The 144179-nt window shown below is 46.0% G+C and overlaps 2 protein-coding genes across 4 annotated transcripts; one reads left to right on the forward strand and one right to left on the reverse strand.

The window, feature by feature from the left end:
• Positions 1–12863: 12863 nt before the first annotated feature.
• LOC146188457 (uncharacterized) lies at positions 12864–69631 on the reverse strand. 2 transcript variants are annotated; one of them, XM_084603783.1, is made up of 6 exons: positions 69361–69631; positions 68834–69052; positions 60447–60687; positions 53720–53857; positions 52690–52876; positions 12865–18665 (listed from the first exon to the last, which is right to left on the reverse strand). In XM_084603783.1, exons 1-6 carry the CDS (start codon positions 69511–69513, stop codon positions 18341–18343), a joined length of 1263 nt encoding a protein of 420 aa, XP_084459909.1. In that variant the 5' UTR covers positions 69514–69631; the 3' UTR covers positions 12865–18340. The 2 variants fall into 2 exon arrangements, with proteins under 2 accessions (XP_084459910.1, XP_084459909.1); XM_084603784.1 differs by lacking the exon at positions 53720–53857 and having other exon boundaries at positions 12864–18665.
• A 5001-nt stretch (positions 69632–74632) lies between these two features.
• On the forward strand, positions 74633–91177 carry LOC146188458 (zinc finger protein 131-like). 2 transcript variants are annotated; one of them, XM_084603785.1, is made up of 5 exons: positions 74633–75022; positions 76267–76491; positions 81324–81561; positions 84847–84982; positions 89648–91177. In XM_084603785.1, exons 1-5 carry the CDS (start codon positions 74867–74869, stop codon positions 89967–89969), a joined length of 1077 nt encoding a protein of 358 aa, XP_084459911.1. In that variant the 5' UTR covers positions 74633–74866; the 3' UTR covers positions 89970–91177. The 2 variants fall into 2 exon arrangements, with proteins under 2 accessions (XP_084459911.1, XP_084459912.1); XM_084603786.1 differs by lacking the exon at positions 76267–76491.
• The last annotated feature ends 53002 nt before the right edge of the window (positions 91178–144179 follow it).

Consider the following 144179-nt stretch of genomic DNA (forward strand, 5'->3'; position numbering starts at 1 on the left):
ACCGAATAGGTCGCTTTGTTGAAGGCAAAACCCGACCTATTGTCGCTAAATTTTGCAGTTATAAGGTCAAGGACAATATCTTATCATGTGGTTTTAGGCTCAAGGATACTAAGTTCGCCTTGCGCGAAGACTTCACGCCTGCGGTTAGAAAGACACGTTTCAAGCTTTCACAATACGCTCGTTACCAGGCTTTTCCTTCGAAGTTGCGATTCGATAAGCTTTTCGCAAATAAAAAGTGCTTTGTCTATGATTGTGAACATGACCGAGTTGTTGAGCTTAGGGAATAGCAAAAAGGGAGGCAACTGCCCGCTCAGGAGCATGGGCCTGATCTTCATTCTACGCTTTCGACATCATCAAATTTTGAATTGACAATTCTCATCGTGAATTGCAGGAGTATAAAAATAAAGCTGATGAATTTGCTGCCCATGTTCCCTCCTTTAAGCCTCATGTTATAATTGGCACTGAATCGTGGTTGGATGGTTCCGTTCTTAGCCCGGAAGTTTTCCCAACTGGTTATAACGTGTATCGTCGCGACCGACACTTGCATGGTGGAGAGGTATTTCTACTTGTTGAGGGATGCTTTCGCTCTTCAGCAATAACAGCGCCCTTAGTTGGCTGCGAATCGGCGTGGTGTAACCTACGCCTAAGCAATGGAAGGGACCTGACTATTGGTTCCGTCTACCGTCCCCCTTCCGCTACCAGCCCTGACATTTTCAGGTCACTGTCTGATTTCTTGCTAGGCTTAAAAAATGACTTTCTGTTTGGTGGGGATTTCAATATGCCTGATTTCAAATGGATTGACTACAAACCACTGCTTACGAATCAACCTTCATTGTCTTTGGCTTTTTCTGAATTAATTACTACTAATGATCTATATCAGTACGTCACTGAGCCTACTCGGGGAACTCAGCACTCATCTTCAGTGTTAGATTTACTCTTCTGTAACCGGCCATCGGTAGTGCGCGGCACTGTTACCATACCAGGAATAAGTGATCACAGTTGTGTTGTTGCTAATGTTAGGCATTTTCCTTTTTAATTCCAAAATGTCTCCCTAGGAAAGTCTTTGTTTTTACCAGGGGCGATTATATATCAATGAATAACGAACTTGCTTCCTTCCTTCCCAATTTTATTATTCTAAGCCAGAGTTTAGACTGCAGTTCACTTTGGGAGGTATTCAAAAATAAATTGGGCCGCCTAACTGATAAAAACATTCCAACAAAACTTCTTTCTGGTAAGCGGCGCCGTGACAAACCATGGATCACGCGACAAATCAGACGGCTTGTCAGAAAAAAACATCGCCTTCTTCAATCGTATAAAAAGAATCGTTGCCCTGCTGTATTGCAGTCAATTCGGGCTCTTAGCAGTACACTAAAAACGGAAATTAAAGCTCATAAGGATAACTTTAATAATCTGGGTTCTAAACTGCGTTGTAACCCCAAGGAATTGTGGACGTTTCTGAAACACAACGGACGCGAACCAGTCGGAATCCCAAAGTTAGACGTCGATGGCGACCTTGTTACTACTAATGGTGATAAAGCCTGCCGCTTTAATGCATATTTTCAGTCTGCCTTTGCGTCAGCCTACATCGGAGAACTTCCGAACACTCGTGAATCTATTACCGAAACCATGCCTGAAATTGTTTTTACTTACCAGGGTGTTTTAAAACTGCTTAGTAACATCAGGGCCGCCTCCGCCAGTGGCCCCCCTGATGGTGTACCTACCTTTGTTTTAAAATCATGTGCGAATGAAATTGCTCATTATTTAGTCACCTTGTTCCAAACAGCGCTTAAGTCGGCATGTTTGCCAAACGACTGGAAAAATGCTAATGTTGTCCGAGTGCATAAAAGCGGTTCGAAAGTCTCTGTTGTTAATTACCAACCCATTTCTCTGACTAGCGTGTGTTGTAAAACATTGGAACATATAATTTACAGTGAAGTCATGAAACACCTTGACTCTCATGACTTCTTTACGCCAGTTCAGCATACCATCATACTTTTGTATAATTTGTGCGAGGTGATCCCGCGCAGCAGATTTTGTTTGCGTTGGGTCGAGCAAGTGTCGGAGCAAGAGCCAGGTTTTCTTACTGCCGAGCTGTCCGTTCATTCCATCTCAGATTTGCCCCCACTGTTGTTTCTCCAGGTCGCTGGCATGTGCCTCGATCTGCCTCTCTAGTTGTGCAATGCGCCATCGCAGCGTTCTGTTGAAACGCTGCTTTTTCCAACGGCAAAGTAAACTAGCGTAAGCCTCCCACATGTGCAGTAGCCGCGCGTCCGTGGTTGTGTTGTCCTGACCTGCGGATTGTATTTCGGCTGTGGTGCTGTGAACGTCATTAATAAGTGCGCTGGTCCAGTCTTTAAGGTCGGCTATGTTGGAGGGGGCGTTTTGTTCCCTCAGTTTTCTAAATTTGTCCCAGTCCGTAACTGTGGCTTTTGCGGTTAGGCGTTTATGTGGCGTTGTGTTGAACTTGACGGAGATAATGTAGTGGTCACTGCCTAGCGAGTGTTGCGTATTGTTCCAGCGAGAGTCCCGAATGTTTTTGCTTAGTGTTAGATCAGGAGAGGTGTCTGCACTTACGCTGTTGCCTATTCTAGTGACTTCCTGTGGATCGTTAAGAATGGAGAAACCAAAATCTTGGGCTGCTTCCCAGATTCTGATGCCTTTGGGCGGGGTTTTATTGTACCCCATGCCGTGTGACGTGCGTTAAAATCGCCTACCACCAGTAACTGCGCCCTGGCTGCGAGCTTTAGTACCTTCTCTAATAGACGCGGTATTCCTGAGCCCGCGTCTTTGGGTGAGCTGTACAAGTTTAGGATGAAGAGCGTTGTATCTCCTTTTTTCCTAGGGACAGCAAAGTGTAATTGACGTCGGTGTCATCGAATGTGTGCTGTATGGCGGTGATGTTTCGCTGAATGAAAGTCGAGGTGAGCTGGTCCCGCTTGTTTGACACGCCTATTTGTACAAAAGCTTTGTAGCCTGGTAAATTAATTGGTCCCCTATTTTCTTGGAGCGCTATTACATCTGGTTTGCTAGCTGAGTTTTGCGGGCGGCTTGTCCTTACGAGAGAGGTGTTGAGGTGCAGGGTTGGTTGCTGGTCTTCGCCTTTTAGTCTTGCATCTCCCCGTACCCGTCATGTGTCCTTCTCCGCATAGAATACATTCCGGAGTGCAGGAAGGGTTAGTTTCCTTGGGATGTGGTTTCCCACACCTCGGGCAGTTATTCGTACAAGGCAGCGTGCACACATCTGTCCTGTGGCATGGCTGTCTGCAGTTGATACAAGCAGACATGTGGCCTCTGCGAGGGGTGCACCTGTGCAGTCCCCCGCCATAAAGAACTGTGTGAGGAACCGGGCCTTCTCTAAAAGTAGTTAATATCGGTCGAGTGGCACCCATGCGTCGAGTGTCCACCCCTCTTACCGCGCCGTCCGGGAGAGCGATGTACGCTGCTACGGCGTAGTCGGTGTCTTGGTAATTAATTTTGGTGATTTGTACCAGCATAAGTGCGTCGATCTGGTGGCGTGCTCATTGTGCACGTGTTATTGGTGGGATGAACGCGTAGCTGGGCGCGGATGGGCTCCTGGAGTGAAGCGGTGGCGTTCAAGATTGAGACGCAGAGCTGTCGTGGCTTACTGAGATGAGGTGAAGTCCTCCACGGGAGCGGCAAATCACCTTGTAATCTTCAATCGGTAGTGGCGGCTGCTGTCGTGACCTTTGTGCGGCAGCGCGGGCGGCACGCAGCTGCTCAGATGCCTGGTACTTGATAGTATTTTGGGTGGCAGGTGATGCCGCTCCGGCGTCTGTGGTAGGTTTGTCTGCCTCATCGGTCTGCATGGCACAGATCTGGTGATTCTGCTGTCGCTCCAGGGTGCGCGCGGGAACACTGAGAATGTGAGTCCAGTCCCGCAGATTGAAGTCCCGAGGGTCAATAGCTTCGCCTTGCACTAGCACCTTCATGATGACTCTGTGCTTGAAGGTCGCGTTCCAGAGTAGGCCTAGCTCCCAGCGGAGCGAGGCCTAGCTCGGGCGACTCAAGGCGAAATGGGCGGTGGGGGCCTGAAAACTGGCCAGATCGGGCCGAAAGGTGGTATGGGCGTGGCGCTCACCTTCACAGGGCTCTTGTTGGTGAAATATAGGCCACTGGTTCGGGCTACCGGCGAATTTCGCCGTCTTCGCACGGCGCCAACGTGAAGCGCGTCCGCACTCCACACAAGGCGGAAGCGAAAGTTGTGGTTTCTACGTGGACATAGGCCACAAACCACCGCGGGTTCGAGTGTCGCGCGAGCCGAAGCCCCGATCAGCCGTCACCACGCGCACACTGAAATACCGCAGCCCGCACTCAACCTCCACCGGTAGGAGAGCACTTCGCTGCAAGGACACAAACCTCCAAGTTCACAAAGGAGACGTTTATTGAAACGCCATCCTCCAGCGGCACACACACACACACGCACGCACACACATACACATATATACAAAACGCACATACACACACATACTCAGTCACCATGTCGCGCGAGGAGCAAGGCTCCCCTGCGCGCGCGAAGTGACACGGAGTGCGCGCCGCAAGCACGCAAAGGCGTGCTGTGATCTCTCTCTCGCAGTGACCAGAGGGTTCCTTTGAGAGAGTGCTCAACCACCGCAAGGCACGCCTGTCGCGGATCGTTGGATCACGATCGACAGGCTCGAGCTTCGCTCTCAGGTACGACCCGGAGCAGCCGAACTCGAGTACACACTGGTCTGCGCGGACAAAGGCCGGCAGACAAGAACAGTTGCGTACGCACCTTGCGATGTCTCGGAGGGGTCTCTCTCTGAGCTCCGCTCGGACAGTCGCGCGAGCGCGGCCGTCGAAGCGGTGCCGTCTTCCCGCCAAAAGGCGCCAATGAGAACAGCCACTGGGACGCCAGGGCGGAGCTGTGGCCCGAACGACAGTGACAAGTCGCCCGAGCCCCTCTCCGCCGCCTCAGGCGGGAGAAAGGGAACGGGGAGAACTAGGAAGCGGGCGGCGGCCGCGCAAAGGGCAGCCGCAGCAAGCCCGAATCCCACATCCTCCTCTCCTTAATTGCCCTTCTACCCATCAGTGAAAGCACGCGGCAGGTCCCCAGCATGAAGAAAAGAATGCTATCCTCGCGCAACAAGTCAACTACACTTCAGTTCCAGCAAGAAAAGATCTCGAAAAGACAGACACTCAAGAAACACAAATATTAGCAAGGCGCACAAAAAAAAATGAACAATATGACATGAAGAATAATGTACAATGTTCCGGAGGCTAAGTAACAACGACTATGTACAGAACAGTCATGTACAGAACACAACTATGTACAGAACAACTATCTACAAACACAACTATGTACAGAAGTTCCAAAGTTCGTCGGTGCAGCTCAGGGAGCCTGCGGTGACTCACCGTTCGTTGACTTCTGGGTGGCCAACGTTCATCGTTGGCTGCAAACGATCTCGGTCGATGGTGGTACAGGGTAGGTGCAGGGACAGCGAACATGCTGAAGGGGCCCCGGGTGTGGAAAGTCCGTGACTCCGTGGCGATCCAAGACGCACATGGGAAGACCGCGCGGGGCTTCCTTTCCACCGCGCTCCGCACACGCCGGCAAACACACATGGCGCGACGTCGTCGCCTCCAAGCCTAGGCACGCACACGCACAGCCACTCACACACCAAACAAAGGGTGATGCCGACCTTCAGCGGCGAACCTGTCCCGAGCACCTTCGCAATCGCGGCGGCCTTGGGTGAAAGAGGCATCGTCCATGTTCCCCGTCCCCAAACGGCCCCAACTTCATCTCCACACACACCGGAAAAGCCGCGCGTCGGGGCTGCCTAATGAGCAACCCTCGCAATTTCAAAAAAAAAAAAGAAGAGAGATGACGCGCTGTACAAAAGAAGGCACTCACTGTACAATATTTACAAGATAGGAAGCAATAACAAAAACAGAAGAAAGCGAAAAATGTGAAGAGACACAAAAACAAAATAAAATACAGAGGCTGGAACTGAGCGAGCTAGAAAAGGGAGAGACCAACCTTGCTTCCGGGTAGGGTTCGACGAGCAAGCTCGATCGGTGAGGCGGTATGCCTTCGGTTGCGGAAAAGGCCCGTCGTCCGGCATCAATAACACAGGTGAACGTCGCCTCACCTTGTACCGGTGCGGGGCACGACTGCGTTTCACCGCATCGGTTGTGCCTTGGCACTTGCCTGTGGTGACAATGGGCACCAGCGCAAGCTCGTCAGACCGTTACACATGGGCCTTCAGGTCTGCGATGTAGGCGCAGCTGGCTTTCCCCATAGGGGGATTCTCCAAAAATGAGCCCCTGCTTGTTACTGGGGACATGCCCCATGAAATCGCAGGAGGCCATCTGCCACGGACGCACACTGTCAGTTGGTTTCTTCATGCCCGGTGGCTTGCCACCCCTTGACTTCTCCATTTGACAAACATGGCAGGAACGGCAACAGCGGAAAATGTCGCGCTTCATGCCGGGCTGCAGTCACCTATTGACTCAGTTTCTTGAAACCTTGGAGCCACTCAGATGACCAGCCAATGGTTTGTCGTGAGAGAAACGCAACAGAGCGCCGCTCAGACATTGGGGAATAGCCACTTCAAATGGTTCATGGACTCATCATCCGTGGCTATGTATTGCAGCGCGAGCCCGTCATGTCCCAGCAAATATGAATCCCCGGGTTGGTTGGTTGTACAACTTTTATTTCCATCGGAAACGGGGAGTCGTGCGCCCGCGGATTAGAGGCTGGCAGGTAGCCCTTGGCTTCTTGCGGCCTCTTCCGCCAGATGGACGGTGCGGTGCTGGATCGCAGGGTCCGCGCTTTGCAGCAGGGTATCCCAGGCTTCTCTACTTGTAATATTTTGCCCTATCCCTGGAGATTGTGGGCACTCCCAAATTATGTGGTCGAGGGTCCCTCTCGCCCCACAGTGTTTGCAGAGATCATTGTCCCTAAAGTCTGGTAGCGCGTGAAACGCCCAGACCGGGTTCATGAACGTATTAGTTTGTAGCCGCCTCCACGCGACAGCTTCTCTATTATTTAGCCTAACATCTGGCGGGGGTACCAGTCTACGTCCCAATTTATAATGGTCGATGATTTCCCCATAATTTTGCAGACGCTCGTCGTATGCCCAGTGTTCGGGGGGCTCGACGGCTACCCGGAAGTAGAGAGCTCGGGCTAGCTCGTGAGCCGCCTCGTTACCAGGGACGGCAGCGTGAGCGGGTGTCCAAATTAACTGAATTTTCCTATTTATTGTTCTTTGGGTGAGGATTTTGGCCGCCTCCGGCGATATCCTCCCCTTCCCAAAATTTTGAATGGCAGTTTTGCTGTCGCTAATTATGAACTTGGCTTCTGTTCCTACGCAAGCTAGCGCTATCGCAACTTCCTCCGCAGTCTCTATGTTGCGGCCTCTGATGGCTGCCGCGGATACCGGTGCCCCTCGGCCATCGACTACCGAAGCTACCGCCGCACCTGTTCTGCCACTTGCCGCATCAACATAGACTACTTCCTTTGTTCCCATGCTCTTGAACCGTCGCTCTAGAGCTTCAGCTCGTTTGGTCCTTCTTTCGACATTAAATTCTGGATGCATATTCCTAGGGAAGGGGGGGACTACCAAGGCATTCCTGATTTCACTATTAATTGTGACTTTTTTTAGAACTCCCCTGTCTGGGTTGAGGCTTACTTTTGCAAGGATTACCCTGCCCGTCTCGGTCGTGCTTAGTCTCTCTAATTGGGAGACTCGCACTGTCTCCGCCAATTCTGCCCACGTGTTATGCACCCCGAGTTCGAGCAGTCGTTCGCTCGAGGTACCCATGGGCAGTCCTAGCGCCTTCTTAACGCATCTTCGAATCAGGCAGTCTAACTTCTCTTTTTCGCCGGCCTTGATGTCCAGGTAGGGCGTGGCGTAACTGATTCTGCTTATTACGACACACGCTGGCTCGTGCCCCCCTGCGCCCGCTCAATACAAGTAGCGTAACGGCGCTGCGCCCGCTGCAGTACAAACAGCGTAACGGCGCTTCGTCTCCCAGAGACCGTCGCTGACATCGCGACAAAACGGGTCATTTTGCTGGACCGTCGTAGCTCTTCATGGCTGAAAACGATCCCAGTCATCCCAAAGGAGAGCCTGGTTTCGTCCCCCCACAGGTTCGCAGCAAAACTTCCGCTGGCATCGGCGTCTCAGATGTGCTCACAAAGAGCTTTCACCCTCGCCTGCTTTGCGAAGCGCTGCTTACCCGGATAGCGGAATGGGGAACCCGTCTGCGGGCGTCCCCTCCGTGCCGATCTGCGGCTCGCCCGCTGTTTCACCCCCTTGGCCTGCCGGCGTAAAGACGCCGCCGCGGGCGACTGGGGCACGGGATAGCGCGTCAGCTACCACGTTCGTTCTCCCGTTCTCCCCTGCAGATACTGCACCGAAAAGTCGAAATGCTGTACCAGGAGGGAATGGCGCGCCAGCTGGCCCGCAAGTTCACGGAGCCGCATCAGCCAACTGAGCGCCCTGTCGGCGCGGTTTCCAGAGGGAGCCCCGGGCGACGCCTCGCCATTCCCCGAACAGAAATGACTGCAAGCGGGGTACGGGTGCTGTTGTGCGGAGATGCCGGCAGCGGCGGCGTCGCGCACATTGCTTCCGCAACGGCGTAAAGCTGAAACAGCGGAGGCATATGGTCAACGGTCGCACCGCAGGGTGGTTCGAATAACCATGTAGCGTGTTTCAGTGCCTTTGCCGAGTGCCGCGCAGGGGGCGACAGGCATGGCGCGTGAGCTTGATCGTCAAGGCGACCGGCTCGGCCGATGTGCTGTCCAACAACTCATGGAGCCAGGGACAATTCACGTTGGGCGCCAGTTGTGGTTTCTACGTGGGCATAGACCACGAACCACCGCAGGCTCGAGCGTCGCGCGAGCCGAAGCCCCGATCAGCGTCACCATGCGCACACTGAAACACCGCAGCGCGCACTCAACCTCCACCGGGAGGAGAGCACTTCGCTGCAAGGACACAAACCTCCAAGTTCACAAAGGAGACGTTTATTGAAATGCCATCCTCCAGCGGCACACACACACACACACACACACACACACACACACACACGCACGCACACACATATATACAAAACGCACATACACACACATACTCAGTCACCGTGTCGCGCGAGGAGCAAGGCCCCCCTGCGCGCGCGAAGTGACACGGAGTGCGCGCCGCAAGCACGCAAAGGCGTGCTGTGATCTCTCGCAGTGACAAGAGGGTTCCTTTGAGAGAGAGTGGGCAACCACCGCAAGGTACGCCTGTCGCGGATCGTTGGATCACGATCGACAGGCTCGAGCTTCGCTCTCAGGTACGACCCGGAGCAGCTGAACTCGAGTACACACTGGTCTGCGCGGACAAATGCCGGCAGACAAGAACAGTTGCGTACGCACCTTGCGATGTCTCGGAGGGGTCTCTCTCTGAGCTCCGCTCGGACAGTCGCGCGAGCGCGGCCGTCGAAGCGGTGCCGTCTTCCCGCCAAAAGGCGCCAATGAGAACAGCCACTGGGACGCCAGGGCGGAGCTGTGGCCCGAACGACAGTAACAAGTCGTCCGAGCCCCTCTCCGCCGCCTCAGGCGGGAGAAAGGGAACGGGGAGAACTGGGAAGCGGGCGGCGGCCGCGCAAAGGGCAGCCACAGCAAGCCCGAATCCCACAAAGTCCACCTTCTATGTACATGCTACTCAGTGTCCGATGCGTGCAGTTGAGCAATCCAAAATTAACAGATGCGTTCAGAGGAGAAGCAAATGTCACCAGTGTTCTTGTCCACAGTTTGAAGGAAAGAAGCCAACAGTCGGCGAGGCCAAAGAAAGCACTGGAGATTGTACTTCATGTATTCTTATTTTATTTTTACTTCGATAATTACATAAATTAGTAATGTAATCTGTTTAGGGGAAATATAATTAAACACAGAGTAGAAGGAAAAACAACGTGCCGATGGTGGGAACCGAACCTACGACCTCCGAATATCGCGTCCGGTGCTCTTTCAACTGAGCTACATCGGTCGCTGTCCCCTCTGCTACTTTCTGTTGTCTGTATACGAACCTTGAGAGTGTTCACCAGCGCCACCCTCAAACATAGCGGTGGACGTGGAACGTCCTGTGCTACCGCCAGCGTCACGTAGAACGCGATCAAGAGTGAGGGCGAAAGCTGTGCTATAACCCTCTTACGCTACCTATGGCTTCAAAACTGCCAAAACAGAGACCCCCGTAAGCTACAAGCGGATAAATGAAGGCGAAATGAGGGTGCTCGTTATAATACATGAAGGAAAAAAGCGAACAGTCGGCGAGCTTACGGGGGTCTCGGTTCTGGCAGTTTTGAAGCCATAGGTAACGTAAGAGGGTTCTAGCACAGCTTTTGCAATCACTCTTGATCACGTTCTACGTGACGCTGGCGGTAACACAGGACGTTCCACGTCCATCGCTATGGTTGAGGGTGGCGCTGGTGAACACTCTCAAAGTTCGTATACAGACAACATTAAAGGGCAACTCCGGTGGTTTTTTCATCATTTTGTGTTTTTAATTGAATTACATTCCTCGGCACGTCCTGACTCCAACACAAAAAACCATTTTCCAAAATTCCAATTAGAAGTATTTTTAAAGAAGAAAAACAGCAAATCGAAACCGAAACTGATTTTACGGCCAGAAACGACGTCACATTTGACGAAATGGTGACGTCACACTCAGTATTAGAAAAACACTCGTACGTGCGTTGGATGGTGATAATAAAGTATGGAAATCATGCCGCACTGCATAAAATGTCTCAGGTAGTTCAATATAAACCTCACAATTTCATAATCACGCGGGAAGTAGACATTAACGCCTGTATACTGTTTGTGACGTCAGAAACTCAGTGTTGCCCGCAGAAATACTCTCAACTTAAGCCATGAAAACGGCATATTTTAAAGCCGTATTGTGCGTGAACGGATTATCGTACGGCACCCAAATTTTGTAGAATGCGTCAGGACGGAGAGAAGAACCTGTGGTAAAAGTTTCACTACAATATTCGAATGTCAAAAAAACCCCGGAGTTGCCCTTTAATACACATGAAAGTAGCAGGGGGGACAGCGGCCGATGTAGCTCAGTTGGCAGAGCACCGGACGCGATATTCGGAGGTCGTGGGTTCGGTTCCCACCATCGGCACGTTGTTTTTCCTTCTACTTTGTGTTTATTTATCTTTCCCCTAAACAGATTACATTACTAATTTATGTGATTATCGAAGTAAAAATAAAAAAATAAGAACACACGCTTTCCTTGGCCTCGCAGACTGTTGGGTTCTTTCCTTCATGTATTATAACGAGCACCCTCATTTCTCCTTCATTTATCTGCTTGTCCACAGTTTAGGCATGCATGCTTCTTCCTCTTGTTTATAATTTGTAGTTCCTATTCTGAAACAAATGCTTAACCAGTAACAATATAACTCAAAAACTGAGGTCACACCATAAAGAAGCCTTTATTCGGTGACCCGTGGTTAATATTAAAGGCATAGTTGAGAGCCCTTTCTCTGGGAACACTTTCTTTTTCAATGTTTCAATTCTATACAACCTAGTGAGTGAACAGATTGCATCATTAGTGCTGTATATTATTTGTGGCAGTCAGCTTCCCTAACGCCATTGGAATAATACAATGGCAGGAACAGATTATACCGCTAAGTAGTGTGTTCTCTGACTGTTTCTTACCCCTTACCATATAAACAGCATTTTGGTCCCTTCATTGCCAAGATCCAGTGGCTTTTACTTTAAGTAGCTAGCCATGACATTTTTTAGTATGATCTATATTATTCATTTTTTCATTCATTATTCTATTTTTTTCACGAGATGAAGTACACATCATGAAAAGATGTTATGAAAAGTAGTTTCTTTGCAGCTTGAAAAAATCTCGATCCTCTTGGCATTGACGGCAATGAAGCAACACAGTCTAGAACCGTAAATAGAACAATTGTAATAGTATGACATTTTTACGTATGACAGAGCAACAAGCTCGTAATGCATTTTGATTATCACATACGATGCATAAAGGCTGTTCTGATGAAGAAGTGACAAACTGCTAGGACAAGGTGTTTTGTTTATGAAACGTGCTGTGTATTGGGAGCATGCAAGGTGGTTAAGGGGAGATGCAGGTCAAAGAATCACGCTTTTCCCAAACATTTTCTGGAGTTTAGTACTAGAATATGTTTTTGCTCTGATGTGCTCATTCAGTAATGGAGACAGGTTATTCCCAGACATCTGAAACCTGTAGTTCACATGGAATTTTGAAGCTGTCCACAGGTCAGTTCTTGTATTATAGGCCGTATTGCCTAATGCTCCTAAGTTCGCTATGTCGAAAAACAGTCCATGATTTTCCTTAACACCTGGTTTATACCTGCATAGGAGTTCCATAGTGGCACATATTAGTTACTAGAATGACCTTAGAAGTTTTTGAAGATTAATTAGTTAATTTGAATGAAATTGTAATGGCTCATAACATCTCTTCGATTTTTTTGGCATTCATAGAACACTAGTAAGGTCTTTGTCAGTCGTCCCCGAAACTAAGTGAGAATAACTTATGTAGTAGGAAAGCAGAGCATAGTAGATGGCTAGTTTTGAAGACATTAGAAAGACAATGATTTTCCTTTAGTGTACCTGTTATGAAACAATTTCTGCAATGCATGGCTTATGTGGTGTCATCTTATTGCAATGTCTTGGCAAAGTGAACACCCAATACCTTTCAAACACATCAATCTTTGTGGATCTAAACAAAAGATTGTGACGGGTAAATAGCTGCTTGCCCTTAAGATGGAAATATACTGCTTTTGTCTTCTTCTGTATCAATATTTATTATTGTCTGCACAAGGTTTCAATGTTCATTAAGACTGTTTGCTTTAATGAAGTCTACCACAGGAGGAGGACACAAATAAACTTGCGGTGTCTGCATACATAATAAACTTTATGTTGGATGATACAGAAACTATGTCATTGCATATAAACAAAAAAGCAAGATCAAAAATGCTTCCTTAGAATGCACCCGAGAGTACTGCTTAATGGCTAAATAATAAATGGCTTACTTGGGCAAATTGTTTTCTGTGATAGCGATAACTTATAACATAATAAGGTCATGTCTTCGAATACTGCAATGGATCAAAAATACAATGATCTATGATGTCAAAGGTCTGGTTTAAGTCAACAAAATTGCCGAGAACGATGTTCTTACAAAATATATTTTTGATCAGGAAATGGTGGTTCCGTAGACCGTTTTTGGAAGCCGTATTATGATTTTGTGATTGTCATATTTATTGGAGAAACGTGAAAGTTTTAACATTTTTTCCAAACCTTTGGAAAGCACTGGCAGTATTTTTATTCGATGTTAGTTTGAAACATCTTGGCTACTTTTTTTTTGTATAGTAGAATTTCTCAAGCCACTCGCATTTTTGTTGGATAAACTGCAGTTGATAGACAAATATAGAATATGTTAGTAAGGGACTTATGATATCAAGAACATATTTCACTAAACTGATTTCCGCATCATCAACATCACAGCTATGCAGTTTTTTCAAATTTGCAAACTTCTTCAATGTTGCTTTGTTCTAAGAAAAATGTATTGCAATTAAACAGACCTAAAACGTTGGTTTTCTGAAGAGCCAGCAATTAGTTTTGTCAACAAAGAATTAAATTAATGGCATTACAACTCCGTCACCTCTCAGTTCCGCTAATTCTTCCTCACGTACAGCCTTATCAACAGAATCTTCTTGCCAGTGTCATACGAGTGCTCATTTTTACTAGTTACTAGTTACAGTTTACTAGTTCTTTACATAAAACATTATGGAAATGTTTAAAAGCTAGACGGACCGCTTCATTGCAGGAATCGATTAATGTTTTGAAAAGTCCATCCCATTTACAAATTTCTTACACAGCTGTGGGTTGTCCAAGGCTTTTTTATAATTTTTATTTCCCACACGTTTCTTACGAAATTCTCATTATATATAGATAAGAAACAAACCATAAATAATCCGAGACTCATTCCACTGTACCACTACCTGACCAGATGGCATTCCATTTCCGGGAAGTTTTTGAATGTAGCCCCAGCTCACAGTTTCTAATTGCCAGTGAAAACAGTATAGTGATTTCTGTGACATCAACTGATAAGATTTTGCAAGGCTCTGTGCTATCAATACCCATATCTAAGGGCATGTTAAAAGCAACTTTTTAGGCACTTTATTCACACCAGCGTCCAGCCCAAGCGACGGCTATGTCAACATGGCCATCATGGCAACATCGTCATAGCAAGGAATACAGCATTCTGTTTTTTTCTCTCTTGCCTCTCCAGGTGCCAGGCATGCACCAAGGATACCTAGTTATGTGGGACATCTAATTGTTTTTTTTCTTTGTCTTCCGGTGCTGCAAAGATGCGACAGTAGCTGTGTTCCCCTTAGTGCAGGCAAACAAAAGGCTTCCCAGAAACACTTTGCAAGGCAGCTCAGACGGCGATCTCCCGCTTTGTGGTTGCCACACCAACACAATGGCATAACTATTAATGAAGCTGTTTTTGTCTTCATCATCATCATCAGCCTGAATATACCCACTGCAGGCGAAGGCCTCTCCCATATTTCTCCAATTAACCCGGTTCTCTGCTAGCTGCCACTTGACCCCTGCAAACTTCTTAAACTCATCTGCCCACCTAACTTTCTGCTGGCCCCCGCCACGCTTTCCTTCCCTTGGAATCCAGTTTGTTACCCTAAAGGCTGGTTCACACTGCAGGAACACAACAGCGGCGTCGACAAAATACGTCCACCCGTCAAGCCGGAGACGTGTTTCCGAAAACACGTTTCCAAGCAGCTTGTCACACTGCGCAAGCAGCTGGGAAACAAGGCAGGTTGCCGGGGTGTTACGTCGGTGCGACAGACTTGGGCAACGAAAACTAAATGCAAACCGTGGTGGTCGGCAAAGTTTGGCTTGTTCGCTGGCTGAGTGAAAATCCCGGCGACGACACACCAACCCCGGCACTTAACCGTGATTGATCATTTTTTAACGAATTTCGAGCTCGCAAACAGCACTTGAAAAAAAAAAAGAGAAAAAGCTCCCTTTCATTGCTTTGTTCTCTCCCGCGGTACGGCATCTTGAACGCAGTCGGGCAGTGGGCCACAATTGTAACCAGCTGTGGTTTAGCCGCCCTGGTTCCCTTATCTTAAGCCCTTTCTTGTGTGCAAGACCCCTCCTTGCAGGGGCCTCCGTGACTCCCCTCCTCTTCTGTGCGCCATACTCTGGAGTTGCCACCGGCTACATTAGAGAGACAGCAGAGGAGCGTCGCCAAAGTTATTTTTTCAGTGTGACGAGTTCGCCAAGGATTCCTGCAGACCTTTCCGTTCCATGTAGCCAGGCGACAAAGACATACTTCTGGACAGTTCCTGTTGAAGCAGTGTGACAGGGTAGCTGATATTACGCGAACACGCTGTCGCCAGACAGAGCCGACGAAATTTTTCCGCAGTGTGAACCGGGCTTAAGCGACCATCAGTTTTGTCTTCAATACATGCTTAATGGCTAGCAGTTCGCAACAAAACCACAACCATCCTTCCCTGTAACGGCTTCTCTTCCGATGCGAGTGCAACAAAACCACAACCATCCTTCCCTGTAACGGCTTCTCTTCCGATGCGAGTGGTGACGACGGCATGTGCTAATTACACCTTTTAATGGCTGGTGGTCTGCAAGAAAGGCATCCCATGGCTAACGGGGCGGTGGGGCAACCTCTTCCCCAAATTCTCGTGGAATTTATTAAAGCCCAGATGGCAGTGGTTTAAGACAAATCCTCTGTGGACCAGGGGAATTAAAGTAGGATATACACTGGTTGACGCATTTGAAAACTGCGAGTGAAGGAAGCGTAAGTTATAGACGTTCGATTTTTATTTTATACAATTAAGAACCGGAGTCAGAAATTATTCCAACCTACTCATGTTGTGGCTGGTGATTAAAAGGTTTGACTGGCTGCTTAATGTTTGGGACAGATCATATAGTGATCACACTCATGCCTTTATTGATCTTTTTGATTAAAAAGCAGCCTTCAAACCATGTTAAGTAGTTTGGTCCAGTTGATCACAACTGTCAGCTTTGTGTTACCATGTGATATTTTTCTATGCAAGATAATGTCCTCTATGCGAAGTTTCTTTTTTTTTCCCTGTGCAAGATGTACCTTTTGCTAAGGTAAATGCAAGATGTACCTTTTGCTAGCTAGGGAGGTAAATGCTATGCGACGCATTTACCTGTTGGAACCCAAGCTATCTCCTGTATTTAATTTGTAAAAACACTTTCCACCTTGAATCCTCATTAACACTTGCCTGATTTGTCATCTTTCCTCCCAAACTGGATCACAGGAGCCTTTCAGATGGTCACAAAGGTCATCCCAAGAGTCAACATCGAACAATAGGACATCTATAACATTACTCCATTGATGCCCATCCTATTGATGGTTCTGGCAATTGTTGGCTTCTTTTAAAAGTTCACATCGGACTGTCACTATCTGTGCTTTGCTCGTGCATGCAAGCTTCTTGAAGAAATGAAATCAAAGTATTTTTGAATATTGCAAGGAAGCTTATCTTTAGACGGCAAGACTTTCTTGCTTCTGTATACTTTGAACGGTGATATCTGCCTACAAAGTCTGTGACTTTTGGTGACGTCTTGATGGCGACCTTTAGTTGACACTATTTGCTGTATCCCTTGGGCCATTTATGTACATAGCTGTCATGTGCTGGGAAAAATTTTTATTCCATGATAATGCTCCCTCCTGGAAAATGCCAGTTCAAGATATCAATCACAAAAATTAACAAAAACCGAAAAAGAATGCATGCATGAAACAGGATTTGCGATGGGACCCACACAATGCAGCCGTTACAGGCTTTTAGCATAGTGTAGACAAACTAGCGTAGACATATGTAGGGTTACCATCCCTCCTAAACATGTGCAGAGACCACACAATGCCCCACTCCTGCCACCACACACGTGCAGAAGACGTCCGGTAAACCAGTACATATTGATTACCTCTATGCTAGTAATTCACCTCCACTATGCTCAATTACTCCTTTCACTGTCACAAATTTACCGGTATGTTTAAGTGCTTCCCCCACAGTGTCACCAACATACCGGTACGCTCTCTAGCATGCGTTCAAAACTTCGCGCCTGAGCGCGAAGCTGCCGTGCTTGGACTGGCTGCGCCATCTGTAAAATCCTTCTACAAGTTCGCACTTTTGCCCCGTGCTGCGTTGATACGTATATATTGAAGAGTATAGAGCGATCTCGCCCATCCCCGCCACCTTCTTGCTGGGAGGTGCGGTCGCTCCGCGTGCGCTACTCTATCGTGCTAAGCGATCGTGCGGCGCGCGCGTTTCGCAGCGCGCGTGTGCTGTTACGGGTTCGAGAGTTGTTCTGACATTTGCCGCAGGTTTTTATTTTTACTCTGTTCGTGTGTCTGCTACGGAGTTTCAAGTTTGGGGAGCGCGCCATTGCCTCTCCAATAGGTAGACACATGACTCGATCGCTGCTGTCGCTCGCTCTCTCGCTGTGCCCTTGCTTATGGCTAGCGGCAGCAAAGGAGGTTGTTTTAGCCTCTTTCCATCTCCCTCTGTCATCTTGATTTCACAACGTGCCATTTCTCTCTATTGTGCGGGCCGCCGAAAGTGCGCCCTCCGTGCGTGCGGTTACTTTCGAATGGCAGACTGCGCGAGACCGACTGCGTACTGGAGCGATGGCTCTTATGATTATGAATATGAGTCGAGCTTGGATCCGGACTCTCAAGAAGTATCGAGCAGTGTTTTTTCTTATATTATCCTCATTTATCTAATATATAGTCAGGCTTATGACGATGATGTTAATTAACAACACCTGCAGAACACTGCAATGTGCACATTCCGTTGACTATGTTGTTTGCATAGCAATAATAATGAAAAATAAATTGCTATGCTTGTTCCCTGAAACCAAGCCGACACTGGGGGTGTGTCATGGTCAGAAACACCTGACAGCGCAAGGGTTAACTATGGTGCATCATACCCTCGAATGCGGAGCTTAAACAGAAGAGAGTGCTGGAATATGTTTTGTTTTCTGGGTTTCCATGAATAAACAACCTTATCACTCAGTGGTTATCAAAAAATAAAACCCATGAAGATCTTAATAATAGTTAATAACTAGTTCATCACATGGCACATCTCTAAGGGTACAACAAAAGCATTGACATGGTTCACATCCATTCACTGAATTGCGTCAGTTCTTTCATCCATCGACACCTGTCCCCGAGGCAGCAAGCACCATTTTGCATTCTTCCACTAATCTTTTTCCTCCATGGAAGCGTCTGCGCACGCATGTGGTTATTCAGCTGGCTCACACCTCTGCCATGTTGTGAAGAGAAGAATCTAAAAAGGCCAGAGTCTCTCTCATGCTGCTGGTCGCTGCAGTGTTTCCAGAACTCTTTCTCAGGCTGTGAGCGGGCCGTTTGCCCACGTGGATGGCAAGGTCATGCTGTTTGAGTCCAGTCTTACGAAAGAATGACGCTCCGCATTCGGAGCACTTGAATGGCCCCTCTATCGTATGGGCTCGTAGCAGGTGCCTGCGAAGCAATTTGTGCAGCGTAAAGGCCTTGAGGCAGTAGTGACACACGTGGGGCCGCTCTCCTGTGTGCGTCCTCTCATGGATCACGACGGCATTCCTAAGGGGGGGGAGAGGGGCAGAAAAGAGGGCACACTTTTAGAATAGTGCTGGAACGGAAGTGTCACCTACATTATACCAGAGAATAGTGTACAAGTAGAAATGTTGGTAAAAACATAACCGACACAAAGAACAGCAATAACAATAGAATCATGGAAGAAAAATATCAACTCAGTTTGGTGGTACAGTCCACCTATAATGATATTAGGAAAACCGAAAAATCCAATTGTTATAACCGATGGACTGCTGAACAAAAAGGCAAAATGGAAAGAAAAAAAAGCACACACCCATGTATTTTCCCATGCTTGTAGGCTTGCCTACTTGATAGCAGTGAGTAAATTGGGTTGAGCAACGCTAATCATCATAAAGAGCACTAAACACGTAATTACAGGATGCATCAATAGCCATAAAATAACTTAAGCATACTTAAAAAAGTCGGATATCCACGCTCCCTTGAGCAGCAGCTGAAGCTTGACAATCGCTGTGAGCATCGCTTCCAGTAGCGCATATGCTGACGGCAGTCCTTCTTGCATGCATGAAACCGATTACAGACTGGATGAATCGCAGGACATCCCCAGCTTTGATGATCATTAAAATCGTAGTGTGGATGCCCGTTTTTTATTTCTTTCACAAGGCTTCCAACCTTGAAACCCTGACAGAAATCCCGATGAGTCTGCCGTTTCATTTCGAGAACTGTTGCACCGTCAAGGTGGTTGGTGCCACCTTTCACGGATGCGCAATGCATCTTCCACGGCCGCACCCTTTGCGCAGCAACAGGCAGCGATTTCGATGATGCCAGCTCTCATTTCCTAATCGCACGAAATGGCGCTTGCGAATTTCTCCACTATAGTCCGTTTTCGCAAAATATGTCGAGTTTTGAAGTCACTCTCTATTAGTATTAATTTTTTATTAAACATTCAGACCAATTTGCGTGGTAAACATCTATCGGGTGGTGATAAAGCTATTGTATCCAATGTACCGCCCATAATCGATCATTAGCAATTACTTCATGGCTGCGCTTATGATTCAACTCCTGCGAGCTTCGTTCCTTTCAGGCTTGCTAGCAGCATCGCGATGCCGCTCCTTCTCTAGTCTTTTTGCATGCTCTTCAGCAGTCTCCTCGGTACACCGTTTTTGCCTGGCTTCATTCTTGCGTTCCCGGCTGTTCTGAGATTCCCCACCAGTTGACATGGAGTCACTCTGTGAGGCAAGAAGCTCCAGCTGAGACTCATCACTACTACTGAACACAGTCACTTTTACAAGTACAGCGCAATCGTCTGGTCGCTTGTTGAGCATGACGCTTTGCATGTGATTCTTCACGTTGCTCAGCAGTTCTTGTGCACACTGTCGTTTCCTGGCTTCAGCGTGAGGCCGATGCTCCTCTTTAGCAGACTGCATAGCAACTGTTTACACGGAGAAGAAGCGTGCATATATTCTCTGTGTACCTACTCACTCTTTATTATTGCAAAAACAATACTACGCCAGGTCTAACCGCTCGCCGCTGTGTGCCGTGTCCGTAGGCCCCTGGCAGGAGCTGCCAACTTGGGTTTCTCGTTTCACATGGGACAGTTGTGTCAGAATCAGCCTGCTAGGACCCTGGCATTTACGTTACCCCTATAGGCCACTAAGGCACGTTAATACGGCTTGGTTAAAGCAGGGCTTTATATGTGGGCTGGCAGGAGCTGTCAACTTGGGCTCGGCTGTGGCTCAAGGTCAAAGCGGCCCTTCCCAAGACAACGCGACGTGCTGAAACCTGGCGAAGTATTGTAAAACTGATAAATCCCAAGAATTTGATCATTATAAGCGATATAATTATTATATCTGGCATCGTTTAGGTGGACAGCACTATAGTAGCAACTGAACATTCATTCATAAAACGCCCAAACTTTTGCACCTACTTCACTATTAATTTCAGGTTTCTGCGCCATTCTGAGAAAACGTACACCCCCTTACCCTTAGCACGCACCGCGCCCAGGCAACACTGGCCTGCCCCATCCAGTCTAAAAATCCAATTCAATCCTGCTTTTCAAGCCGTTCGCATGCCCATTTGCTACTACCCATTTGTTGTCTTGTTTTGACGTTGTCAGGTAAGTAATGCATTCCCACACAGTGCAAAGGAAATTGAGGTTATACAATGGCATCGAGAAAATGGAAAGAATGTGCACCAAACGTCTCGCCACTTCAAGCTTGACTGGAAACAGATGCGGGAATGGGACAAGAATTTCGAGAAGTTGCTGCAGCAAAACTACACAAAAGAAAAACTTTGAAGAAAGTTGAGTAACAGCGCGCCGGTGTTTATTGAAAACGTGGACGATGCACTCGAGTTCTTTGAGCGTGAAAGAACAGCAGGGCGTGCCATTAGCAACCGGCTTCTGTCTGAAGAGGCTGCCAGAATAGCAAACGGGATGCAGTTGGGAAACTCTGTAGCCTCGACGCTACATATGGCGTTAGAAGCACCAGTTCAGCGTGTCAATGTGCCGTTCTACGAACAAGAGCCAAAAGACGCCTGAAAATTTTTCGGAGGTAGCGAATGCTTTTCGGACTACCACAAAACTCCCTGCAACGGTGCAATGACTACATCTTGTTCAACATCGCCAATATGGATCTAACGATGGTCTGAATAGGCAACCTGGCCAACAGGACAAACAACGTGGTCAGCAAAAGCACCATCTTGATCGCAAACATTGGATGTGCCTGGCGAGGCTTCACGGTTTGCCTAGCCACACGCACCAGTGGCCACAAGCTCCTGGCCTTCGTTACATTCAAAGAACAGAGCGGAACAATTGCCAGACTTCACATACCAGGTCCGAATAACTCAATTTTTTTCAGTGGGGCGAGCAATTACAATGTCTCGGAGTTCGTTCTATCAAAATGCTGACTTTTTTTTTTTCACTCGTAGCAAATGTTCGTCTCACCACCACGAGAAATGACTGGATGACTTCAAAAAAAAAATGCAGGAGTGGCTGTCAAGAGTCTGGGGCCCGAACGTCGATGACGTGCGGCGTTTACTGGTACTGGAGTCATACAATGCAAGCTGCCAAAAATGCTTTTGAGGAGCGTGATACCAACGTGCTCTATGTGCCTGTGAGGTGCACGAGCATCCTGCAGCCGGCCGATGTGTTCTGGAATAAGCCTTTTAACTTCTCCCTACGGCGTTTGTGGGAGGAATATAGGTGTGAAGAAGAGAGGACACCCAAGGGGAAACTGAAGAAGCCGTCATGGCAGCATGTCCCTGACTTTGTTTCCGAGGTGTGGGCTGCTGTACCCGAGGAGACAGTGGCATGCCCCTTCATAAGTTGCAGTATTACTAAGGCACCCGATGACTCCAAGGAAGGTGACCTGCATGGCGGACTGGTAAATATTGAAGCCGTGGTGCCAGAAGACCGAGGGAGCCTTCAGGCAGATTGCAGTGAACTTTTTTTGCGACTGACCTGGAGAAGTCTTTCGATGGTTTTGAGAGTGATTGACATAGCAGTCATAAATATTTTGCTCAATAAAGTTGATATAGCTAAAGATAAATAAAATTTTGAATCGATGAGCGCAGAGTATTTTTTTTCCCCCGGTAGACAAATGCCGCCACCATCATGAATTTCAGTCCGGTTCAGGGAAAGCACCCCTCCACTTCTCGGGTAATTTTGACGTGTGAGGGGGGGGGGGGCGCTTGCTCGAAATTTATGGTAACTTTTTGTGGCCCCTACCTTCCTCTGGAATCCAGTGCCCCATTAACCTTAAAGGGACACTGAAGAAAAATGGGAAGTTGAGGTTATACTGATAGGTTAGCATCATGTGATAGCAAATACTTAATTTTTATCTAATGCAATGCTTTTAGTGTGAAAGCACTCACAGAAAGATGAAATTCCTGGGGGGGGCAGAAAAGATGGCACATTTTTGGAAAGGTGCAGGAATGGCGAGTGCCAGCTACATTATATCAGAGAACAGTGCAGGAGTAGAACAATTGGTAAGAACATAACAGGTGCAAAAAACAGCAATAACTACAGAACCATGGAAGAAAAACGTAACAAAGTGGTACAGTCAAACCTCAATATAACGAACCTCAATGTACAAAATGCGTGATGTAACACATTTTTTTTATTTCCCAATCTCTGCCCCATTGAAAATCATGTGCTTTTTTAACTATTTAACAAAGTAATTCTATGCTGCACTTTCGATTGAAAAAAAGTCCTCGCACATTGCATGTATGTATCAGCAGCCACCTTAATTCACAGTGCCAGCGAGACATACCGCATTTTGCATTTCCTTGACATCGATGTCAGTTTGAGGGGAGGGTTCAATAGGCGAGAAGTACTTTTTTTTTTTTACAACACTTGTCCAGCCTTCCACTCTACAGCCGTCAAAGAAAGCATGCAGTCAGCCACGATCATGATGCGAGCTCTTCTAGCATTGTTTGCTTCAAAAGGTATTCACTATTACACACGTTCCAATGATTTTATGTCAGTGGACAGCACCCACCCCAATCCCTGCATGGCGAAGGGAAGGCAAGGCCCATTCTTGGAAGGCACTGAGCAAGCAGGCCAGCTGAGCAAGCCAACAACTGCACTCCTGTCTAAGCCGCTGGCACTCTGCCAAGTTTGCCCCCCCCCATTCACCTGACCAACAAAGCTAACGCACACAAAACGAACACAGTGAAGTTTTCGCTGCTCGTAATCTTGGTGTCCTGCTAAGAAATACACTGGACTAGGACGGCACACAAGGAAGGGATGCGCCAACAAGCTTTTTTTTTTAATTCGTTGATAGCGTAAGTGGGAGGCAAGTTCATTACGCGTGTAAATATGGCACGTGTATATGAGGCCTGAATTACTGCCGCGCAAGGATAGCCGTGCCAGCACGGGTGATGCACTCACTCTTTGCTCACATGAAAAAAAAAATTGTTCGCATCCGTTTGCTATCACCCATTACCCTCCTGATGTAGAAAACATCTGGTACCCTTGTTAGCACTATTATTGCTAAAATTTCTTGTCTATTTCCTGAATTCGTAATTTATAAGTTCCCATCTACTAGCAGTGTTCCACTAACCTGTTACCTTATTTGCGTGGATAGAACATGAGAACCATGATGTAGCGAAATTCACGATTTACCAAAATTTTCGGCTGCAAATCGGACATTGTTATATCGAGGTTCAACTGTAGTAGCAACTGAACATTCATTCACAAAACTACCCAAGCTTTTGCAACTCACTCGGCCCACTTAACTTTTTGTGGCCGCTGGCATGCTTACATTCCTCTGGAATCAAGTGCCGCATAACATTAAAGGAACACTGAAGAAAAATGGGAAGTTAACATTATACTGATAGGTTAGCGTCATGGCTTCTAGGGCTAGTTTGTGTACACTTGAATTGGTGAAAAAATTGCACCAGACCATGCATACCAAAGAAGACGAGACACAGGTGGTCGTCTGTGTCTTACCTTCTTTTTTTTTGTGGTGTGCATGGTTTGGCACAATTTTTTTTCACCAATTAAAAGTATGTGATAGCAAATACATAACTCTTATCTACTGCAATGCTCTTAGTGTGAAAGTGCTCAAACACTCACAACCACCGACCAGGAATCTTGTGTGATCTTTTGGGGGCTCCGCTGTGACTGGCGAAGCTGTTTTGAGAGGTCACAACCATGTGGCATCACGCGGGTAATTCAATAGAGTCCAGTATAGCAGCTCCAACATACGAGTCTCCAAGACAAGTATTTCAAGTCAGTCCAACAACTGATAGAGTGGTGGAGTCTATGACTGAAAAATTACTGACCGTGGCCACTAGTAGTGCTTTCACACTAAAAAAAAAAAGTGGATAAGAAACAGTTGGGTTAAAAAAACAGGTTCAGCAGCCAAGCCTCTCATCCACAGATCCACTGTGGCAGGTGCTTTTTCTCATTATAACCAGGTTTAAGTAGGGTAAAACATATCTGTTTGATGCGACGCCTACCAGGTGGTGCCACATACACAGCTGAAACTGCAGCTTTCCATGCTTTCACTCTGTAATTGGTTAACCAAAGATGACAACTCCCTATTTCTTTCAACCCAAAAAAATGTGTGAAAGCAAATACATGTGGAGCCATCGCTATTGGATTCCCGAAGCACCATGAGTACAGTGTTCTAGAACGCTTTGTAGTGGCAAGAGTGGGTGCGTTTCGCTGGGAGACGCTGAAGCAAAAAAAGTGGTTGCTGCGCGCGATGTTGCCGTCGAATACTGGAGGAGAAAAGTTGGCCGTCTGCTTCGCTGCGCGGCGTAGGATCGCAGGGAGTTCGAGCGCTGCCGTTAGAAAAAAAACGACGAATTCGGCAAGCAGTTGTGTTGAGGTGCAAAAAAAAAAACAATTAGGAATATGCATGGAAGCAAGAACACGGGGGGATTCCCTCACACATATGGCACCACTCAACAGAAGGAAAGCCATGAACAAACAGCCTGAACTGGACAATGCGCGGAAGCATTGCTATAGCCAAAGGTTGGGGTCATCATCATCATCATCAGTCTGACTATACCCACTGCAGGGCGAAGGCCTCTCCCATATTTCTCCACTTAGCCCGGTTCTGTGCTAGCTGCATCCACTTGACCCATGCGAACTTCTTAACCTCATCCACCCACCTAACTTTCTGCCGCCCCCTGCTACGCTTTCCTTCCCTTGGAATCCAGTTTGTTACCCTAAGCGACCATCGGTTATCCGCTCTTCGCACTACATGTCCTGCCCATGCCCATTTCTTCTTCTTAATTTCCACTAGAATGTCGGTAACCTGAGTTATTTCTCTGACCCACTCTGCATGCTTCCTATCTCTTAATGTTACCCCTACCATTTTTCATTCCATAGCCCTCTGGGTTGTCCTCAACGTAAGTAGAACTCTCTTGGTTAGCGTCCACGTTTCAGCCCCATAGGTGAGTACAGGTAAGATGCAACTGTTATATACTTTCCTCTTTTGGTGTGGTGTGTGTCACTGAAATGTATGAACAGTAAAAAATACCTGGAACAGTGAAACTGCACAACTGAGTAGTTGCTTTTTACACCTGCTTTCATTTCTTACTTTGCCTTAATTGATTCGTTCCTACAGCCGAATACAGCTCAAGAATGAACTATAGATGACTTCCAAAGGAGGCCTCTCTGGCTAATTTTTCCTATTTATCGTGCTTCATAATCTGGAAATAAACATGTTGAAAATCAGAGCTCTACGTGTGACCAACGGCTTTGTGTCTGCTCATCCTGCGCTATTTTCCTGTCGCTGAAACTGACTATAGATTTCTTTACATCGTGTGGAATACTGGGCTCATAGGCGTGTTTTCTTTTTTATTTGTTTATGCTAGCACTTCCTGTGATAGAAAACAAGAAAAAAGCAGGACAGTATTGGCTGTTCTGATCACTCGGAATCACTGAGTACTGAGAGAATGGCATTTTATTTGATAAAGGTATACCCTTCTACATTTAAGCTTAGTCGCTCCACGTAGGTTGATCGCACCTGACTTATACCTTTAATGCGTTAATTCCGGGTTGTTTGCCTGTGCCTGATCAAGGCTTAAATCTAAGTCAGGGCTCGGGAGTCTGAGACCCCCACCAGTATTTGATAAGGATCTGAATAGCTTCCATGTTCGAATTTATATACCAGGTCTGCATTAATATAAAGTAGACAGTAATTTTTTATCTTGTTGTCAGTGGTGGTCTGAATATTAACATTCCTTTTCTGTACTGTACCATGAGTGAGAAAGCTCTCAACAAAGTTATTTGCCATAACATCAAAACATGAGCACAGCAGAGTGGTAACCATTGTTAAGAATGCAGTTTGATGTTTAAATTAGCTCTGTTGTACTTCCTAGGGTGGATGTAGTTTTGCTCACTACGGCCCTTTGAATTTGGTGCTTTATGCAGGCAGCGGCCATTACAAAAGCGCAAAGTGTAATAATAGCCACAATTTCTTTACTGAGCAGGCATTCACAACGACGCATGCATGCACCTATCCAGTGTGCGAAGCACGATGCTCGCATGTGGCCGCAGAAAGGCAAATATGCTTTGACACGTGCTGAAAATTGCCTGAAAAGTACTACAGAGAAAAATATTCAACTTAGCTTACCTATGTTTGTCAGATTAAGCGCATTCCCTGCAAACATTTATAACAGAAACCCACCAGACTATAGTTTGGTAGAAGGTACACCAATTTCCGCTTAAGCATGCATAAAACTACAGCATGCAATGTGCCGAAGGCTTTAACCCTTTTGCTGTCAGGTGTTTCTGGCCGTGACGCATCCCCAGTGTCAGCTTGGTTTCAGGGAGCGAGTATATTAGGGAACGAGCATAGCGATTTATTTTTTATTATTATTGCTATACAAAAAGCATAGTCATTGGAATAGGCACAATTCAGTGTTCTGCAGGTATTGTTAATGAACATCATCAGCCTGATTACAAATGAGATAAATCAGCATAATATAAGAAAAAACTGCTCAATACTTTTGAGAGTCCGATTCCGAGCTCGGCTCGTATTTATAATGAAAAGAGCCATCGCTTCAGCCTGCAGGTGAAAGTCTCACGCGGACAGCCATCTGAAAGTAACCGCACGCACGGAGGGCGCACTTTCGATGGCCCGCACAACAGAAAGAACAGGGACGTTGTGAAATAAAGATGACAAATGGAGGTGGAAAGAGGCTAAAACAACCTCCTTTTCCGCTGCTAGCCGCAAGCAAGGGCACGGCAAGGGAGAGCGAAAGCAGCGATCGGGTCATGTGTCGACCTAATGGAGGAGAGACCTGGGCCCCTGAACGTGGCATGTCATAGCAGACACGGCAACAGAATAAAAATAAAAACCTGCAATCCTGTGGCAGATGGCACAACAACCCTTGAACATGTAACCGCACGTATGCACCGCGAAAAGCACGCGCTGCATGACTGCAGTAGCATGCGCAAAGCGACCGTGCCCCCCAGCAAAGAAGGTGGTGGGAGTGGGAGCGGTCACTCCATACTCTTCAGTATATACATAGGAACACAACGCGGGGCGAAAATACGAACTTATAGAAAGATATTACAGATGGCGCCGCCTGTCCAAGTGCGCCAGCTTCGCGCTCAGGCATGAAATTTTGAACGCACGATAGAGAATGTACCGGTAGGTGGGTGAAACTGTAAAGGGAAAGCGTGAGAATGTACCGGTACGTTTGTGACAGCGAAGGGGTTAAAGAACTGTAGGCACCTAAACTTTGGGTTCATGTTGTATCCTTTGCAGTGATCGCAAGAGTTTCCCGTGATTATACTTGGTGCAAGTTAGTGAACAAACATTGGAAGGAGAACCGCCCAACACACCCCTCGATCAGCAACGTGCGTCAATTTTTTCACTAGCATGCGGTTCAGTGAAATTCATTTTTCTTCACAGCAGCAAACAATGTATGTAAGGCCTTAAAGGACTATAGACACCTAAACTTTGGGTTCGTGTTTTATCTTTTGTAGTGATGCCTAAGACATTACTGTACACAGATCACGACATATTTGCCTACAACTGCTGAATAAATTACAATCGAATTTCTTTTCTCACCTGTTTCAGCTTCGATTACAAGAACCGAGCGATGTCTATGACGTCAAAAGCCAAGTCTTGGTCACGTGAAGGATGAAAAATCAGTGACACAATTTTTTTCTGTGTTGTTTGATTTCGCTACGATGATAAAGCCAGCTTGCCTCAAGAGCAGGAATCAGTAGAAGTGAGGAATCGGCATCATTTATATTGCTGCTTTTCATGCCGCGCGCCGAGACTTGAGTGTGACGTCACAGCGATCTCTCGGCTACTGACACCAAAATTGGCGACAAAAGAAAATTCAATTATAAATTATTTATTGGCCATAGGTGAAAACTGTGTGTGGATGGACATACAGGATTGTCTTACACATCACTAGCAAGAATAACGTCCCCAGTTTAGCGTCTATACTCCTTTAAACAAATAAGCATAACTGTTGCTGAATGCACACGTATGCAAGGTGAAAGTCCGCAGCTGAGCTCCACAATTCCAGGTACATAGTTTCTTTTTATCCGAGGTCTATTTCTACTGCACAGGCGCACTGCAACGACATGCAGTGGCAAGCAATGCAGTGTAGACAGCGAAGAGCGCCTGCCTTTTGGCTAGGACGCAAAGCACAGCGAGGCAGTAGAGGCTGCACAGTCTGCCAGCATGACAGATGACTCCATCTCACATGACCATGACCTCAGGTTACAAAGACATCATAAAATAATGTCACTGTAGATCACTGCTTGCGAACGTTTTGGATGTGACAGGGTTTCGGGATATTCACTGGCAGTTTTCTCAGCAATGCAGCCAACTGTTCATGCAGTAAAAACGCTTTTAGTGTTCCTAGCAATAATCTATCCATCTTGCTCAGTAAGATGTTTCCCGTCAGGGACCCTTTAACGACAATCCGTTATTACTGTCTTGTCTGCATCAGTTCGGCGAATTTCAAGTCTATCAAAGAATCCCTCTCTGTTGCATGTCATAGAACAGGCAATTTTCAAGGTGAGTGCAGTCTCTTGCCTTCAGGCAGTATGGTTTTGTTCAGTTTATAGGATTTAGTGTTCCAAAGTCATTGAGCTACGACGGAAGCCGTAGTGGGAGGGCTATGGAAATTTCCACGACCTGGGGTTCTTTAAAGGGCAACTCCGGTGGTTTTTTCATCATTTTGTGCTTTTAATTGAATTACATTCCTCGGCACGTCCTGACTCCAACACAAAAAACCGTTTTCCAAAATTCCAATTAGAAGTATTTTTAAAAAAGAAAAACAGCAAATCGAAACCGAAACTGCTTTCACGGCCAGAAACGACGTCACATTTGACAAAACGGTGACGTCACACTCAGTATTAGAAAAACACTCGTACGTGCGTTGGATGGTGAAAATAAAGTATGGAAATCATGACGCACTGCATAAAATGCCTAAGGTAGTTCAATATAAGCCTCACAATTTCATAATCACGCGGGAAGTGGACATTAACGCCTGTATACTGTTTGTGACGTCAGAAACTCAGTGTTGCCCGCAGAAATACTCTCAACTTAAGCCATGAAAACGGCATATTTTAAAGCCGTATTGCGCCTGAACGGATTATCGTACGGCACCCAAATTTTGTAGAATGCGCCAGGACGGAGAGAAGAACCTGTGGTAAAAGTTTCACTACAATATTCGAATGTCAAAAAACCCCCGGAGTTGCCCTTTAACGTGCACTGACATCGCACAGCACACAGGCACCTTGCTTTTCGCCTTCATCGAAAAGCGGCTGCCACCACTAAGACTTTATCCTGCATCCTTCAATCAGCAGTGGAGTGTTGTAACCACTGAGTCAACAAGGCGGAGCACCCTGGTCTATTGGCTGTGACTTGGAATTTCTGGTCAGACGAAACTAAACTACACCACCGGTCTGCTGGTGTGGTACTTGCATGTGGTTTCAGCAACCATCACAGCAGCATATTCCTTTTCTCTTGCATTTTACACAAGCATAATGGCTTTTTGGATTGTCCTATAACAAGAAGCTTTGCTTCTTCTCTAGCATCTAAACTGCAGCACAAGAAAATGCTCACACGTCCTTTTGACTGCTTCCCTCCGTGACATGAATCTGCAGAGAAAGTGAGCACCTTTTCTGAAATCAACTTATAGAAAGGCCTCCTTTTATGGGTTTTGAAAATGTGCCATCAATGCTGTTTGGCTTTTTTTGAAATGCACTTAAAGATTCTGTGCTACGATTTTAGCCACTTTAGCCACCCTTCATTAAATTTTAAATTCTTGTGGCCCAAAACAACAGCCAGTTGTTCTGCCCATCTCCTCAGCAGAAAACCATTCATGGGCATATTTCGCTCTAACAAGCCTCATGAATGCATACCAGTAGACTCTTCAAGATTTGAATGCGGCACCTGATAGAATCAGAACTTTTTAGGTAGCAGGTCGCCTGTCACCTGCTTCGTCAGCATCATTTTATTGTTTTTGATGGTAGTGTGGATGGTCTCTTTTCATAGACCAACTGCGGCATCCTACTGCTCTTCCCTTTTTCAACTCGCTCAATAAATCAGTGCTATTGCTGAGAGATATTTGTTTCTATTTTGTTTATTACAAAGCCTTAGAAGGCACTGTGTCCCCTGAATTGTCTGCATCCCTCCCCTGTATTTACTGTGCACAAGCGGTCAGGTCAGACTAAACAATGATAAAAGCCGCCCCAGAAACCTAACTGTAACATGCACACGGATATGAAACTATGAGAGAAATAATGGGGTGGTGATTTGAGCTAATTACCACAGTCTGTCCAGGAAGCAGAATTTAATGTTCAGAAAATTGGGGAGTTTAAGCATGACTTCAACTTAGTGACACAAGCGAAAGCTGCGAGTGCTGCAGCAATAAGCCTTGTAACACCACCTCTTCAATCTCTGCTATCTTCATAATTCTTTAAGTTAGGTATTGGGCAAAGGAAGGTGCCTTATACTTTTGGGTGGACACCACGAAATGGGGGACACCTACACCTAACCAGGTTAACACCATGTTTTCATATTTTTTCTTGTATATTGTACATTGGTTTACAAGAAAGAAAAGACGCAGTATCTGTCAGAGTTGAGGGAAGGGAGTAAGGTAGTATGAAAGCACGGAAAGAGTTAAAGAGGTCCCATTGGGACTGGAGAGTTGAACGGGTGGCGCCGCCTCTCGGCACATCACTCAATTGCTGGCATGCCGGCGCCGGCGCATTGCCAGCGCATTGGAGCGTGCTGTTTGTCGTTGGTTTGTGTGAAAATTGGAAATCCTAAGGTTTAGATGATGTTGTACGTGAATATATCCTCAAGAGAGCAGAAAGTTGGGCTAGTTGTGTGAATATGTCCAGTGAAACAAAAATTACAAGAGTTCAACGCTGCTGAACCAAATATTGAGCGAAAACATTAGCGGCGGGTGACTAAGCGTTCTTCTTTTTCTTCTCTTTTTCTTCTTCCTCAGCCCACATATACAGCCCCGCTTTAGCCAATCGATATGAACGTGCCTTAATGGCCTATAGGGGTAACGTGATTGCCAGGGTCCTAGCAGGCTGATTCTGACATAAGCGTCTCATGTGAAACGAGAGACCCAAGTTGGCAGCTCCTGCCAGCTTGGGGTCGTCTACGGGGGTTGTATAAAAGTCAAAGGTGAATGGTGGTCACTGCCGTTCCACGCTGAAAGCTCAAACTGCAAGCAGTATTGCTTTCGCAATAAAAGTCTAGCCAAACAAGGCTGGCGAAACGTGGTGCATTCTTGGCTGGCAGCCACGCAAACTCGTCGGACACTTTTAGGTGGATTCATTTCTATGAGTTTCCACACAAGCATGAGGGGCGGATGACCTAAGCATGGTTCTTTGAAAGGCCGAGGCACAAATCTACGTATTTGGTTACTGTGTGGTCATGGTAAGTGCCAAATTTTTTAAATTCCGGCTGCAACCAGATGCTTTGTGCCTTCTGTTCCATAGGAGTAACGGCACGATAGTATCGAAGCTGAAGCCACACACCTTCATCTGTAGTCACTTTACTGACAATTGGAAATCTAAGAAACCCAACAGCATAAGTTACAACGCTAGCATTTCCCCGCCTGGGTACAAGAAAATCCCAGCATGGAAAAAGAAAAGGCAGCCACCATCGTCGTTCGGGCTGCGTTATGATGTTCAGTGAGGGGCAGAGACAATGTCTGTGCAGCTGCTTTTTCTGACATATAGTTGTAGATAATTTACTTTTTTCTCTTAACAGAAAGAGCAGATAGGAGACATGAACAATTCCTATTACCATGATCTTGTCCTTTTTCCTCTCTTCGTTTGTCAACCAATGAAAGTGTGCTGAGAGCTCTGCGTTGATACTCTTAGAATTTTTTAACATTTGTTTGTGGCATGTCTGTCTCGCCTAATTAAATCACTCATTTCACAGTTCATTCAATACCACACGGTTACAAAATCTGATATCGGCTTGATATAAAAGCCGAACAAGAAAAAAATACAATTTAGTTTGTGGAAACGAGCATGAACGTAGCATTTTTTTTTTAATTCGAAAAACGAGCAGCAAATATATTTTTTATTATTTGGCATTCATGTTGCACCTGACACGGGTTTACATATTTTCTCAGCAGCGCCCATTTGCTGGCCCGCCTAAATAGAGAGTTTTTCATTGGCATTTTAGTGAACACGAGATTTCCTGATTGTGGCGTAGTAAGACAAGACCAGTTTATGTCAGAAATTGCTTCTATGGCCAATGCTGTAAACAGATTTAGCGGCAGTCCGGCAAGCTGCAGTGACAAAGTTATAAAAGAAATGGCTTTCAGTTATCCGGATTCCTTTACGTGCAGATAGAAAACTACCCACATGGTCGTATCTCTTCACGCTCATCAGGTATGGCGGTCAGGTATCGGCCCCGCAAGTTCGTGGTACGCTGAGAAAGTAGAACACCTTAGCGAACGAGCCATCAAAGGGATTCATTGATTCATCGGCCCCACAAGCCCATTGTTGGCTTGGGCAGGCTCGTATTTGTGTCATTTTTGAAATAAATAATTTATATATATATAAATACAATAGAACGCCCTCTTAGATGTCGGTGGCTTATCTTACAACACATCACACGGTGTATGTGCTTTTTTATTTATTGTGTTCAACAGTTTGACAGTATTGGACTATTGCCTTCAAATGCTCAAGGCAGCTGCGGTCAATCACACTGAAATTCCTGCGCTGAGAGAACGCCTATATAATGAAAAGCCAAACACTACCAAGATCCCTCTATCGTAGCAAGTGACCAAAAATAAAGGGCTGCTGATAGCAGGAAAATTAATTTTTTTTTTCTTTTCACAACCTCCACAGCCTGTTGAGAGAAACGTAATTATAGTGTAATATTTTCTAAGTCAATTATCTGTAGCAGCTCCAACGAGTTTAACAAGAGCATTGTCGTATATGTAAAAATGATGCTAAGGTGGTATTACTCATTCAACTTATATTATGATTAAGTTTGATAATTTCAAGGCCGGGTTGAGTGAGCTACTGTAGCGTAATTGTGCAGGAAGTTCTGGAAGTATGCGTGTTTGCTTTTCCAACCATACATAAAATCGTACTTTTGCCTTGCCTATTTTTCTCCCGTTCCAGCTCTCGCTGCAAGGTTGAAACTGGAATGTCATTAGCTACTACTGTATTCTAAATCGTTTGAGTCTAGCTATTACCAAAACAGAAAAACAGGTGCAGCATCTTTTTCATTTTACATGAACGCTGACCATAATAACTACCACTACGGCGCCACAGCTACATGACTTGGCGGTATTTGATCTTCAGGCGGGTTTCGACTAGAACAAATATAAGATGAACACGTAGTGCAGGCGCAATTCATGTCTCCGAAGTCTAATTTCAAAGCAACTCTGGCTATGGGGGATGCCTTGGTTAAGAGTTGCAGAAATTTAGACCACCTGGTTTTTTTTTTTAGCATGCACTGACATTGTACAGTAGTTGGATGCCTTGCTTTTGCCTCCATTGTAAGCGGCAAGTTTGAGGTGTATATCTGGTTTACTGATTGTGCTAGCTATGGTGCTCTAGGTTGGGTCAGACGGTGCTGTTAGTTTTGGAGAGCTATATTTCTTGATGTGTCTTTTGGATATGAAACCTGTCTTTACAAGCCCCTAAGAAGGGGTTCCTAGTGCATGATAAATCGCATGCGCGGCATTTTCGAGTATATAACAAAAATACCATGCACCGGACGGTTACAAAAAAAAAAAAAAAATGCATGCCCTGCTGAGGACAGCCCTTTCCTTTTTCAAGATTTCCCGGTCGAAAAATACTCCTTGCGATTACTCAAAGCAGCTCAAAGCCACACCACAAAAACAATGGGTAGGGACATGCTCAAAAACGCCTCGCAGAACGGAAACGACTGCGCCGGTGAGCTGCATCGGCACTCCGCCGCGGGTGGCACTGTTCCGCCGAGGCGACGGTGGCGCCATACAAAGAGCGCCCGGTCCCTATAGCGGAGGGCTAAAGGCTAATTCGGCCACCTGGGGGCCTTTAACCTATGCTGACATTGCACAACACAGGGCTGCCTCTCCGTTTAATTGGTTCACATGAAGGGACCATTTCTTCCTTTGCGTCACGTCTTCGTTCCCTCTACTGCTTCGCTTGTTCTGCAGCAGTAGGCTTTCTGCAACAGTGCATAGTAAAAACATCGGAAATCCTGCTTGCAGAAACCTATCAGTTTGGTGTAAGAAACTTTGCCTCATATGGTGATAGCAGGATTTGGCAAGAGTAGACATCAAAGCCACCTTCACAATGCCTCTTTTTACTGCATTGAAGTGGCTCAATTTATAAATATGGAAGCAACTGCTTATTTGCTTGAGGCTGATAAAATTGAATCTTTCTATCACAGGCCACAATGTACACATCACTCAGGGCAGGTGCAAATCATGAGCCTAAACATACTGCACTCCTTTGAACATGCAATATTCCTTCATGGAAAGCAACTGCTAACTTAAGGAAGACTCCTAGCAACTCCAGGAGAGTACCCAGAGACAAACTGGCTCCATTTTGGAAAGTGGTAGCATTCTCTTTCCTAATCGTCTCTCGTAGTTCCTTCATCAACCCATCTTACATTATTATGTATTACTCCATCTTGTGGGATGGAATACCGCATAGACGTGTGTAAGGGCCACACCCATATATTGTCACGTAGTGGTGACGAGGTCGATGACACAAATGAAGGGGTCGATGCTTGCACTAAGAAACTCTTTATTTGGGCTGACTTGCACCCGCAAAAGAACTAAGCAACTTGGCGGCGGTGATAGAAACAAACGTGCTCATCGATCGTCGAACAAAGAGTGCCCATCACACTCGTCAACGCTCAATTTAAAGGCTGCACAGAACAATCTAGATAACGTCGCAAACAGCTACCAGCACGGGCTGGAACATTGTGGAAAGACACCCGAGTGGCCGGAACCTTCGAGACAGATCTCGGTGCATCTTGCGCTACAACAAAACTGATAAAGGTGTGACTCGCGACATCGAGCATTAACAAACAAAGATTACAGAACTGATACGCGGTCCAGAATCAGAGTGATAAGCCTGTATGCCGGCGGCTGTTAAAAAAGAACAGATACAGTTTTGAAGGTTTCGTGGCAATATGGTCCGCACACCCTATTCCCCGAAACAAATGTTTTAAAAAAAATCCATGTAAAGGCCGCACCCAAACTTTAAACGACCCACGCCGAAGTAGCTTTCAAAATGCACGCACATAGGATCTTGAAGATGCCGCCCACAGATGGCATCCGAAGTCTCAGGTCGTTAAAGCCCCCGAATAAACTAAATGTAGTGAAAACCTTTGAACTCGCCGGCTTCCCCCTTCTCGCGTGCTGCTGAAGGAAGAAGCCTCCTATTGGCTGCGGCGCCCTGGTCCCATGTTAGCGCGCGCTTTTTTTTGCCTCGCAGCAGAGGCCGGCACCATTATCGGGGCACCCAATTTGCTGACGCGTGGAAACTTCTTGGCGGGAAGTGTTTCCATGCCGCGGTGATGCCAAGCTTCTGTTGTGCTTTGGCTGCAACAATCAGGGAGGCAGGGAGAAATAATTTTTTGTAGTTACTGCCGTAAAAGAAAAATGCTGCTCGCCAAAAGGTTTGGGGCCACAGGATTTGCTAAGCGGACTTTAACAAACAGCGGGATCCGCGCCTCTGTGCGGCAAGCGGCCCTTCTTCAGTTCTCAAACATGATTTTTCAGAAGATTCTATGCGAAGCGTGAACTACTGTAGCTGGAATTATTTCATTCGCAAGCTATACATTGATCGTGGCTTCGGCTCAAATGTCAATGAATTTAAGCTGTGCCGTTCAGGTGGTTCACCATGGCAGTCCAGTATAATATTGTAACCTTGCCTGGCGTGTAGTAATATGGTTGTTCGATCGCAGGCTCTACCCAAAAGCTGCACTTCATGTGTTTTCGCAGTTAACGCTCCATCATTCGTGCTGCTTACTGCGTCCACCTAGATTAGATGTATGTATTTTCGGGTGCATAATCATTTGGTTGTTCAGTGGTGGGCTCGACTCGAAAGGAGCGCTTTATGTGTTTACATTGTTTACGCTCCACCACTCATGCCACTCACTTGCATGTTCAACTCTGACATTGTAAGCATTGCAGTATGTATTCGTTTTGTTGTGATTGGGTTCATTCGCGACAAGAAAGTTCTACTTAAGGTTATTGAGCTGCGTTGTTGAAGGCACTCGTGCATGCATGTCGGTTGAGTGAAGTGTGTATGCAGGACATATTCGTATTGTTGCAGTGCAACTGCTTTGCTTATGACCTCATACAAAAAAGGCGGTTCACGTTGCTGAATATACAGAAATCCCACTATTCATGCATGCTCCTAGCAGTGCAGGTCAAATCTCATTTTTGTCATATTCGTTTTAGCAAGTAGGCCGTGCGGATTAACAGCAGCTGTCCTGAATGTGCCATAACTGCGCACATCGTGTTCAGCAATTCAACCAAGGACCTTGGCTAAATATAGACCATTTTACGACCCTCGGAGAAACCGGTTTGACTGGGCTGTTAAGGGGGGGAGCTGTCAGCTCTTTCCTGTGCTACGGGAGCAGCCCAGCACCCCAATATGGCAGCGCCCTTCATCCTTCTGTAAACTCGTCTATAGTCGCAATGGTTTCAAAGTCATCGTCGCTGCAGCTGATTATGCTTTAAAATCTGGCGGATTGGCACTTTCGCTGCGTGGATATAGGTAGTTGTAAACGGAGTGACTAAAGAGAGAACACACTCATTGACCAAGACCACCTTGAACTATAGACAGATAAATGCGATATGGCTATGCTTGCGGCATGCTGACTTTATAATAGTTGTGCATGTTTTATAAGTTATGAAAAATCATGCTTTATATATTTTTCTTCTGCGCCCTGTATAAATTGATGTACCAAATCTCTTTTGTCTTTTAGGATCACTTCACTGAAGACTCCGAATCACTCCAGCCACTTCCTAAACAAATCATCATGTTTGCTTTGATAATCCTCAATAAATGAAGCATCGTTTTACAGCACTTCAATTTGTTGTGCATGCTACTGCGATCAAGAGCGATTAAAGAGGCGATGACAGGGTCATTTGACATATTGCCGTTTTAGGTCTATGGTTCTACTCGCAAAGTTATAGTGCCTAGCGCGAAGCACATATTACACAAAGACAGAAATCGGAATTGAGAAGCTCCTCCCACCAAGAGCTACCGCCATTTTGAAATGCTCTTGTGACGGCAGAATATGCAGTGGAGTGTCGTCTGCAATGCAGGCTGCAATATCAAAGGACACGTCTTTTTTCTTTTGTGGACAATAGACGCAGTGGTCGCGTCTCATGCAGAAGAGCTTGATGAAGATGTTACCACACGAAAGCGTATAGAGTAATGCATGTTTTCTTCAGCATAAGGCGTACAGTCACAGTGGGCTGCATGGTTAGGTTTTCTTAGCGTATCGATGCACTGATCTGTTGGACATATACCGTAAAAACCGAAATATAGGTCGAATTTTTTTTCAACAAATTGTGGCGAAAAGTCGACCCTCGTCTTATATACCGGTCATTGGCGGAAAAACTACGGAGGTCTTGCAACAATGGGCGGCTGAAGCCAACAGCCTCCATCACATCTCCATCACCATCGCCATCAGCAGCAGCGCGGCATCACCGTTTTGCGTTTCCGTTGTGTGGAGCTAGCCACTATAATCTAGAATTACTCTGCTAAAAGCCAGCTTTTGACTTTTTTGCTTCAAAATGAGTGGAAGCCGACGACAATTCACCGTAGCCTTCAAGAAAAAGGCGATTGAGTATGCGGAGCTTCGCGATAACCTGGCGGTACAGCGTGAATTTGGAGTATCCAAAAAGAGCGTTCGGTACTGGCGGAGTCAGAAGCTGCGTATTGGTACTTGCAGCAACCAGAAGAAAACATCATTTCGTGGGCGGACTGCACCGTATCTAGAACTTAAAGCCAAGGTTGCGGATTTCGTCTGGGAGCTGCGCGCAAGGTCACTGCCTATGACTGCCGAATGCATCCGCGTGAAAGCAGTAGAGATTGCGCCTGCCTCGGGACTCACAAGGACGCAGTTCAAGGGCTCGCCATCCTGGGTGCGGTGCTTCATGAAGAGGAAGGGCTTTGCACTACGGCGCCATACTTCTGTGTGCCAGAAACAGCCCGAAGAGTTTGAACACAAACTCATCGAGTTTGCGTTGTGGCACTAACGCAAGTACATGATGGGACAGATCAGAAATGCCGACGAAACACCCGTGTGGTTCGATATGCCCTCAAGCCAAACTGTTTCCGAGAAAGGGGCGAAGCAGATCAAGCTTCTAACTACGGGAAACGAGCACTCACGATTCAATGTGATGCTTGCATGCACAGCCGATGGGAAGAAGCTGCCCCCTTTCATCATTTTTAAGAGAAAAAAATTGCCGAAGGAGGAGTTCCCAAGCGATGTCATCGTCCAGGTCAATGAAAAGGGCTTTATGAATGAAGCGTTAATGCTGGAGTGGATTTGGCTCATCTGGAAGCGGCGACCTGGTACTCTCTTTGAGCGAGCAAACATGCTCGTTCTCGACTCGTTTCGAGGCCACCTCACAGCCGACGTAAAACGGGCCCTGTGCGATGGCAAGACTGATCTCGTGGTCATACCTGGAGGCTGACGTCTGTGCTGCAGCCACTAGACCTTGTGCTAAACAAGCCTTTTAAAGATAGAGTGCGCGAGCTCTATAATGAATGGATGCTGGGCGACAACCCGCCCACCCCCACCGGCCGCCTGCGACGTCCACCGCTTGCGACTGTCTGTGGTTGGGTGTCGTCGGCGTGGAAATCTTTGCCCGAAGAGATGGTGCTAAAGGCATTTAGAAAATGCAGCATCAGCAACGCGCTGGACGACACAAAGGATGATGCTCTGTGGGACGTGGGCAGTCACAAGCACTTATCATCCGACTCGAGTTTGGACGACTCTGATGACTCTGAGTAGACCAACGCTTGCGCACTACGTGTCTTTTCTGTGTACCGTACACCTGACCAATTTTTCAACAGTATCACGCGACCATCGACCCGCGTGCTTGTCAGCACCTTATTAACGGTGCTGAGTGGCGAAACAAATGAGGTACGCGCATGTGTACACTTGTGCTTACTCTCGCTTCTTTCACTGCTCCGTGCCATGATGATAAGGTGCTGACAAACGCGTGGGTCAATGGTTGCGGGATACTGTTGAAAAATTGGCCGGATGTACATACAAGCAGCATTTAAGTGAAAATAAACACTGTCACCACTGTGCAACCGACTGAGTCACATTGTTTCAAGGTAAGGGTGTCTTTCGGTACTTTTGCCATTGAAAAAGATTTTTTTCATTTTTAGAATTGGTCAGTTAGGGGGTCGACCTATATTTTGGTCCGACCTCTAGTCCGGTTTTTATGGTACCTTTTTATATGTGGGAGCGCTTGTTGCTAAACAAGCTGACTCTCATAACATAAGAATATTATGCTTCTGATTGTACACTTGAATAACAAAGCATGAAGCCCACTGATTTCAGCTTCCTCGACAATCTCTAGACGAAGCTCAAAACAAGTCTTAGGATCACTAAGGTCGCATATTAAAGTGAAGGCTTGACAAAAGAAAAAAAATATGTGAATAAAATATTGTTGCTGAAGAAAGAATAAAGTTTCAGTGACCATCATCCACAGCATGCATGCAAGAGTGCAGCCGATACCGCGAATAGCAGAAGACATGGGAATGATCTCTCATGACATCAGCGACCAATGGTTGCCAGACCAGGAAGCTGCTTTAGATATTAATAATAAAAATTCATTTTAAAACTATCTGCTGCACCGAATGAGCGCAAATTGCAAGGCTTTATAATTTAACATGTGTGGAATAAATTTCAATAATCAGTTTATGCTCAAATGTTAGCTGTCACGACCTCTGAGTTACTGCGGCAGTACAGTCGACGACCAATTTTTCGGACTCTCAACGAACCATGAAAATTTCCGAAAAATCGGGCACTCTGAAAAAACAAATGTGCTCCAAAAAAGCTCAATTTATTGCCTATTATTGACTCTGAGGCCGAAAAATGTCATGAATGCTTTTCTGCACCAAGCTCCACTTCCGTGCTAGCAGGTCCGCCTGAATTTTGGCGAGAGCTGTAGCATCGCCGTAAGCCGCCGAAAAGTTTTGCGATCGCTTGCATCAGCTCAGCCTGCGCTACTGCAGGTGAGTCATCATCGTCGTCGCTCTCAGAATCCGCAAACACTTGGCAAATGATTTCTGCATCTGTGAGCCCAGCGCACAGTTCCAACTCGTAGTCCACACCTGTGAACTCTGAAACAAGACGATCGATGGAATTTCGACACCTGCAGTGCGATGGTCGTCAATGAGCTGCTCACTGCCTGACAGCTGCTCGATGATGCTCTCCTTGTCCAAGGCAGCCAACTCGTCCTTCAGCCCAAATCCCGCTTGGCGGAAGCAATTGCGTAGCATTGTGGGTGCCAACTATCACGCATCGGCGAGCATACTAAGTGCTCCAAGCAAATCGACAGAGCAGGTTATCCCACTGTCGAGGCAAACTACCACCACCAACCACTGGATAACAACACCGACTCCGTTGAGTGCCTTCTCGCTGCCGCGTTGCACGCAAGAAAAAAATTGCTACTTATTAAATCCGAAAACAGCTTCTTAAAGAATTAAAGCCAATTATATTAAATGCGAGCCACAGTGGCGACAGAACGTAGTTCTCGCATCAGCACGACCACGGCTAGGCCTACTTGGTATGCACGGCAGCGCATGCTAAAGGCACGGCAAACACACAGAGGAACAGGCAGCCAAAGCGATCAAGCTGAAAGAAAAAAAAACACTCCGGCAGTGAGCAGCGACATTGTTCCAGAAGCGGAAACTGCTAGGAAAAAAATATAGCCTTGATCCAGCGTCAGTTTAGCTGAGGAGCAGCATGCAAGGCCGTAATCGGTTTCAAGGCTATCGAAGGAAAAAGTAAACGAACAAGATGGCGCCGACACCGCTCAAAATATGTGGCAGTTGGTCCATCTGATGCTTGGAATGCCTGAAATATCGAATAGCCCTCCCTATAGTGTTCAAAATTTTGAGCCGCGTAATACATTGACTTTATAAGGTATGTAAAAGGTAAGAAAAACTGGCCACCTTGTATACGCAGTCTCTGGTGTCATCGACGGTACAGGAAACATGGAAGAATGCAAACATTACCCTCATTCATAAGAAAGGGGACTCTAAGGACCTTAAAAATTACAGGCCAATCAGCTTAATGTCTGTTACGTATAAGGTATTTACTAAGGTAATCGATAATAAAATCAGGACAACCTTAGACTGCAATCAAGCAAAGGATCAAGCAGGTTTTCGGAAACGGTACACTATTGATCATATCCATACCACCAATCAGATGATAGAAAAATGCTCGAAATATAACCAGCCCTTATACAAAGAATTCATTGATTACGAAAAAGCATTTGACTCAGTTGAAACATCGGCGGTGATGCAGGCATTGCGAAATCAGGGGGTAGACGAGCCATACATGAAAGTGCTGGAAGATTTATATAGTGGCTGCACAGCAACCATAGATCTGTATAAAGTAACAAATTTCCAATAAAGATAGGTGTTAGGCAAGGAGACACAATCTCCCCGGTACTATTCACAGCTTGCTTAGAGGAAGTATTCAGAGACTTGGAATGGGAGCAGTTAGGGATAAGGGTAGATGGAGAATACCTCAGTAATCTGCGATTTGCTGATGACATTGCCTTGCTAAGCAACTCGTGGGACGAACTGCAAATAATGATTGATGACCTAGACAGGAAAAATAGAAAGGTAGGCTTGAAAATCAATATGCAGAAGACTAAGGTAATGTTCAACAGCCTCGGGAAGGAACAGCAGTTTACATTAGGTAGCGAAGTACTGGAAGTAGTACGTGAATATGTCTACTTAGGACAGGTAGTAACCGCAGATCCGGACCATGAAAAGGAAATAACAAGAAGAATGAGATTGGGATGGAGCGCATTTGGCAAGCACTAGCAGATTATGACTAGCAGCTTACCGGTATCGCTCAAGAGGAAAGTATACAACAGTTTCATCTTGCCTGTACTCACCTATGGGGCTGAAACGTGGAGGCTAACCAAGAGAGTTCTACTAAAGTTGAGAACAACCCAGAGGGCTATGGAACGAAAAATGGTAGGGGTAACATTAAGAGATAGGAAGCGTGCAGAGTGGGTCAGAGAAATACCTCAAGTTACCGACATTCTAGTGGAAATTAAGAAGAAATGGACATGGGCAGGACATGCAGTGCGAAGAGGGGATAACCGATGGTCGCTTAGGGTAACAAACTGAATTCCAAGGGAAGGAAAGCATAGCAGGGGGCGGCAGAAAGTTAGGTGGGCGGATGAGGTTAAGAAGTTTGCAGGGGTCAAGTGGATGCAGCTAGCACTGAACCGGGTTAAGTGGAGAAATATGGGAGAGGCCTTCGCCCTGCAGTGGGTATAGTCAGGCTGATGATGATGATGATAATAAGGTATGATAATAAGGTATCTCCTGGCGCCGGGAAAAAGTTTGAATAATCAAGCACGTCCAAAAAATCAGTCGACTGCATATGCTTCTATAGTAGTATTAATGCACTTTATTTAGGACTCAAATTAAGCGTCCAAGATGTCGGCTGCCTATTGTACCAAGGCTAGTTGGTCCTTCGGCGAAGATGATCCCAGCCAGTCACCCCAGGAGACAGGTGGGGGTAGAGATAGTGTGAGGATTGTATGGCAGCAGGGCAGAGGAAGACTTCAAGATTCACATAGATGAAGGGGCAGTTAGAGCACGAGAGGTCAGCTTGCATATGATAAATGCAGAGGCGCCCTGGTATAGTGAGGTCATTTGATTTAATGTTATGGAGAACTCTGGTTTGTGGGATAGTAAGGGCTGGGTGGGGCACCTGAAGACTGGCAAAATCTTCCTTTTGCTGCGTATAGTGCTCTTTCAGGGTGTGTTTTAGAACGTGTGCCTGGTCACTTGTCGGTGGCCTGCCCAAGGGGATCAGCATGAGGTGTCTGTGTAGCCACTGTATGAGTGGAGAAAGGAGGGTTGAGGTGGGTAGCTTGGGTCTGTCGATGACCATCATGGAGCCCCGGCTGCATGTGCCGAGGGATAAGTGCAATGTGGAGGTTAGAAGGGAGTACATGGCCGGGTATGTGGAGAGGAAGATCATTTGGGGGTATTCCAGCCTTCCGCAAAATCCATCGACACTGCTGCGTGCCGGACAAGCGTGCTAACTGGCGCTCCGAATAAAGGTTATTGAGTGCAGGAAGAGACCTGTTTCGTAGAAGCGTTGGTTGGACGTGTGAACTGGGAGATGCAGTGTGGCTTTGTGTAGTGTTGAGTGCGGCACTGAGGTTGGCAAGGTGTTGCTATGTAAGTGCAAGGTAAGGTATGTAGTAGAGGGTTTTATTTAGGGCTAAGGCATGTGCTAGCTGCGTGGCACGACTCACTTAGTCCAGCATGACGCCTAAACCCCCGCCGAACCAAGTGAGTAACTTGATGACGTGTTAATGGCTTGTTGAACAGAGGCCGTGCTTTATTTCGCGTGAAGATGCGTGCCGTGAACCCCGCATGAATTGATTGCGAGTACTGGTTGGTTATCGGCATGTAGTGATATGAGTGACTGGGTGGAGCCTTGATATTGTGTGTGCATGATTAGGAGTTCAGATGTTTCTAGTGCTGGTTGAAGTTCAGTGTGAGAAAGAAAAGAGCAGATGAGATCAAGGCCTTGCTGTAGCGTGTTCTCAACATCTCCGAGGGGCCCGCAGGTGCACCAGAGTGTGATGTCATCAGTGTAAAATATATGATGCAAATTGGGGATGGAGGCGAGCTTTCTGGCTAGAATGGTCGTGTTGCTGTTAAAGAGAGTAGGGGGAGAGTACGGCACCTTGCAGAGTGCCACATGTTAGGGCGATTGGTTCAGCAAGCGTATCTTGTCGAAATTGGGCTGGCCTTCCTGCAAAAAATTATGGAGGTAAGTATATGTGTTATGCCCACAGTTAGTGGGCTGAATGGAGTTGAGCATATGATCATAACTGATGTTGTCAAATGTCTTGCAAACGTCAACTGTGACCAAGGCATGTATCTGAGCTGAGGGAGGCTAGAGGAATGTGTGTTCGCGGAAGAGGAAAAGAAGCCATGAGGAAGAGGAAGAGGAAGCCATGAATGTATCCCGAGCTGGAAAAATAGATGTTCTGCTTTGCAATGGAAATGCGGAACAATGGATGTGCGTTGACAATGGACATGCTCCATGTGAAGACACAAGCCTTAGCGCGTGCGAGAAGCATACCATGTGAGGACTTGAAAGCTAATGTCAGCTGGTTACGAAGATTTCTAAAGAGGAAGGGCTATCCTTTCAGCGAAGAACCAAGCTGTGCCAGCGGCTGCCCCCTGACTACACGGACAAGGAGCTCAGCTTTCAAAAGTACAGTCGACGACCAATTTTTCGGACACCCAATTTTTCGGACATGCTTGATTATTTGGACTTTTTCCCGGCCCCAGGACATACCTTATAAAGTCAATGTATTACGCTGCTCAAAATTTCGGACACTCTAATGCTGATGCGAGAACTACATTCTGTCGCTACTGTGGCTCTCATTTAATTGAATCGGCTTCAGTTCTTCAAGACGCTGTTTCCGGAGTTAAGAGCTTTGTTTTTGCGTGCAACGAGGCAGCGGGAAGGCACTCAACGGAGTCGGTGTTGTGATCTAGTGGTTGGTAGTTGGTGGTTGTAGATCTTCGAAAAGCTATTTCCAGATTTTATAAGGATTTTTTTTTTTTTTGCGTGCAACGCGACAGCGAGAAGGCACTCAACGTGATCCAGTGGTTGGTGGTTGTGGGGTGCCTCGACAGTGGGAAAACATACTCTGTCGATTTGCTTCGAGCACTTAGCAAGCTCGCCGATGCGTGGAAGTCGGTAGCACCCACAACGCTGCGCAATTGCTTCCGCCAAGCGGGATTTGTCCTGAATGACGAGTCGGCTGCCTTGGACGAGGAGTGCGTCGTCGAGCAGCTAGCTATCAAGCAGAGAGCAGCTCACTCACGACCTTCGCACTGCTGGTGTCAAAATTCCATCGTCTCGTTTTAAGAGTTCACAGAGTGAATCACGAGTTGGAACTGTGCGCTGGGCTCACAGATGTAGAAATTATTCGCCAAGTGCTTGTGGAGTCTGAGAGCGACGACGACGATGACTCACCTGCAGCAGCGCAGCCGACGCAAGCTGAGCTGATGCAGGCGAAAATCAGGCGGACCTGTTAGCATGAAAGCGGAGCATGGTGCAGAAAAGTATTCATGACTTTTTCCGGCCTCCAAGTGAATAATAGGCAATAAATTGAGCTTTTTTTGGTGCACATTTGTTTTTTCGGACTGCCCGATGTTTCGGACATTTTCGTGGTCCGTTGAGAGTCCTAAAAATCAGTCGTCGACTGTACATCATCGGTTTGTGGCATGTGCACAACTATACATTGTCTCAGTTAACAGATGCCCACCAGACCCCTGTGTGGCTCAACTGCCCTAAGTACAGCACAGTTGAAATGAAAGGAGAGTGTTTCCGAGCAGGCAACCGGCACGGATAGGCAACGGTGCACCGTTATGCTGTGCGGCACCACGGATGGACGGAAGCTGCCCCTCTATGTCATCTTGAAAAGGAAAAGGATTCCTAACGACGCTTTCCCCAAGGGAGTTGTAGTTCGAGCCCAAGAAAAGGGCTGCATGGACGATGAGCTAGTGGTCGACTGGATAAAAAGCATTTGGCAAAATCGCCCAGGTGCCATGTTGGCCAAACGATCGCTCCTAGTCTTGGACAGCTTCCGCGTTCACTTGACGATTAGGGTTAAAGAACACTTGCGCAGTATCCGCACAGACATGGCTGTTATTCAGAGCGACCTCACTGACATGCTGAAAACCCTAGATGTCAGCATCAATCGGCCTTTTAAAGGCCCACTGTACACCCTCCGGTTAAAAACGTTTTCTTCCCCGGTGATTATGAGACTTTGCCCCCAGAACGCAAGGCCGCAAATGTTTTTGAAAAGAGTAATAATTAAGGCAGTTACAGCCACCACAATCACCCAATTCTGTCGTGTTTCTCTCCTCCCGTTCCCTCGCAAAGGTTTTTCCCTCTCCTGCTCGGTCGTGTAGCCTCCGCAAGCCAAATTCCCCTTCCTTCTCCAAGTTTGGCGGGAGGTAGGACGTGGTCTCAGCAAGCGCGAAAAAAAAAAAAATGAGCGCGGGAGCACACCTCGCTGCATTCAGTCCGACCATGGCGAAGGAAAAGCGCGCAGCAAGCAGTGGACACAATCCTTCACCCGTCAATCAACAAGACGGACTAATGGATGTCATTTGCGACTACAACATCATCCTTGCAGCTCGTAGAGAACAGAGAAGCTGGTTTCCGGACGAGGAGGATGAAAGAACTTCGATTTGTATTTTTGCTGCTTTGCGGCCCGCTTACTGCTGTAGTATTTTGCACAGTCTATCTCCGGTACCTGATCGAAACACTGGGCTCCTTTGCTTAAAAGGTCATTCCCCGGGCAGTGGGCCTTTAAGGTTGAATCCCAAAGGCAGTACTACTCAGAATGGATGGCGAACAGCAATCACGGCATGCCGATTGGGCGGCTCAAGAAGGCACCACTTGCAACTGTGCTTGGCTGGATTTTGTACACGTGGAACTATGTGCCCACGGACATTATATCCCGTAACTTCAAGGTGACCAGGATTTCAAACAGTTTAGATGGAACTGAAGACAACTTGTGGTGCGAATGTGCACCAGAGCACAGCACTAGCTTCAAGTCGGAAGACTCTGCGAGTGACAATTGAATGGTAAATAAACGCCGCACATTCACCAATTGGTGCGTTTTTACTCGAAAAAAAATACTTTTTTTTTCGTATATCACGTGTATGGCCCGCACCCCAAAAATTGGCCCTTGAATCTGCAAAAAATGCGCTTCTTACATATGTTGATATGGTAATACAGTCGAACCTCATTAAAACAACGTAGCATGAGGCACAAAAATTTTTTCGTTGTATCCGATATTCATTTTAAAAGTATGCACCCAAATTTCTGCCTATAAGTCTGCTAATAAAAGAAAACAAAATGTGCACCAATAAGGACAACACAAAGGTGCAAAAACGCATAACTTTTAATTCAAAACTTGGTATAAACATAAAATCTCTCCTTTTGTTCTGCGTTGCAGAGTAAAAATGAATACTCAAGAAGGGTTCTTGCCCCACGCACAACTTGCGCAATGGAGCCAACAAACTCGCAGTGCAGCGCGCGCACACGGGTCGGTCGAAGTGGCAGAGGCACGGTAGGGGCTCATGGCATGATGAGGCATTGGTGATGACATGCCAGTCACATGACTGTCAACCGTTGCATGACTGGCCTCGAGCAGCGGCAGAGGCGCCGCTCATGCAGTGGCCGTTCATGACTTCCGAGATTACCTCACGCGAGGATGTGATCTCGGAAGCCATGAAGAATTGGCAATTTAAACTCCGCTGCGGCGCCGCTCAAGTCCGGCCTTCTGAGATCACCGTGCGGGGGGGTGTGATCTCGAACGCCATAAGCCATTGGCGGTTGTTTCTGTTGCTACCACTAGATGACGCGGCACGTGAACATGCAGGCGATTTAAACATACTTCCGCGGCGGGTGATTCGATCGATTTAAAAATTGTGCTTCTTGATGTTTTTTTCACTTCTTTATGCAGTTTTTATTGCTGGAATGCAAAAAACTGCTTCGTTATAACCGATTTAGCATCAAATTTCGAATTTTTCGCTTCGTTATAAAAAAAGACGTCCCACAGAAATAATACATAGAGCAACCAAACATTGATTTTAGTTTGTTTTATTCAAGAATTCACTATATCCCTTTAATCTGAAATTCCTTCGCTATAAATCAAACAAGCCCATGGCAGTAAAATAAGGCATTACGAAGGCAGCTTTATTGTCTGCTCTTACCAAATCCTGCCATCACCGTATGAGGTGAAGTTTCTTATGCCAAACTGACAGGTTTCTGGAAGCAGGTTTCAGATGTTTTTACTATTCATCGTAGCAGAAAGCCTAGTGCTGCAGAACAAGCAAAGGGGAGGGAACGAAGATGTGAAGCAAAGGAAGAAATCGTCCCTAATATCCTACATTTAACCCATAACCTGATGGAGATCAGACAGATGACACCCAAATCATTTCTATGGCTCCAAGTGAAGCAAAAGATATGAATGGACAGGTGAATGGGCAGGAGAATAAGTTAAGCTGTGTAGCTGCACACTGAACCAGTCACTCTGAATGCATTCAAATAATTGTGGATCAGGTTCCCCCATTCTATGGGAAAAAGTATATTGACTAGGCTGGAAGGCGTGTCAATAATAGCATTAGAGAATGCACCGTCGCAATATCGAAGAAGTCCGGCATCTACTTTTCTGTGCATTGCAAAGACTAAGTTACACGAGGAAAAAAATGCCCAGCTGACCTCCATAATATTGAACTCTTGAAAAGAAAAAAGGAAAAGTTGGCGCGAGAAATTTTAAAGCCTGGGCAATCAAAGTGTCTGGTGAACGATGTGTTTCCCTACTGAAGAAAGAGATGGAACTTCTAAGCTCGCTGGCAGGACAGAGTAGTTAGTTGTAGTTAGATGAAGTGAAGAGAGAAGGAGGTGCGCGGGTGTAAATAATTCAACTGTCAGTGCAGGATCGTCCTTGTCTGCAGGTTTCTTCTATGTATTGTCTGCTGAGCTGTGTTTTTCATCATATGTGCAGACTAACTAGCTCAACAATACACTATATCACTGTAGTACTGGAGGATCATATCTGTTTGCCCGAGGTCCTTCTTGAATGATATTTTAGATATTTTCCAGTACATTTACATATACAGCATCTACACCCTTGTTCCATTACACTTGCATGAGTGTGGAGCTTTCAATCGAGTTAAATTGTTTCCCGTAATACTTCCAAGCATATATATAAGATCTTTAATTGATAACGAGAATATGGTCTACGTTCGAGTAGCCTTTACAAAAAACAGCCTAGTCTTTGGTCGAATGAAGCCAAAAAGGTTCATTTAGTGATTACCTCAGTAAATACCTTGTACACTACATACAGTACGCTGGTTGGTTTGAAATTTTAGGTCCTTGACACGGTGTCTTTTCTTGTGGATTAAGATAATGTTTGCATTTTACCTTGGCACCAGTACGCCTGAAGTCATCAGGCACCATGTACAAAGGGCGGCCACCTTTTTTAGCACAATCTGTCTACCAATCCTCAAGAGATATGCAGTAACTAGATCTTCACCAGCTGCCATGGCCCCTTGTATTGCTTGTAAGGCTTTCTTGAATTCCTCTTTCATTGCTGGCGGGATGTTTGATTCCTCTGCACACCTGCCTCTGCCATTATTGCTCTCATTATTTCAACAACTGTATAGAAATGCGTGGAACTCCTTGCCTACTTTATGCACCTTTCCGTATGGCTAACGACTTCGCTCTCTCTGTCTTTTAGTGGCACATCTGATTTCTGCCCATGCCTGGTTTCCCCTTGACTGCTTTTAAGCTACCTCCATTTATCAGCTCATGCTCGACTCTACACATAACATTTCTATATGCTAATTAACGTGGACGGTTCTGCCAGCTCTACCTTATCTAGTTGATACCTTATTACTTTGGTGTCCCACCCTGGAACAATACTTATGACCATATTTTAATGCAACAAACCTTCACAGGTTATCTTTGCGAGTATTTGAGCAAAATTTAAAAGCTCTGCATGGACCCCATGATTTGAAAATAATTCTTAAAAAGAGCTCACTGCGTATTAGTGACCACGTGCTTCCTGCTGATGCTGTTTTCTATTAAAGTGACAGCCTTTCTCAGCTTATGAGTGGCGTCGGCAGAGGTGCGTCAAACGAGATAGATCCAAAACTAATCCCGCACAAGCCACGTAACATACCAGACCAGAACTTAAGCTCTGAGAAAAAAATCGTCCTCCACTGAGAATCAACTCCTACCCTCTGATCACCAGCCAAAGGCTCTAACCAACTACACCATGCCGGGCACATGAAACACGCATCTCAATTATCCTTATCTAGTGTTGCTGCCATTTCCATGGCTGCATAGGGGCGAACGATTACAGATTCACCCCCATCTTCAGGGGAGAGTGACCAGCCACAGCCTCGCGTCAAATAGGGCTCCTCTATTTTTTAAAGGTAGCGACACCTACAAGAACGCCCCCTCGAGGGGTTCAAAGGGCAGCGGTAGCGAACGATGCGCCACTCTCCTTCATGAATACTGCATACTCATGAGGCCACATTCCATGCCCACATAAACCAGTGCTGCTCAGAAAACATACACATAGCCGCCCATACTTTTGTTCGCTTGCTTATTCTATTCTTCCACTCAGTCGTTTGCACGTTAAGTGATTTGTGCGGTATAGATGCGGTACGGGGTGCTGTTGCATTTCCTTCATTAAGTGGTTAAGATTATCCTATAAATTTTCATATTTTTCTCCCATTCACCTAATCGAATGCAGGATTTGTTTTCCTTGCTCTATTTACACTATCCAAAGTAACAAACCTGCTTCCCCGGCGCCTTCAATTGAATAACCATGACTTAATGGCTGAGTAATGTAGTACTCACTCCCTCATATTTCAACATAAAGTGCAACTTCAACCTTTTCTTCGCTTTGTTGTTAGGATTTAAATTACATCAACAGTATTGACAAGCCAATAAATTATTCTGGACTTTTCTTCTGCAATGATGCGATTGGCATGGCTTAAGAATAAAGTGCTATGGTGATGCTTCTGGCAACAACAGAGAAACAGCTCGGGCCACACAAGCGGCTCACGCAGAAGAAACGCGCCGTGCAATACTAACAGGTTGCTATCGCAACAGCGCTATCGATGTATGTGTTTAACTTTATGTCTTCCAGCGAAGATTCCCCGCTACATTGATGCTGATGCTGCGATCAGCGGCCCGGTACGGAGGAGCATGGCTGGTACTTTATCTGGAAACTTGCGTCCAGTGCCTTGCCCGTGCTGTGTCCCCACATAAATTGCGTACCATACACCAATCAACATCATTAGACCCACAAATTGTCATGAGATTTTTCTTACGCAGTCCTCAGTTATCTTCAAGACACAGTGCCGACAACAACTACTACTACAACACCACCCGCTTTTTGGCTGAACGAGCTGTATAAGGTATCGCTTAATAAAGGGTGCCTACTAGCATCCATGAGGCGCCCATATTACAAAATTTGTTGTCGCTATCGTTGCTGCTGGAAATGGAAAAGAACTTTTTCCCACTTTCCACACGATTCCGGCAGCCGAAGGCACAGCAGCCCGGCATAGTCGCATGTCATGCGTACGCTGCAAAATTCGAGTTCAGACACATACTTTTAGCGTCCGCTTAAGCATCAAGTACTGCATATGCATCCCTAAAACAACAACTGGGGCATGTGAAGCACTTTTTGCTAGCCTAATAGGCCAATATGATGCTCCCGAGTGCAGACCGCCGTGCATTTCAGCGACGCAGCGAGCACTGCTGGACCCTTTGGGTGGAGCTTGGCGGTGAAGAGATCACGCGCTGCTAACCGGCCTATCGCAGGGAGGTGCGGCTAAATCAAGACCTTTTGCTACCTTTACAAACATAGAGGGGCTTTAGCGTCGAACAGCGCTGCATGCCATCGACACTGAAAGTCTTTCGTCTTATCACTCTTAAGGAGTGTTAAGTGCTTCCTTGAATTTTTTCTTGCACACAGAATGTGAAGATTTGAGGGGGGAGGAAGTGCAGCATCAATTTTGATCAATATCCTTAGCATTAGTTAATCTAGGTAAAATAATTTTTGTACTGTGGAGCGGACTGAAGGAATAATGACTCTTTAGTGTGTGTCCCAGTTTTAGCAAATGTATTTTCGTAATCCCTTTGATCAGGTGTTTTGTGTTCCGCCGAGAGTTTTGCAGTACCTTCGCGAAGGAAGTCACCATGTCACAAAACAGGAAAACATGCTGGGGCTGTATCAGCAAAACTAAAACGAGGCAAGTGGTCAAACTTACCTCTTAAAGCTCGAGTAGGAGCAGTAGGCGCAGCTGTACTTTTTCCCATTTTGCCGTGGGCACTGATAGTGCTTGCACTCTTTGTACCTTTTCCCATCATGTGGTGGGCATTGGCGGTGCTTGCACTGATGTGCATTCAAGATGTCTTGCGTGTAGAACACCTTATTGCATCTGTCACAGGAGAAGCCTGCATGGCACAAGGGGGGAGGGGGAGGGGGAGGGGGGGTGCACAACATTTTCATCAAATGGAGGCAGATGCAGAGCTTCCACAAAATGAATATCACAGAGCAGAAGGCTCGAGAGGCATAACACTCCAGACAATTCCGCCTCAATTTCAGTGCCCTGACACTAGGCCTTAGGTTCCGCTGCAAAACCACTGGCTGTGTGTCTGCCCAGTCTTCCTTATGAGTACACCCCTGGTAGTTTACATGGCCGTGCACCGAATGGTCGACAGATTGTGTACCTCATGAGAGCACATGTCACGGCTGAAATGGCAACAGGTGTCAACTTGGGCTGCACTTTTGAGATGAGAATTGAACCCACCAGGACCCTTGAGTTAGGCGTGCTGCTCCTAGATCATGAAGGCACATTCGTGTAGCTTGGTTAAAGCGGGGCTTAGTATTTGTGCCGCTGTTGCCAATTGGCCAACATGTGAGATGTCAACCGAGGCAAGCCAGTTCAAGTTAGGCAAAATTCCGGAAAGTCAATAAGAATGTTGCAACGCTAAACGCGAACTGTAATGCAGTCGAACCCGGATATATCGAACCCAGATAATTTAAATTGTGGTTGTACTGAACTCACAGAACATCCCCTTGAAAATCCCATGTAAAAGTATAGGAAAGCTCCGTCATTAGGTGGGCGATAAGGTTAAGAAGTTCGCAGGGGTCAAGTGGATACAGCTAGCACAGGCCCAGGTTAGGAATATGGGAGAGGCCTTCGCCCTGCAGTGGGTATAGTCATACTGATGATGATGATGATTACGATATCGAACTCAAATTTCATCATTCGTTCAATATATCAAACTCCGCACCATGCACTGGAAAGTGGGCCTTCACCAAAGACGATCGCATCACCCTCGGCATTGGTGGGCATTGGCGGTGCTTGCACTGATGTGCGTTCAAGATGTCTTGCGTGTAGAACACCTTCTTGCATTTCTCACAAGAGAAGCCTGCATGGCAATGGGGGCGCACAACATTTCCATCAAATGAGGGCGGATGCAGAGCTTCCACAAAATGAATATCACAGAGCAGAAGGCTAGAAAGGCACAACACTAAGGACAATTCTATCTCAATTTCAGTGCCCTGACACTAGGCCTTCGGTTCCGCTGGAGAACCACTGGCTGTGTGTCTGCCCAGTCTTCCTCGCGAGTACACGCCTGGTAGTTTACATGGCCGTGTACCGAATGGTCGGCAGATTGTGTACCTCACAAGAGCACATGTCATGGCTGAAATGGTAACAGGTGTCAACCTGGGCTGCGCTTCTGAGATGGGAATTGAACCCACCAGGACCCTTGAGTTAGACGTGCTGCTCCTAGGCCATGAAGGCACAATCGCGTAGCTTGGTTAAAGCAGGGCTTAGTATTTGTGCCGCTGCTGCCAACTGGCCATCACGTGAGATGTCAACCAAGGCAAGCCAGTTCAAGTGAGGCAAAACCACGGAAAGTCAGTAAGAATGTTGCAACGCTAAACGCAAATTGTAATGCAGTCAAACCCGGATATATTGAACCCAAATAATTCAAATTGTGGTTATACTGAGCTAACGGAATATCCCCTTGAAAATCCCATGCAAAAGTATAGGAAAGGTTTGTCGTATATCGAACTCCAATTTCATCGGTCGTTCGATATACCGAACTCCGCACCATGCACTGGAAGGTGGGCCCCCCCAAAGACGATCGCATCACCCTCGGCCGTTTGCCACATAGGAATGAAAAAGAATGGTTCGGCGATGACTGGTCCAGAGTAGCGCCCCACCCTTTCCCCAAAGAAGCGCACATCTGCAGTGATCTGCTACGCGCCAGCACGTGAGTTTGCAAGCCATGTGCATGAAAGAATGAGAGGGAACCGGTTTGGCAACGGCTGGTACGGAGCAGCAGATGCAGCCGTGGTATTCGGGAGAGGGGAAGCAGTGCAACAGAGCGAAGCGCAAGGGTGTGCCCATTGTTCTGCCAAGCTTTCTCTCTCCTGGTCTTCGCAGCAGCCCGCACTATGCATGCTCCGACAAGCCAGCCCAGCCCATGGCAGACAACGTCAGACGTGTTCTCCAGTGTGTGCTGTGAACCCTCTGTGCAATGCGGCTGACGTGCGATGTGCGTCATGTGTCTTCGTGCTGAATGTGCGGCGTAGTGTAAGCTATGGCGGCTACTTATGTCAAGAAACGGCAGATTTTTCTTTTTTTCTTTTGCGACAGTTGTCCATTCTTGTCATCGTGCTGAATGCACGGCGTAGCGAAAGCTATGGCAGCTGTGGACATTAAGAAGCAGCAGGATTTTTTTTTGCGAGTCATTTATCCTCGCATCTACGAATCAACGAAAGCATGCAGTCAGCTGTGTTTGTCACTGGCTTTTAGCATAGTTCGCTTCAAATGGCATTTGCAGCTACCACACTTTCCAATGATTTTGTGGCAGTGGGCTCTGCCTGCCCCAAGTGCGGCAAGATAAATCAAACCAGGCTAGTGCAATCAAGCCACTCCCTGCCATCGCAGGAGCTAACATCACAAGTATAGTCTAAAGACTAAAAATAAACACGCCATGACATTATCGCTGTGCAGCATCATAGCGCGCTGCCAATAAATGAGCTATGGATGTGACGGCTGAAACAGGGCGACGCGCCACCGAATAAGCAGAATGTTCATTTGGGCAAGTTGGTAGACGTTCATAATTGTAAAACAGCGCGAACAATGGTACACAACAACGAGAAAGATATGGGACGAGCGCTGACTCTCAACTAAGTTTTTAATGCCAACACTTGGCACTTTTAAAGGAAAGGCAGTACATTCTACGTCACACTGAAGTCGATAAAACCAAAACTAAAAGGCAGAGACACGTGCGACACTCGAAAGTCACCAATAAAAGCTATCTGTTTGTCATTTAGAGTGACAGATGATTTGCTCATACATTCTGAGTCTTGATTGATATGGAAGGCTTCCATTATTTCCCGCGTTGTCTGATCGCAGTGCTTGTAAAGTACATCTGTTCTTCGCCATAAGGCGGTGCAAATTCCCTTCTTCTTTTTCATTGTTTCACATTTCTTTTCAGTGGCTTACCAGGTAAGATAGTTCCTTGTTACTGTTTAGATTATTTTTGTGCTCGAGCAACCTTTTATTTATGCAGTGTCCCGTTTGCCCAATGTACCGGGCTCCGCAGGAGAGGAGAATCCTGTAAACAACTCCTTTGCAACAGGCAACGAACTTGTCCCTGTGCGCGATGCCACACTCGTTTCTTTTTTCTGACCGCTCCCTCTCCTTTTGGATTGCCGGACATACCTGTTTAAGTTTGATGGGTGCTGATATGGCTACATTCACATTGTATCGGCCTGCCACATTTTTTTTAGTCCATGGGTGATGCGATGCAGGTATGGAAGAACAGTAACTTTTTTCCCTTTTTCCCCTCGATGGTCAGGATTTTACTCAGTATCCTGCTGTTTCACTCACTTGAGCAAATGAGAGCAGGCCTCCGTGATCGGATACCTGGCAAGCCTTATCCTGGAGAGTTGTTAATGGAAACTATTGCTGATACCGTGCTGGCAGGATTTTGTCAAAGAATTCCGAAGGCAAGAACCTACAATGTCGTTTCTAACTATTTTTGAATGACCTGAGTGGTAACTTAGGAGTGCTCTTGTTGATGTAGAGTTATACTTCCAGCAAATATGCCCGGGACCGAATCGTAACCGTTCGTCCAAGAATTGCAGCTCGTCGTTGGATGGTGCCTCGAAGGTGAATTCGAGGCCAAAGTGACTTTCAAAATGTCACCCATGCGTGCTGTCAAATCACAGCGGTCCGTTAACACCAGGTAGTCGCCCTCGAACCTCATGGTCTTATGGTGCATTCCTTCTCGATAGTTCCTTCTCAAGACCCCTAATCCACGTACATGAGAAATATTTCACTGAGGACCGGGGTAACACTGGATCCGATACACACTCCTGCTTTCTGTGAATAAAGTTTTCCCTGCCAGCCCACCCATGACAGTCGAACATAGGTAAAACCTGAGTAGTTCTCAGAAACTTTCAACTGCCAAACCACACTTCATAGCAAAGACTAGGTCATCGTTGTCTTCTGTAATACACCTTTTTAACATGTTCCAACAGTTTGTCATGCTGTAGGCTGTAATACAAATCCTTGACCTCAATGCTGAAGGCTACACGGCTTCCTGGGTTGCGATCCTTCAGAAAAGACACAAGCACAGCCGAATTTGGAATCCTTAATGTGTCGTTGAAGTTCAGAGATGAAAGGTGTCGTTGCAAAAAGAGCGACACATGCTGTTGCCACGTGTTCTCTGATACGATGGCCCGAAATGGAATTTGAACCTTGTGCGTTTTTGCACTGAAAAAGATTTCCAGGTGAAGTTTCTTGCACTTGCGAATCTGTGTGCATAGATGTTCAAGGCCAAGATTGTTGAGAAGGGCAAGGGCTTGATTCTTGATCTCAGCTTCTTTCAGGGGTTAAATTTTGAAGTTCTTCAGAACCGCTGCTAATGCTTTTTCTTGGAACTGCTGTTCAGAAAAGACAGCAAAACCACCCTCTTTATCTGATAGAATCACCCTCAGGTCATCTGAACACATCCACTTTGCAATGGTGGGTACCGGACTGGGCTTTTCCTTTCTCTCTTTCGTGGAGTCGAGCAAGTGCACAAACTCAGTAATACACCGGTGCCTTTCATTATCATCCACCTTTCTTGCAACTGACCTTGACATTGTAAGTTTTTCCGACCTATCTAGCCTAGGCTCGAAGGCATGCTTGGGTTCGAGCTTGAAAACGTCGGTTATGTCTGGCGGGACCTGTTCTTCGGAAAAGATGAAAATCTTGCCTTACTGGTTATATCTTTTCTTTTATGGCGGCAGTCGAGGACGCACTGTTCCGAAGGAACTCGGTGAGCTGGTCCGACGTGGTACACCAACCATGGAACGATCTCCCTGCTCTTCTCCCATCTGTGAACCCACAGGCTACCCTCAAGCAATCCTTGAAATGGCAAGCTTGCCAGTAACAAGGAACTATCTTACCTGGTAAGCCCCTGCAAGAAGTGTGAAACAATGAAAAAGAAAAAGGGAATTTGCATCGCCTTATGGAGAAGAACAGATATACTTTACAAGCACTGCGATCAGACAACGCGGGAAATAATGGAAGCCTTCCATATCAATCAAGACTTAAAATGTATAAGCAAACCATCTGTCACTCTCAATGACAAAGAGATAGCTTTTATTGGTGACCTTTGAGTGTCGCACATGTCTCTGCCTTTTGGTTTTGGTTTTATCGACTTCAACGTAACTTCAGTGTGCTGTCTTTCTTTTAAAAGCGCCAAGTGTTGGCATTAAAAACTTAGTTGAGAGTCAGCGCTCGTCCCGTGTCTTTCTCGTTCTTGTGTACCGTTGTTCACGCTGTTTTACAATTATGCCACCGAATAAGCTTTTCTTTTTTTTTTCTAATTTTCGGCGGCAAAAGTGGAGGGTGGGATCATTATGTGTGTGGGTTGATTATGCGACAAATACAGTATCATTTTTCACTATCGCAAGCATCTCTCAAGCTGATTTTTGTGTACTGAATTACTGATAAATCAAACCATTTCGCGCTCCCCTTCGAGTTCAATATATCCGGGTTCGGCTATTTGACTATTTGTGCTTAAATTCGGCATAAACAGCGTACCACCGTGTATAATTTTCAATACAAATTTGGATGATGTCCCAGCTAGATTCGACCATCACAATTCATTACAAATCGATGTCATCTGCAGCACTGGCAACCAATAGGAAGCCTTCTCTTAGGTCGCCGACGCTGCTGACGAAACGAATTTCTAATAAATTTTGATCAAATTAGATATGTATACATCACCTAAACTGGTTTAAAAAATAACAGACAGTTGTAAACTATCTGTGTGCCAAATGTAAGCCTGAATAAGTGAGCGAGTTAACCGATGAAAGCATATTACAATTCGCATTTATCGTTGCAACAGTCGGTATAAACTATGCAAAACTATGTAGTGCTAGCCACAGCATTGCTCAGAGCTGTTAGAAAGCATGCTATTGAATATATTTTCCCATAACTTTCCCCATGGCCACATCAAACAGCATTGAATGGCAAGGAAGTGCTCCATGCCCCACTGCATCATGGGATACAGCTTCTCTGCAGTGAAGCTGCTTTGTCCGCTCAGCTCAAATGCTGACGAGCGATGAACTCTGCCTACAACTATCTTACGAAACTGCAAGTAGCACACATTTCATATTTCTCCACGAAAGGAATTGTTGGTTTCAAAATGAGGACAATTTATCGATTGGTTCTCTACTCCAAAGTGACCCTTTGAAGTTCACATTGGTTCAATGCAGAGAACAAACCATCTTGTTTCGTCAATGAACTGGTGAAGGGCAAAAACAAAGCCAATATTGAGAAATAATGCATCACCTATCACCACTCCCAGAAAAGTTTTCAGTTTAGCAGCATATGAAGCAGCAAGGGTATTGGCAATAAAAAGCGGCCTCTTTATTTGACATCCCATTTCATGCACCAGACCGAGTTGGAAAAAACTAGACTAGTACCTCCTCTGCTGTGGTGCTGGCGAAGCAATAATAGCCCCCCTCTACCGCTGATGTCATGTGCAGGTACATGCGAAGTCCCCGTGATGTGTGAAAGTAGGAAATTCCTCGTACTTTACAAACTCGCTCAGATGTCGTGTACACAGTATGAATGCCGAGTGGTTTGTACTCTACATAATCAAGCATTTTGATAGACCCTTTAAAAGATATGCTCTGCTACCAACCTACAAGAAGGCTCTGGTGTAATGCTTGCAGTGTGCTTCAAGGAAGGCTTCTATGGACTCAGGTGAAGAACATCAGTTCTGCGCATCTATTCAAAATACCAGTGAGAACAACCTCCCCTGCTATCCTTTCTCTGAGTGGTAATGAATTCTATCACTTCTTCTCAACATGTTCTTATTTATTTATTAATTTTGAGGGGTGGGTCACCACAAGAAAATGCAAGCAGCACACCCCATACTCCATAGCCTATATGGGGGCCATGAAGGGGCAATGAGCCCCCCCAGAATGACTGAAATGGTCGCATTGAGCATTTCTGCTGTGGCAACTAATAAAAAGGCAGCTTATTAATTTTTTTATTAATTATTTTAATTTTTTTCCCTTAGCTCCACAGTACAGCCAGGCAGGAGCGAGTCATCAAAAAGGGGACAGCCGTCTTCACTATTATCATCACAACTGTTGCCAAAAAAGTGGGGCTTAAAAATTTTCTTGCACGTCAGTTCAAACTCAGGTTGTCAATACTGAGATGACCATGTGCGAGTAAACAGTTATGAAGTGCAACCTCAGAGATCTGTGCCCAAAAAAACTCTCAAAGTCACTGCAATCTACTTTTGAAAAAACTTGCTAGCGGTGCTACCTGTATACTCTTTCATCCTTTTCTACCTCGTAAAAGCTCAATTTCTGTTGACAGTGGCCTCCTGGTCATTAGAATATCATAGTTTACCAATACAGGCCAATTTCAAACTGTGTGCAGTGTCCCTAAAAAAAAAAAAAAAAAGAAGTGAAAACCCGTCTGCTCACCTTGTTGTCTTGGCCTGGCCAATATAACTGGAGCATCATCGAAAAATGATGAACATGTCTGAGTCCCCATGTCCAGTGTTACATTCAAAACCTGGGTCGACGAAGACACCCCACAAATACTATGTGAGGGTCCAATTGCCACATCAACCGTAGGCTTCACCAGGTCAGCCTGCACCATTTTAGTCGAAGAGGCAGCTGGAGTGGTGCTTCTGAATTCACACACAGGGTGCTCCCACATTACCTGGACATAGAAAAAGAGAATAAAGGTTGGTTGGTTTGTGGGGTTTAACGCCCCAAAGCAACTCAGGCTATGAGAGACACCGTAGTGGAGGACTCTGGAAATTTCGACCACCTGGGTCCCCACTCATGAATGCACTCTCCCCAGTGCAAATGCAGGAAAACAAGTATACACGCAGAAACTACTCTATTTATTAGAATTGCAGGATGTTCAATAAGAAGAGGATATCAAAGACACACTATACAGCACTGGTTTGTAGCAAAAACCGATCTATGCTTCTCTTCTGCTAATCCTGACGTTTGTAAGCCAGAAGAAGATCCATTCTTTGCCGAGAAAACTGGACCTAGAACCGAGCACCTTATTTGCTGGCATCTAACACAAGTTCATGACAATAAGGCTGCAAAGGACTCCATTAGCACTGTTTGCAAGTGAAGTGTAGCCTTGTGAACCCGTGCTCAAAAAACTTGTCTGGCCACACTGCAGAAGTTTGCTTGTAACTATGACCTGCAACGGTGATAGCTGCAATTCATTTTTCGACCTTGCCTACAACGCAAAAGCTCTCTGTTCAGTCACAGATGGCCTCTTCATCACTACAAAGCAGAAATACATTGATGCAAGCAAAACTTGAGCTTGTTCTCTGCGTCCCTTTGAATCATGCTGCAATAATACAGCAGTTTGGTTTAGTACTGTCTGGCTCAGAAAAATACACATATCATAGAATAGTTTGGAGGTTCAGCCAATTAGTTCTACTGACACGAACGTGTAAACTGGGCTTGGAGCAAAAAAAAAAATGTGCATAGAGATTGCCAGATTATCAGTCCCCTGAGTGTTGACATTGAGACTCAATCCCAATTTTATTATTATTATTATTATTATTATTATTATTATTATTATTATTATTATTATTATTATTATTATTATTATTATTATTATTATTCCATTTATTTCCATCAAGGATGGGGGAGGCGAGGCAAAAGGCTGCGATAGTAGCTTGACAAATCCTCGTCCCCTACAAAGCAGCAGCAGTATGTGCCGACAACCCGTCACGTGTAAGCTGGGCTTGGAGCAAAAAAAAAAAAAAGATGTGCATAGACATTGCCAGATTATCAGGCACCTATATGTTGCCATTGAGAATCATTCCCAATTTTTCTATCTATTGTTATACCTGAAACAACTGCTGCAGCTCCCAATTCAAGTAAGCCAAGATGATATTTGATCTTGCTCAAGAGTTCCAGCTGCTTAGGTGTCAATCTGTGCTACAGACAGAATATGATCCCCTACACAGTTTGACAGAATTAGCCCTGAATTGTAGAAACAAAAGGTGTTTCTTTCACCACCATGCAAAACACTAGCCACACCACAAAGAAACAACCTTTGCTACTCAAAGTATGCTGGCAAGTTGATCTCTTCTATCATAAGAGTTCAGCTTAATCCTGCTTTTCCCTCACCTTCAAGAATATAAATGTGTTTTCAATATTAGTTGCTGGGTGCCGCCATACTGAATAATTGGTCGCTGGGCACCACCATATTGTTCGTTGGGCTGCATTTTGCGTTTGGCACTAGCATGATGGAAGCCATAGCAGAACCAGTTTCTCTGCAGTCCAGAGGAGACGTTTCAACAACTCCCTCAGCCGACGAGTAGGTGTATAAATAAAGAGTAGAGCTGTCAAATTTTTATTACTGTATGTCTGCATAAGAATTATTCTTAAAGAAGTATATACATGAAATTTTGGCAGAATTTTTCTTCCTGTTAATGATGCATAAGATATTACTGTATATAGATCACCACATTATTTTTGCCTATGACCAATGAATATTTTAAAATTTAATTTTTTTTTTCTCACCTGTTTCAGTTTCAACAGCCGAACAATGGCTGTGAAGTCTAACCTCTGTTCAATTCTAGTGAATCCTATCCTTAAGGCAGGCTGGCTGTACCATATTAGTGAATTAAAACAAAAGAACAACTGCTACTGTTTCTTCATCCTTGATGTGACTTAGACTTTACTTTCACATCACAGCCATCACTTGGCCGTTAAAGCCAAAACAGGTGAGAAAAGAAATTCGATTGTAAATTATTTAGCAGTCATAGGCAAATATCACATGGTGATCCATGTACAGTAATGCCTTATGCATCATTACAATGAATAAAACACGAACCTAAGAATTAGCTGTCCAAGTCCATACTCGTTTATGACATTAATCTACACTTCTTGCATAAGCATTCTATACTAATTGAATTTCTTCTGCCACAATGTTTTGGTCTCAGGCTGCCAAACGATGACATGAGATCAAAGGAGGCCCACAAAAAACAGCAGTATAATATATAGCTCTTTGCCCAGTCTCTACTGTTCTGGCTTCTGGAGCAACTTTGTTTAATTAAAGGTTTACTTATTTTAATTATTTAATGAATCAAAACTATAAATCAGTGAATATATAGCAGCTTTTGTACACTTAGCATGATACTAACTTGTGACATCAGAACCATCATTCAGGACCCTGAAACTGTGCGGCAGAAGAAATGCAATGATAAAATATTTACTGAGCATAAGTGAGAGTCATAAGCATAATTCTAAAGTAGAAATGCAGTAATAAAAACTTGATGTCTCTAAAATTTTGATGAAAAAAGAACCATAGGCAGTGTTCACCTGACATCAAGCATCCCCTTATGGCAACAGGGTGGGCAGCTTCAATTTCAAGTAGCTTGCTTATAACTACTTATAACTTATAACACAAAAGTTCAAGGACCAACACGGCAAGCACAGGCATATTTGGCAAATGCCTAGGAAGCATGCTTAAAAAGGAGGCTCTTTTGGCCTGATAATTCTCCAACAGGTTAAACACATTTTCCACAAGACAAGCTATTATTATTACTACTATTATTCCATTTATTTCCATCAAGGATGGGGGAGGCGAGGCAAAAAGCTGCAATAGCAGCTTGACAAATCCTTGCCGTCACAATAACTGGGACGACAATTGTAAGCTCAATAATGTCATCTTTTACTTGAGCAACGTCGCTAATCTGTGGCTTCGAAACCACGAGTCGGACTTTGCCACCTGGGCGAATTTCAAGACCAAATTTTCTGATGTCTTTGGCCGCCCCACCGTCCGAAAACTCTGCGGCTGCCAGCGCTGGACGTTCCAACCAACTATTAAATCCCCATATATATATATATATATATATATATATATATATATATATATATATATATATATATATATATATAAATTAAAGTATAGAATGTACCACACATACAAAAAATATATATATATGGCTTGTACACAACAAAATTATACACTTATTAACAAATTGATAATAAAGGTATGCACACTGAACGCATTTCTTTCAACACAAAAAAAAAAAGGCGAATACAAGTGTCGAAGTCGGAGGAAGATTAGGAACTAATATCAGACAAGGAAACATTGAACACTGTACCAGCACTGCAAAGAACAATGTAAAGGTAAAAAGGAGCATAGAAATGTAATACAGCGACATAAATGTGACTTTGGTTGATAGTTCATATTTAAGAAAGCATCCACAAATGTATGCATTTATGTAAAGTGAATTGGGCACAGCTTCCGCATGATTAAAAATATTCGCAACTACAAAGATAGCAAGAAATTAGAAAAACAATACATTACAAGAATAAATATTTCAGTTCATTTGGGTTAAAATCAAGAATATCAATGTTACCCTTAAGGTATGTGTTGAGCATATTAGGAAATTCGACATTTAAGTGTCTGAAATCCATAATTAGTCCGGAACGAATGCACTTTCAAAATTCGAGATTGCGTGTGGGGTAGCGTTATGGACTTTTCATAGCCAATTTGGCGAGCCTTGTTAAACTAGTGCATTTAGCTCTCTTTTCCCTGATAAGCCGAAGGCATAGATGATAATTGTAGCACATGTTTTCAAAACGCATTATGCCAAGGTTCTGCATTATTGAGTATATATCACAGTCGTATTGAGAGCGTGTAATAATTCTAATAACCCTTCACTATAATATGTTCAGCTTGTTTATGTTAGTTAGGCTAGTAGTACCCAAGACCAAACTGCAATATTGTAAATGAGACACAAAAAATTATTATAGCAGTAACAAAATATTCTTGGGGAGGAAATCTCTATGTCTGTACAAAATACCGTTAATCGAAGCAAGCTTACGTGATATATAATCTATGCGTCTGTCCCAGGATATATGTTCCGTGAAGATCACTCCCAACATTTTAAATTCACTCACTATTTCTATCTCCTTATTATTTAAACTAAGCATTAAATTTTTTGGAACCTGTCTTAAGACGGAAAACAATCGCTTTTGTTTTGGGAATGCTGACTACTAAGCCATTTTCCTGAGCCCAAGCAGCTACCTTAGCGAGTACAGAGTTGGCTATCATAAACAATTCAGTGCTGTCATCGGAAGAAAAGACTATACTAGTATCCTCAGTGTAAATTACGAACTTAGCACGATCATGAAGACTGGCGATATCATTTAAGTATAAATTAAACAAAAGGGGGCCGAGAATACTTCCTTGGGGAACTCCAGAGTGCGTTTGTAATAAATGTGAAGGTTGGCCATTGACCTCAACAAATTGATAATGGTGACAGAGGTATGAATTCATTAATTCCCATGAATTTCCGCGAATTCCGTAACGTTCTAGCTTTCCGAGGAGTAAGGTAATGTTCAGGTAATAAAAAGCTTTGGTGAAATCAATGAACACACCTAACACAGGTTTTTTTGCTTCTATATTATGTAAAATATACTCTTTTTGATCAAGCAGAGCTAATTGGGTGAACCGATGTTTCCGGAATCCGTACTGTGTGCTCGACAATGCGTCTACTAATGTATCTAAGAAGGAAACAAGGCGAACTAGAAAAAGGTTTTCTAATCCTTTAGAGAATGCTGGTAGAATTGATATAGGACGGTAATTTCTAAGGTCGTTGTGATCTCCTTTTTTATAAATTAGTTTCACTTTTGCTACATGAAGCTGTTTTGGGAAGGTACCTGTAGTAAAACTAAAATTGAAAGTGTGCGTTAGTACAGGTGCTATACAATCAATGGCATATTTTAATGGCTCGATATGCATGCCTTGAGTGTCAAAGCTGCGTGAATTCTTCAGATTCAAGAATGCAGAATACATTTTTTCGTCTGAAGTAGGCGTAAGAAATAAGCTATGTGGGCAAGAAGGGTTATCCGAAAGCCTTGTATGTCTAGATGGCTGAGGAGCAGGGAGGCTTGCGAAGTGATCATTAAATGGGTCGGCTAGGGGAGCCCCATTAACTATTTGTTCATTTTGAAAAGTTCCTCCACCGGACCATTTATTTGTGAGAGCGAGAATTTAATTTAGTTTTTTTAGTTTTCTCCATGTTGATTTACTATTATTTTTAACTGCACTAAAAGGCTTTTTTCTGGATGGTGTGCTTTAGCTTTCTTAATATCTTTATTAGGCTTATTCCGATACTTTTTAATTCTCTCAGGAGGATGATACCTTTGGTCTGAACTTGTGGAACCTGTCATTCTTAATTGTTATTCTTGCCAACAGATTGCCATTAATCCATGGCTTTCTTATTTTTCTGGATAAGTTAACAGTAACAAAAGGAAAACAAGATCTATAAATGTCAGTGAACTTTTCAATTAAACAATCATATGCATAATTTGAATCCAAGCTGTTGAAAATGTCAGACCAGTCAAGGCTCATGACATTCCTGCGAAATTTTTCAAGCTGGGAAGGCAAAATCTGTTGGAACGTAATTTTACACTTCACTAATTTTTCTTTATTTTGAGGTTTGACATATAGAATAATGTTTAAGTGGTCACTAATATTGTAAGCTAAGACACCAGCTGTAATCTTATCTGAGAGGTAATTAGTAAGAAAAATATCAATTTGTGTAGATGACTGTAATGTAACTCTTGTTGGCAAACCGATTGGATTTCTAATATAATACATTTCTAGCATCAGCTTAAAGTGCTTAACAGGACTACACGAGTCAAGCAAGTTTATGTTAAAATTTCCTCCGCAATCGAGACTTAAGGCCCGTTCACACTTGCGACTAGCAGCGGTCGCGCGACCGTTTTGGTCGAAAAGCGACAGTCGCAAATGGTCGCATCGGTCGAAAAGCGACTGCCGCGGGCTGATCGGGCACTGCTCGAATTTCCAGTCGCGCGACTACTAGTCGCAAACCATTTCACCAATCAGCGAGGTCCCGGAGTACTCGATCAAGCACCTTCTCAATGCAATTAAAGAATAACCCTACCTTTTCAACAAACGGCCCCTGGAATTCAAAGGCAGGGAGAAGAATATGGCCTGGGAGGAGATTGGAAAGATATTCGAACTATTTGGTAAGCACCATGAACTTTTGAGAAATGGGTTTTTCATGCAAGCGCAGCATTTTATGACACCACGGTGATTGACACCGTCTATTCGTCGTCGGCGTTCTCGCCTGAAAAAGCTGAAGTGTCTGGCAAGCGGCTGTTACCGACGTTCGCTGCCATCGCCCAGTAGCTCTCCTACTCCCAACTCGTTCGGAACGAGAACAAAACAAGAAGGCGACTGTCGCAAGTGTGAACATCGGTAGTGGCGAGCTCCTGTCCTAGTCGCGCGTCCTCATCTAGTCGCAAGTGTGAATAGACCATTAGGCCGTTATCATTTGTATATGAGAAAAGGGACTCCAGGAAGTTAAAAAATGGGTCAAGGTTGCCTACTGGTCGGTGATATACCGTAACAAAATGTTTTTGGTGCGAGAGAAGAGACAAAACTTCAAAGTCGCATGATGAACGTGCATATGCAGGTAGTCTTTCATATTTTACATCCTTTCTTATTAACATCTTAACACCGCCTCCTCAGCCGTACTCTCGATTGAGAGTACAAGAATCATACTCTGGTAAGCAAAAAGAGTAATCTGAAGTGTCATACCATGTTTCTGTTAACATGAGTACATTGAACTGAACATTTATTTGACTCAAGAGGGCCTGTAGAGAAGTGCTCTTATTTCTGGCGGACAGGAAATTCGCATGAAACACCTTGAAAGACTACTTAAAATCAGCACCAATAGACTTGACTGCCTCCTTGGGCAGAATGTAACTGTGACGAACCATAGTGAATAAGCGAGGAAACTAAAATTAATGGCTGATGAGCCTTTTAGTCTGTGGCAGATTCTATCATATGTAGGTCATTCAGCGACTTGATATGGAAAGCGCTGTCCCCTTCTTTCCGCCGGACGTAGATTTTAGCATTACGGTGCCATACGAACTTGTAGTTGTGGTCTTTTGCCCATTTTTTTTGTTTGCACTGTTTGGTAATGTTTTCTTGAAGATAAATGGGAGTTTCAGCATCACGAAGAACCTTTCGCGTTTCAAACCAGACATCTCTTGTTTCTTGTCTAGCAAAACGAACTATGATACCTGGAATCTCATCGGATTTCGTCGGGAGGCGGTGAATAGCAAGTAGATCATCTTTATCAAGTGCTGGTACTTTTAGTGCCTTCACAACATTGTTTATGTTTTGTAATAGATTTTCTTCGTCCGTTAGTTCGATTCCATGGAATTCGAGATTCAGATTACGGGTGCGCCATTCAAGGTCATTTAGTTGTTCTTTCACTGAGTCCAGCCCTGTGCACTTTGTTTTTTCAGCCCTTTAATTTTTTTCTTCTTGGCATGCCGTGTCAGCAAGGACTTTGTCATATTTCTCAGACATTTGTTGAATGGCCTAGTCAATGTTGTCAGCATTGTCCTTTAGACTTATAAGGACAGAATGCTTAGCCTGAATGTCTGCAAGTATGATGGCAACATTAGCCGTTTCCTCACTACACTTACCAGCTGTAGTATTTGCTGGAACGTCCAATTTAGGCTTTTCTTTCTGCCCACCTCGGGCCCTATTCGGGTCTTACCGACATCGGGAGAGAAGCCATTATGTAACTGGTCAGAAGACTGTAACACTTATAGTAACTGCTAAGGTATACTGACACAATAAGCTAATTAAGCCTGGTTTCCCGAGGAATATCACACTGACAAACATGTTCACTAACAGGGATGCTATCACTGGTGACACCATGAATAAATGCTAGGTCCAAAAGATCATCTATTTTTTAGAACTACGTAGAAGTCGAAAATCGAGAAGCATGCAAGAGCATGAACGGAAACTGTGTGACATTGCCTACTTTGTTCCACTGATCTTCTTTTAAATGGGTATCTTCCCGTGCCTCCGAAGTTGATGTTGTCGGTCGAGACACGTTGGAACTGCTGGGGAAAACACTAGGAGCAGCACTTGGCTTCAGCCGAAAGCTTTTCAGCCCCACTTCGATCACCTTGCCGGTCAGCACATCCGTACGCGTTGCCGTTGTGATGAAATCGCTTGGAAGGAAGTGCTTCTCGCATAGCTGAAAGGAAAAAGATAAAACAATAAGTATTTAGTTCACACAACAAATTATCAAAGCCAGCCTGAACAGGTCATCAGCTAAATTGAGGGCAGAATGGGTCGAAACGACTCAGGCAATCAAGGACTTCGAACTGAATAGGTGCACCTGTGAGTGCACCGAAATCGTAGTACGTACTACAGCACACAAACGCATTTTCGCGCTTCACCTCCGTCGAAACGCAGCTAGCTGCCGCGGTCGGGCTCAGAATCAGGCACATCGTGCTCAGTAAAAGTACTGTTGGCACAGTACAAAGGCAAAGTGATGTTTACCACTGTATACATCGTCGGAGCAAAACTTTCCCTATCAACAGCCTTTATCCACGCCGCCCGCTGCGTCGAGTTTCTCGGGAACCTGTAGAAGCGGACACTTGAACCCTTGACATTAGAGTTATTACAGTCCGGCACACAACACGCACGAGGCATTCTGATATGTGTCTAAGCACGTTTTCCACTTCAAATGTGATGTTGTACCGGGTGACGTTTCCTCAGGACACACACGAAAGAATTGTAAACCTCACAACACCCTCAAGCGGGGAGCGTGCCATGTGATCTTTGTTGCTGTCACATGACTGAACGTCACCGCTTGCCATCAGCGGAGGAGGCGGAGACACGGAGCGCACTATGGGTGTCGTCTGCTTCTACACTGCGCGTTACAACCACGGGGTGCTGGCAGGGAGAGGGGGTAAAGGGTGGCTGTTCCTGGCCCTATTGGCTACGGGGCTGGGACTTAGTTGTAGGCCGTCATTGCACCTGCCGCTTAGGTGGTGGACGACGGCTGTTGCGGCGCGCGTCTTTCTCTTCTTTTTCCTTCTTCTCTGCTTTCTTCTGCCCGCATGAGGCAGCGGAGGTGGCTCAGCTACAGAGCCAGTAGCAAGCCCGTGTATTTTCTTTTCCTTTTTCCTACAGCCACAATAACAACAACATCGTTGCAACGATCGAGTAAGGGAACCTCCTATATCGGTGGCAGTAAAGTTTTCAGTCAATCAATCAATTGTATAACGATCGAAGCATAAAGCGCCCTTCAAATTCAGATTCTCGCTGCAATGACACCGTGGCTACTGCAACATAAATTCTTACGTACATATAGTACCTCTGTCACACGGTCAATTTCGATCTTCATTGAACTCGATCTGCATTGAGGTTTTCAAAAATGATTGAAGCATCCGTGCTACACGGGCGTTTTCATTGAGTATTGAGAGATGTTTCTCGTGTGCGCTACGAGGGTGTCGACGACAGCTCTCGAGTGTGCTTGAAATCTTGAGGAAGCAGCTTGAAGTCAAGCAGGCGCGAGCTCGATTGCATTTGAAATTTGCCGTGTGACAACCTCGATCTGCATTGAGTTGAATGCAGATCGAGTTCAATGAGGATCGACGCGTGTGACAGGGGTATAAATTGAAATTTCCTCCGTAAGTAAAAATATTTTCTACTTAAGTAGAAATATTTTTAAGTAAAATATTTTAAAAAATTTTCCAAAAGGGCGGGTGCGATAGAGTTGCATAACACTGCATATATTTTAATTGTGCCCATTTTTATTCTGTGGGGTTACATTACTTCTTATTGTCTGGTTCATCGTTAATTGTAATAAATTTTACGTGCCAGCGTTGACAGCTCGTTCTAAAGAGAAGACATATATATCGCCGTACCCTTCGGATTTTTTCCTTACATGGTGTTCGGACGTGGCATGAAAAATGGAGGCCTGTGATTGAGGCACTATACCCTAACTATACTACTAGTTCACTCGTTGAGGGGTGAAGGTCGCCTTTGTTGAGACCATGTACGATGTTACGACGGTGTCCCTTAATTCCTTGCGGTGAGGTGCATGGTATATCCCGAGAACTGTAACCAAATTACACTGAAATGGTGTCCATGAAAAAGAGACAAAGCGCCTTCCTCATTTCGAAAAACATTCTTAAACATAGCCCATTTGTCGTCTCTTAATTGTGCTGCATCGCGCAGCAACTCGACGAGGAATTCTATAAGGAGCACGAAAAAAGTGCCGAACATGTGTACCGCGCGTGCTGCTTGGCACCGCGGGAGAGGACTAGGAGCAACCTCAAGCTTGGGGAAAACGATTACAAGGGTTCAAAGCTGCTGAACCAAATATTGAGCGAAAGCATTAGCTGCGATCGTGACCGAGCGTTCTTCTCTTTTGCTTCTTCGTAAGCCCACATATAAAGCCCCTCTTTAACCAAGACGTATTAACGCGCCTTAGTGGCTTATAGAGGCAACATGAATGCCAGGGTCCTAGCAGGGTCATTCTGACATAACTGTCCCATGTGAAACGAGAGACCCAAGTTGGCAACTTCTGTCAATTGATCGCGGCTCCGACCGCGCCACGCCGACCGCTTGAGTTGGTAATTCCCAGCTCTCACCCTAACGTCACGTGGGGTGTGGCGCGCCACAGTGTCACGTGGGTACGTGGCTACCGCCGCGCTATTGCTTTCGCATTAAAAAGAAACAAAAACATGACAGCGCGTTAATTCGGCCAACGGGAGTTTCGAGCGCTGTAGGAAGGCCGGAGTGAGACGGCAATATTCGCAATATAATTTACTATATTGAGAAACTTTGCTACCCCGGTGAAGTAATATAATTGTGGTCTGGGACAATTTTGTCCTAGAATAATTTTGTCTTTTTTCTTAGAATATATCACCAACTAGCCCATGGCAACAAGATTTATTGACAATTTTGTCCCATCTAAGGAATGGTGTCATGATCGACCTTAGTAGCTAATTTCTAGCTGCTTGTAGCATGTCGTTTCGTACTCGTGCACGTGCTTCGTATACCGGAAAGCTTTGCCTGCTGAAACTAGTTTTCTGGATGGGTGAATAAAAAATTACAAGGGTCCAATGCTGCTGAACCAAATATTGAGCGAAGCATATAGCTGCGGGGGACCGAGCACTCTTCTGTTCTTGTTCTTCTTCCTCCCACATATAAAGCCCAGCTTAAGGGATTGGTTAAAGCTGGGCTTTATATGTGGGAGGAAGAAGAACAAGAACAGAAGAGTGCTCGGTCCCCCGCAGCTATATGCTTCGCTCAATATTTGGTTCAGCAGCATTGGACCCTTGTAATTTTTTATTATGAACGCACATGCCTAGGGGTAACGTGAATGCCGGTCTTATATGGACTTCTATGCCGAGACGGTCTCTACAGTGAAGCGACTCGGTGAAAAAATCAAATACACTATACAATGTTTGCCATATCCAATAGTGTCAGAGCGCCCGCGCCAGTACGTCTGGAGGACTTCCCAGTGTGTTTCAGGCGTATCAAATGGGTCCGGGTGCACAACGACCTCAATACAGTGCAGCTTATAGCGCTGTTTATCTCATTCCGACAGCTTTCACGTTTTCCGGAATTGCTGCATCGTATACCACATTCCCTTGCAAGTACTTCAAGTCTGACGATTTACGGGACTGTTCACAGCACGATAAACAGAGCGCGCAGTTGCAAATGACCATATGCATCACCAGCTGCGCCGTCGTCTGCTACAGTGCGCGATTCTCGTTCGGTCCATATTGTCGTATCGCGTTTGACACTGATTTTTAAATTTAATTCTATCTAGGACTTACCACTGGAGCGACAGTATTATCAAGCTTATTTACCCTAATGTGGCAGCATATCAGACTGTAAGGATTCAAACCTGCAGCTTGCCTTTGGGCGGTGTCTGGATTCATAACACAGGCTATTCGGGGAGTTTTAAAAGTAGACTGCCTCCGCAATGACACATTCTTCTTTATCACACACTTCTTTAAAGCGCTGGTCAACGTTTAACGACCGGCCACCATCTTCTGATGCTCTGCGAACGAGAAACATATGCTGCGGTAAGTTGTGCTTTCATGTGTTTCTACGGGTCGCCCTCCCAACTCGTACCCCCGTACGTTTCGCGGTATTTTAAAAATACTTAGCCTCAGTAATGAGATTTCATATTTTCACGATCTGTTCTAGGATGTTCATAGTTGCTTTGTAGCGAATAAATACATCACAGGTGCCCCGTGAAATGAGAAAACTGCTTGGGAATATTTTGATTCCATGGGCGCTAATCCTATTTTACACCCCAAGTCGGCTGCGGCGCCGCGAGTGCACAGCGTCACGCGGGTAAGACGTGGCTACCGGCCGCGCTACGCTGAAGGCTCGAAACCAGAGTAGTATTGCTTTCGCAATAAAATTTCGGTGGAATTGTCACGTGCAACAAGGCGAAATTTCTTAATTTGGTCGCTCTGCAGCTGCGATCCCTACAAGCTGATTCGAGAGAGAGGGAGAGAGAGAGAGACTCCCTGGTACGAGGTAGTATTTTGCAGCAAAAGCTTCAGGATTTGCTAATCCGTGGGCAGGCAGTATTATATATGAGTGTTAAAAATAGCACCGTCTTATGAAGTGCGCGCGCGCAAATCTATATAATGCGAATAGAATAGTTTAGCTTCATGGACTCAACAGACGCCTCATATTATACGCCCTATATTATTCTTTTTAGACATTTTGGGAAAGGGTAACAGTAGGGGCAGGCGGCCAGCAGATCCCTGACGCTGCATGCACTGGCTATAGAGGCACTGCTCCCAACCATCATAGGGTCCGCGTAGCCGCCGCAGCCACGCGCTTTCAAGATCACTCAGATCGACAGGTATACATCAGCGATCGAGACACCTTGCGGATGGGTTGCGATATCAATTATTTGAAGAAAATGCCCTCAAGGGAATGCATTGCAATCAGCGTGTACCCACACTAGTGGTGCCGGCGAGCGGGCTGCTTTCGTCTGCTAGCCAATTACTAGAATGCATGCATCCGAAACGCTGCCAGGAAGAATACCGTATGCTCTCTGCCTGTCGACGATTTGCGCCTTTCGCGTCAAAAGCTTATGAGAAATTTACACCGATGAAGTTTTGGAATACAAATTAATTCGCTCTGCAGATTCCGCGCGCCGCGACCGCACAAAGATACCGCGCGCGCGACGGGCCAGTCATCGAAACGCCTTCCGAAACCTTGTGATTGGATGGGGCTCCTTGTATTATATGTGACTCCAGGTGCACGGACACGAAAACCAGCAGCGAGATATTCGCGCCGAAATGTCGTTTCAAGTGCGAAAAAGCTATTGTAGACAAAATGCTCAATGATATTTCTAGCGCCAATGGTTTCGGTAGGCTCTGCACCGCAGTACGAAAAGTATTGGACTGCTCCGTTCAAACATGAAAACGAGGATGACATTGAGATTACGCAGTCGTATCCATGTTGTCCATGGCTGGAAGCAGCCTACTGTATCGCACTAATATTTCTCGGTTATCCATGTATAAATATGTACTACAGACCAGAAACCAAGCGCCGCTTGCGTTGGCTTCCTCGCTAAATTTGAATCACGCGCCACAAAAAACAAAAACAAAGTAAACAAGGACTTGTTTGGATAATATTTGTCTCCGGCTACAGTATCTCCAACCTAGATCTTCTTGGAAGTAATGTTTAATATAATATTTCGAAGCTTTGCGCTTTCCACATTCACAAAATTACGTAATTTTTTTATCTCACTCATATGCTCAAATGTCCACGCCCGAGGGTGTTGTGAGATCTATCACAACTCTGCTTGGCTCTTCGGATTTTGACATAGAGTTAATACAAAGACTGATTTTGACATCGAAAGCTCGAATTTGAAAGTAGGCGAACTTCTCGCTCTCTGTGGCTGTAGCTGACGTTGCGTAGCAGACTCGGTTGTGCTTATTTTCTTCGTGCGTGCTGTGAAATATGAAGAAACAGCACCCTTAAATGTTGGAAACGTGCTTAGCCGCACTTAAGAATGCCTAGTTCGTGCTGTGCTCCGCACTGCAAGTCGAACTATGATGTGAAGGGTCCAAGTGTCCGCGTCTACAAGTTCCCAAGAGACCCGAAGCAGCGGGCGGCCTGGACAAAGGCTGTTGCTCGTGAAAATTTTACGCCAACAATGCATTCAGTGGTGAGCATCACTTTCCCGTTGTGCCGTATCTACAGTACCCGGGTTTGAACATGGTGTGCCTGGTTTCGGAACCGGCTGCAACGGCTGCGAAAACTTGTGCTGTGCGGTGACACTTGTGCACGGGATTTGGCCAGCCCGTGCCCGACCCGCTGGCCGAGCTCGGTGTTCTAGACGCCTCGAATGCACAGCAGAAAGTGTTTTTCTGCATCTTTCGTCCTCTCCCGCGCGAGAGCTTCAGAGTTCTCTCCCGTCTTCGATCCTCCTTTCCTCCACGCATATCTCTGTGTGAATGGGTCTGGCTAGTCTTTAGTAGGGCCGCTTGTGAGCTATTGAGCTTAGACTGTTGCTTCTCCGGGGTGCTTTGGTTTAACCGCTGCAGATATTTAGGTATCCCGTTTCATGGCTTCGGTGGAAACAGGAAACAGCACCTCTTAATTCTTAGCTCGGACAGTATATCGGTGGCACCTTGCCGGTTCCATTGAAGGTACACACTGAGCGAGACGAGTACACCAAGTACTTGATCACAAAATTAACTCCTTTCTCAGAGTTTGAACTAGCGCAGTTTGAGAAGCAAAGAAGCTGCGCACCCAAAATTTGCCTTTGTTACGAAAGTATTAGGCATTCCAGCCACCAGTTAGAGCAGTGAAAGAAACATCAACATCAGCGCTGCTCGATCCATAACGCAGGAGTGCTGTGCACATGCGTATTCCTGGAGCCTTTGTCAGTGCGCAGCTATTCTTTTTCTGTATATAATAACTTAGATGGGCAGTTTAATTCTATGTATTTGCTTTGCCTCTATATATTCCACAAATTTGTGATCTTAAACGGGAGAGCTCGACTTTGAAAGGTCTTAGATATTAGATAAACTCATTGGCCTGAAATTATTTCGTTCTGTATGGTCTCTAATTCGACTGCAATTATGGTTACTCAGCCAGATCTGGCCCAGGCTAAGCACAGGGCCTGGCTAGGGGGGCTAGACACCCTAGCCTGGCCAGGCTTTTGTAACAAGGCCTGGACTCTGCAGAATCTTAGCCCATGCTTACTTCTGAATCATTCCGGTCGTCCAATGTGACGGCCATAAAAGTTGAGTCACTTCGACCTGTTACCGCATACCATACTAAATTGCCATAAACTTGTGCCATCAGTGTAGTTGCTCTTGGTATCTTCGTGCTAGCTTTGCTAATCTTTTTTTTTTTTTTTTTGATACAGTGGTATTAACAACTTTTTGTTCTTTTTTTTTTCAGCTGTGTGAAAAACATTTTCTTCCGAGTGATTTCATCAGAACGACAATGCGTACAGATGCGTTGACCGGCAAGGTGATTGAAGTGCAGTTGGAAAAACTTCGCTTGAAGCAAAGTGCTGTTCCTAGTGTGTTCCCCAGCTATCCCAACATATCTCGACCGACAACGTCAACTGGGAAGGCACATAGAGATGAGAAGACTCTTTTGGGAGAGGATCAGCAGAACAAAGTAGGCAGTGTACATTTTCTGTGCTCTTTCAAACTTCTCTGTTTTTGACTTCTAGGTAGTCATCACCAATAAAAGAGAGAAAGTGGCATGTGCCTCATGCACGTTTGTCTCTGCTTCGCTGAATGGCGGCGGCAGACTACCAGATTATCTGCATTGGCCGCACCATTCACAATGATGCAATTCTCACCAATAGTGGAAACGCAACAGCCTTTCCAGTGGCAGTTAAGAGACAATACTTTGAGGATTATATATTGACTGTGTGATCTGGTTTGGTTCCAAAACGACCTGAAGCCGGTACAGGATAGGTACCACGAGATTCTCCGGTGGGCATTTCCCAACTTGGGCCTATGCTCTTTCAGACTGTTCTACCGGCCACCAGTATGTTAGGGTGGCATTAATCATCTTTCCACCACCAACAGTTACGAATATTCTGCAAAGCTGGCACACCTCCCACAATTGAATGCTATGAGTGAGAGACTCTTATCTTAACAAATACCATTAATGCAACTGAAAATGGCTGATGCATGGCTGAGGCCAGTATGGCATTAAGAGGCCTATTTTGAACATTTGCACTGACATTGATGAGATGATTATATTGTTGCTTTGCGCCACTGAACAAGATTGTGCCCACTCTTAGTGTGCATCTGAAGTGACGTATGCTAGCAAGGACAACATACTTTTTAGGGGCAGTGAGAAAAATGATCTCCTGTCGTGGCTTAAGGTGCTGCGTTGTGCAAGCGCTACAAGATCATGTCCTGTTTGGGTATGTCATTAAAGTGGATGAGCAGTATGAAATCGAGTAACTCCTGGAAAGCATTCCCTCAAACAATCTGATCCAGGCAGCCACATTCATGATGATGGCTAAGGACGCCTTGATGTGGAATTCGGAAAAGGTTTTTGCAATTGCTCCCGGTGAGAGAAAGAAGCCCCTGAGCAGTCTTACGACAAACATGCGGAGGAGTTTTTGCTCCTTCAGACTTACCTTGGTGAGCCTTGCCGAGTGGATGGAGGTGGCAAACCAACCATGTCCATGGATGCGATGAGCAAGAACCGCTGGTCAGACCTCCGAGGAGCCACCCACAGTACATATTGTATACGGCAACAAAAGTGTTTTCAGCACTGGAGAAGTCCCTGAGCATTCTCTGCAGTGGACATATGGAGAAGCTCTTGTTCCAACTTATTTACCTCAATGTGCCTCAGTGAATGGATGCCGGTGAAAAATCGAATGTCTTCACACATGCCATGCGTGCATGCCATGAGGGAGATCCGCAGGTCGAACTGCCGAGGAACTACTCTACAGCACGTATTGTATATGACAATGATAGTGCTTCAGTATTGAAGCCTCTTGGCATTCTCTGCAAAGTGCTCTCATCCCTGCATATTTACCTTGTTGATCCTCGGAGAGTGACTGCTAGTGCCAAACAAACTGTGTTCAGACATGCCATGAGTGAGGACCACAGGTCGCACCACCCAGGAGCCACCTCACAATACATGTTGTGCATGGCAATGAATGGGTTTCGGCAAAGAGTAGTCAGTGACATTTCTTCGGCCTTCCGTAGTGTTCGATAGAGCATGACATTTGGTTTTCACTCGTAGAGCATGCCCAACACCACATGGTAGTCGCATTCGCAATGCAAGAAAGACCTCTTTGCTATGATCCACCTGTTGGGTAAGACTACGGCATTCCTAACTTTGTCTGTCTTGGAAATGCACATGCCCACCTATTGCTGTTGCTTCAGCGTTTTTGCCTAAAACCTGGTGACTGGAGTGACCTTAGAAGAAATGAATAGCATTTGTAGTACTGAGTTGGTTAATGATGATCCTGTAGTGCGTGCCTCTACTTGACCGACTGGTGCACAGTATTGTCAACATTCTCTGCAACACCCATCCCGATGACCTGCGTTAGGTCCTATGTAGTGGCTGATTACTTTAAGTGTGTCGAACTTCAGCACCGCGAATCAGCACAGATCTTTTTCAGGCTTGATAATGCTTGCAACAAGGAGCTCTCCATGCACATGCGAGGAATTCAGCTTTCTCTACACTGGGCACTTGAATTTGGAGCAAACGCTGGTGCACCAACAGCACCAACACACCTACATCTTCTACAACCACAACAGCACCTATGTGCCATTTCAGTGTCCCCTCCATGCCATTGATGAGCCCATGTTCGTAGTCCTTTCCCCAGTGTCGAGAATGGAGCGCAGAAGAAAGACATTGAGGCAGTTCTGGCAAAATCACGGACAAGGCAGATCACATTTCTGCTTTCCACGTATATACTTCTAGTCCCACGGTCATTCGACCCTGCACTACGGGGATACACACAGAGTTTAGCTTCTTGTCCGCTGTGAAGCTGTGTCTTGATATCAGCATCCATAGGCACTTTCGGTGGAGAATGCTCTCCATTTCACAAAAAAATTAATTTTAATTGTTCCACTGCATAGATGACAACCAAACTTGGTGAACAGTTTCTTTAATTCATGCATAATCCAAAGCACAAAAAATTTGAAAACACATTTTTTTTGGTGAAAGTTGTGATTTTAGCCCTGCATGTCCCCTTAACGGCGGGAGAATTTCCATATCAGAAGGACCCATTTTTTAAACAGAGTCCTGGGCATCTGCTAGATGTGCCCGCTCTAGCAGTGTTGGTGTTTGCAGTTTTGCAAGATGTTTATTAGTTTGTTGGGAGTTACTCGAAATCGAAAGTGCCCGCTCTACTGCCATAAGCACATTTCATGCTAGGTGATCTGTGCCATTGATCCATGTATCCCTAGTATATACTCTTGAAGGTGAGGGAAAAGCTTGATTAAACTTAACTCTACGATAGAAGAGATTAATTTGTAAGTATACTTTGGGTAGCAATGGATGTTTCTTTGTGGTGCTGTGGCCAGTGGTTTGCATGGTGTTAATAAAAACAGCTTTTGTTTCTACTATTCAGGTAGAATTCTCTGAAACCACATAGATGATCATATTCTGTCTGTAGCACAGATTGACACTCAAGCTGCCTTAACACTTGTGCAAAATTGTAGCTGATCTAGACTTGGGTTGATAGCTGCAGCAGTTGCTTCATGTTCACAACAGCTTGAAAAATTGTGAAGTCTTTTTGCAGGTTCCTGCTGTCAGAAATATTGATCAGGTACCTATCAATCCCTGTGCATGATATTTTTTTTTGTTTCAGGCCCAGTTTACAAGTTGTTTTCAGTAAGAAATGTAGTAAGATCTTGATATACTGAATCACATGGGACTGCTAAAATTATTTTGTTATCTAGAAATTTTTGAATGAAAACTCGTGGTTATAAGTCAGTGGGCAGACCTTGGCACGAAAATAATGTTCTTTGTCAGTAGACATGCGTGCGTACAAGCAAAATCTGAAATGGAAACTTTGGACTAGCTCCAAACCTGCTTTACTTGTAGAAATCAAGTTATTCTGGTGTGAGCAGCACATGCAACCGAGTAAGAACGTCCCTACACCTTTGGCATTGTGCAACACCTCATCTGGTCTGTCATTGCAGTGAGTGCACTGAGCGATGAAGGTGTGAATTTTGTTCATGTGCATAAAGCGGCAGAATTTGACATGACCTTATCTTGTTCAACGCTCGGTGAAGTTTGACAAACTTGTTTCGGTCTTTCCAGCAATGGCACAATGCCACACTGCCTGCAGAGGTCGATTCGCTTTTTCCCTGCATCAGTCGCTTGCAATGTACCTATCCATTTTTATCTGTGGTGAAAACTGCTTTTGCTTCTTTCTGGCGCTATTGCTGGTTGCATTAGTAGTCAGATCTCACTAGGACTTCGCAGTAAGGTCACACACAACAAAAAATTTCAGCCTGCATGCGTGAATGGTGTGAATGACTGACCGGTGAATGACAGTGAACATAAGGAGAAAAGAGAAAAAGCCAAGTGGCTAGAGCTGCTTGACTACTGCATATCAAGTCACAGCTTTGTGGTGGCAATATGAGCAGGCGCTAGATATGGTGACAATGATAGCAGCTGTCCATGGGGCATACATACAGAAATGGCAGTTTCTTTCCGTATGATATTATTCCGCTTTGTTAATTTTAGCAGAATTTGTAATACTGATGTTCTGTTACTATACAGGAAAAAGTAAATTATGTATGTTCTGAAAAATGAGCTATATTGAAATTCCTGGTTCTGAAATACTTTTGGGTTGAAAATGTTGTGAATTTGGTGGGGATTTAAAGATAATGTTTGTTATTTTCAACAGTTCATTTATGTATTGTTTGTTGTACTGAGAGTTGATCAGTGATTGGCTGAACCTGCAAACTAGTCCCAAGATGCGCACATTTTTCAGGCCTCTACATGCGTCTTTGTTGCGTGTAATGACAAAGATGCAACCATTAGTAAAAAGAGAGCTTTTACGATGCAGGCAGGGTCAAAAAATGAATTCCAGCTATCATTGTCACAGAAATTGTCTCAAGTAACCTTCTACATTGTGGCCAGACAGATTTTTGAGCATGGATTCCAGGCACTAAGCTTCACTGGCAAGGAGTAATAATGGAGTCCTTTTAGCCTTGATGGATTTGTACTAGGTGGCGGCACAAAAGGTGTTCCATTTCTAGGCCCAGTTTTTCCATCAAAGAATACAGCATCTGCTGCCTAGCAAACGTCAACTTTGGCAGAGGGAACACAGAATCGGTTGGTCCTTAGTGCAAACCAAAATCTGGACTGGAGTGTCTTTGGTATCCCTTTAGGGAACATACTACCGTGCTGTGAAATTGAGTAGCTGCTGTGTATATACTTGTGTTTTCTTGCTTTTATGCATAGGAGAATGCATTCACAGGGTGTCAACCTTTTGTTCTGCTTTCTTTGTGTAGGCCATGACAGAGCACCCTGTCTACGAATGCAGAAACACCACTGCACATATCTCTTCATCTAAAAAGGTGCAGACCGATCTGGCTTCTACTGTAGAGGTGGCGGTTGGACCCTCGCATGGTGTTTGCAGGGTGTCCTCGTCAACTCAGGCTCTGACTGTAACACTGGACAGGGGGACACAGACTTGTCCGTCAAATTTCAATGATCCCCCAGATTCTTTAGCCAAACCAAGACTTCAAGGTGAGGTGTCACATTTTTATTTTTTTAGAGGGACCAGTTGGCTTATGTTGATAAAATACCGCATTCTAACGACCAGGAGCATACTTTAAGCAAAAATGAAGCTTTTAAAAGCTAGAAAAGAATCGGATAAAATACAGGTGATGCCATCAGCTATTTACGAAAGCATACTGCAGCAACATCGAGCTTCTTTTTTTGGGGGGGTACAGATCCCTGAGGTAGTGCTTCGTAGCTGTTTAGTTGCACGCGGTCATCACAGCATTCATCTTAGTCTTGACATCATGGGCTTGAAGTGAAGGTCAGAGAAGTTTTTAAACCCAACTTTATACGGCAAACTGAATTCTTCGTTGCTGGAAAACACCACCATAATGAGAAATGGTAGAATTGATGTTTTCTAAGAAAAAGGTAGCACGAGAGTTGCCCTGACTGGCATTTTAAATAGAGTCTCGGCACTGATGTTCTTCAGTGTAGTGAAAAGAAACATTCCTTAAAGCATACTGCAAGCATTACATCGGAGCCTTCTTGTAGGTTGGTAACAGGGCATACCCTTTAAAAGGTGCTAGAAATGCACTTCAGGATGTGGATACCAGATTTTTGAAATATCCGGAATACAAACCACTCAGTGTTCATGCTGTGCAGAAGACATAAAAATGAGTTTGTTATGTAGAGGAAGTTTCCTGCTTTTGTGTCTCATGGCAACGCCACACGGGACGTCAGCAGCAGAGGGCTATCATTAGTTTGCCATTACCATAGCGAAGGAGGCTCAGCACACATGGCAGGAGGCAGCGACAAGTTTCCCTTTTCACTCTTTCATCTCATGTAAGTCGTGACAGGGGAGCAAGCAAGCAGCGGAAGGTGTAACAACTGAGCCAGGTTGCTGGGTGATGCCTTGGCAGGGGGGGAGCATGGTACCAGTCTGTAATCTTTGTTTCTCTCACTTGGCTTGGCGTATGTAATGAGAGGAGAAATAAAGAGGACATTACTAACTGCCACTAGCTTGCTGCTACATGAAAATTTTGTGGTAGGATTGGTGGCAGGTTCAGTACCTTTCAGTGTCGGTGTGGGTTTCGAGAGAATAGAGAGAAAAGTGGGGATGATAGCACGGGCCGAAGAAAAACGAAACTGAAACTTGCACAGGGTACATCATTTCTTGCTTTGAAAAAGTACAAAACACATGTAAAAGCACAGTATGCACGAGGGCAGGTATTTAACTCTGTCAGGTGGGCGAGACTTTCTTGCACTTTGATGCAGGGCTTGTCCAGTATCGTTGCTTTGGGAGGAGTTGAATTTGCTTCAGCAACTGGAGAAGTAGAATATGGTTCATATGTCATCATTTCAGCTAGTGCTGGTTCTGTGCGATCTTCAGAAGTAGTTGGCTCATTGTTTTGAGGCAGTGCCCGGGGCGGTGTAGAGCCAGAGCTGGTTTCTGGTATTTGAGCTAATTTATATGCATCCTAGATTGCGACCATCACTTAAGAGAAAGGAATTGTGGCCTCTTTTTGTGACTTCTTTAAATGGATCCATGTATAAAACAATACCTTTACTCCACTTGTATTAATTCTTACCGGAACGAGGTCACTGTTTCGAAATATTGGTGCCCTTAGCACTGCATCTCCTATCTGTATACTGTTAGGTATATGACTGCTTAGCTTGGACTCTCTTGCGAACTGGCTTCAGTACAGCCACAGAGTGTACGTCACTCCCAGTGGGCATTCCAGCAATACTATGCCATGATCTGGGTTGATGGCCGTGTAGGAGCTTCGCAGGTGACAAACGAGTTGTCGCGTGTGGAGTTGACCTATATGTGCCGATGTAGTCGACCAAGGATGTTTGCAACAGACGTTTTTCCGATCTCGTCATGTGTATCCAATCTTTGAGCACCCTATATAGGTAATCTTTCTATTGCACCATTTCCCTGAGGGTAGTACACTGAAGAGCAACAATGTATAGTACTACTCTCTCGCAAGAATTCCTTGAACATTTGAGACTTAAACTGTGGTCCGTTGCCCGCTACAATTTCGTCCGCGAAACCCTCGAGGTTCAATACACCTTGCAGCAACTTGACAACAGTATGCGACATTACTGTCGGTGCAAATGCAACTTCGGGCCACTTCGAGTGGCAGGGTTATTATGTATCGACAGTTGGAAGGTGCCCATTCAAGAGGACCTACAGTGTCTATCGCAAGCTTTTGCCATGGTTTGTCTAAGAATTTCACTGGTTGCAAAACAGGAATAGTACCCTACAAGTCCCAGAAAAGAATGCAAAGTTGAGAGATCATGAGGGGCAGGTGCTTTCTCAACAGCGTCTACTTTGGAAGGCAGTGAGCACGAACCTTTCCCACTAACGGCATGTCCCAAAAATTGCAGCTCAGGATTGGCAAAAAGGCATTCATCATTTAGCTTCAATCCTGAAGCGCATATGTGTTGAAGTACCTCTTTCAAATTTCATTATGCTCCTCGCATGTCCTTCCCCAGACGATTATACTGTCAGTGTAGCAGATCACACCCTTGCAGTCCAACAACAGCTGCATCATCTTTTGGAAAGCCGCAGGAGCAGAGGCTAGACCAAAACATATTCTTTTAAATCGAAACAACCCATCATGCATAATCACGATGACAATTTGGTCGCGACGATGATGTGGTGGTATGCAGACGCAAAGACGAGCTTCGAAAAACACGTCCCACTGTGTTTTTGATGTAGGAGTTCTTCCATGTGTGGGAGAGGGAATGCGTTGGCAATGACAGCTCTGTTAGCCTCGCGAAGGTCCACTCACAACCACAGCGAGCCATCTTTCGATTGATCACTGTGGGCGAGACCCATTCTGATGCAGATACGAGTTCTACCACCCCCTGCGACTGCAGATGGCGTAGTCCCTCGGAAACTTGCTCTCGCAGAGTCGGGGGCAGGCGCTGTAGTTTAGCAGAAACTGGCGGCACGGACGAGTGAGGTTGTCTAGCTCAAGGGTCGTGGTGGGTTCAATTCCTATCTCGAAAGTGCTGCCTAGATTGGCATCTCCTGCCATTTCGGCCATAACATGTGGCGTCGTGACGTATATGGCCCGCCGACTGAATCAGTGCTCTGCCATGCAATACCAGGGGTGCACTCGAGGAGGATTGTGTGGACACGCAGCCAACGGTTTTCCAGCGGAATTGAAGGCCTAGTGCCAGTGCAGTGAAATTGAGATGGAATTGCCCGCAGTTTTTCCTTGGAGGCCTTCCGCTCAGTGATATTGGTGTTGTGGAGGCTGTGAAATTTACTCTGGTTGATGAAAATGGTGTGCCATGCAGGCTTCTCCTGTGAGCGATGCAAGAGGTTGTTCTACACGCAAGACATCTTGGATGCGCACCAGTGCAGTCAGATGGGGCGCCGCTCCAGTCGGACGATGCGCACCTGCACCTACTGTCCTTACTCAAGTGCTAGCAAGTAAGCTTGACCACTTGCCTCATTTTAGTTTGCTTGATCATTGCTTGTACAGCCCCAGCTACTCTCCCAGTCTCCCAGCACATCTTCCCTTTGTTACTGGCCAGCTCTACGTCAGGACATGATAGACCCGACTAAAAAGGGTTGAGTAAAAAATATTCACTGAAACTGCGAGAGGCAGAAGCAGTCGTTATTGCATGAGCCCTCTTTTAATTATTAATGTAGAAAATTGTGAGCTAGATAGACTATCGTCAAACATATTAGTGACCGAAAGTGATGCTTCTCCTTGCCCCTATCAAGGCGGCGTGTGCTGAGCGCAATAAAAAATTAAAAAAAACAAAAAACAGGCCGTGACTACTTCTAGATGCATAGAATATCTACGAGGTAACCAAAGTGCCATACTTGTCAGTCATTTCCAGATGCAGCCTGAGAAGGATAGCAGACAGGGTTAAGAGGCATTTGTTTCCATCATCCGCTACTGCGGTGTGCAAATGCATGTGAATCAATTGTAAACTTGTCTTATATGCAGCTTATATGAAGTATTGATACAAACATAAGAATGCTATATAGCATGAAGATAGCTTAACAGTAAAGCAGAAACTAGTCGTTGGGAAAGATGTATGCGCAAAGAAATGAAAAGTGTTATTACTAGTAATGATAAGATAGTTCAGAAGTTCAACAGAGATCTATGCGATAGCTCAAGTCATCAGGATGATGATGGGAGAGGCATAGTGCAGAGCAATTAGATATTCTGATAATAATGAAAGAGGAGGTAAAAAAGAAAGCTTTAGAAGCAGTCCAAGAGGAAAGTATTTGGGCAGGATATTTTTCTAGAAAAACTAGCCTCCCCTTATATGCAATCAAGAAGTTGAAGAAGTTACATAATCAGATTACTATCTTTCCTTTTAACTATCTTCGAAGGTATTCTTAAATAGAGTCAGGACAACCTTAATTAAATTCAAATAACAAAAAGGACTAGGCACGCTTTTGTGAAGGCTAGTTGACAGTTGACACACTGTCAAACATAACATAGAGCAATGCACAGAACATAACCAACCTCTATTTGTAGCCTTTACGGATTAGTATGAGAATGCATTCGAGTCAGTCGAAATGTCAGCAGTCTTGATGGCATTCAGAACCAATGTATAAAAGCACCATGTGTAAAAATCCTAGAAGATCTGTAGAGGCTGCACAGCTGCCATTGTGGTCCTTAAATAAAGTAACAAAATAAATAACAAAGTATTAAAAATAATAGCGTGAAAATAAAAAGTAATGAAAGGGAGAAAAGGTAAAACTTCATTTATACATTTTTTTAATATGAGAGAAAAATAAACAGCTTGGCAAACGTAGAATCCAAACTGCCTGATTTTGAAAAATGTAACTCTTGAATTATGTACAAAGGCATTTGTTGACACTTTCACTTCATGAAAACGTCATTTAGCATTTCTTGGCACAATATGTGGACGGTGCCTTGTTTTAATTCTGCACAATTTTGTTCGAACGTGCATTGTGCTTAGTGGGGAAGAGAATTTGCAGCACATGCGGTCCCATTGACGGCAACAGTCAACTAAGATCGGTTCCTTGTTTCCGGATGCTTCACCCCTTTACAGCAATGCACTGTAAGCCATCATGGTGGTTGACTGTAGCTGTGTGCTTGCTCATAATGCTGAGTCTCCTCGAATTGGTATAATTGTTCTCAGATGCATTGCCCCCCATGGCCCTTTGGGCACTGCAAAGAAGCTCCTGAATTGTTCCTCTTTACATCCTATGCTTGTGGGAATGGCCCACTCATACGTTAGCTCATTGGCTTTCTACTTCATTCCTTTGCACCTAGTCAGTGTAAGAATGCCACCACGGCGGGCAAGCTGCACTAGCTCTTCAGCCCTTATCACATGTACCCAGGCTTGCCCTACTCATATGCGGTTTATCGCTAAACATATTAGATGACCATCATTTGTGAAAATTTAATTTAGTGGTTGGGAAATCGTGTTGTCTGGGGACGTATTAACTGGGACAAAAGTAGTGTAACTCTGTGGGATATTTTTACTGCCCACAATATTGAGTATGAACCAAGAAATTGTATGAACTGGGAATGTATCATCAAAGTTCTACCGTATTGGCAGGGAAATACTGTCACTGCAGTGCTGTTCACTGAATATTTACAGGAAGAGTTGTAACAGGTGGTGAAAAAGGTGACATTGAATACCTTAGAAGTCTGTGATTCACTGTGCCAAATTGTAGCGATCGGTGGCCTAGTAAGGGAAAGCAGAATGATGTGTCTAAAAAGTTATATGCTGTAGTTTTATACAGTTTTGGAATGGAACAGCAGTCCACGATTGGTAGCTAGGCAAAGGAAGCGGTAAGGAAACATGTCTACTTAATGCAGGTTGCGACCACTGATTCAGGCTACGTGTTGGTTGTGGTAAAGCTTGCAGTGACAGTGAGTGAATAAGTGTGTGTGGCAGATTCTTAATTATCCCCTTCAGGCAAGAAAAAAGTATTTGCAATACAAAAAATATCTGAGGGCAATTTTTGGTTCTCTGCGGTTCAAGTGATGTGTCCTAAAGAAACTGAAAGTGAAAGAAAAATTTTATTTTTTCATTGCCGTTTGCAATGTCACCATTCGGAGACAGGGCAGCTAAATGCATAAAAAGTAATACATGGTACTAGCATGAAAGGCGATGGCGTCCTTAGCAAGATATCGGGCACAGACGATGGTTAACGGATTATTGCTTGATTTCTTAATTACGTCAGTCACTTCAGAGCATACTAACTGTGAAAAAGGTAAGAACAATTGCCTTAAGCAGGCATGCACAAAAAGATGTGGCACTTTTGGCAGCGAATCCGACCCTTCTCTGTGCATCCTTTACGGCAGCAGCGCTGTGAGTTCAGTGTTTTGACGTGCTCTGGCCAGTGGTTGTAGCCATCGTACCTAATGATAGCTGTCAGTAGCAAATATGATCTAGCTTTCGTCGCAACATGCTGTGGGTAATCACTGCTTCGCTGACAGCGCTGTTTTTGAGATCTTCTGCTGCACGCGATTAAGCTGTTCGCGACGTGTAATTTGGAAGGCCGTTATGTCCAAAATACCCTTCTGTGCAAACTCCTCAGCACTTTTGTCTCACAGGTACTCTATCCAGCTGTTGCACAGCACGAAAAGTAGACAATGAGAAATTGGCCTCCCCGGCCACTTTCTGGTTCTTGACCTAACGAGTACAGTTTTATAAGGAAGTCCACTTTGTCGACTTGTAGAGTTTGTCATGTTTTGAAGCATCAGAAACGGCGCTTTTATTGCCTCTTTGCACAAGAGGGCGCACAAGGTAAAAAAAGTGACGCTGAACACTCAGAAAAGGAGTGTGCCGGCAGAGGCGGCTTTGATGTGCCCTGTCCCCGAACAGGGATGCCAACATACGGAAGTGCATGAAATGCTGAATACGCTCGTAACAAGAATTATGGTCATTATTTTACAGTCATGGGCCCTTGCCCCAATAAGCGCTAATGTTTTGGTCAGCGCTGACTCTTAGCAGTGAAAAGTGACGAAAACAAGAAGCAATTACTGTTAGCTCCGCAGGAGGTAGTCGTATATATTTTTCCCGTGCTTTTTAGGCAGGATGTTTTTTACTTCGTGTATGATGGTGCCACTTGTACAATGAAGTGGCTCAGGGCGCATGCTTTGAGTCATTCAAAACGGCATTTTACATAGCCTTTTTGCACAGCAGGCCATACTAAGTTCGCGTCCCATACAGGGACGCGGCGCCCGAAGGGGTTATAGAATGGTGGTTTACCAGCATCCCCAAAGAGAAAAGCGTATAACAGCTTTATCGTCTGCAGTGGTTAGAGCATGGTTGAATCGAAGGGAGATCGCTACTGACTAGAACACAGGAGAAGAGGGAAGTTTTTGTCCAAATTGGCCTAGGTTAATTTTCAGACAACCAGGGCCATATTTTGGGGCTGGCCCGGGCCAACTTTAGTGGTAACCATCGAACTGCATGCACTCCAATATACCTGGATACTAATTTTGCTCCAGTTTATCCGAGGTCAATTTTCGGGTGACCGGGGCAAAATTTTGTGGGTGTTGAAGCCAGCGGTGAAAGGTTATATCCACCATGGTGGATAGTGGTCACTGTATTGGTTCATGAGTGGACATGCTACCTCATACTACACTTTGGTTTAACTATCTTGCTATGCTTGACTCCCAGGATCAGTTCAAGGTCAGGATTCATACTAGACCTGACTACTAGCACCTTTTGGCATAAAAACATAGTGCTTTTTCACTCTGAAATAACGGTATGTTTTTGTGATAGTTGCTAGTCTGTTTTTTATGGTGCTTTCTTCCATGTGTAAATCGTTATGTTGCATTTGGCTCTGAGAATGTGTTCCTTTCCCTTTAATATTTTTTTGTGGTTTCAAAAATGCCTTGCCTTGTGGTTGTTTTGTGGTGCATGCCTATGCTTGAGTATAAAAGCTGGAGTGGTTTTTAAATTAATGCTCAGTTGCTACTACCACTTTTTGATGTTTTTCTTCTTCCACGGTTCTCTGGTTTTGCTGTCTTTGTGCCTGTTATGCTCTTCACCAATTGTTCTACTTTCATACTGTTCTCTGGTATAACGTAACCGGCACTCCCATTTTGGTGCCATGCCAAAAGTGTGCCCACTTTTCTGCCCCCAGGAGCGCCATCGTGAGCCACGAGAGGAAGCACACGGGAGAGCGCCCCTACGTGTGTCAGTACTGCCAGAAAAGCTTTGCACAGGAGCCAACCCTTCGTAAACACCTGCTACGGATCCACACGATAGGGGGGCGGTACAAGTGCTCTGAATGCGGGGCATCCTTCTTTCGGAGGGCCAGCCACAACAAGCACGTCCTCTCCCACCGGAGTGAGAAGCCCCATGCTTGCTCACAGTGTGGGAAAGGGTTTCGGACCCGCTACCAGGCCCGGCGGCATGAGAGGAATATGCACCCGGTAAAAGTTTTACAGCCCACTATAGTATAGGAGTAAGCCCAGCTGAGCAAACTGAGCAGCCCCATGCGTGCATAGCATGCCACTGCGGGAGGAAAAAGATTAGCAGAGGACCTCGAAGTGGTGCTTGCTGAGTTGGGGACATGTGCCAATGGAAGGAAGAGCTGTGGAAAAGGTTCATGTGCACTTACATCACACAGTATACAGGCGCCTTGCATTTCGTCTCCATCGAAAAGTAACCGCTGTGGCCGGGAATAGATTCTGCAGGTTCTGCATATTTGGACGTTGCAATCGAGCGCCCCAAGAACTGTAGAAAAGGACATATTTCAGTGAGTGGATGTGAACCATGTCGATGTCTTCGTATCGGACGGACACACGTGACTCATAACTTCATTCTAGCAAAGAAAAACAAACCCATATGTGAACACTGCGGAGAAGTGGTCACCATAAACCACATCCTAACATCCTATATAAAACTCTTATCAACTTGAAAAAAAGCATTTCTCACAGTTCTATGACAACTACATTCCCCTACGCCCTAGCTTACTCTTAGGAGGAAATTCACTGGTTAAAACGTCTTCTCTCATTGATTTCTTAAAAGATGCCAACATCCTAAACCTGCTCTAGTATATTAAAATAATCGCTTGCTTCCTTTCACCAAACAGATATGTAAACTCCGAGTTTGGCGCATGATGGCCTTAGCTGCCTATGTGCCATAAAACACAACAACAAAACAAAGCTGTTCTGCCATGAGAGATGTGCTGCGTGATCAACTAGTTAATGGTAATATGTGGTCGCCAACAGAGTCAGTCATAAGAGCGTCCAAAACTCTGAATTGTGAATTGGTTTAGTTCTCAATGTATCCCTTTGTACAGCTCGCAGCATAGAAATTGCAGTTCAAAAAGGGCCCACATTCCAATATGCTCACAACGTTAGCATTTTGGACGGGTCTATAATTACGTCCACACCACTTGGTTCAAGCTGCGGTTGCAGAGAGGATGGCTGGGCAATTAGTTTTCTGTTCTGTCATCAGCAGAAGCTGTTAACCCAGCCAACTAAGTCATGTTCAGAGGATGTACATATAATATCCTTGGCAAGGCGTCAGATGTTCATATGATGTTCATACCAGTTCACATTATGTCCACAGCATGTCCAAATGGTCTTATGGTCTTCATTTTGATCACAGGGGACGTTCATAAGACGTCCACATTGTAACCATATATGATAGCTTTGAATCATTTAGAGGATGTTTATTAAATATAATTTAAATTTATTTTAGGATAAGGGGGGGGGGGGGGAGGGGGGGGCATTAGTGGGTTTCATGCCTAAAATAGAGACATTTAGTATAGCGTACACAGATACATGCAGAGATATAGTGCACACCAAAAATATTGTGATGCGCACTGCGTATGCGCTATACGATACCCAAAACCGAGCTCTTTCGTACGATCGGCCAGCGTACGCCGAAACTTGAGTTTATCGGGCCGGCCCTCGCGTACGATGGGAGATTAGCATTGACAAGATGGAGGCGTCCAGGCCGCCCACTTCAGAGTGAATTTGTCTTCGTTACCGCGTTTTTGGGCGCTCTGCTGCCTATAAATGGCACATGGGGCCTTCGCTTTGGCTCGTGGAGCATTCAGCTCAAATAATTTGTTTTTTATTTTGCACGGTGGCAGCACAGTCCCTAAGCCTGACGAGTAGTGTTGTTTTGTTGGCATGGCAACGCCATGAAGCGAATCGCCTTGGCTTGACTGCTTACACGCATGTACAGTTGAACCTGGGTGTAACGATCCTCTATGTAACGAATTCCTGAATTTAACAGTTTTTAATTTCCCCAATGCCACACCCATTGAAGCCAATGTATTTTCGATCTTTATGTAACGAAGACGTTGCAGTGGTTGACCTTGATGTAACGAACTTGCGAAGCTGATCAGTCATTATTTTTTGAGCTTTTACTGAAAATTTGGCCGAAGAAATGCATTAATTTAGTGAATATTAGAACTCTAAGAAGCCAGCAGCTACGTGAACGCCTGTAATCGCAGAAATCAAGAAAAATTGGCGATGATGATGATAGTATTACCTTCTACAGTCAAATCTCGATATAACGAATCACGCGGGACCGCCGAAAATCGTTCGTTATTTTGAAATGTCGTTGTAATGAAAAACCTCTGGTTATGAGCCTGTGGTCAAGCCTAGGAACAAAAATGACTTACCTTGCCAGTAAACACGTGTAGAGACAAGAGAGCGCTCAAATGAAAATGTTGCACTCACTTCAAAAGTGATTTATTTAAAGAAATCTGTTATTTTTTGCTGGTGCGTGCAGCACACACGACTGATCAGAAATGCCTCTACACTTTCAACTTTGCGCAACACCTCATCGGGCACATCACTACACCGAGCGATGAAAGTGCGGACTTTGTTCATGTGGATCAAAACGTCCGAGTGCGATATGGTCTCATCTTCTTCGGTGTTCAGTGATCCACAGTCGTCTTCCGTCGGGTCGTCATCGTCACTGGACACGTCGCGAACGCTGTCAATGATCTCTTCGGTCGTCAACTCCTCTGACGTTAGTGCTGCGCTGTCACTTTCCACGTAGTCGTCGAAAGAAAAGATGGCGGGCAACAGTTTCTCAACCTCGGTCCACAGGTCTTCAGGGCCGTTGTCATTCATCTCTAGGTCGTCTTGATGCACAGGCGCTTTCACAAGCCCTGCTTTCCGCCAGCAGTTGCTGATGGTAGACGCCTTCAAATTCCACCGAGATCCCGTGAACATTTCCGCTGCCTGGCGAATGTTAACTACAGTTGGCTGCTTCAGGCGCAGACTGATAATCAGCCGCTGTACAAGGCGCTTACGAAATTCTGCCTTCACACTCTTTATAATGCCTTGATCTAGCGGTTGCAGCAAAGATGTGTTGTTTGGCGGCAAAAATTCTAGGCGAACGTGTGTCAGGCGAACATTCACGATGTGAGCAGAGCAGTTGTCAACAACCAAAAGAATTTTTCTGTCATCCTTCCTCATTTGATCATCGAGTTTGTGGGCGATTCCTCTGCCCGAGGGATGCGCACGACAAACACACAGTGGGCCGTATAACAAACATATTTAATCTCACAGGGATCTTGTCGTCCGGGTGGCTGCGGGTCGTTTCCGTGGAGAGCCGGGAGGGAAGCGGGAGCGACGAGCCAGGGACCAGGAAGCGCCAGGGACCAAGAAGAGAGCGCGACGGCGGCGCGTGCCTTCTTTTATAGCCCCCTCGCGCGGGACCGGTTATCCCCGCGCGAGCGGGGAGAGGGAAACAGGCACGCGCGCAGGGAGCATTGGGAAGTGGCGCGGCCTTCGAATGCGCGGCGCGCCACGAGCCCTACATCTTCCCCCCCCTCAGCGTCCGACCCGGGCTCCGCCAACAGCCGGGCCATGTCCATGTCCGAGCCCGGGTCAGCGTAAAATATGAAAGCTTGTCGCCTGGCTCTGGCGGGATGCCATCTCAGCTGGTCCGTGGGACGGGAGAAGCAGCAGGCATGGCGGGGCTGTTCCGGCTGGTCCCTCTCCAGCAGCGGCCACATCCTCGGGGTCATAGCGCAGCTGGGCTTGGCCCTGGATACGCCTGGCAGCGGCCCTGAGCTGCTGCTCTACATCGTTGACCCCTTTCCACGTGGCGCCGTGCTGGATGTACATTGCAGCAGGCGTTTTCGCCCCGGGCACACCTGGCTTCCTGAGGCCCGTACTCCAGGCCTGGGCAGCGGGCTCCACTCCAGACGCGTTGAAGACGGCCAGCATGGCCGCGCTGGTCACAATAATGGGCCACAAACTAGGGGGGTACCCCCTGTTTAAGTGGCCCCTCCTTGAACCAAGCGCTGGGTGCGGTTTCCCGCCCCAGCGACGGTGGTTCATCTGGCTGCTGCAAAATCTTATCAGAATGCATTCTGAAAGAAGCAAAGACGTTAGACAAAGTAGTGCACTACCTTGGCCTTAGGTTATAGCGTCGGTTGCGAACCGGGTTGCTACCTGCATCGTTTTGAGCTTCCCCCGCTTCGCAGTTATCGTCCTTGCGAAGGTGGTAAGCTTTCAAGTCTGCGACGTGCACCGGACCAGCGGTTTCACCGCTCGCCAACAACCGCAGCTGGTAGGTGAGTGGCGTAGTCCGTGCCGTAACTTCGAACGGTCCAACCCACTTGTGCGCTAGCGACGCGGCGAAACCACGCGCTGCGTTACTAAGCGGGTGCGTTCTTTTCAGTACCAAGTCGCCCGTGTTGAAAACGACGTGACGACGACCTTTGTTGTACTGATCCGCTTGCTCCATGCGCGCGACATCGAGGTTTTCACGAGCCGCGCGCTGCGCTGCCTCAAGGCGCTCGCGGAGCTTTGCCGCGTACTGTGTAAGCGGAGGGGGCGCGGGCCCCGCCGCGTCAAGTAGGGCGTTCTCTAGCGGAAAAGCGATCTCTTTCCCAAAATTCAAGTAAGCAGGTGTCATACCTACCGACCTGTTCACGGTTGTTCTAGTGGCGAAAGCCAGTTCGGACAGCCGTGCGTCCCAATCTCTGTGCTGCTCGGTCGTCGCGACCAGCATACTCTTAACATTCCGATTCACTCTCTCGGTTATGTTGCTCTGAGCGTGGTAGGGACTCGTTTTCCTGTGGCAGATTTGAAGCGCCCGACAGGAATCAGCAAAGACTTTGCTTGTGAAATACGAAGCATTGTCTGTAATGAGGTCGGAAGGGAAACCGAAACGAGTGAATGTCTCCAACAGTTTCTCCCAAATCCGTTCTGACACAAGCTTCCTAAGGGGGAAAACCTCAACCCACTTGGAATAGTGGTCCGTTATTACCAGGATATATTGGTGTCCGCGCGCGGAGCGAGGGAGGGGTCCCATGATATCGCACGCGACCACTTGCCACGGATAGTTGCTAACTACCGGCTTCATCATGCCAGCGGGTTTCCCCGCCCGAGGCTTGGCTACCTGGCAAACAGGACATGTACGGGCGTAACCCAGCACATCCTTTCTCATACCTGGCCAGGTCGCGACACGGCATAACTTATCGTAAGTCTTACTGCCGCTGCCATGGCCTGCCAGCGCTGAGTCATGGAAGTACTGGAGGAATCGTTTCCGCAACTTCCTCGGGACCACGACTCGGAAGGGGGATGCAATCGCCTCTTCCTCGTCAAGTTGGGGGATGTAGCGGAGCAGTAAGCCATCCTCGCCCAGCAGATACGCGTCGTACTTGCCCTCAGCGTTCCCGGTGCAAGCTGCACTACTCGCAAGCTCTGTCAGCACCCGCTGGCATAGACCATCTGCTTTCTGGGCCTCAATTAGCTCTTCCCTACTGACCGCTACTCCCCAAGACAGATTTCTCTCTGCCTCACTTCTTGGCAGGCGAGTAGTCGCCGCCACCAGCTGCTGCGCCTTCTCTCTCTCGCAGCACCGCGCGGCAACTCTGTCCGCCTCCTTTCTCTGTGAAACAATCCGAAAACGGGAGTAAAGTTTCTACGAGCCTTCGGCGCTGACTACCGGTTCCCGAGAAGGACGCGATAATTGCTTCTAATGGGCTACCATTCAGTGTCGCGGGGGAGCCCTCTGCGACAAAAGCGTGAACGCTCGCTCGCTCAGCGACGCATTCCTGCTTGGGTGCGCTAACAAAGGGAATGAGGGGGGTGAAGGGGCTGTAGCGATAGCCATTCTCCCCCATGTCAAGCACAATGCCTTCGCTCGAAAGAAAATCTCTTCCCAGAATAACTGGTATGGTTAAGCCGGGCAGATAGACGAAGCGATGCCTCCGCTTCCTGCCGTCAAAACGCAGGACCAGACGCACCGCTCCTTCCGCTTTTGTCGTCCCTGCTGCTAAGCTCAAAGGGGTTTCTGCTGGCCTGACACAAATGTTACATCTACGGCAGGCCTCGAACACATCATCACCGACCAGTGACAGAGTTGAGCCCGTGTCAATGAGTGCCGAGTAGCTTTGACCAGCTAACCGCACTAGCATAAAAGGGCTCGAGCGCGACAACATTCCTTGCGCTCTACAGGCGAGGGGGACAAAAGCCTCAGCGCCCGGTGACGCGGCGTGGGAGTACATTTCCCATTTTCCGCCGTGGCTACCACGAAATTCTCCCGCCGACGGCGACAGGCTGGTGTTACCAATTATGGCCGCCGGCGGTCCGCGTTTCCCTGCATACGCCTTGCTTGACACTCTCGTGCCACGTGGCCCGGCTGGTTGCAATTCCAGCAAAGCCGGTCGTTCACCTGCCGCGCGGACGGGGGATGCCGCGTTCCACGAAGCGGTTGGGGACGTCTTTCCCCACTCTCCGCGCCTGTGCGTACGTCGCTGGCGAGCCCAGCTCGACGCCGCTGCTCGAACGCGTACGGGTCAAGAGCGCGAGGAATATCGGAGCCTTCCGCTGGCCTTTCCTGCCCTACCGTCATTACGTCTGCGCCTCTGGCGCGCGGCGCGGAGTCTTGGCCTCCGGCCCAGGCGCATCGCGGCTCTAGCGATTCGGCTGGCCTGGGGGGTGGCTGGTAGCGCAATTCAGCGAGTAAATCCGCCTGTACTACCTTCGCTTCCTGTGCTAGGGCCTCGAGGTTTGCAAAACCACGTCCCCGCAAATACGGCTTGAAGCGCGGATGGCATTGCCTCATCACGCGCGCGACCTGTTCAAGATCGGTTGCCGTGGGATCTGCCCTCTTGTAGAGCTCCTGCATTGCGCGTACATACTCGAGGAGGCTCTCCTCTGGGTGCTGTGTGCGCAACGCTAGCTCCTCAAGCATCCGGCGTTCGTAATCGGGCGGCAAGAACTCGGCGCGGAAGCGATCTGTGAAGTCTGCCATCGACTGGAAGGCCGGCTGGCAGCGTCTCCACCGCGCCGCGCTCTCAACAAGTGCCACGGGGATTACCTGCGCTAGCACCACGTCGTCTGGGGAACCCAGTGCCGTCTGATAATCCTCGAGTTCTTGCAAGAACTCGTGGACTGACTTCACGTCAGTGTAGCCGGAAAAGGAGGGAACCTCTACATTTATCCGCGGACGCGAGACTGTCGCCGCAGCTGTGGCTTGGTTGGCGCTAGCCACCGAACCGAGCTGACGGGTGAACACCGACAACACTTCGTTCATCTGCCTCATCAGGGCGACCGCATCGGTAACCTGCGCAGACTCTACCGCGTCCTTTACCTCACTTCCGGACGCACTAGCGTCCGAAGCGGCGGCCCTATCTGGCACGTCTTTTCTCGGAGGCATTTCACTCAACAACTAAGGCCGGTCGGGAGCCTAAACGCGCACGACTACCACCTAGCCCGCATCAAGAGGCTAGTCACAAAGGCTAAACACTTCATAAAACTAACATATGCACAAAAAAAATTAAAACACAAACCGCCCGACACTAACAAACACGCACATAACCCAAAACAAAATGAAACACTGTACAAACACTACTATACTACACTCCGTGTCATCTGTACACACGATAGCCCTAAACTAAAAATGGCGTCGCGCCTAACATACAAAGGACCGGCCCGTCGTGTTGCCGTGCGCTGCCACGTTGGCAGAAAAATCGTCCACATGGGTGCTAATTCAGCCCCAGTTGGGTGCCATTTGTGGGCGATTCCTCTGCCCGAGGGATGCGCACGACAAACACACAGTGGGCCGTATAACAAACATATTTAATCTCACAGGGATCTTGTCGTCCGGGTGGCTGCGGGTCGTTTCCGTGGAGAGCCGGGAGGGAAGCGGGAGCGACGAGCCAGGGACCAGGAAGCGCCAGGGACCAAGAAGAGAGCGCGACGGCGGCGCGTGCCTTCTTTTATAGCCCCCTCGCGCGGGACCGGTTATCCCCGCGCGAGCGGGGAGAGGGAAACAGGCACGCGCGCAGGGAGCATTGGGAAGTGGCGCGGCCTTCGAATGCGCGGCGCGCCACGAGCCCTACAAGTTTGATAAGCCACTCGGAGAACAATTCTCTGGTCATCCAGGCACGTTTGTTCGCACGGTAGTCGTACGATGTCGACATGACATTCTTCATGCAGCGAGGCTTCGCATACTTGCCGATGAGAAGCGGTTTAATCTTCTTCGTGCCTGTTGCATTGCAGCAGAGCAGAACTGTTAAGCGAAGATGAGACTTTTTCCCTCCTTTGCACTGCTGTCCTTTGAAGTGCATCGTCCGATTTGGCAGCAGCGGGTAAAAACACGCGGTTTCGTCCGCGTTGAAAATGTCGTCTTCACAGTACGACTCGGCCACCTCACGAAAACAATAATTTCGCCACGAATTCACGGTTTCTTTGTCAGCTGCCTTTTCCTCACCTGACACTACCTGCCAAGTTATTCCATTCCTTGGACGGAAACGGAAAAGCCAGCCCGCACTTGCTTCAAACCCAGTTATTTCAAGTGCATCGGCAAACTCGCGTGCCTTTTCTTGCAGCATTGGGCCAGACACGGGAACGTTTTGCAGTCTGGCATCTTTAAACCACGTGAGGACAGCCTGGTCTACATCCTGAAAGTTTCCTAGACGCAGCCGTTTCCTCGTAGGAGCAAGTTGAGATTCCCGGTGAAGTTTTGTAACCTTGTCACGATCCTTCAAAATGGTCGCGATGGTAGATGGGGCAATGCCACGCTGCCTGCAGGGGTCGATTTGTTTTTTTCCTCCGTCGATTTCTCGCAAAATGTCCACTTTTTTCTGCAGTGAAAACTGCTTTCGCTTCTTCTTGGCGCCGTCGTTGGCTGTATTCATCATCGGACTTTTCGCAGTAAGGCCACCAGCAACAAAAAACACCTGCTCTCGCGTACGTGAACACGAACGTCCGACCAACGAACGTCACACAACACAAAGAGAAAAAGCCAGGCGACTAGGCCACTAGGCCTGTTAAGCCACTGGATATTAAACCACAGCTTTGCGGTGGCGCTAGGAGTTGGCGCTAAATATGGCGATGATGATAGCTACTGCCTATGGGACGTACACACAAAAACGGTGATTTCTGTTTCACGCGAGAGTTGCGGCGCTGTTAACTTTAGCCGAATTCGTTATACTGATGTTCCTTGATAATAGCGGAAAAAATAAATATGTTCGTTAATCTGAAATATGCGTTATATTGAAACTCATAGTACTGAAATATTTTTACATTGAAAATATTGAAAATCAGTTGGGGATTTTAAAAATATTCGTTAATTTGAAAGATTCGTTAATCTGGTATTCGTAGTAACGAGATTTGACTGTAGCGCCGCTCCATGTCTAACGCAGCAGCCTCCTCAGGCGTTGGTAGTTTAGTGCAACACCAGGTGATATTAGTGGCTGCAGTTGGTTTCTTTGTAGGTACTGTACGTGCGTGTAGCACATGCAATTTTTGCGCACGTTGTGCATTCGCCATCTTGTCTGTTGTTCTGCGTCTCGTTCACGTCTCGTGTGTCTGTGGATTTGCGATGTTGGTTCGCCCGACTTGTTTCAGAAGTGTTAAGCCAGCCTTTCTGCCTGTATTCGTGGGGTCCGCTTGTATCTGCGCCGTCGGTTTGTCCTGATGAGTTCAACGGCCAGACAACGAAAAGTTTTGTCATTTCAAGACAAATTTGCCATTTTAAATGCGGTCTCCGCGGGTGAGAAAAAGAAGGACATCGCCACTCATTTCAACATCCCAGCGAGCCCCCTGTCAACAATTTTGAGTGCGGCAGAGAAGATTAGAAGTGCTGTGAAGTCGGGAACAAAGGCTTAGAAAAGATTAAAACATTCAACATATGATGGTGTGGACAAGGCAGTGTTCACATAGTTTTTGGACACACGAGCCAGGAATGTGCCCATAAGCGGAGTGATATTACAACAGAAGGCGAAGGATTTTGCATGCATCTTGGGCCATGATGACTTCAAAGCAAGCAACAGGTGGCTACAAGGTTTCAAGAGCTGACAGTGTCTGCGGTGAATCTGCATCTGCAGGCAGTGATGCTGTTGCTTCGTGGGTGGCTGACATGCTTCCTGGAATACTGAGTTGCTTCGAAACGGCTGAAATCTATAATGGTGACGAGATGGCTCTCTTTTATCAGATGCTTCTGGGCCGCACGCTAGCATTTAGAGGAGACGACTGCTGCGGCGGAAAGCAGAGCAAACTTCGCCTAACAGTTCTACTGTGTACTAACCTCAATGGCACTGACAAGTGAGTCCCGTTAGCTGTGGGAAAAGTCCCAGGTGCTTTAACTCTTTCGCTACCGCGCCATAGGCGATCGGGCGCATATGACCGATGTTTTGAAAATGCCGCCAAAAATTCATTCGGAGCTTGGACACACTGCGCCATCTAGGTTGGTTTTATGGAACCCAGCTCATAGTTTCGGCTTTTGTTTTTAGTTTACAATGTGAGGAGGCGCCGTGAAAAATAAAACTTTGATCGGGCATAGCAGCGTCATTCGGCGAACATGTCGTCCACCTCAGCGCGCTCCGCTCAAAGACGAAAGGTGATACCGAGCACTTCGGCTGCTTCTAGTGCCGCTTTTAGCGATGAAAGTAGTAGTGATGAGTCGGAGAACGATGTGGAATCATCAGACTTCAGCTCAGACAGCAACAATTCGTCTCAGAGGCCCGGGAATTCAGCACGGGCTCGCCGGTAAAGTTCACTTTTTGTTTACGGCGTGTTTTGCATAGCACGTGGGGATTGTATATGATGACAGTGCTTTATTCTTGGGCTTCAGGGTCTCAACAACACATGGGCAAGATAGTTTGCCCAATGCCGCAACCCGCATCATGTTTCAGCCTCGACGACAGCCAGGTGCCCATATCGGTGCATCACTGCGAAGCGGCGCTCGGAGGTTCGCTAGACCGCTGGATTTTTTCTTGATGTTTTTTACTGCAGAAGTGATCAGGACTTTGTGTGAGAACACCAATAAGTATGCATGGATCAAAACTTTGGACAGACCAACATATGCTCGGCGTGACGGCTCATGGGAGGAAGTCACACCATTGGAGATGCCAAAGTTCATTGGGATTATCATTTATATAGGCATTGTTGAAGTTCCGTGACTGCACCTTTATTGGAACACTGGAAATTTGTACTCTGGCCTTCTCCCACGAAAGATCATGCCTAGAAACCGGTTTTTTGCTTTGCTTGCCTTCCTACATGTTGCTGACCCGGATGATTCAGCGGCTGCAATAGCTATTGGCAAGACCTGGAAAGTGTCCTGGCTTTTGCAGCACATCAATCAAACATCAGTAAATTTTTTTCAGCCAAAACGTGACCTCGCCGTCGATGAACGAATGGTCAAGTCCAAGGTAAGATCAGGAATTAGGCAGTACATACGCGACAAAGTGACGAAGTGGGGATACAAACTCTGGGTCTTAGCTGACTCCGAAACAGGGTATACTCTTCAGTTTTCTGTGTACACAGGCAAACGCGAGATCCCAGGACCACATGGTCTAGCTTTTGATGTTGTCAACAAGCTCTGCTTGGAATACCTGGACCAAGGGTACAAAATTTACATGGACTACTTCTATACGTCCACCAAACTTTTTGAGCATCTCCTCGAGCACAAAACGCTTGCGTGTGGGACCACCCGGAAAGATTGCCGCGGCTTTCCATCTGAATTGAAAGATGTCACATGGGAGAGAAGAGCAGAGCGTGGAGACGTCCGGTGGCTTCGGGATGGAAACATCTTGTATATGCAGTGGAAGGATCGACGTGCTGTACACCTAATGAGTACGATCCACACAGCCAACCAGCACCTTCCGGCCAAACGAAGGCAGAAAACAGGAGGCACGTGGACTGTGACGACGATCACGAAGCCGCTCCTGGTGCACGAATATAACGCAGGCATGTTGGGCGTGGATAAGTCCGACCAGATAATTGGAACCTACAATGTCCTGCGAAAATGCGTACGTTGGTGGAAAACACTCTTTTTTCACTGCGTGGATATTGCCTGCGTGAACAGTTTTATTCTGTATCAAGCTCATCGAAAGGAGCATCCGGATATCCCAGAACTTGCCCAAAATGCCAAATTCGACCAGCTTGCTTTTAGAGAGCAGCTCATTCAGCAGATTTTTGAGTATGACGAGGTAGAAGAGAGCCACGCCCCCAATCCTCCCGTAGAACGAATCCACCACCAATCGAAAAAAATGGAAAAGACAAGAAATTGTAAACTCTGTTACCAGAATACGAAAGCGGAAATCAGAACAAATGTTATGTGCAGCACATGTCAAGTGTACCTCTGCTTCACATCCTCATGTGACTGCTTTTCACTGTGGCACAACAGACATGACCACTGACTTGAGCAACCACGGAAAGCACAGTTATTTTTCTGCTGAGTTGAAATTTCCAAATGTGATCACTGAAACTATGTGCAACAGTTTGTATATTTCAGTTTTTCAATAATCAAGTTCTGGTTTCATGCGGCCGCTAATTTGTGTTTTGTTTGTGTTTACTTTTCACATTACTAGCTTGTTCATTGAATAAAATTTCTAAATTCCTGCCACGCACAACTTTGCAGTCCGTTTCATTCAAAAGTACAACTAATAAGCTACAATTGCATATATTGCAATGTGCGATGCGTTGAGTACTTCTAAAAAAAAATTTTCTTTATATACACCCAAAATCAGCCATTTTTCCGCGGTAGCGAAAGGTTTAAGGAGACGAAGCATATGCCTGTGAAATACACGGCGAACACTAAAGCGTGGGTGACTCTGGCAATATTTTCTGAACGGCTGAAAGACTTCAACTAGGATGTCAAGCGGCAAGGCCGTCAAATTTACCTACTTCTGGACAATTGCGCTGCGCACATGTTGAAGGCCTGCAGCTGTCTCACATCGAACTGCACTACTTTCCGGCTAATTGCACATCACTAATACAGCTGCTGGACAAAAGAATAATCAACAGTTTTAAAGGCTGTTACTGGCGCCGACTGAGAAGCTTTTTCTGAATATCCGTCTGAAACGGGAGCTGAAGATCGATATTTATCAGTCAGTTGAAATGTTTGCTGCCTTCTGGCAAGAAGTCGGGGCAGAAGTTATTAAGGAGTGCTTTATGAAGGCAGGGATTACAAAAAACTCACAGGCTGGTGCCGACGACGAGGAAGAAGAGACTTCAGCTTCATTCGATGTGGCCAAAGCGTGGGATGAGCTACGCAGCAAAGGTGGTGTCCCCGACGATGTCAGCCTGAGCGACTTTTTGTTTGCCGACAACGCCACCGTAGCTACGGAAGAAATGAATGATGAGGCACTTGCCGAAAGCGTGCAAAATCCCGATGTCTGTGATGATGTTTCCTGCGAGCCAGATCCGTGTGACGTGCCCACCGCGAAGGAGGTGATGAACGCAATCGATGCATTTAGCTGTTTCGTCGGCTCGCATGACAAGGAAGGAGTATTGCATGATTTAGCTTCATTGGAACGCCGCATTGTGCCTTCGCTTGCGTGGAAACAAGTAGAGATCATGCAGTTTTTACTGTAAAATAAATGCCTGAAGGGTGAGTTCACCTTCACTGATATCTGAAGCGTTTCAGTTTCGTTTCTGCATCATTCGTGCGAGCCTTCATACAAAACCTGCATGTAACAAAAAATTGTGAACTTTTGTCAACTTCGTTATATCCAGGTTCAACTGTGTCCATAAACAGTAGTTGATTTTTTTCAGTCGTTGCTCTTGTCGTCGCGTGTGTGAGATGGCAGCTTCCGTGATTGCAGCACAGCGCAAGCCTGCTCCTCGTCTGTGATTTGTAGCCGCAATGTGTTTTCTTATTTTAAATCTAGATGTCGCCACCGTAGTTTGCATTCGCACTTCTGTACGGCGAACTAAAAGCACCGGTGCAACACACGGAGTAACGTCCTATAATTTGTTGGTGTTTATCATACGAAAGTGTCCATACACTATACTAAAAGTCTCTAATGCCTTGTAGTGGCAAGTATAACAATGTGGAGGGCCATAGTGACATCCATTTATTGTCCAGTTTGTCCAGCACTAACCATTCTGACCAGTTGTCCACTTTGTTACGAGGAGCCTATGAAACAGTAGCCATGTAACTGAATATTGTACTTTGTGCACAAAAACACATTTGTTAGAATAGTTTATGCTTGAAGAAATTGGCTCAACAATTATGCTACAGAGGAAAGCTAGGCAAATGCAAATACTGGCTTTTTGGTTTGAAGCGAATTTGAAGCAAATAGTGCTTTTCTTTGGATAATTTGGAAGCAAATAATTTGAATAGTACTTCCGATTTATGGTGTTTAACGTCCCAAAGCAACTCTGATTATCAGGGACGCCTTAGTGAAAGGCTTTAGAAATTTTGACCACCCGGGATTATTTAGCATGCACTGACATCGCACAGTGGCTTGGGTGCCTTGCACCTCCATCAAAGCACGACCACCACTGCCATAATTGAACCTGCATCCTTGAGGTTGGTAGTCCACGAACAGTACCGTAATTACTCAAAAGTAACGCGACTGCAAATGTAACATGAGGGGTGACTGCATATTACCTAATGGCAAGAAATAAAACAACGAATCTAATGCGAGATAAGCGCTTGAAAAAGTACCGTTAATATGCATTATGTCTCTGGCAACCTAACCAAAACGCTCATTCGTCAACATTGTCAGAGGCCGAGTTCTTGGGAACAGTCTTCCTATTCACTCTTGTTCTCCCAGACGATGTCGTTGGAAGCCTTTGCGGTTAGGCTCACATTTAAAGATCACCGTCCCCTGCATCCGCAACCCACGTATGGTAGAATTATTAACGGCTAGCTGTCGAGCTGCCGCAGAATTTTGGACGTCTTCTGTTCTCAGAATAGCTTTTCTGAAGTGAGCGTTGTACTGTACATGGCGCGTTGCCATTGTGCGAAATGCGATAACAACAGAAGTAACTGTACTGATTCACTGTGAAAAATGCGACAAGCGGGTGATAAAGGTGACACTGTGATTCTGAACCTACGAGCAAACAGCTCAATGTTTTGACCTTGGATGGATTGAGATCTGGCTTCCCTGGTACCCATGTTCCCAACATAGCATCATAAAACTGTGGAAACCGAACCCGAGTGGTGGCGGATTCATTGTGGCTGCACCCTGCTTTAAGGCAGCCTGCGATTGCGCATAAAGCAACGAGGCTTTTTGCTTTGGCCAATGACAAGGAGTGGACAATTATCAGAGCTGTCTTTTTTGGAGTGCAGCAAAATCTTAACGCGTTTCTTGCTGTGCTTCCCGCCATGGCATCATTGCCCTTTCAGTTCCAGTGTCTTTGACGGCAGCATGTCATAGAACAAGCCAGTTTTGTTGGTGTTGTAAATATTGCAGGGCTTGTAGGCGGCTTCGATGTCTTCGTGTGTTTTTCAAGTTCAAGTTGATGCTGGTTCTGTGTTGACGCTTGCCAATCACCCGAAAATACTTTGGCAGCAATTTTATGCCATGCCTTAAAACGGCTCAGCCAGCCTTCTCCTGAAGCGTCAAAAACTTCAACTTTTTGGTTGAAAGAGGCACCTTTTCAGCACCACGACTCGTCAGAAAACAATGGATGTGTGGCCTGCTGGGCCACAGCCAACATAGATATTCGCGATGATGATACGGCTGTGCCCGTTTGAATTGTTTGGCAACAAATCGGAGTCCGCCAAAAATGGCTTTGTTTTTAAAGGACAGGCACGCAGTAATCATCAGCAACTTATAAACAAACATGGCCGCATTCGTAAATGGGCTTGTTGGTAACATGGAAGTGCCGAAAATGTTAGAAGTGGTGCATTAAAACGTGTTCCAGTGCTTTCATTTCCTGTTATGGCTTACGAACGAAGAAAATGTGTGGACTGCGAATTTAGAAACTTTTGTTGTTGTGAGACGGAAGTCGGAAAGCGCTTCGTTGTTGAGAGAAATGAGATGCATTGAATCTTATGAACATTGGCCAGGAACACGAAAATATTTCGTTCGGTCGAGAAATTTGTACCTGCAATTTTCGTTATTTCAGGGTTCAACTATAATTATAACGGATCTTTCGCTTCTTTTCTTGACACCTTTGGTTAATCAGAAGCCTTTGCTAATACTTACAGGTGATGCACCACATTTTAGCATTTTGCTCAGCACCTTTGCACCTTATATGGTACAAGCTTTTGTTCCATTTGGTCATGTTCAAGCAGGTGGCATGCGAGAACTCTGTCATTAGCCTCGTTCCTGAGCAAACCGGCATGCTGTCAACTGCTTGGAGCAGGGACACTGGGTCATATCCACCTTCTATCGACGCAAGTTGCTCACGCCGTTCGAACACCTCATGCCTGACAGTGCTGTCATTGTCATGAAACAAAACAAGCTTTTGAGCAAGAAGTAGACCTATGTTTGGCCTTGTCAAGCACATACTGTAGACACCAGCAGTTGTTAAAAAAAAACATGGTTTTCTCATTTATCTGATGGGAGAGGCATGTTTCTGGCGTCCAAAACACCTGAGTTGGCAGACGCGGATACTTCTGAAACGTCCTTAAAGTCTTTCGGGGGCTCAGCTGATCGCTTCCTCTTCAAAGGAGGAACAACTTGAAGGCCCACTTGTCCTTTTTTTCCTCTTCTTGGGCATGGCCTTGGAGCGATACTTAGCCATGTTCAGGAAGATCGTGTGAATGTTGTCAGGCTGAAGGACAGGGCTGCTTCATTTCAGCTGCACTGTCTCACCTTGTAAGTGAAAGCTCGTTAATTTGAATTTCACGGGGACGCTTAACAAGTTCAAATTAAGCCGAATTTGAAATAATGAGAGGCATGGAAAAAGAGAGACTGGATTTTTGTACTCGGGGACGGCCTTTTAGTCAATGCTGCAGAAGGTACGAGCGCGAGCTGCCAGCCTCCACAAGTGTGCTCTTCGCACGCGGTCACAAGCTAGCAACGCAGGCTGGTGAACTGGCGGTGCACGCTCGTACCTTCCACTGCACTATCATAAAGAGCAGTCCCCGAGTATAGAAAGCACTTGCAACTTGCTTTATTTATTGACAAAAATAATTGGTGATCACTTTTTCCTTTTTTTCCTTGAAAGCAATGTTCATCACTTTGCTTTCCAAAGTGCGAAAGTAACGCAGATCATCATCTTCCCCCTCCTCGAAATTGAAAAGTAAGCGTGTGACACCAATCGCCTCTATCACTTGCAAAGCAGAGGGTCGCACTGGCTCCTCTTCTTCGTTCTTTTCATCATCATCGATGGCAGGTTCTTCGCCTGTTACTTGCGCAATGATGTCCTCATCGCTCAAAGCACCACACACCACTGCACTGCTGTCTGCGTCGATGCAGTCGTCGAAGCTGACATCTTCTAGTGCATCACGCAAACCTGCAGGGATGACTTCTTGCTGTCTGGGCTCATAAGCTGCTTTGTGCCTGGGCTCTCATCGGCCACACTGAAGCCACAGTGCCGGAAACAGTTGCAAACTGTTGCTGCTGTGACCTGATCCCAGGCACGCACCAACACATGCAAGGTTGTGAGCAGCGTCACAGTGTAGTCCTTCATGCCTGCGCACAGAACCATGCGTTCCAACATGTGGCGCCTGTAGAATGACTTCACATTCTTAATGACGCCCTCGTCCATAGGTTGCAGGGCTGCAGTTGTGTTCGGCGGGAGAAAGACGAGCTTTATAGCCTTGAGGTCCATGTCAACCGTGTGTGCAGAACAGTTGTCCACAATCAAAAGAACCTTTCTTCCGCTCATTTCAAACTTACGGTCGAGTTTGATCAGCCACTACCTGAATATTTCTCGCATCATCCTTGCTTTGCGATTAGTGGTGTATTCCACTGGCAGTGTGCGGATGTTCTTGAAGCAGCGAGGCTTCAGAGCCTTCCCTATGACAAGGAGGGGCAGTTTCTCCGTCCCAGTCATATTTGCTGCGACCAAGACGGTTACGTGCTCCTTACTAGACTTCCCGCCTGCACAGCTGTCTCCCTTGTAAGTTGTCTTACTTGATAGCAGCCTGTAGAATAGCACGGTTTTGTCCGTGTGGAAAATATCATGCAGCGAATAGGCTTTGAGGTACTCCTGCAAGGCACCCATTTGCCGTGTCATGCATGCCTCGCTGTTCACATCTTTGCTTTCGCCTGACAAAGCGCAAAACACGATGTTGTGCCTGTCCCAAAAGCGATGAAGCCAGCCTTCTGAAGTATTGAAATCTTCGATGTGAAGGCGAAGCGCGAAGTCTGCCACCTTCGTCATGACCATCAGGCCACTCAGTGGAATGTCCTGGCTTCTCATGTCTTTGATACAGCTGACCATCGCATGCTCTAATTCCGGGTGCTTCGCAGGCTGAAGTCTCTTGCGACTGCTGGCAAAAGCTTCATTTTCGTACGCATCCTCAATCGCTCTCTTATTTTTTATGAAGTTGAGAGCGTGCTTTTAGGGACGCAATGCTTCTTAGCAATTTCCAATTTGCTTGCCTTCCCAGCATCCACTTCACAAAGGATTTCCACCTTTTCCTTCAGCGTTTTTGCACTGTATCCTTTGCCGCGAGAGCACATTGCGAATCCCAACAAAAATTAGGCGCAACAGTCGAGCCCACCTAGCGACATGGCACATAAATAAATAAATGAATAAGGAGCAACATATCGCGCGGCGCTTAACACGTGAAAGAACAGCCGCAATGCCTCGCTGACCTTGCCCCGCTCATCCAGGCACTACGCTGATGGTGATGACGGTGGGTGCGCCGGATTGGATTGGATCGCAGCGTTCGCACCACCTATCGTTACACCAAGAAAGCTTGTAGTGCAGTTTGAAATACCACCTTCGTGGTGGCGCTCAGTTTGAATTATCAATGGAGGTGCCAATGTGAGTGCGAAATAACTAGTTGGTTTACTCATAGACGCCTATGCAGCTTGGCCGGACCGTAACGGTCGGTTCGAATTAACGAGATGCAAATTAACGAGCTTTCACTGTACAAACCTTTGTTTTATTTGGTCATGTTCAAGCAGCTGGCATACGAGAACTCCATCAGTGGCCCGGTCCTGAGCAAACCTGTATGCTGTCAACTGCTTGGAGCAGGGACGCTGGGCCATATCCATCTATCTATGCGAGTTACCCCGGTCGAACACCTCATGCCTGACAGCGCTGTCACCGTCATGAAACAAAACAAGCTTTTGAGCATGAAGTAGACCTATGTTTGGCCTTAACAAACACATACCATAGACACCAGTAGTGATTGTTCGCAAAAAACATACTTGTCTTATTATCTGATGGAAGGGGCATGTTTTTGGCATACAAAACACTTGAGTTGGCAGACACATACTTCTGAAGTGTCCTTAAAATCTTTCAGTGGCTCAGCTGGTCGCTGCCTCTGTAAGGAGGAACAACTTAAGGGTCCACTCACCATTTTGGTTTCCTCTTCTTGGGCATGGCCTTGGAGCGATACTTCGGCATGTTCAGGAAGATCGTGGGAGTGGCATCCGGCTGAAGGACAGGCCTGGTTCTTTTCAACAGCACTGTCTCACCTTGTATGTTGTGTTTGAAGTGACGTAATACAAATTGTAGATCGAAACGAAACTCGCACGCATCAGCATTATGTTGGAGCGGCTTTTATTGGAAAAGCTCCTCGTCTTTGGGCATACTGAAAAGTTACAGCTTTTCTTCGCAAGATTTTTACCCAGTAGAGCAACCGGCCATAAAACAGTGGCTGTGACATCGGCCCATCCTAGACACATTTTTAGCATGTTCGAAAAAAGCGCATGGCCTGTGGAAGCTACATAAATTGAGACAAAGCCTGCTGAAAACGTGCGCATGTCAGTATTCTGTCATTCAGCTTGAACGGCAAGCATCACATTGCAGATGCATCATCAGGCTGAAGTGAGGGTTCCCATGAGAGCTGCTAGGCAGTAATCACACTTCAGTATTCTGGACAACTGAAGCATGTGGCCAAAGCACTGCATGCCCTCCCACAATGATCGCACTACCGCTGAAACAAAGTTTCTCTTGTTGTCAGTGACTGCGAAGGTCGGCACTGTTCCATTGGCTGGAAGCTTTCACTCCTCTGTTACGGAACTGAATTCGCCTAATTCTAGGCAATGTCCGCCATTTCAGTGCAGGTCAGTATGTGTACATGTTGCACAAATGCCTTATCCATCACATGGCAAGGAAATCTTGGATAGCTATTGTTCACTTGGAATATCCAACTATCTGTTGTGATGGAGAAGGGCTCCAGTCTGCTTGCAAGTGTGTCTGTAAGCTTCCTTCTCACCTCTTCTTTTTTTGATGCATAAAGGTCAATGGTGCATAAAGGTAACCATCATAAAGGTAATGGTAAGCTTCATCATGACAAAAAAACCAGACTCTGCAGTGGTACTGTACGGGTGCATACCGTGTGCAGTGAACCGGCCAGTCATCTTCGTCACCTCTTGTGCTTTTGGTGCTGTGGCTTCATTTTTGGCTTGAAACTTTCAGCCACTCATGGTTGCTGGATGTTCAATTGGCTTACTTTTTCTAATGTGGCTGTGCTTTCGCTGCGTGCTTGTTGGCCATCCTGGTAGGCATTGAAGATGTGGGGGGCCTTTTCAAGTGCGTATGTAAAAAGTTGTCATTGTCCCTGTTGACGTCTTCAAAACAGTCTTGCATTTCAAGCAGCGAGCTTTATTGCCAGGGGGACCTTTCATGAAGTAGTTCCATATCGGATAGCCTGTCACAAATGCACTGGCCGTGGTGCCAAGTCCAAGGGTTGCCAGTCAAAGTACTTGAAGCATTGAACTGTGTCAAACACATGAGCTAGAGAATCTCGAGAAGTGCACTGACCCGGCATTTCCGTTTCAGAAACTGTTTGCGGTTCGTGGCTTTTTAGCTTGATTGCTTCTTTTCGGTGGATTCCATGTCACATCGATGGGACCGCTGCTTCGAAAGAAAGAAAGGAAGTAGGTGTGGCACATGGGTTACCGTTACTACCTCAGCGCAGCACTTCCAAGAAAGTTCTGAGCTATCAGTATATTAGAGCTACGGCGACGTTATAATGAACACTACTAAAGACGACACAATGATCTGAGCACGGTGTTGTTTCGTTCTTATCAACGTGCAATCAGAATTTCAAGACGGGAGTCGCAGATGGCTTTGGTCATTTTGTTCTATTATAATTCGGCAGATGCATTTAAAGTCTGCAGTCTCCCCAATGACATACGTTGGCGGCAGTAATCTTCCAAGGGTGCACAGAAACTGTAGAAAGCTTGGCATTATCGCACCCTCACTGCTTTTCCACTGACGTAAAGTCCGGACCACGTGGCAGTGTTTCTTCGATACCGCATCAGTCTCGGCTACTGCATTGCTGAAGGCGAAATTCAGGCATTGGGGCGAGGCGTCGCTGCAAGATGCAGGTATGTCGCAATGCCAGATCTCGGCGTTGGCGCTGGAAATGCTTTGCTAGTGTGGACCAGTGACAAGCCAATGCATGGGTTGCGTTTTCCATTTTAAGCTGTGCTGCTTTACTTGCCGTCACAAGCGCAATTTGTTTCTGCGAAGGCAAGAGCTCGTCTTCTGTCCCCGTGCCTGCCTCCCACCTTTGTTTCTCTTGCCTCCCCTCTCTCTCTCCCCAGCAGGCTCCCATCACCACTGTATAGGACAATTTGAGCTATGGATGGAAGATAATTGTTTGACCTTCCAGGTTCCCTCCATGCTGGGGTTGCCGATGCCAGTTTGTACACCGTCATGTGTTTCATCACCCTCCCTAGCGCGCGCCGAGCGATAGTGCTAGGAAGGTTAGAATGGAGAAGTTGAAAACCGGGCACTGAAGCGTGGCCCCTACAGCACGGCAATGACATGTAGTGGCACTGATGGCAGAAGCGCGGTAAAGTTCACAGCCAAAATGAGCACATCACATCAGCTGCATCGATATGCCCCAAGGCAAAAATGAGGTCACTTCGGTTATCACGTGCTTTCTATGCATGTCGAAGAATGGAATTTTGTCATAAACTAATATTTAATCAGCCCAGCCATTATTCCTGAGAAGTGTACTGTTTTACTAGCCCCAGACCATTGTACCATAAAGACAGTGCGACCAGGGCAATATTTTTTCATTGCCCACTTTAATGTCTATTTTGCATTCCAGAGCTGGACCCAAAAGCATTTTTTCAGGGCACACTGCGTGAAACAAATCAGGATCAAAGGGAGGCCATAGTGGAGGGCTTCGAAATAATTTCGACTTATGGCGTTCTTTAGCACGCACCGACGTCCTAATGTATATGGGCACCTTGGGGTAGAGCAGGCTGTAATGCACAGCATAGGACCTCAAAACTGCACTCGCAGTACCTGTAGGCTCCCAAACGCACAAAAAACTTTTGAAACCGCTCCCATGCATACCATCACTCATACAAGATATTGCTGAGTCAGTAAAGCAACATATCTGGTCATGCAATCGTTTATGAAAATTGGAGGGGGGTTAAGAATGGATTGAACCTAGTGATGGTGTGAAAGCTGTGAGTGCTGCAGGGGTGACCCCAGTATCACTGCCTTTTTCAATCATGTTTTTTTTTTCATAATATTTCTTTAAATTATAGTTTAGGGGAAAGGAAGGCACATTATACTTCTGGATAGACACCACAGAACGGTGGACACCTACACTAGTTCAGGCCAAGGTCACGTTTCCTTTTTCTTGTAAATTGTAAATTGATTTATGAAGGCAGCGTTTTCTGCAAGCTACCGATCATTGCATCAAACACAACCAGCATTTCGTTGGAACGCATCAAAGTTCACTGGATTTCTAGGTAAAATCTACTTTCATGCCCTATGCATGAGATGCCAGCAGACGCTTTCCTGCTTCACTCGGTCAGCTCTTCGCGGCGGGGTGTACAGTCATGAGCAAAAGTGGTATACAGTCGACTCCCGTTAATACGATGTTCGCGAGGACGCCAAAAAACTTCCAATCAAGCAGTAAGCAACATAAAATAACTTTATTGGCAGTGAAATTGCGCCAGCTTACGAGAAATAGTCTGTCATCTTTCTTTGCTTCTGTTTACCGAAACGTGCAGCAGAAAGCATGTTTTGCAGGTTGTAAATATGTTAAAATGCTTCAGCTGCATTACTTTCTGCAGCAAAAAACCGCTCCACATTATCGAGGCCGGCAGCTGCATCTGCAGCCCTCGGTTGTGGCTCGTCTTCGATGTCGTCGTCCACATCGCTCTCGGCAAGAGGTTCGCTGGGCCGGACAATCTGAAGAATTTCGCCATTCGTAAGCGCGCCACACGTTTTGACTTCATTGTCCACGGCGACAAACTCTTCAAAACGAACATCACCCAGAGCAGCGCCAAAGTCGGTGACGTCGAGCTTGCCTGTTTGTGCTTCCTCCGAAGTAGGAGAAGCATCCTCTGGAGCTGGTGTCACAAAGCCGCTAACCCAGAAGCAGTTGACAATTGTCTCCATTTTGACACGGTCCCACGCTCGTGCTAGCATGTGGATGGCACTGAGTAGACTCACCTCGTACTGCGAGGAGTTGTCCATGCTCAAAATCATCTGCTCAAGCAGGTGCTTCCTGTAGAGGACCTTCACATTTTTTATTATCCCCTGGTCCATCGGCTGTAGGACAGATGTGGTATTTGCAGGCAAGAATGCAAGGCGGATAGCAGTTAACGCCAGCACATTCATGTGCGCACTACATTGGTCCACGAGAAAAAGCACTTTCCGGTTGAACGACGCAAATTTTCGATCCAGCTTCAACAGCCAATCTTTGAAAATTTCAGGCATCATCCATGCCTTCCTGTTCGCCACGTAGTCAACAGGAAGTGTCTTTATGCCTTTAAAGCATCTAGGCTTGGCCGCTTTACCCACCACAAGCGGACGACATCGTTCTGCGCCAGTCATGTTGGCCGCAAGCAGAACAGACACCCTCTCCTTGCTTTGCTTGCCCCCGGCACAGTCGTCTTTAAAAGTCAATGTCTTCTCGGGGAGAAGCCGATAAAAAAGTGCAGTTTCATCGGTGTTGAAAATATCTTTCGGTTCGTACTCGGCCAAGTACTCTGGAAGCTTTTCATTCTTCCACGTCGAGCATGTTTCTGGGTTCACGGATGCCTTCTCTCCGCACACACTCTTGAACACTAGATCATGACGATCTTTAAAGCGTGTGAGCCATCTATCCTAAGAAGCAAAATCCTCAATCTCTAACATTGCCGCAAGTGATTGGGCTTTCGCCGCAACAACCTCATCGCTGACAGGAACTTTGTTGCTGCGCGCTTCTCTAATCCATATCAGCAGGGCCTTTTCTAGCTCTGGATGGGCTCCCGTGCTTATCCGCTTCCTAGACATCTTGAATGTGTCTTTTTCAAAAGCAGCTAGTATTGAGTGCTTATTTTTGATATAATTAGAAAGGGTGTTAGGCTTAATGCCATACTTCTAAGCGATGTCCTGCTTGGGGGTGCCTCCTTTTTCCACTTCTCTCAAAATCTCAACTTTCGTCGCTAAGTCAAGCGTGCGGTAGTTTCCACGCGTTGGCATGATTGGTGCCACAACCGTTGCGTGCGAAGTCCAAATTCCACTCCAAGCAATTGACCACTCGCGGAACGAAGCAGGATAGCGGCGTTCACAAGCAAACAAGCCAACTGACGCCGCCACGATCAATATAAAAACATTGGCTTTGCTGGCCACCCCACTACGTTGTCGCTGCCATCGTATAGCGATTCGAGCCTACTCTCACCACTTCGAGGTGAGAGCGCTGCGGGCACTTACGATGGCATCGGTGTATCTTGCCGTTGAGCAGTTTCAAGATAGCGACGAGCGACGCTGCCAGATAGCCATGATGGTATCTGAAATGGCGGTCGTCATGATTTTCAATTGAAAAATAACTTCTAATTAAACATTACTCTAAGCTTTTCAACTTCGAATATTGAGTGATATTTTTATTGGATTGAATACAAAACAACCAGGACCATCACATCACTTCTAATTAACCGAAAATTCCAATTAAGCTACCGAATTATCGGGAGTGGACTGTACAACATTCCACCGGTGGCGAATCTCAGTAAAACTGCATTGCAACACCATTTAGCAACAGGTATCTGGGATTGAAACGATATTGGAGATTCTCATTTTATCAACATGCATGTGTCGCTGTTCCTATATTTGTCGCTGTCGCTAGATGGCATTTCTATGCAGTTTTTCCGAGCTCGGTCACCGGCTGACTATTGTATACCACTTTTGCTCATGACTGTGCATGTGCAGTGTTGAAACCACCCTTCTCTCCACATCTGCGCACATGTGCTGGGATGCTGCTATCTTCCCGCTTGCTGTAGCGAGCACAGCAGTGGTACACCTCTGGAATGATGCAGGTGGTTGCCATGGTTATGACGCATGTGCAGTAGTGGCTTGTGCCATGCACGGCGAACTTGGCTTTACATGGTATAGTGAAACTTCCGCTTCAAAATTGGGAAAGAATTTGGTAAACAGTACGTAATTTATTTAGAATACACCTCAAAGGCCCCATGTGTGGGGTATTACATGAGGTATAGCAGCATAATATAAAAGTTATACATTAGTTATCATGAATAAATTGTTTTTTCTATGAATTTTTTAAAATCTTGCCGATTGGAGTGGAGCACGCCTTGAGGGGAAAGATCATTCCAGTCTTTCGCAGTCTGGATGAAAAATGATAAAAGATGTGCCATAGTGTGGGCAGATGGTGGGTAAACACTTTTGTTGTGGCTGACACGTTGGGAAGTCTGGTGAGAGGGCAGAATGACGGAATGATGAAATTTATGAAAAAGACAACGTCGAAAAATTTTACGCCGACGAATGAGAAGTGGTAATGTTTTAGTGTTTTTCGTTTTTCCTCACTGACTTTCCGATTGATACCTTTAAGCAAAGAGTGAATTCTTGTGAGGCAATAAAGATGCACAACTGATGCTTTCAGGCCACAGAATGCTCAGCACAACCTATTGTCGCGACGCCGGACGCACAGGGCTGGAGCCCGGGGTAAATTTCACTGGTGAGGCGTCGAAGGCCAGGAGAGCAGAGTACAAGTAGTTTATTTACATCTTCACCCTTTGGAGAACTCAGAAGGAAGCCCTCTCCAGACTTAAGATGCCAGGTTTTCTTCTCTCGGGTCTCCCTAGGCAGGGAGTTGGTTCATATTCGGCACAGGCCAATCGCAAAACGCGAGTTGACAGTTTGCGCACTGCTTCACCGAGCCCCACTGCGCACATTCTTAAACGTGTGCCGCTACACTTTCACACACACATTGCCAGCTCACAGGCGACCCCCCGTCGTTCTCTTCACGGCTGAGCGTCATGTTGCATGTGTTTTAGTTCATTCGGTCCGGAGTCTTGTGGGCCTCCCCTTCAGTGACTAACACTACAGCCAGCAGGCCATACCTCACGCGAAGCTGACGATGGCTTCTCCCTCCGCTTCTTTTGTCCAAATGGCGAGTACCGTAACCCGACACTGCGCAGCTCTGACGATGGTTTCTTGCTCCGCCGCCACCCCTCTGGTCTTTATCGAGAGGGGAGGCTCTTCCTGGGAAGTCGGGCTGTTTTTCCACAAGGTGACGCAAAGCAGTGCTTCGGAATGGCCATGGGTGAGGGCAGCGGTTGTTGAGGTGTGCGTGCAGACTGGGGGGACATATGCAGACAAAGCTTGCTGAGATACCCATGGAGCTAATGGGGACACACCGACGTCTTCACGGCCATAAATTAGCTTGGACACAACAGCTCCTCTGCCAACGGGAAGCTCTCGGACAGCAAGAAGTTTCCGCTGCTTTACGTTGAAGATCAGCTTCTTACGGCGGTTTGGTCGTTCTTAAATTTCAGACTGGTGCCACACACCAAGCAAGTGCCAAAAAAAGCTCTGGAGCTCCCAGGCTATTGCATGATAAAAAGAATATCTGCTCATTATTATATTTGCAGGCCCTGTCACTACTGTCATCTGTTTTTTGTCTGTCGCCCTCTTCTATTCACATACAGAACTATAAATTCACTCATGAAAATTGCCATGAAATATTTAGTGTAACGATACCCAACTTAAACACTTAAGAATAAAGGATACATTTGTATCTTCCTTTTTCACGGAGGCGATAAAAGGATTAGTATGCATGGCTCAAGCCATCGACATTAGCATTTGCCTTTCCCTTTTTGTACCGCTTGCTAAAACTGAAGTCTTGAAGTGCACGGCTCCATCTTAAATTCGGGGATTTTTTTTCTGACATTTGCGAAAGCCATGTTAGTGGGCAGTGGTCTGTCATAAAGACGAACGGGGTTCCGTACAGGTAGCAAGCCAGTTTTTGGGATGCCCAAACTAGGCAAACTCTTTCTTGCATGCGCTATAGGCCTCTCTTGCCATTAGCTTTCTGCCGGTGAATAGTACAGGATGTTCATTTCCATTTTCATCTACCTGACAGAGGATCACTCAAGCCATGGTTACTTGCGTCACACTGAACGACAAAGGGTCATATCTCTGTGCACGCAGTACAGGAGAGAGAGACAGGGCTGCCTTGAGCTCCTGAAAGGCACTGTTCATTTCTTCGCTCCAACATACTCTTTCTGATGCATTTTTTCATAGGGTGTTGTTGTATTCAGACGCCAGGTCAAAAGGAACAGGAGGCTTTATTCCAAAGTGCCAGCTTGCAGCCTCAAACCAACAACCCTGTACATGGAGAACGCGCGCCGTCTTATACCTGCGTGAGCTGCCGGCGCATGCGCAGACATGACGAACGTGATCAGCCAACATAATACATAGTGAGCGTCCTACTCGCGATACAACACCATGCTATAACAGGCGTCTATCAAGGCAACTCCAAGTTCCGAATATTGCTGTATGTATTTTTGATGATATCTCGTGAGCTCCAGGAAAGCCCTCATTTTGGTCTTGTTTTGTGGCCGAGGAAATTTGGCAACGGCCTCAACCTTCAAATCATCTGGCCTTCTATTGCCCTGCCCCACTACCATTCCCCAAATATCTCACTTCTGCTCGTGCTAATTGGCACTTCGTGGGTTTCACTGTAAGACCAGTACTCTTCAGTCGGTTGAGAAATCTCTCAAGTGAGGAACGTGTTCCTCCAATGTAGTGGAAGCTATAGCAGTATCATCCAAGTAAGGGAGAGCGAAACTCTCAGCACCCTTTAGCACTTGATCCATGAGCTTAGAGAAGCAAAATGGTGCATTCTTTAGCCCAAAACTTAACACAAGGGGTGTGAAGCTGTCCATAGGTGTCACAAAAGCAGCGTACTGGCTTGCTCGTTCGGTAATGGGTACCTGCCAACACCCGCGGACTAAGTCTAGAGTAGATACATAATTAGGGGCACTAATTTGCTCTATGCGCTCTTCTACATTTAGAATCGGATATGCCTGATCTTTTGTAATGGCATTCAGCTTCTGATAATCTTCTGAAGATCCTTGCCCAGAACCTCCACAAGTATCAGGAGATGCATAGGCGCTTTCACGTGGTTCAATAACAACTAGTTTAAGCATACGCTCTACCTCCTCCTTCAATATTTCTTGCCTACGCGGAGCCATTCTATAAGGCCTTAACCTGACTGGTACCTCGGGAGTCAGCTCAATATCATGAACAACGAGCGCTGTCTGCTCGGTTTTTCAGAGAATTGGCCATCATACTCGGAGATGACATTGTGCAAATCAGCTGACGTAGTTTCAGTCAGGTCTGCTGCCGGTGCTGCTACTCTCATTACCTCATCAGCCTCAATACTTTTTGTATGGCTGTGCAGCTGAGGAATATTCATTGTTAATTTCTCACTGATGTAAAAAGCCACAGTCTGAATCTCGTCCACATATCGTTTCACGAGGTGGTGGTGATCATTACATCTCGGCGCCTTCATTTCCTCTCGATGGCATAGTTCGCCTCTGAATGCTTTTCACCACTCAGAGTGGCTCTTCCCATTGAACTTCAAGCTTATTCACTTGCGATAGGCACAAGACGAGGACTTGATCGCCTTCTTGATATGACTGCAGCTTTGCATTTTGGTCGTAGTAACTTATCGCCCTAATCTTTGCCTCCTTCATGTTTGCTGTGTCCCAAACATCTTTGAGACTTTCATCTTCATTCTGCTCTATGCACCTTAATGAGCATAGAGCACCTCTGGTCACCTTTCCGAGAATTCGAGCGAGCGACACTGATGACGAAAGCTCAAACAACCCCTCACAATCGCTTTCCTCACTTTCCGATTGTCCTGAATCTAGTTTCATTGCCTCTGGAACTTTAGAAATTGCTCGATAGCAATGATTTCTACAGCTTTGCTGTACTTATCGTAGGCTTCCTGAAGCATTGCTGTACTTATCATTGGCTTTCACGCCATTCATGTATTCAGTCAAGTTTGCCTTTTAACTCATAGGCAAACTCACCATAGATAGCGCCCTGCTTCTTCTCTAAGCTCCGAAACCTCTGCCTGAATGCTTCTGCCGATAAACGAAACCGGTTGAGAAGGCTCCCCTTCACTTTAATGTAATTTTCGGCATCTTCGGCAGACAGTCTGGTGATCACATACGCTGCCTCGCGAGGCAGCAGGCTCAGTAAGCTTCGTGGCCATGAGCTGCAACCAAACTGCCTTTTCGCTCATTCTCTCAAAGTTCGCAAGATGGAGGCCTATGCCCTGCCAATCTTGAATGGCTGCAATAGTTTTGATCATACAGATCTTGCAGGAACGCTACCTCTACTCCTTGAAAAGCGCTCGTCTTTCTGAGCTCAACTTGCAGGCAGAGTTTCTCAACTTCAAGCTCTAATTGCGCTGTCTCTTCCGCCTGGGCTCTCTGAATCTCCATCCGTGTCTTTTACTTGCCCACTCTCGGCATCCAAACTTTCTATTGTCACAATGGCCTCATTCTTTGTCATTTCGGGGCCAACCTTGATGCTTAGCTCCTCCCCAGACTGACGAGTTGAGACTTAAGCAATTTTTCAAATTCATGACAGCAGTGCAACAATGCCCTGGCCTCCACCCAGAAGTACTTTAATTCACGCTTCTGTGGCTGGCCTCTTCAGAAATAAGATTGCACCTCTATCTTATCACCTTGGGAACTTGAAAGCAATGCCAGTACTCACCATTCCACTACTGCCAGTTTACATCTTTGCAATGCTTGCAATTTTGCATCTTTGCAATGCTTGATAGCTTGACAATGTTTGTGAAGACCCATTGTGAAGACTGTGTTGGCTCGAATGTGCACTGTTTGGCTAGCATCTTGAGTGTTGAGTGCAGTATTTACATTTTCATGCACTGGAAGGAGTACCTGCTGAGCTGTTCAAAATCCTGGGAAAGCAGTCTGATCCTCAGTGTGCTTTGGTGAGCTGCAAACTTTTCTCCAGTACATTAAAAATAGGTGAGGCAATGTAATTGCAGCAGTGCTCAGCATCTGTGGGCTTAAAAGAGGTTCAAGAATGCAGTGCAGTCCCTCTTCTAGGTTGCAAGTGCTTATAAATCTCTTAATAAGTAAAATGGGGCCTTGTTTTCAGATGGATTGATTGATTGAAAACACGTTTATTCCACTTGTTTTGCGCCGAAGGCACTATGGTGGGGATTTTTCTGATGGCAGTACAGGGCAGTTCACTGTTTACTCTTGGAACAGCATTTGTTTGTCTGGCTCCAAGAACAAGCAGAGTACCTGCTACATGTAAGAATTCATTAAGTAGTTGACAGCTGCAGCTTTTTCTCGAATAACCAGTATTGTCACTGAGCTAACAACATAATAGGCCAATACCTAGTTGACTCCTATAGTTGTCCTTCTGTCAACTTTCAAAGTGACTGTAGAGATCCTGTTGCTTAAGATCACATTCATTTTGCAATGCCTTCCTCTCCAATTAAAAAGCTACAAGACTTTCAGTGATATTTTGCAGAACTCTTTTTCGTGTATTGCTTTGGTAGTGCTCTCTTGCAGCAGGCTGTAATGGTATGACAAATGATACTCCAAAAACTACATTTATCGCTTGCGAACCATTGCATCTCTAGCAAACACATTTTATCAACTCTTGGCAGGAAGAGTGTGAGCAATGCAGTTCTGATGAAATGCCGGCTCTATAAATTCCTTTTCTTGCCCCTTTTGTCTGAAAGTGTGCTGCCCAATTTCCTTGCCTGTGAAAGGTCATTGTTAGCAGCTGTGACGCCTGCACTGCTGTCGAGCATGCAAGAGCTTTGAACAGAGCGATCATGCAAACACTGTAGCTTGAGCTCACGTCATCACATTTTTGTTCAGTCTTTTTATTAAGGTTTAAGCATTTTCTGTAGCCTGTAGCTTGCGAAGCTGCTCCTCTTTAATTTTTTTTTTCAATTTTCAGGATCGCAGTCTGCAATTGTTGCCATTCAAGGTCATGTTTTTGTTTTTCAAGCTCGTTCCTTTGCTTCATGAGCTCGAGCTCCTGAAGTTGATTTTTGTAAGCTTTTTTGGCTTCTCGGTCCTTGATCGTGTGCGTGGCCCTCTTGTAGGAGCCGTATGCGAAGCGCATGCTCTTCACTAAGGTCTTGCACGGTCCTCATTTTCATATGCAAGTGCCTTTTTCAAAAGGGCCATTTGCCCCCTCGGAGCCCTAGAACCGGAGATGCCCCCAGTGGGAAAAGCTGCCGCAGTCGAGGAATTGGCACCTCCTAACAAAGCAACACCACTATATAAGGCTGCTGCATCTGTGTTGGAGGCGGCATTGGCCTGCATGATTGAAGAGGAGATGCTGGCACTTGTTTCTGGAGTTCCTTGTGTTTGGCCGACCTCACTGGCTGTAGGTGCTGGAGGCTGCTGTTCATCAGCAGGGCTCAGGTCCCAGTTGTTCTCTGTATTAAATGGAAGGAGGCATGTGGAATAAGATACAGTCCAGCCCACTTATAACGAACTTGATCGTCACGTGGCATTTGTTCGTTGTATCCAAAGTTCGTAGTAAGTGGCCCACCTATAATACGGGCAAAAAGAGCAAGCGAGATGAAAGTTAACTTTATTTTTGAAAAAAGTCTGTGATGCATGTCTGCTTCTTCAAAGCTGATCGCATCACTGCCGTTTCTAATTTTTCCAGCGTGGTAATATGTTCATCGCCAAGGCCTCTGCTGCACACGAGTTCCTTAAGCAACGCGATGCAACTGATCGCGGTTGAAGCGTTCACAGCAACAAGCGGTAGAGCAGCATCCTCGTCATCGTCCTCATCGGTCTCTGGGCAGTCAGGAAGAGCTCACACTTCACGCACAATAGCTTCGTCAGTGCATGGCTCCGCAATGTTGGCGTCGTCATCAGCAGAAACGAAATCGTCCCAGGCAACGACAGGTCCGGCCAGCTGCGTGTCAACGACGCGTTGCCACAAGTCCTTGTGCGACCGGCCTTCTGGTGGGTGATCTGTGGCATCCTCAGTGCCTGGGACCATAAAACCCGCCTTGTGGAAGCAATTTGCTATGCACTCCACGGTGAGTTCCATCCACGCCACCTTCAGCATCTCCATGGCAGCAAGCAAGCTGATGCGAACTGGCATGGCAACATCAATCACGATCAACAAGCATTGGATGATGCGCCACCGGTAGCACACCTTGAACGCATGAATGATGCCTATATCCAGAGGCTGAATTTTGCAGGTTGCATTGGGAAGCAAGAAGAGCACTGTCACCGCACTCAAGGAAGGCTGCACATGGTGTGCCGCGCAGTTATCCAACACGAGCAGGACCTTCCTGTTTTTTCGTGCCATGTTGCGGTCGAACTCGGCAAGCTACTTGGCAAATAAGTCACGACTCATCCAGGCTTTTGTATTGTTCCTGTAGCGTACGGGCACGTAGCTTCCAAAGCATCGCGGCTTACGTGACTTGCCAATGACAAAAGGCAACCGCCGGTCACTGCCGTCCATATTGACACACAGAAGAACGGTTATGCGCAACTTGCTGTTCTTCCCTCCTGCGCACTTGTCGCCTTTCAAGGCATGCGTTTTAGATGGCAACATCTGATAAAACAACGCAGTCTCGTCGGCATTGTAAACGTCCCCTGGAGCATAGCTCGTGATTGTTGGGAGGTTGTCAAAAAGCCACGCATCGACGTCCTCGTTGTTCACAGACGCGGCCTCGCCGACGACCGCCTTGAAAACAATTCCGTGGCGAGCCTTAAACCGGTGGAGCCATCCATTGCCTGGGCTGAAATCGGGAAAGTCCAAAAGGAAGGCAAAGTCTTTAGCCTTGGAGAGCATCAGCGGTCCACTGATCGGAACGTTGCTAGACCGGGCGTCAGCGAACCACTTCAGCAGTGCGTCCTCAACGTCCGCTTAGGTTGCCTTCCGGAGGTGCTTTCTAGTCGTTGGGTCGGCATTCACGGTAGCACCAAGAATCTTTTCCTTGCCCTTAGCAAAGGTTGAAATGGTCGATTTCAACAGTCCGTACTTCTTGACCAGTTCGCAGTTTTTTGCACCTTGAGCAAGTTCATTAACAATGGCCATCTTCATTGCGATGTCGACAGCTTTCCTTTTAGCACCTGAAGAGGTCGGCATACAGTTCTCCATCGCACCAGGCGCAAGTCAAGCCCTTGGGCTCGCGTGTTGAGGCAGTCTTCAACTCCCCGATCTGGGAAAGGCATGGATGCGGCAGCGATTTCAACGCAGTGCCATCGCACAGAAAGAATCGACGGTGCTATGCCCTCAGCGCGGGGTGGCAACGGAGCAACAAAGGCAGAACCGATTTGAGCCGGTAGAGCAGGCGCCTGACTTTCGGATTGGCCGACGCAGATCACGTGGATGCATCACAGCGACGCGAGCGGCGCCACTTTCTCTTTCGTCACCGTGCGCGCGCGCTTTTTCGTTTTCATTTTTCAACATGCGCTTTTTCTTTTTTTTACTTTATTTTACCCGCAAAGGAGCGCAGGGGGACGCTTTGTGCACTCTGTGTTCGCGTCGTATCAGGGGAACATAAAGTGCGCCAAATTCGCCTGCCGCGGGTTCACAGTCGAGCGAAACCGCGCCAAACACCGCTGGCTCGGTCAACTACGGGGGCCCGACAGCTTCGCGTTCGCTCTAACCGAGTGTTGAGGCCACAACAGTTCGTTCTATACGAGACACTGTGCCATTGCCCCAATATATATTTTGACGGTAGCACCGCCCTCGTTTGTACTAAGCGAGCGTTCGTTATATCTGCGGCTGTTATAAGTGGGCTGGACTGTAAATGCAACATGCTAGTACTAGTGACACAAGAGGTTAACATGTATTGCAAGTCCTGCAGAACAAAAAAAGTCAGAAATTGCCCTGACGTTTTTTTGTTCGGTCACCACGGATGATGCAATTCCTGTAATGAGTACTGCGACTGCTTGTCAAGAATAGTAGTGAATTGTCAAGAAATAAGCCATTGCGAAACTGCCTAGTATTGTCACATTATTACATTGCAACAAAATAGGTACAATAAAGGCACCCTCCCCTCACTTCCAATTTTCATGCTCCTGCCGTCTTACTGGTAGGCATAGCAGTCCGCAAAATGCTACCATCAGTGGTGCTGTCATCGACGCCCTCAATTTTTCTGAGCTCACCCTTAACATTCAAAGTCTGTAGCGACAAAGTACAGTTGAAAAATCGGTAAAACCGAAAAGGAGCACCGAGTGTCATAAATGTTACCACAAAGAAACCTTAACATAAACATTAAGGATATGTGCTACTTGTTGCATCAATGGGTGCAATGCAGAGACTGCAACAGTTATTTCGCACAACACTTCACATATTAAAATGTCCTGCCGTTTGTGGGGTAGAGATGTACATTTCCAGTGACCAGACATACTGATTTTTTTTTTTACTGTGATGAAACTGATGCATAGATACTTACACCAGGTGGTAATTTATGAGTGGGTGCAATTAAGGGAATATGCCCACATAATTCAGAATTTATATTTTCATTCTTTGTAAAGATGCAGAGACATTATATACTCAAGGGGTGTTTTGAGTTGTGTGGAATCCAAGGTACCGGCCGCATACCTTCTCCGCCACCTTTTTACGTTTTTTTTTGCACAGCTTATTTTTTGGCTAATCGAATTACACTCTCTGTAACTATAAAGCTAGTCATTATTAATTGAATTTGGGCATTAGCTCATCTGTGCACGCACATGGCTTTTTATGCATACATGTGAGGTGGGAAGGGGGTGAAAATCAAGACACACAGGGTTTCTCAACAGCTTTCAAAAGCTATTATAGGTCCCGCAAGGGTAAAAAGATTGAGAATTACAACGAGATGGGTGCTACATGGTGTTAATGTATGGGTACCAAATAATTAGTGCTATATGGCAGGGCACGGTTTCTCGAACGAAAAGAAAATATATTTCAGGGTTGCATGCTGTTGGTGATCTCGAAGGAATTTGTTCCAAAGAAAAGGATGTCTTAACTCTGGCACATTAGAGATGTGAAACACTTTACCTATAGTCGAAGTCCACATCATTTGGCCCATCTATCATGGGCTGCAGCAGCCTGACAACTGGCTGGTAGAGTGTCGCATCGGAATAAAATTCATTTTCTATTCTGGTTGCCATGTTACCAGCTATTGCTCCAACTAGCTGGCTGATGGGGGCCAATGTAGCCGGTAGATGGTTTTAGCACACAATGAAACCATTCCTCTCCATTTCACAATTCCACTGTATCTGTAGCAGAAACCAGTTTCCCTAAAGCAATGTTAAAAAAATCTGTGTAGAACATACGAACCCGTCCTGTTGTTGCTTCCATAAAACTGCTCTTCTTACCTACTCAGAATCATAGCAACACCTACTAACGGCTAGTTTCTTTCTCCACATGACACTGCTCTAGAACTGCTCAGTCGAATAAAGCAGCATGCATGCGTTTACTACCTTTAATCCAGCTCGGAATGAAACACAGACATGCAGATGCCTAATTTTTCTACTTTGCAGTGCAATGTACCTTTACGACATATGAATCCATACTGTACTTTAGTAAAGGCTGTAGCCAAGAACATACTTTGGGCTACTTGCATACAGTAGCAGAAAGTATGAATTATTATTTGCAAGGTCTCACATTTCATTGTGACCAAACTGCATCTAATCGTTAAAAAATAAGATAACATATGACATGGAAAGCACAATTTTCCGATCATTTTCTTTTCTTATTTTTCCCAAAGTTTATTTTTTTTTACAGGAACATATTGTTTGCAGCTTGTCATGTTTCACTGCGACCAAACTACATGTACTAATTGTTAAAAAATAAGATAACATTCACTGTGCAAAGCACAATTTTCAGATCATTTTCAGGAAGGGGGTCTTTCACATTGACAAGCTCGCACCTAAGTTTGCTCATTGGAACGTGAGCAACTTGCACGCCGTACTTTTGGAATACCCGACTAATCACTTCACTGATCTCTAGGGACGCTTGCGCGTTTTGGCTTAGAGGCATTGAAACGTCAGAAGGTGAAGGTCGCTGTAGGAGTTTCTTTTTTGTGTTTGCCACAAAGCTTCTTGGGTAACCATTTCTCGTCAAATCCTTTTCAAAGTCTTCAGCTTTTCCTAAAGGGAGTGCTGGTTAGAGTACGTGTTTATTGCTCTTTTGATTAAGGAGCAGACAATATATCGCTTGTGTGCCATCGGGTGGACAGAATAAAAGTCAAGATAACGGCCTGAGTGTGTAAGCTTTCTTACACGGTGAAATCCAGGGTCGTGAGTTTTCAGATCACACGAGTATCGAGAAACGATATACCGCCATTCACCTCTTCTTCTACGGTGAAATTGATCGAGGCTTCTATGCCGTTCAGGTGGTTCAAGAAATGCTGGACTTGTTTCTTTAAGCTGCAGAAACAATCGTCCATGTACCTGACGAATACTTTAGGCCGTGGCTCGAATCTTTCCAGGGCATTCGTCTCGATGGCTTCCATTGTCAGATTAGCCGCCGTCACTGAAATTGTTGCACCCATGGCTGCGCCAAAGGTCTGCCGATAACTGCCATCGTGCGAGAAATAGGTATTTGCAAGGCAAAAAGAAGCTTACATAGATCGGGTACCTCGAAAGGTGTGCGCTCTTCAAGAGACGAGTCCTCGTTCAAACGAAGCTTGCAGGTTTCCACCGCCAGACTAATCGGAATGCTTGAGAAAAGGGAGCAAACATCGAAGGAAACCCAACACTTCATCGCTTTCAAGTGCGACGCTTCTCACTTTGTTAATAAAGTCCAATGTGTTCCGTATATACATCTCGGTCTTGCCAACTAAAGGCAATAAAATATTGTGCAAGTAGCGAGACAAACTTTGCAGTGGTGACCTTGTAAAATCCACAATAGGACTCAAAGGAACCCCTTCTTTATGAACTTTTGACAGCCCATAGATAGCTGGAGCCGATCCATTTGTGCAGGGTAGCTTGTAAGAAGTATCCTGAGGTCATGTACAAGATTCCGTGTGCAGATTGCGACCGCATTATATCGGAGAATCAGGAAACTGGTGCAAACGAATACAGCAGCACAAAAATGATGTGGCAAAAGGACACATATTACTAACGCTCTGGCCGAACACGTGCAAGAAACTGGACACGCCATCAATTGGAGCGAGGCACGTGTGCTTGCCAGAGAACGGATCGCTTCTAGACGATTGTATCTAGAGTCTTTGATTATTCAGACCACTCATGGCACACTCAATCGGATGCAAGGGAATCTACCATCTGATTATGCAAGATCATTACGATGCATTTTGAAGAAGCTATAAACTTATGCTTTATGTCTGGTTTCCCCATTGTGAACAAGGAAGCCGTAGGGGTTCTGAAACGTCATCACGTTTTGATTAAACTTGATTTGGTCAGTGACCCTATAACTTTTTTTATACATTGAATTCGTAAAGGCCATCGGGTGTAATAAATGCAGTTTTCTCTTTGTCTGCCGCTTGGACAGATATTTGCCAATTGACCAATCTGAGGTCAACGGTGAAAAAGTAGAAGGCCGAAAAAAGACAGTCAATGGCGTTGTCTATATGGGGAAGAGGGCACACATATTTTCTAGCGACTGCATTTAGACGACGGTAGTCATCGCCAAAACGCCACATCCCATATCCTTCCTGACAAGAATCATGGGGGCACCTTTGTTCAGACGGTGACACTCGGTATAGGGCTTTTGTCAAATCGGATGCGAGGCGTCTGTGTCGATCCTGTGTAGAATACGTGAAGCAGGAATTAAAGATGGGCCGCCTGGTTGGGAAAAGTCAAACAAGGATTGCGTGTCATCCTAAAATGGCAAGCAGTGCACGGCACTCCTTTGTTACGAGCGAGGGGTCAATCATATGAAAAAATTGCGATTCATCTTGGATATCAGTCATTGATTTTTCTATGGCGTCGGGAATCAAGTCAACAGATACTGGTGGGTTGTTACTGCAGGATGCAAGTTTCAAGCCTGTAGGAAGAATGACAGGTTCAGTAGAGCAATTCACTGCCCAGAGTGCAGTGCGGCCTTTGGTAACAGACACCATGATATGAGGAATCAAGACATTTTTCTTGATGCAGGTGAGGCACACTTGTTCTGAAGTCGCTTTAGACATGTCGAGGGTGGCATCACGGCAGGAAACCTGCCCACATACAGCCGACGATGGAGGCACAACGGTATCTTCAGAAACACAAAACATACATCACTACATGAGCCTTCCATCAGACCAGGAGTAGCACATCTTCCGACAATGAGCTCACCAGTTTGGCAGTCGACATTGGCGCCACACATCTTCAAAAATTGAGCCCAAGGATGACGTCGTGTGTTGATCGGGCGAGCACTGCCTTTTTCGCACGGAACATTTCACCACCCAAAGAAACTTTAACTCTGCATACTCCAACAGCAAGCAATGGTTCGCCACTCATGCCACAAAACTGAACACCCCATTTAAATAACACATCAAATCCCGGCCTTGGCAGCCGCTTTTCGATGGAGACAAAAAGCAAGGTGCCTGTGTGTTGTGCGATGTCCGTGCACATTAAAGAATCCCAGGTGGTCAAACTTTCCGGAGTCTTCCACTACGGCGTCTCTGATAGCCTGAGTTACTTTGGGACATTAAGCCCACCAGATCTAACACTTTTCTTCTGAGCGACACTTAAATGTAGCACTCATTATGGGTATGGTATCCCCGGTATCAGCTAAAGCCATCGCAGGTACACCATCAACTAAAACGTGGACTTTGTTCCGTATCATCAGCACAGGCGCGGGTATCTCTTCTAGCAGTGAATGTCCAGCGACCTTACCCCCATCGGTCGTGCCGACTAGATTTCCGGTGGCGGTGAGCGGCGCCAGGGTGATGGAGGTGGTGTCATGCTTCTGTTCGATGCCAGTGAAAGATCCCGCAAAGGTGCTTGTCGTGGGTCCCCAGAATCGGGAGGGTAGTGCGAACGACGGGAAGGGCCAGGATTGTAACCCTGCTGCTCGAGGTAGTTTTTGGAATCGTAGCCTAATGGGATGCCTAACGGCAAGAACATGATCTTGAGATGTGGCCAGGTTGGCCGCAGTGATAGCAGACAGGTCATCAAGGAAAAGATGGCGCGGGCAAGTAGTTGCCACTTAGAGCGTCGCGTCAACTGCTGTCATACCGGTTATGTGCCGGCTGGTAGTAGCGGGTCCGTTGCCTTGGGGGTGCTCTCAGTATGTTGCTATGCTGCAGCTGCTGCGGTCACCGGTATTCATCGACGGCCACTGGATTAACTAAGTCTGCTGCATTAAAGGCGGTTGTAGGAGGTGGACACGGCAAATGGGACGGGGACAGCGCTGAGGAGCCCCAAGTTAGTTCTAGTGGCCGGCTCACTTGCGAACGATTTGACGGATATTGTGGAGGCCAGATCGCCAGATGATGTTACGTCAACAGCGGCCACCGATGTCACGCCAGCCAAACGTCTAAACTTGGGTGTTATCAGACACATTTTCAGCATCTCGAACGTGCGGCAATGCAGGATCACGTCAGCCACAAAGTCAAGCTTGATTGGCCAACAAAGAAATTGTAAATACCTTCGGCAAACCCTTTAAACAGATGGCCAACTTTGTCATCTTCAGTCGTGCGAGTATCGACAAGCTTACATAGCTTCAAGACTTCCTCAATATACTTGGTGCATGTTTCCCCAGAAAGCTGAGCTCTTTGAGAGAGCGGTTCAACTTGCTTTTTCTTCACGTCACAATCTCCAAGTATGTTTTTCTCTCTTCTACAAAGCGGTCCAGGTGGTGAAAATGTCTTCGTGGTTGTCGTACCACATTAGGGCTGTATCGTTAAGTGCGAAGATTACGCTAGCTAGCTGGGAGGAAGAGTAACTTATTGTAACGGTTCATCGCTGGTAGTGAGTAAGCCAATCATCCATGTCTTCGTTGGATGAGCCCGTAAATGAACGCGGCTCCCGGTGATGCTGCCATGAGCTGCTATGCATGAACCTCGGTGCATCGCTGTCAACAGACATTGTAAATGCAGATGGCGGCAGGCTGGCAACCCAGTGAAAAAAAATGAGCAGAGACTTTTAGCGACTAAAGTTGTGAAAGGTGAAAGCCTCAGTGCCGCATTCTGCTGTGCAACTGGCGGTAACTAGTAATTAAATAAGTAAACAACTAATTAGTAATTAAGTAGGTGAATAATAATTACTTTAGATAAATAATTATTTACCTAATCATGTATAACTTAATTAGTCACCCATTGGTAAATAATTAATAATTGCTCACTGATTGACATATATACCCATATAAGGTACGCATTCGCGCATACTGTGGCGGTGCTGTGTGATTGGTTGAGACCTCTATCACGCCATCCCGCCTCGGCCAATCAGAATGCCGCAAAAGCGGGACACATTTTATCCACGACAGCATGAGTCATTAAAGGCTTTTGCCTTAAAAATCAATGGGTCCAATAGGTGGTGCTTAAGTTTTGGTGGACATTGCGTCACGGCAAGGCTTTGTCACGTGAATTTTGACTGCCGGGTCGTTTTTGTGGTTTGGTTTCTGCTGGCATTGCTTGCAGGCGAGCAGTTGCGACCTTTATTCTCTTGATATTTGCGCCCAATTTGCTGAGAATGAGGTGTTGTGCTTGGCTTCCAACTACGGCATCTCAACTAGAACGCGATACAAGATGTTCTGAGTGCTATCGAGTTGTGAACGGCGAAAACAGTTGGCCGTTGCGATCCGCTGGCTAACTGTCAATGGTGAGTTGCACGTGGAACACAAGGCTTTATTTAGAATATTTTGCCAATGGCAAATGTTGGATAGCGCTGTGAAAGCTAGGAAAGTTTGTGAAGTAGGTCATTTCCGCTCGCTCAGGAGCACCAAGTTATCACTCGGGCGACTTTGGCTATGAGCTACAGCTGTTTTTGCATGATGACATTAACAGCGAGCAGTTGTTCCACATCTCCAAAAGGTTCGCCAATAGTGTTGTTTGGCCTCCGTCAGTACAGTGTGAATATAAGTACTGGGCAATTTTCTCCCCAGCCATTTCTGCTAAATGCAAGTTTCTACAACAGCGGTCAGTGCAATCAGCTGTCGACGGTTGGTCTCGTTGCCTGACTAGCCCAGTGTGTCACTGTTAGCAGTTGTAAGATTCATACATAGTTGTGTATACATTGTTGTGTAAGCTATGATCTGCTGATTTAACTCCAGACAACGAAACATGATTTCACTAGCCACGCAATCAGCGTGAGCACGCACAAAATTACGAAGAAGTATGAGCAAGATGGATAGTTTCCTGCTTGTGCAGACCTTCTACATGGTGGTGTGTTGTTTATTCTTATTCTGTGTGGAAAGAGAGGCAGGTGAAGACTGTTTCAGGGATAAAAATTAACAGTATTTTTATATGCTCTGGGTCAGAGTCATGAAAATCTTCACTTCAGGACAACACTAACAGTGTACAGCTTTTTTTCATCTTTCATTGTATGGCACATAGAAAAGTTGATAGCTGAGATGCATTGTATAAAACCAAATTTTGCTCTTCAGAAAAGCAGTTTTATAATGGCCGCTGTGCTGCTAAGCGTGCATGTGAAAATTAAATGCATATCTACATAAGCTACTTGTGATGCAATTCAAGGTGCTGGATACGTGAAGTTTATGGTTTATTTTCATTTGCTGTGTGGCCTTCAGATGGAAAACAAGGCGCTGGGGGTCATTGGCTGTCTCAAGAAGTGCAGAATGCTGCAAGGTAGGCAGGGGCTGGCCTAGTTAGCAGTTTTTAGTTCTGTAAGGATAAGAAGTATCAATCGTGCCGGGGCAAGATTTCTGTGCTCTATACTGTGCATTTTCTTACACCTTGCTGTTACTTGCCCGCAGGTCTATTGAAGCTCGTTTCTGCAGCCTGTACTAGGTATTTTGTCATAATTTACTCCTCCTTACTCTGCATGAGCCATGCTTGGAGGTGAATTAATCACATATGCTGTAAAATATGTGCTGCAAAAGTTCTGCTGGAGAAAGTAATATGAGGTGTAATTACGGTACGAGAACTGTTTCCCATTTCCAAGAATCTTTGCTCTTTCATGGCTGTATAATAAAGACTAGTCACTTTTACCTTTGCCTATTTTTTTGTGCCTGACTGTTTTTCTTGGTGCCTGTAGCAAAGCTGTGCTAAGCATTGATACCTTGCTTTCAATTCACGCTTTAATTATGAAGAACCAGACTTTATGCCTGGCTTTTCGTACTTGACTTCTTTACCTTGAACACATTGCATATAGTGCAAAAGTTATATAATCCCACATTTCAGCATGTATGCAATAACAGCCTATGTGCCTGCTGGGAACATGTGAATGTACACAATCTATAGTTTTTCTGTCATACTCCACCACAAAGTGCACGACAGCAGAATAATTACAGGCTTTTCCCAGCTTTTATTGGAAGAAATAATGGTTTCGCATTCTGATTCTGAAATTTCTCGAGGTTTCAAGAGATGCCATAAAACAAAGCTTTTGTTTTAGTACTTCCCTTTTTTGGCCGACATAATGCAGCAATCAGTATCGGGGAATCAAGCATGGGAATTTCAAGCATGGAGAGCTTCCACAGTTGTATGTGAATGGTGTAAAATGTCTGATACACTATGCTTGGTTAATTTTGTTTTTGAGTGGGGTTTTCTCGCATGCACTGCAGCCTCGGCAAGTGGACATGTCTCTCTGACTGCCGGAATAGCTACGTTACCTGCCGACCCAGGCGCTCAACAAACATTAGTGGAGGTTTTTGGCCATACATTATTGGCTACATAAAGTTTGGGGTTTGACGCATGCAAAATAAATACAGAAGTGTTAAAAATGCAACTCGTACATATCATGCAATTGCAATTTCGTAATTACAACTCAAGTAAAAATCAAAAGCTTGAGAGAGATTTTTATTTAATTCGTGATCCTCAATGTTTTCGTTGACTGACAGTATGATGTTAACCATGATACAGTTCTCTGGCATTCTACCTCCTACAGTTTTCAGAAAAAAAAGCACATATGTAAACAAAATCGGTTGAGCTATCAAGAGCATGTAGTTTAAAATAGCGAAGATGTGCACACTTTTAAGGTTTCGAAGCACTGATAAGTAAATCTAGATCTTCTGGAGGAATAGCACAACACACTGTTAGAATTTCATGTCACAATTTTAGCTGAGCAACTAAAACGCGGTGTACTGGCCGTGCTTGCAGACAGCTGCAGTACACCGCAAGACAAGAAACCCTAGCTGCTCTGAGTATCTCGGGCAGTGCAGCATAAACCGATAAGATTTGTAAAGCCTGCAAAAAATGTGCACATTGTCTGCGTGGTATTTGCATGCTTTCAGCTCTAGCCGTCACAGCTACAACTTGCGCGACAGTCAGCTCCTAGGTATTGTTAAACTGCGGCTGCTGGCAGTCTAACTAAACGGCTTCTGCTAGCGAAATACCTCTAAAAATGTTTATTCTAGTATAATTTAGAGATGAATGTAGCGACTGCATGATAACATCAATGACAAACAAAATCTGGCCGAATGAATGATGCATGCTAAACTTCAGCGCAAACACACGACACACGTTGCAATGGTTGTACATGCAACTAGTTTTCATCCTGTTTTCTTCAAATACGAAACGTTAAATAGGGTCATTACATGTGTTCAGATCAATATGACATTTTATACGACTTTATTCGCGCGTATAAAACACATGAAAAGTCGAATTTAAGATTGTAGATACCGAGCTTCAAGCATAGCGCAACGGACGCACGTCTCGCTGATGGACCCGGAAGTCTGAATTACCCAGCATGCTTTGCGGCTCGTTCAGATTGGACACCACCTATTGGGACGACCAGTCAGATTTAATTGGTTCTGCCAATCCCAAATGGTTTGTCCAATGGCTCCTGTCCAACCCAACTGATTTCTTCACTCCCAATTGCGAAGCCCAATGGGGTTCTCAATCCCAATTGGGATGTCCAGTTGGTTTCTTCACTCCCAATTGGGACGCTCAGTTGGTTTCGTGGCTCCCAATTAAGAGTGAAGAAATCAATGGGGCATCCCAACTGGGATTGAATAAACCCATTGGGCTAATTGGAAGCCCGATGGGTTTCTTCACTCCCAATTGGGAGTCACAAAACCAATTGGGCTTTCAATTGGTTCTAATTAATCTCAAGGAAACGTTCCCAATTTGGAAAGTCAAGTCAGTGATATCCTTGACTGAGATGTGCACATATATACATCCCTCTATAAAAAGACAACAGTGAAAAATGTAGGTTGTAGTATAGGGACCGGGCGCCCGTTGTATAGCGCCACCGTCGCCTCGGTAGAACAGCACCTCCCGCGGCGGAGTGCCGAAACAGCGGAATGCCGAGGCAGCAGAGCGGCGCAGTCGTTTCCGTTCTGCGAGGCGTTTTTGAGCCTGTCCCTACCCGTCGTTTTGCGGTGTGGCTTTGAGAGCTTTGAGCTGCTTTGAGTAATCGCAAGAAGTATTTTTTGATCGGGAAATCTTGAAAAAGAAAAGGGTCGTTCTCGGCAGGGCGTGAGTGTTTTTTTTTTGTTTGTTTTTAAACCGCCCGGCGCATGGTATTTCTGTTATAAACTCGAAAATGCTGCGTGCGTGATTTCACCACGCGCTAGGAACACTTTCGCTAGGCACTTGGTAAGGCGACTTCGAAGACGGGAATTGCGCCTGTACTGCGCGTCCATCTTATATTAGGTCCTGTCGAAACCTGCCTGAAGATCATATACCGCCGAGCCGTGTAGCCGTGGCGCCGCAGTAGTGGTAGTTGTAATGGTCAGCGTTCATGTAAAATGAAAGCGATGCTGCACTTGTCTTTTTTGGTAATAGCTAGGCTCAAACGATTCAGAGCTGAATAATAGCAAATGACATTCCAGTTTCAACCTTGCAACGAGAGCTGTAAAAGGAGAAAAATAAACAAGCAAGACAAAAATAGGATCCTATTTATGGTTGGAATAGCAAACACGCATATACTTCCAGGACTTCCTGCACAATTACGCTACAATAGCTCCCTGAGCCCGGCCTTGAGGCTATCAAACTTAATCATATAATATAAGCCAAATGAGTAATACCGCCTCAGCATCATTTTTACATTTACGACAATGCTCTTGTTGAGCACGTCGGAGCTGCTACATATAATTGACTTAGAAAATATTATACTATACATGCCTTTCTCCCGACATGCTGCGGAGGTTGTGAAAAGAAAAAAACATTTCCTGCTAGCGTTCTCTCAGCGCAGGAAGTTCAATGCGATTGACCGCACCTGATGAAGGCAAACTGTCAGACTGTTAAATACAATCTAAAAAAACACACACACACACAGTGTGATGTGTTGTAAGATAAGCCACCGACAACTAAAAAGAGCGTTCTATTGTTAAATGAATCCCTCTGATGGCTCGTTTGCTAAGGTGGTCTACTTTCACAGCGTACCACGAACTTGCGGGGCCGATACCTAACTGACCTCGATACCTGATGAGTGTGAGGGGACACGACCATCTATGTAGTTTTCTATTTGTAAGTAAAGGAATCCGGATAACTGAAAGCCATTCCTTTTGCAACTTTGTCACTGCAGCTTGCCGGAATGCTACTAAATCTGTTTACATTGGCCATAGAAGCAATTTCTGAGAGAAGTAAAATGGTCTTGTCATACTAGGCCCCAATCAGGAAATCTCACGCTCACTAAAACGCCGATGAGAAACACATGTATTTAGGCGGGCCAGGAAATGGACGCTGCTGAGAAAATACGTAAAGCCGTGTCAGGTGCAGCGTGAATGTGAAAAAAAAAAATTGCTACATGGCCTTCGAAATTAAAAAAATGCTACGTTTATGCTCGTTTCCACAAATAAAATTGTATTTTTTTTTCTTGTTCGACTTTTATATGAAGCAGATAGCAGATTTTGTTACCATGCGGTACTGATTGAGCAGTGAAAGGAGTGATTTTATTAGGCGAAATGGACATGCCACAAACAAATGTTAACAAATTCTGAGAGTATCAACGCAGAGCTCTCAGCGCATTTTCATTGGTTGCCAAACGAAAAGAAGAAAAATGACAAAATCATGGTAATAGGAATTGTCCATGTCTCCTATCTGCTCTTTCTGTTAAGAGAAAAAAGTAAATTATCTTTGACTATGTTTGCGAAAGTATCTGCACAAACATTGTCTCTGCCCATCACTGAAAATCGTAACGCAGCCCGAACGACGAGGGTGGAGCTGCCTTTTATTTTTCTGTGCTGGGGTTTTCTTGTACACAGGCGGGGTAATGCTAGCGTTGTAACTTACGCTGTTGGGTTACTTCAATTTCCAATTGTCAATAAAGTGGCTACAGATGAAGGAGTGCGGCTTCGACTCCGAGACTCTCGTGCCGTAACTCCTGGGGAACAGAAGGCACAGAGTATCCGGTAGCAAGCGGAATTTTAAAAATTCGGCACTTTCCATGACCACACAGTAACCAAATACGTAGATTCGTGCCTTTGCCTTTCAAAAAACCATGCTTAGGTCACCCGCCACTCATGCTTCTGTGAAACCCGCAGAAATGAATTGACTTAAAAACGTCCGACGAGTTTGCGTAGCTGCCAGTGGAGCCAAAACGCACCAGGTTTCGGCAGCCTTGTTTGGCCAGACTTCATTTCATTGGACATATTCACACAACTAGCACAACTCTCTGTTCTCTTGAAAATATATTCACGCACAACGTCATCTAAACCTTAGGATTTCCAATTTCCACACAAACCAATGGCACACAGTACGCTCCAATGCGCTGGCAATGCGCCGGCCGGGGCCGGCACATTCCGGCGATTGAGCGATGCACCGAGAGGCGACGCCACCCGTTCAGCTGTCCGGTCTCTATAGGCTGCCTAATCTTAAGAATTATTTTATTGTGCCCACTGTAAGTGCAGGCATAATTAAATAAGTTAACTCTGAATACCAGAGATGTGTCACTGGTCCCAACTGCACTGTTCAACGAATGGAGTAAGTCTGCAAAGTCCCCTCTATAACGCTTCTTGTAAGCCCTGACGGTACAAATAAATAAATAAATAAATATCCTGTGGATATATACATTGAATCTGTTAGATTCCGTGTGTGTGATGCATGCTTGTCTCTCATGATTTCTGTATAAACTTGTAATTTCATTCCACTGTATAAAATTGGCTCCCAAGTAACTTCTCGGCAGAAAAGATTGAAATTGCATTTCCATTCTTTTTCAGCTATATGAGTTCAAAACCATTTGGGCTCATTGGAGAACCATTTGGTCTTCATGGGTGACCAATTATTTCCAACTGAAAGCACTAGTTCATATCAAATGGTCAGGCCCAATGGGTGGCGAAAACAAAATTGGTTTGTGATCAATTCATTTCAGTTTGGAAATTCCCAAATGGACCCATCGATTCTTTTTTTACTGGGAAGACGGCCATTTCGGCGCGATTCAAGCTGGGAATCCGTCTTTCGAGTTTCTGGTGACTGTCTACCCAGCGCCTCTCACCGAGATGTTATGAGCGAGGTTCTGGTTAACGCAGGACAAATCGAAGACGCAGCTGTGTACACTTATGAGTGCCGGCAGGACCCGATTCTTCATCGACCTTATCTCCACTTCTCGGTGTCAAAATATTTTAATTCAGCTCAGAAGTGTCATTAAATTCTTTTTCCGATCGAGACCCACTGCTCCCAGTCAGAAAAGGCCATTGGAACCAATTGGAAATTTTCAATTGGAACCATTTTCGCGCAGTTAACCCATTGCAGCCAATGGGTGAGACCAACTGCACACAGTTGGATCCAATGGGTCACAGCAACTGCATGCAATGGGTCTAATCAGATATATGAATGGGATCCAATGGGCCACACCCATTGCATACAATGGTTCCAATTGGACATACCAATTGGGACAAAGGTGCCCGTGTGCTGTGTGATGTCAGTGCACGTTAAAGAACCCCAGGTGGTCGAAATTTCCGGAGTCCTCCACTACGGCGTCTCTCATAGCCTAAGTCGCTTTGAGACGTTAACCCCCTACAAACCAAACCAATTGGGACAAAAGGAAGACTGACTGACGATTTGCATGTTTACTAGGCATGTGGTAACTGACAATTGCATGCTTGATGGAAATGAAGAAGTACAGGCAAGCACACATCTCACACATAAAGAATATACAGTTGCACAGTAACAAATAACACGAGAACACTACATACACCCGGCAAACACACTTCTGCTCCTGCTTGTACACACCACTCATCCTAGTCTCATGCTGGGGCCAGTGATTTGCCATTTGAGTGCAGTTATTTTATTTAATTTTTTTGTGGCGATATAGTGCAGATGATGAATTCAGTTTAACAGGTTAAGCTGCTCATAGTTGCTATTATGAACGGAATATTGTGTTTGCTTTCTTTGTGAAATATCAAATATGCGAATTTTCCAATGGATCTACTTAGTGCAGGTGGACATACCAATTGGACTCAACTGGTAAGACCATTTGGATGCAATGGGTTTGACCAATCGGGCTATGCAGTTGGCAAAGGTTCGTCGAACTGAGTTTTTTGGACCATGAACTTAGTACTATAGTTATTTACAAATGATGCTCTGTAGAGCTTGCACAAGTAGCAGATTTATTTGGCCTATCCAACTGGGACCAAATGGAATGATAGAAATCCAAATGGAACAAACTGAACTATCCATTTGGAATGTGACTTCCAAATGGACTTTCCAAAGTGTTCCAGATGGAATGGGAATTCTAATTGGAACCCATTGGAGAGCCCAATTGGACTGCCCATTCGGAAAGAAAATTCCAACAGGAACCCACTGAGTCCAATTGGTACCTATTGAGATTCCAGTTGGTTCCAATGTTTTTTTTTGACAGCTAGCACTGTAATAAATGGGAACAATAATATATCAATGAACTTTCCAAAGTGTTCCAGATGGAATGGGAATTCTAATTGGAACCCATTGGAGAGCCCAATTGGACTGCCCATTCGGAAAGAAAATTCCAACAGGAACCCACTGAGTCCAATTGGTACCTATTGAGATTCCAGTTGGTTCCAATGTTTTTTTTGACAGCTAGCACTGTAATAAATGGGAACAATAATATATCAATGAATACTAGTGACCTCACAGCAGCACAGCCAAGCATATCGGCTAACTGCTGCGCTGGCCGCCGCTGATGCACCGGCATCGGCTCCCGAGCAAAAACCGCCGATGAGGCTGACCTGACCAGCCTCTCAGTACTTTATTTGAAATATAAACAAGCCACACAAGACTACATCTCATATGCTCACACTTCAACACTCTGCAGAAAAACACTCAGTGGACGAACGAAATTCAGAAACGTAGCATTTCGGCACACTGATAAAGCCTTTATCACAAACCTACTCAACCAGTAACCAAAACAAAAAATGAGTAAGTATAAGTGTTCTGTAGCCTTCTTAGAGTTCATTCCTACTTAGAAGCGGCCATCTTCAATGTCGAGGATTATATCGAATATTCAAGTGCATTATACTCCATGTTTTGCTTTTCGTTTTTCATGCCTCTGAATAAAAAAGTAAAATATTGTTTTTTTTTTCTTCAAAATTTTTGGCTTTTTTCGAAGCCCTTCAATCTCTATGTATGGGGCATTAGGTGAGTAGCAGTGCGCATGAAATGTTGCTGTTGCGCTTTGAATGGATGACAGTTTCGGATGAAATACAAGGATGTTATGGAGTAGCGTGTGTTGTGAAACAGACACATGTAACGGCTGCAGGCCTCCGTCTTTCCAGCCAGCAGCGATCTTCTCAGAAGAAGCGAAGCCGACAGGAAGCCTCGAACACGAAAAGGGCGTTCCCGGTCTTAGGGAGCAACGGGAGCGCTTTCCACGAAGGCTACTCACCAACGCCGCTCTGTAAACAGTTGCGCTCATAAATTGTTAGACCGCGGCGCCGGCGGAGGGCTGTCGGAGCTGAAGAGGCGAGCGCCGGCATAGACCGGGAAAGGAGGAAGACGGCGGCCGAGCGTTTCAAGTCGGCGACACAAGCCAGAAGCTTTTTCTACCCTGTCCTTTTCGGACGTGCCATGTATTCATGCGTAATATAGCCTTCTGTTTCGGTTTCCTCAAAAAAACGTAGTTGTCTCTCTACTTTTGTGTAATGTCGAACCCAAGCTCAAAAGTTATCTGACATATTGGTGCCGAAACCTGGGAATCAGATCAAAGTTTCTTGTGAGCCTTTCATCATTGTGTGTGAGCGGGCGACATCGTACCGGCTGCCCCTAGGAAAAGCTTCAACGAAGACAACGGTGAAGTGACCGAGTACCATGGAGAAACTTAAAGTGAAGAGAAGAGCGCGGCGGGGACAATATACAGTCCTGATCAAGGAGGTCGCAACAGCAGTCCAGAGCCGGGATGCCAGCGTCGAGACCCTGACAACTCTTGTACCGACTGGAATGCAACAATAACGAAAAGAAGAGACGTTCGAGTCGGAATGCATCGAGGCTATCCAATATGACGACAGAGTGATTCACGCTATCGGACAGCTGAAAGGAAGAATAGCTGCAGTGGAGACGACTACAGCTTCATCGCGCGACGTGGCCACGACACAAGCGATACCATCAGCGCCGCCACAAACCGGGATCAAGCTTCCAAAGCTGCAACTGCAGACATTTAACGGTGAGCTGTCCAATTGGCAACCATTTTGGGAATGCTACAGGAGCGCTGTGCATGAAAATGAGGGACTCCCCAAAGCTGAGAAAATGCACTATTTGAGAACGTTGCTCTCCGGACCTGCCAGCTATCAGGGGTCTGCAGGCCAGAGAAGCATGCTACAGCGATGCTGTAGAAATACTAGCAAGAAGGTTCGGCGACAAGAGCAGGATTGAGCAGGAGCACCTCTCAAGATTAAGAGCATTGCCAGTGGTTTTGTCGTCAAGTGATGTACGGGGGCTCCGCCGTCTGCATGATCACGTGCAAGCTCACGTTAGCCGACTCAAAGGACTAGGAGTCAGCCCGTCAACATATGCGGCAATGTTGACTGAAATCATTTTGTCGGTTCTGCCGAGAGAGCTAGTGGTCGAATTTCATCGGCAGACTAGCCGAGCGACAAGGAAAAATGTTGAGCTCGAATTGGCCACTGATTCCTCAGCTACGACAAGTGAAAAAAGCGAGGAAAGATTTAAAGTGTTAGAATTTCTCCTATTGGAAACAGAAAGCAGAGATAGATGTATGGGAAATGCCAGTGTTGTGCATGAGTCACAAACCTAAGCGCAGTGCCCAAGACAACCGCCAAACCCGCGTACGGAAATTCTCGACTGCAAGTGCCACGGTGCTGCATGCTAATTCTTCCAAGGCCGAGAACTGTTTCTTTTGTGCATCTCAAGAGCACAATACAGAAGGCTGCCCATCAGCCCTCTCCATCGGTGAAAAAGGAACAAACTAGCCAAGGCAAGACGATGCTTTCGCTGCACAAGGTGGGGCCACCAAGCGAAAGACTGCAGACGACAGATTAGTTGCATGCACTGCAAAAAGCGGCACGCGTCGTCAGCTTGAAATCCCAATTGGATATCGGGGAGCAGCATAACGAAAGCAGGAGAGACAAGTATGGCACCTGCTCATACCACAGCCAACGTACACGCTGCTATTGGAAAATAAGAAAATAAAGAAGAAAATAAAAAAAGTACACGCTGCAGACGTTCTGCGCATGGGCTGTTGGGGACAGTATGCAGGGATACATACGCGGAGTGTTGGGTGAAGGAAGTCAGCGCACCTTTATCCGAGAAGACGTCTCACGAATGCTGAGAGTCTTGGGAGAGAAGGACTTCCAACTAAACACATTCGACAGTGCTAACGCAGATGTCCGAAAATGCAGAGTTGTCGAGCTTCGCCTACAGGGACAATACGACCAAAAAGAAACGAAGGTGGACGCTGTCGAGGTACCATTTATATATAGCGATGTTATGCAGGTCCCAGTGGAGCACAACTTTGTACAAGAGATGGAGAAGAATGGGGCATTGATAGCCGACAAATTTCTATGCGCCGGCATGCCAGCAGTGCCTGGCATTGGCATATTAATCGGGTCAGATAACCTGTGGAGATTCGTAACAGGAGAACTTCACCGTTCCAAAGAGGACGAAGGATTAACTGCCGTGAACACCACCTTAGGGTGGACTTTCCAAGGTCCTTTCAACGTCACCAGCGCATTCACTTTGGTAACCAACATGTGTGCTGAAAATTGGAATCGAATCCGCAGACCAAATTACACTACAGAAATTTTGGGAGTTGGATGCAATCGGCATTAATGACAAGCCCGAGAAGCAAACGTCAACCTTCAGTTCTAGATATTGCATGGACAGGCGACCCTACGAAGTTGCGCTGCCATTGAAGGAAGACTGTGCCGAGCTGGCGGATAACAAAGTTATGGCGGTGCATCGACTAAGCAGTTTGACAAAGCACCTTAGTCGCAAGAAGGAAATGATGGAAAAGTACGACTCAGCAATTAGAGGTTACATGGAAGCAGGACACGCGGAAAGAGCTCCTCAGGGAACGAAGACCGGCCAGGTGTATTATATGTCACACCAACCAGTTTTCAGAAATGAGTCGACCACTATCAAACTGCGCGTAGTGTTCGATGCCTCATCGCACGCTCCCGGCAAAGAGTCACTGCACGATCATCTAGAAAAAGGGCCGAAACTGATCAGTGACTTGGTGCGCATATTAGTGCGATTCCGCTTGCATGAGGTAGCACTTGTTGCCGATATAGAGAAGGCATTTCTGCAAATCAGTGTCCGACCTGAAGACCGAGATGCATTGAGATTCCTTTGGTACAGCAGCCTACCTATTGCCGGAGAACCATTGCCCAACGTAGAAGAATGGAGAATGTGTAGAGTGCCGTTTGGCACTACAGCAAGCCCCTAACTTCTCACAGCCACACGTTTCCATCACTTCGAGAAGGAAACGGGCGCTCTAAAAAAAAATCAGCAAACATACTGAAGGAATCATTCTATGTAGACGACTTGGTAACGGGAACGAAAACAGACGGCGAGGCACTAAAGATAGCAACGGAAGCAGCAGACATGAAGAATGCCGGAATGCGCCTGCGAAAGGGTACCTCAAATTCGGCCGCAGTACGAATTGCCCTGAGCAGTGAGGACTGCGTTGCCTCTGACGAGACACAAAAGGTACTTGGCCTTCACTGGGTGCCCGTGAATGACAGCATGACAATATCGCTCACAAGCGTGCTAACTAACGTGAGCACAGGCAACAAAACTAAACGTGCGGAATTGCAGGCGTCATCAAGAGTGTTTGACCCATTGGGTCTTGTGTCTCCATTTGTCGTCCGGGCAAATATATTATTTCAGAGAATGTGGGAAAAGGGTTTAAGTTGGTGTCACGAAATCGGCGCACATTTTCGTCAAGGCGGCACGGCGCGAGGCCCGCGCGGCGTCGCGTGGAAAGCATGGAGAAAAAAAGCCTCCTTCCCCGCGCGGGAGAGCGCATAGCTTTGTACGCGTTGCCGTCACCCTCTTTCCCATTGCCCGGGGAGGACGGTGGTTAATCGGTCTGGAATCCGCCAGAAAATTCCAGAATCTTCTATGGGACCTAGCCAATGACGACGCGCGGCTCGACGGGAGGAAGAGAGAGCGCTCTAACCAGTGAAGCTAAGTGTGTGTGCGCGCTAGCTTTGGCGCGTTTTAACAGACAGACGCGGCGAGCCCTATTTGAAGAGACCGCGCCGCTTGTGAGTCAGTCAGTCGGTCAGTCAGTTCGTCAGTGTTTGCGACGTGTTCGCCTGTGCTTCGGCTGGACTCCCGGGGATCACCCGATGCTGGCAAGCCCACAGACCTGCAAGGGAGCGGCGCTCGTCTCGTATGGCGGCCACATCGTGACTCTTGAGGCGTCGGACTGCAACAGTGCCCGGTGAACAATTTGGTGTTTGTTTATGTAACTCTTTCGTGTTTGATCTGTTGTAAAGCCTCTGTGTTATTGAATCATTCTGTAGCTGCATGCTTAGCGTTTGTATTCTGTGAACCTCTCGTCTGAGTATTTCAAGTGATCTTGTGTATTCCTTTTGTATCGTCTCTTGCTGTACATAAATTGTGTTTTGTTTGTTACTTCTGACTCCGATCCTTACTCTGGTTTGAACCGGCGACAGCTGGGCACCAAACGGCCACCCCCTTCT

Source organism: Amblyomma maculatum, chromosome 5, assembly GCF_055883805.1.
Source record: "Amblyomma maculatum isolate TAMU_Amacu chromosome 5, ASM5588380v1, whole genome shotgun sequence".
In the NCBI taxonomy this organism is placed as follows: Eukaryota; Metazoa; Arthropoda; class Arachnida; order Ixodida; family Ixodidae; genus Amblyomma; species Amblyomma maculatum.

What these genes read in the sequence shown, in the direction of transcription:
- LOC146188457 (XM_084603783.1), bottom strand. Translation starts at nt 69,513, where the DNA reads ATGCCTCGTGCGTGTTGTGTGCCGGACTGTAATAACTCTAATGTCAAG. An exon ending in CTCCGACGATGTATACAGTG is followed by an intron (nt 69,053 to 69,360) that starts GTAAACATCACT and finishes TTTTCCTTTCAG; the next exon opens with CTATGCGAGAAGCACTTCCT. An exon ending in GGCCAGGCCAAGACAACAAG is followed by an intron (nt 53,858 to 60,446) that starts GTGAGCAGACGG and finishes ATTGCCATGCAG; the next exon opens with GCTTCTCTTGTGAGAAATGC.
- LOC146188458 (XM_084603785.1), top strand. Translation starts at nt 74,867, where the DNA reads ATGCCTAGTTCGTGCTGTGCTCCGCACTGCAAGTCGAACTATGATGTG. An exon ending in GAGAGGATCAGCAGAACAAA is followed by an intron (nt 76,492 to 81,323) that starts GTAGGCAGTGTA and finishes TTCTTTGTGTAG; the next exon opens with GCCATGACAGAGCACCCTGT. An exon ending in CCTTACTCAAGTGCTAGCAA is followed by an intron (nt 84,983 to 89,647) that starts GTAAGCTTGACC and finishes TTCTGCCCCCAG; the next exon opens with GAGCGCCATCGTGAGCCACG.